Source organism: Callorhinchus milii, unplaced genomic scaffold (assembly GCF_018977255.1).
Source record: "Callorhinchus milii isolate IMCB2004 unplaced genomic scaffold, IMCB_Cmil_1.0 Scaffold2, whole genome shotgun sequence".
NCBI classification, from domain to species: Eukaryota; Metazoa; Chordata; class Chondrichthyes; order Chimaeriformes; family Callorhinchidae; genus Callorhinchus; species Callorhinchus milii.
Window position 1 is genome coordinate 70,929,534 of NW_024704743.1, and position 120,000 is coordinate 71,049,533.

Here is a 120,000-nt window from a genome sequence, read left to right on the forward strand (position 1 = left end):
AAAATACAACACAATAACATACAAATTTATATTTACATAATGCCTTTCATGTCAGGACATTTTCATGACCTAGTTTCTAGTGTAAGAAGGGGAAGAACATAGCTGTGGCTGAAAATAGTCACATAGACAAATGTGTTGATAACAGAGGATTGGTCACTGACTGACTGAGTAGCTGGAAATATTTTTACTGTATAAAGAAATAATACTTAAATTCACCGTTTCCTAGTGAACAAAATAGCGCTCGCTATCTTATTTATGCAGATCTGTTTTTGAAATGTTAAAATCCCAACTCATGCAAACCTTGGCAAGTTATAACACTGATAAAATGGACTCAAAGGTGACTTGTTGGATTTTCTGTCTGATCCATTGGCAAAAAGTCTGATTTAGTTTTGATAAAAATGTAGACTTCATGGTGATATTTCAATGTTACAATTCAGAACAGTACACTCAGTGATCAGACTACTAACAGACCTGATAGCAAACAGGTTAAACATTCAAACGGTCATTACAAATACACTTAAAAGTAATGTGAATTAGAATCAAACTAAAATCAACTGTAAACTCTGCCGATTTTCCTAACAGCCAGGTTTCCACACATTTATAATAAAGTCAGGCAAGTCAGAATTTTGTCCAAGTGGAGTCTTTATTTCTGGTAGTAAAACAAAGTACATGACTAATTTGCTTACATAATCATGAAACTGCATATGCAATGCGTGTAAAATAAAAGATCTTAAATTCTGTAATGAAATTCACTTTAATCAACAAGATAAAATATATGATGCTTGCATTTCATCCAAAACATTACGGAATGTCTCCACGCACACTTTTCCCTCGGGATGTTTCTGAGCAGCTAGCTCCCACACCTGATCAAAACTCTCCTTGGGAAGATCCACTCCCATGGCGCAAAATATGCTTACAATCTGATGAAACAGAAACAAAAATTGAGAGGTAAGTAAACACCACTGCCACATGGATTCAGTATTTTCAATCAAATTACTGCTCCAGAATTAACAACATTTTGTAAAATTTAAATAAATCAATAAAAATAATTTTTTTAAAGGCAAAAATAGGGGTTTATGAGCAACAATTAAACAATTAGATGCTCATAATGCGAAGACAAGAGAGTAAAATACTAATGTTCAAATATTCTGTGAACAAATCACAGAATGCTTCTGTATCATCATCACTAAAACAAACAAACCACTATACTGAGTGAAAGTGGATAACATTATGTATAAATTCCATGAAAAGGAAACAAATGCTGTTCTGAGCTGCTTTAGTTGCCCACATAATAATAATCCTTACGTTTGATATAGCGCCTCATCATGTCTTCAAAACATCTCAAAGTGCTTCACAGGATATACTGTAAAGTGTAGTGACTGTGTATTTTGTGGGCAAAAAGCAATAGCCAATTTACGTAGGAGTGGTCCACAAACAGTCATGGATTGAGTGGCCAAATTATTATTAATTAATTAATTATTTTGGTGGGGTTATTACCCCCAGAAAGTAATCTGCCAATTGACTAACAACCGTGTTCCTACTTACTGCTAGATAATCAGAGACGTCTGGAGTAAGGAAACTTGCCTAAGGTTTCGTCCTCCCCAGTAATCAAGACCAAGTCCTCTTGCTTGCAAAGCAAGTGCGCTAACCACTATGCTACAGCACTCCACTTCAAACCTCCTCAAGCAATACTTGAAGTGTAACAATTCTACTCTATATATATTATACATATACCGTGTAGTAGTCAGCCAGTATGCCTGTCAGTTTAACATGAATTAAAACTGCTCAGAACTGATCGACAGTCTAAGGGTGAAGTTTCTCTATGCTTTTACATTACAAAATTCACAATAAAATCAAAATGTTATTATTAAAATCTTTTAAGTATTAAATTGTGTGAGCAATTTGGATACTGGATTGATAAATACAAGTGAATACAAGTTTCATCTATCAGAATTCTTCTCCTGTAAATGCTTTGTACTAAAAACAGTACAATGTTTCCTCCAGTAACTTACCTCTGATTTGGACCTTGACATAAAAATGTCTTTCTCGTATACACCCCTTTGAGCAAATATAGTGGGATTCAGCAAGCCTTGAGCATTTGACTCATCACCATAGTTAACCCGATCACTGATGCTGCGAAATCGAGGGGCTGGGATATCGGTACGGATAGTAGGTATACCATATGCACGATCATCTGCTCAGAATAAAACATGCCATTTTATTTTAAATAAGGACATTACAGTACATTCTAAATTTAAGCAAAGTAAAGTTTCAGATATAAAACACTGCAAATATTTCACTTGATGATCATTCTCAATCAGATACTTTGTAGTCTCTGTTCCATAAAGATATTAGACATATCTTTATATGTTCATAGTATTTACTTAATTTCTTCACACTGTCACGTTGTTTGCTCCTTCTGAAGATGCAGACTCACACTGACACATAGTTCCACAGATGCTAATCATGTTACCTAAATGGCCATTCTTTATGAGCAAAATGAACAGTAGGATTGAAATGATTGAATAAATGAATGATTAATTGGGTAAATGCAAAGGTAGGCACAGCAATACTCACTGACTGTAGACCGACCCCCTACTACTGCATTGATCTCTGAAGCAGAAGTACGGAATTCATCACAAGCCCAATCTTTAACTTTTGGTACAGTTCTTAATGTCTTGATTGAACTGCCAATATCTATTGGTACCACATCTCCAGGTTCCACTAGTGCATCCTTCATAGGCACACATTCAGGCGACAGGTGATCTGTTGAACATTTAACTCTGTTTAGTACTCTGTTTCAACCATGGTGGTGTCCTCTACTATTGACCTTGGTCTTTTACCTAGGTCTCTATGCATATAAAATAAAAACATGCTTACACCTGTTAATAAAACAATCCCCCCAAAATATACCTAGTACCTTTTGTAATAATCGCTTCTTCCAATTTTCCAAGTGGCATTCTATCTTTATGGTTCAAAAAATTTGCAAATTCCAAAAAGTTGATTGTGCCATCCCCATCCTGGTCACAGTATTGAATTAATTCATCAATGAGTGCAGGCTCTAAATCCAATTTAAACTGTAAAAAGACATCTCGTAGCTCTTCTCTGTCAATCTTTCCATCACCATTCTAAACAGAACACAACTGTATCAACCAAATGACTTAAATGCAAAGCAGCTAAATTCTCCCATGTGGAGGCAGTGTCACTTATATATGAAATGGAACAGAGAAGACAACGCAAAAGGGCAAGGCTAAAAGCATCAGTAAGTTCAAGTAACTGACAATCAACCTTTTTAGACTGTTGTAAGAATCATTTTAACAGCCTTTTTTTTAAAAAAATTAAGACCTTTTTTAATTTATGCTTGTGTATTTTTTTTTCATTTTTGTCCAATTTTTTAAAATTTTCTCCAGCCTCCTCTTGCTCAAGTGCAGTTCTAGCCTTTAGGTTTGATTATGCCCAAGTTACAAACCACTATACTGAGTGCAAGTGGATACCATTACGTATAAATTCCATTAAAAGGAGAGAAATTCTGTTCTGAGCTGCTTTAGGTGCCCATGTATATTTGGAAGTACAACAACATCTATTTTTATATGTTAAAATAATTATTAGATTAATCATTAAGTAAAAGTAATAAAAACAGTAGTGATTATCGGAATCTATCAATTGATTCCAGCTTGTGATTAAAGACAAGATTGCAGAGGTCCAATAATTCTTATAGTATCAATAGAGTAAAATAATTCACCTTGTCATAATGCCGAAAGCCTTCAAGCAAGGAGTGGAAATTGAGGAAGTTAGCATTCTTCAAGTGCAGCCTTGCAGCGTTGAAGATTGATTTATGTCTCCTGTTCCCATGAACAAAGGTGTCTGGATTCCTATAATGAATAAGTTCTTCAACACCTGGAAAAATAATATATTCACTAAGTTGTTGCGAGAAAACTTTGTAAAGAAATATTTTTTTAAAATGCAGTCTGATATATGTATGCAGTTGCAAGTTATACAATAAAGATAATTTAAGTGCTCTAAGATACTATCCTGCCTAAAGGGCCTTATATAAATGCAAGTTGTTGTTAGAAGTGAATCATCCTGAATTTACTTTTATGCAATGTCTGATGTCTTCTAATTTGGTGTTCTCAGTAATACTATATTAATTCTTTATTGTATTTTGATCTGGACTTTTCCTTCACAAAAAGGTCAACCTTTTGATGCTGCTCACCTCCCTGCCCTTCCTTACTTAGGATGTTAAATGCTCTGATCCATCAGTATTGCAGTCAGGTTCCCTTTTGATATAAAATGTTGTATACATCTGTTACCTGACAGTTTAATTCGATTCATTTTACATACAGGTATTATCTTTTAATTTTTATACTACATGAGTGTGTGCTTCGTATTTATAGTCACACCAAAGCAAATACAGTGGAGTCTGAGGTGATTGGGAAGCTTAAAATCAAGTATAGAGGGGATGATATAGAGGCACTACTTGTCTGCCTCTGGTTTGGTTGAAGTTTGGCCAACACACTTCCTGTGTGCCAGTAGATTCGCCTGCTAAAATAAGGCTGACGTCCGACCCATCAGTTGGCTGACATTACAACAAGATTTCATTTTACAGTATTCATTTTATAGTTTCATTATACATTTTATATTACTTTCTATTTGATGCCCTCTAGTCACTAACTCACCGGCAAATGAAAATATTTTTTCACTATGTACTCTATCAAAACTGCTCAGAATTTTAGAGGTCTCCCCTCAATCTTTCTGTTCCAGTGAAAATAGGTTCAGTACCTCCAGTCTCTGCTCATGGGTCACACTACTCATCCCTGGTATCATCCTAATACATCTCCTCAGCAAGCTCTCTGGGCCCTCTCACCCTTAAATTGTTTTTGAAGTGGGATGATCAAAACTGGGCACAACAACAGCAATTCCATAATAATAATCCTTATTTTGATACGGGACCTTTCATGTTTGAAGGATGCATCAAAGAGCTTCACAAGATATACTGCTGTGGTTGTGTATTTATATATTATACATATATATAAAAAATATATACATAGGGCCTTTCAAGTCAGGAGGAAATCTCAAAGTGCTCCACACAGCTGGACACAGCATTCTAACTATGATCTAAGTAGCAATTTATAAATCACCTCTTGAGTTTTATATTCTATATCACTATTTATAAAACCTAGGATACCAAGTTGGGCATAATTGTGGAATCTGAAGCTGGGCATAATTGTTAGGCCTCCATCAATTTTGTTAGTATTACTTTCTTTTCTGTAGCCATCTCTTCTAATTGCTGCCTTTTGATTATCACACACCTTCACAGAACTAAACTTTCCCAAAATTAACTGGACATAACAGGTTTGTGAACATTATTTGTGCCTGCCCACAGCCAAAATATCAAGATCTTCTTTTAACTCACAATCAATATGAAATAAACTTACAAGCACTGAACATCATCAAAAGGTAGATGAATAAGATATCAAAATAGCGGAAGTATTTGCAAAATAGATATTGTGAGATGATTATGAGGAAGAAACTTGAATTAAATTATCAGTTTCAGGCATATTGGACCCAGGAAACCCTCTTAGTGTTGTGCTCCATTCTAATATTACACATTTACTCATACATACAGCTCATCTGAGATTAAGATCTTTACCATACTCGTCAGGATGCAGTAAAACACCAAATGTGTGATCAGGGGAAACCCTCATGGTATCCGCAATTCTGAAAGAATAGAACAGTGCAAGTAAATCCAAACCATTGTTTTATGGCAATTAATTTTGAAAGGAATAATCCACAACATAAACCTTGATTCTAATACTGTTTAATCCAAGGGAGGAGCCAGAGCATAAGGTGGCAATCTACCTCTACCTGATCGCCAGTGATTCCCAATGGAGAGGTCCAATCCCCCAGTTATTATCATCCCCCACTATCGCTGGAAGGCCTCGTTTGTGGAATCCCAATAAATGGGGTATAAAAGGGTTCTCATGAAATCAGAGTCAAGTCGTTCATTTGGCAGTTTGAGCTATATTGCGAAGTGATTGGCTTCATTTTTTAAATCAAATTCCTCTTGTTTGATTCTACTACTCTCTTGTTAACAACTTTTATTTCCCCTTCCCCCAAAACCCACTACAGTGCATTCACTTTAGGCCCTGAAACAACAGAAGACTGGAATAGTCAAGGCTCTCCTTAGTTACTTGTGTTTTGCTGCCACACTTGTGCATAAAAAAACACAAGTGGTTATATTTTCTATTACACTGAGTATCCAGTTTTCTACTAGTATCAATGTCAGGACAGAAAGGTCAGATTTTACTTGTACCTTTGAGGATCAATTCTCCCTATGGTCGTTAGTTCTCAAGGTGTTAATAATAATTTATTGTCTGGCAGCCTGACTCACTTGATAGCACTCTCACTCTGAGTCAGAAAGTCATGGGTTCAAGCCCCACATCGGGACTTGAACTCAAACAGTCTAAATTGACACTTCAGTGCACTGTTGGGGCGGAGAGTACTACATTGTTGGAGATCCTGTCATTCATTTCATAGTTGTTTGTGGGACATTGCTGTGTACAATTGGGTTGCTACATAGCCCTCAAATACAGTCACTCACTTCAAATCCTGTGGGACATCATCCTGATGTGAAAGGCACTATATCAAATGCAAAGATATCATTACTATTAATAATAACACTATAAAATAAAAAATAAAATTCTGACTTACGGATCAAGGCCTTTTCCAAGTTGATGCTGTGTTTTTTCTCTAAAATTAGCAAGTTTTTTTGATATAATCTTTGCTCCTTTTTTTCTTTATTGAAATCAAACAAAGAAAATGGGAATAATTGAATACAATATCTCTTTTTAACAATATTGATATATCAATGGTTGTATATTGAATAATTCACACAAAAATCTAGCCAATATTTGCCCTGGAAATTATTACTTAAGCAGGCTGGTGATTCTATGGTATTATTACTGATGCAGCTGTGGTGTGCAGATCAGCAAGGTTCCAGGTTCAATCTCAAGACGGTGCCATTAGTCAATCTCAACTAGAGTGGTGGTATGGTAGTTTCACTCGACACAGTCATTACACTACACAGTAAAATCCTACAAAGTACTTTGAGATGTCCACCCAACATGAAGGATGCTGTATAAAATATAAGGATTGTTATATAAAGGAAAACCTGCCAGGGTCTTGTGAACCTTTCTGGAAGTTGTATTTGTGTAATAGGCATCAAATAGAAGGCAGAAACTGGCATAACTGTAAAGCCAACTTCACACCCCCACCCCCTTTCATGGTCACACAATCAGACCACACTTCCTATCTAGATTCACAGATGAAAGATAGCCACTTGGGCAAAATAGTACAATATTTCTAGTGACCATAGAACCATGCACTAGCAATAGAACCATGCACTTCTCCCATCAGAAGAAGTGAGAAAGTTGACTGAGAAAAAGATCTATGGTCCGAAATCTATAAATTATAATTCATAAATCCTAAATGACTGATACAATTCTGTAATTTATAAAGTTATGGGACTCCTCAACTGTAGCAGTGATAAAATGTTAATAGCCATTTATTAAGCAGTAATACTGCCATGGAATAATAGCCTTAAAGTAGAAAGCCACTGAGAGATTAGTGTTATTTTCACTCTCTGAATACATAATTCTCTGTTGAACACCTCAATTAAACCAGTAGCCATGACTAAAAAAAGGTTACTCTGCACCATATTAGTAGGCTAGTTAAAACTTAGCTTACTTTCTTTAATCAGGGTGGTCGCCAAGAGGGATAGGTGAGGCTAAGTAAACATGGGAATATACATGACTATCCAAACATATTCTAATTTTGTCTATCCTCAAACATTCCTGAGCAACATCCCACTTATTCATTTATCCTTACAATATACTTACAGTTGCTCCTCTTGGAGCCAGTTCAATGGTTTTTTAATATTTCGTCCATCATTAAAATGAGGAGTCTGTATTCCGAATGTGCTGTATTTGTTACATCTTGTCCAGGAATACTTTCTGTCCACTTGCTCTTCTATAATGAACACAATATTTTTAATAAAAGGCAATATGATTGAGTCAAAAACAGAAGTCGCTGGGTACACTCAGCAGTTCAGGCAGCATCTATAGAGAAAGGAAAGTGAGTCAACGTTTCGGGTCCACTATCCTTCGTCAGAACAGATTAAATGATTGATTGTAATATAAGCAGTGTGATTAATAAAAATCAAAGTTTGATTTTATCCACAAGTGTATCGCCACCAATATTTGTATTGTTCTCAATTAGAGCACTGTAGGCAGCTGTGCAGTGTGTCTGCAAATGTTTCTCTTGATATTATTGAACTTCTAGCAATGTGTTGCAAGCAGAAGCTGTTACAAACAAAGCTAATAATTCTGGGGCAATTCCCTACTTGAGTTGCGGGCAAATTTAAAAACTTACATATATAGCCAAATGCACAAGTACATTACTCGGCTCCTATTCCAAAGAAGCCAAGAATTCATCCTTTTCCAAATGCTTTTATCCACAAACAAATTGTAAATGTTTCTATTGCATAGAATCTACAGTCAAACAAGCTATTTGGCCCAACTAATCCGTGCTGGTATTGAAACTCCACATGAGCTTCCACACATCCTAATTCCCCACTTCCTATCCTTCATACCCTTCTATTCCCTTCCATTCTGTTGTAGAATACAATTTACATTTATATAGTGCCATTCACGTCAAGTGGAAGTCTCAAAACACTCGACAATATTGGATGGGCACCTGAGCTGGAGGTGGGAGGGGAAAAATGGCCAAAAGAGGTATTTGAGATGTACCTTGAATGAGGGGACGAACAGAGAGAGGGAGTCAGGGGGACTCCAGGATGGAGCTAAAGAAAACAAATGTTTTCTTCTTACGAAAATAAATAATTACAGTCATCTGGTTGCGAGAAGTATTGCTAAGTTTATGAATGCAACATGGACTAATAAGACATGGGTTATAATAATAATCCTTGCATTTGATATAGCGCTTTTCATGTCTTCTAGACGTCCCAAAGCGCTTCACAGAATATACTGTAAAGTGAATTGACTGTATATTTGTGGGCGAACGTAGCAGCCAATTGCGCACAGCAATGTCCCACAAACAGTCATGGATTGAAAATGATCAATTTATTATTGTTTTGTTTTTTTGGAGGGATTATTATCTCTCACTGTTTCTCACAGCAAATTCTTGATCTTTAAGGAATCCTCAGGGAGATGTCCAAGTGAAGTATTGTACTTCTCGAAGTAGGGATAGGAAAATCATTCAACCCAATCAATTATGTTCAAAGCCATTTACTGTTTTTAAATGAAAGCACGTGAGAAATATATAGTGCCAAGTGGGAGAAAAGTACTAAAAAATGGAAATGAGAAATAAACTTACCTTGCCACAATTTTTTGTTCTATATCTTTAGCTCTGATACAAGGCTATTTATTACATGTTATTAAGATTACCTTGGATTTGTCATTCAACATTTTATGCTGTGCTACTAAACATTAGACTACATTGGAGTCTACATCACACATAGAAACATGCATTTTGCCCACAAAATACAATCAATCCACTTTCCAGTATATTCTGTGAAATGCTTTGAGACGTTTCAAAGATGTGATAAGGTGCAATATCAAATGCAAGGATTATTATTATTATTTTTATAAAAACATGGAAACAGGAATAGACTATTCAGTCCCTCGAGCTTGTTCCGCCATTCTACAAGATCATGGCTGATCTGTAACTCAAGTCTTGCCCCATATCCTTCCATAGCATTTCCAGGTGATGTTCTGATTGCATATTGTGGCTGTATCCCAGGTTTTTTCCTTAGCTGGTTCACAATGGTATATTCCGTAGTCAACCCCATTACAATATGCATGTAAAAACAAATCCAGTATTTGAAACAACAGAATTATACTGTACATGTGAATTATTCCTTACCGGGTTTGTAATCATTGTGTGTTAAAACATATAATGGATGTCCCTCTTGTGCTTCTTTATCCACCTGTGCCCATGATTTTTGTGGATTTACAAGTTCTCTGGCAGTGATATCTGAAATAAGATTTCAAGTATGGTCTTAAAAGGAAATAATATCTAGTACCTAATAGGAACACAGATACAGGCAAAGGTCATTAATCGCATCAAACCTATTTCACCAACGTATTAGATCGTGGAAGATATTTTAACTCCCCCACCTCCAATACCTCTAATAGTATAGTGCTGGACAAAGCACACCTGGAAGAAATGGAAAACACTTTTTGTTTCATGAACATTCTCTCCAAGGAGAATCCACCTTCATGCAGTTTCCCTAGAATCCACCTTCTTTAGCAATTGGGTAAATGCTACAGGAAGGAAGAAAAGTAGGGTGCATATCCCAAAACAGCTATGTCGGGTTTGAACCATTCTGGAACCATCTGACCAAAGGAACTGTCTACAGATATTGTTGCTCATACAATATCCAATTTAGCCAAATCATTACCAAGATTTCCATATAGATTTGGCAACTTCAATGTTGTAGCATTAAAGATATATTTTACCATATTTAGTGGCTTTGACCTGTCTACTCCTGTCTTTGACCTCAGAAACCAGACTCCTCTGTAACCATCAATGCTAGGTTCTCTTTAAGTATGAACTCGATCTTCTGTGTTGAAAACAGTAGAACAGTTCTGAGGTCTACAACTCAGAGTACATGCTAAATAATTAGTTGAGATGGTTGGAGCAGAGCCTCAAACAATTTGTGGTCGATGTGATCAAGGGGAGAGGATCAGGGCTCATTATTATTCCTGAGCGGGTTTGTAACGGCAGCAGGTGCCAGATGATTGGAGAGGTCAATCCATTCAGCCTCAGTTTATTGGCTGGGCCCCAAAACATCTTTAATTCATTGTTGGCCTTAATCATGGAGGTTGTCAGTTGACATTTGGGTGCAGCGTAAATAGGATACCAATTTAACTAACTCAGTGTCCTGTGAAACAGTACTCAGATCCTGGCTGCAGGATCAAAACAATACATCAGTTCTGTTCAGCAATATTCAAAATAGCACAGGTTTATCAATTTGGTTTTGGAGAAAAATAGTATTTGTGGGGGGCAGGGGTAGGGAGACCAGTTCCACAACCAGTCCTTAGGACTGAATAGAAAACTGTGATATTTCAGAATAGATTGTATGTGGTAGTTATCACATTATAAATCTGCTGATATGTTGTACTTTCAACCCATCTACAATAATAATCCTTGCAATATATAACACCTTATCACATTGCCAAAATGTATCAAAGGGCATTACAGGATGTTTTGTGTAGTAGTGACTGTGTATTTTGTAAGCTGCCATGGGAGCCAATTTGACCAATTGTATCTGGGGGACCATTGGCCAGGACATGAGGGAAATCTTCCTTTTTTTAAAAATCAGGCATAGGATCTTTAACATCCACCTGAACAGACAGATAGGACCACAGTTTAATGTCTTATCTGAAGGACGGTATCTTTGATAATGTAATGTATCCCCAGTACTGCACTGGAGTGTCAGCCTGGGCTCTGAGCTCAAGTACCAATTCAGGAGCTTAAGCCACAATTTTGCTACTCCAGGTGAGAGTGCTACCAGCTGAGCCAGGCTGACACAAACAACCGTAGTCCAAAGTTTTAATGATTCAAGCTTGAGTGCAGAATTAATTTTCAGGATATCTAAAATATTTAAGAGAGCTTCCTGATTCATTACTCTGTTCGTACCTCTGAGTAATTTTTTACCAAACGTGGTTTTGTACACATCTACCCCTTTGGGTAATCTTGAAGCTTGATCATACGACTTGCCCAATGGTGCTCGCTGATTGGTTGAATAAAGTCTTTCATGTTCATTTAAAATGTTTTGCTGAACCCAAGTCCTGATGGGGGGATTTACCAATGTTTTAACCTGAGCGAAATAAAAATTAAATTGAAAAGTTTTACAGTATGCTCAGTTTGAATTCCAATGTGTTTTATACTTCACTTTCCAATCTCACTTGTTGCCTGGACAATTACTAATCTACATCCCGTGTTCCATTCTCGAATACCATTTTGAAGTACAACCAACAAAGCATATACAGTTATTATTTTCAGATCTTCCATAGCCAACACAAATGAGTGCCATTTCTCTCTATTACAACTTATCTGCATATGCAGAGGTTGAACAAATGAGGATGAATGTGCATTGCCATTTTACAGTCCCACCATTGTTTTTGCAACTTATCAGCAGATAGGTGCCTGAAGCTGGACCATTAATCACATACCTACTGTAAAATGAATTACTGAGACTTTTTTAATAATGGCTTTAAATAAGTTACAATGCCTTAACTAATGTATTATGAGACTAGTAGTCAGTTTCTTATTCCTGGGATTCCAAGGTGAGCAATATATCCATACAACTGGTATGTTTCCAAACCCCAATTTTCTGCTTGAGAGATGGGTATAAAAGTATAATTGTGTATTCCCGGCATGTCTACCTGTGCATATGTTTCTGATTATCAACAGTACTTATTCATCCCTCACAATCAGGTGGAGATTGGTCTTCAGTTTCAGACTTTGCATAAATCCAAATTTGGGTCACTCTAAAAGTGAAATCTCCCAAATTTGAAAGCAGGTAAAAATATTGATTTACTAATTGAACTTTGTTTATTGATTCAAACTTTCCTATCATTGTGAAGCAGAATTCACCAATCATTGGATTGTTCACCCACTAATAGGGAACACAAGCTGGGTCTAGATGGTCATGAGACAGGTTAGGTTTGGCTGAATGATGATGTTGCAATAGTCATCCAGAAAATGTAAATATAGCTATTTGAGGTCAAACACAATTAAATTCCATATTAAGCCTGTACAACAACAACTTGCATTTATATAGTGCCTTCATACAAGGCAATGAATAATGGCAGAGTTATACAACTTTTCCCACCTGACAAGAAAAATACTGAATATATTTAATTAGTAATTTCCGTACACAAATATAATATAAGGAGTAATTCAGCCACTAATAATGAAATCAAAGTAATCAAGTAATATTTCAACAAGTACTTACATTATCGGAGATTTCAGAAATAATGCCATGGCTCAGTCCCAATGGTACAACTGGATCATTCGCTTTGCCATAGAAAACTCTGATAGCACCAGGTTTAGGGTGACTGCTGCTTGTGAACTTTTTAACCACAGCTGGTGTAATAGGCTGGAAGAGTATAAAAAGAGTATGCAGTAAAAAGAGTATGCAGTAAAAAGAGTATGCAGTAAAAACTTCAGATTGGATGTATCATTTCATTGCTCATTTAAGTTTGAAACAGGTTTCAAAAGTCTAACTGAAAGTTCTGAAGATCCAGTAATTCTGTTTGTCCTCTTCCTCCAGGAGGTCCTAATGCACCATACAAACTATTCCTGTTTAAGAGAGTACAGATATCTGCTCAATTAAGCCCCAATTCAAGATTTATAGCAGTGGTGGCCAACAAAATAAATATTTCTTGTTTGAGTTCTCGATTTATGGCATATCTTGTGTTTTCTATGATTATGTTGTTGGCCAACCAAAAAAGGTGGCATGTTTGGTCACGGAATGCCAGAATCAAGTCAATCCTCTACATGGGTCTCGGTAGTGCAGTTCCTGAGCCAGGAGGGTCCTCGGTAATCTAAGGCACTGCTGATGACAGCTCAACCAACCTGGCTCCTCAGCCAGATTTGGAGGGGCAAACCAGTCACTGAGAGTAAGGATTCTCCACACCCCTGTTAATCAAGCAGGCCAAAGCCCTAATGGATAGGGTGGTTCGACTGCAATTCTTATTAGAGACCCTTATTAGACAATGCTTTCAAACACAAGCTATACAATTTTAGCTGTTTAAGCCGTAACAATACTCCCAAGTGTACTCTGGAGTTTCTCCCGCTGTTCTGGCCAACAATCTCCCCAAATAAAAAAAAAGTCATTTACTTCATGGCTGTTTGTGAGATAGCACTGATGCAAATTGGCAGCTGTGTTCATCTACAGATACACAGTAACGACACTTCACAGGACATTTTGAGAAGATGTTTCAGCAGTGGCAGCTCATCAGGCGAGGCAATGAGATGCTGACTCACCTAGAATTTCGGAAGCCGCAGCGGGAACAAGTTAGTAACAAGGCCAGTAATAATAATAATAATAATAATAATCCTTGCATTTGATATAGCGCTTTTCACGTCGGGAGGACGTCCCAAAGCGCTTCACAGAACACACTGTAAAGTGAATTGACTGTATATTTGTGGGCGAACGCGGCAGCCAATTGCGCACAGCAATGTCCCACAAACAGTCGTAGATTGAAAATGACCAATTTAATTATTGTTTTTGGTTTTTTGGAGGGATTATTATTAGGCGTGTGGAGTAAGGAAACTTGCCCAAGGTTTCGCCCTGCCTGGAATTGAACTCAGGTCTCTCACTTGCAAAGCGAGTGCTCTAACCACTGAGCTACAGGACTCCACCAGTAGGAGAGAGAGTGCTTGAAGGGCCCGCTGCCATGGTAAAAAGGTTTGGCAAACTCAGTGTGTGCCCAAATAAATGGAATAGTACATGCAAGAAGACATGCGAATGTGACTATAAGACCAACAATGCAACTTTGTGTGACTGCAAATACATGTACTGTATATGAGTACTGTGTTTGTGAATGGGTTTGACATTATATGAATGGAAGCTTTGTGGAAGTGAGTGAGAGGGTCAAAAGTGTAAAGGAATATGTGTTTGCATTATAAAGAGGTGTATGAATTCCACACAAAGAGTAATTTGCAGACAAGGAGGCCGCAGAATTAGGTTACCCTGATTGAATGTTAATTCTCATTAATAATTGATGAATTTGTAACTCAAGTTGTCCATTACTGATAGCAAAGAAAATAGTATAGATAACACTTGCAGTCAACGAAAAGCTTAGCCGCCAGAACTTAGCCATTCATTTTGTACCATAGTCTGATTAATAATGCACACCAACTGTATTCAGTAAAAGAAGTCATGTAAAAAGTAACAAGCATAAAACTAAACAAATCCACATGTGCAAATGATATCTCATTGATTCAATTTGCAGTATCTGAAATCCATCAACATGGATGCAGTACATTTCCAGTCACTAACACTGTATGAGGGTGAACAAGGAGAAATTATTTCAAATGGCGGGTGGGTTGGTAACCCGAGGGCACCAATTTAAAATAGTTGTCAAAAGAAATAGAGGGGAGGTGAGGAGAAATTTTTTCACACAGCGAATTGTTCGGATCTGGCATGCATTGCCTGAAAGGGTGGTGGAAGCCGATTAGATAACAACTTTTAAGAGTAGATAATTATTTGGGCAGGACAAGTTTGCAGGGCTATGGGGAGAGAGTGGGGGAGTGGGAAGAATTGGATAGGTCTTTTCAAAGAGCCGGCACAGACACGATGGGCCAAATAGCCTCCTTCTGTGCTGTATAATTCTATGACTGTAACTTTTAAACTTAAAATATAATTAAAAGTTCCAGTACTGTCTAATGAACCACCCTTGGATGTTTTAAAACAGTACTAAATGCAATCCCTTTACTATTTATAAGTGGGACATTAATTAAAAAACACACAAATATATTAACTACTGTATCCTGTAGTTTAGTGATTTGAGCACTCGCCTCACAAGCAAGAGGACCTGGGTTCAATTCCCGGACAGAGCGAAACACTGAGCAAGTTTCCTTACCCATATGCCTCTGTTTACCTAGCAGTAAGTAGGAACCCAGTTGTTAGTCGATTGGCGGATCGCTTTACCGGAGGTACTAATCCTTCTAAAAAATAAATAAATAAAAAATAATAATAATTTGGTCACGTAATCCACGACTGTTTATGGGACACTGCTGTGCGCCATTGGCTGCCGCGTTTTGCCCACAAAATATACAGTCAATTCACTTTGCAGTATATTCTATGAAGCACTTTGAAAAGTCTCAAAGACGTAATAAGGCGCTATACCAAATCCAAAGACTATTATTATTATATTGTACTTTTATCAAAAAATACACATATTGGGAATCATGGATAATAAAGAATGTTATACAAATCCATCTTTGTTCACGTAAAGGATATGAGGTAACTCATTTTCCGTTTATACTACTCAAAATGTTGCACATCTGTATTTACGTACCCTGGGCTGTATTTCCTTGAGACATTCTGATGCGGTTGATGAAAGAGGTACTAATTTTCCCGCCTGTAAAACAAAAGTTCATAATATTAATAATAATCCTTGCATTTGGTATAGCACCTTACCACGTCATTGAGACATCTGAAAGCACTTCACAGAATATACTGTAATGGGGATCGACTGTATTTTATGGGCGAAACGTGGCAGACAGTTATGCACAGCGGTGTCCCACAAATTACTAAAATCCAATTGTGGTTCACAAACCTTGACATTACTGGATGAACACAAACGAGAGTAAGTTAATGCAAATTAGAAAGAATCAGTGTGGTGGGAAAATGGCCATTGATTGTCAACCAATCTGCCAACTGGCAAGACACTGCGGGACTAAAATATGATCAAATATTCCAAATTGTAGAGAGGGAGAAAGTAACCTACAAAGTGGAGTCCTGTAGCTCAGAGCACTCGCTTTGCAAGCGAGAGACCCAAGTTCAATTCCAGGCAGAGGGCGAAATCTTGGGTAAATTTCCTTACTCCACACAGAGCCTAATAATAATCCCTCCAAAACCAAAAACAATAATAAATTGGTCATTTTCAATCTACGACTGTTTGTGGGACATTGCTGTGCGCAATTGGCTGCCGCGTTCGCCCACAAATATACAGTCAATTCACTTTACAGTGTGTTCTGTGAAGCGCTTTGGGACGTCCTCCCGACGTGAAAAGCGCTATATCAAATGCAAGGATTATTATTATTATTATTATTATTATTATAAAGACCTGTAGATGGGTATACTCCCCTCCTCCCAAAAAGGGTTCTAAAGCCTATAAATGAAGAACCTCAAATGAATTATTTGGCATTAATCTATAGGTTCCCGGGATTAGGTTCAGTATGAGAGAGAGCGGTATCCTGTGCTCCTGCCTGACTGTCCAGTGGGCAGGGTGGACAGAAATTACAGTATATTTACAGTCCAAAGTCAACCAAACACAACAACAACAACACAATTACATTTGGATGAGCCTTTCACCCCCCCCCCCCCCCCCCCCCACCAACCATACTTACTGCCTTTAACTGGGGTGCCCTGTCCACAAACTTGCCCTCATAGACAAGTTTGAGGGGTCTCTGCAGCACACCAGGCATCACGCATCGATGTGATGTGTGGGCTGTGCTCCTGTGCCCCTCTGTACAGACAGTGTGTGTGGTGGTGGTGGTGGTGGAGGTCCTGTGGAGCTGACAGCCCCGCGGCCGCGAGGGAGCGACACCCGCAACCCCGTGTTGATCCTTTCGTCACCAGGCAACCGGCCGCACCTGCGCACTGAGCTGGCGGCTGGTGACGTCCGTCCTTGTGGATCCGTTGGGCGGGTTCACGCCCATTTGGGCGGGTTTTCTTGTACTTTGGGCGGGTACCTCATTTTTTTAAAATTATTTAAACCTGCAAAATATCCCACCCCCCCCCCACCCGACCTTTTCTTGCACAGTTTCAAAAGCACTAACCTACATTGGCTACTGTGCTTTGCGTAGGAGGCAACACATAATATTGGGCTACTTTGGAGCTTGTGGTTTTTTTCCCAGTGTCTTGGGACATCCTCCCGACATGAAAGGCGCTGTACAAATGTAATCGTGTTGTTGTTGTTGTGTTTGGTTGACTTTGGACTGTAAATATACTGTAATTTCTGTCCACCCTGCCCACTGGACAGTCAGGCAGGAGCAGAGGATACCGCTCTCTTTTATACTGAACCTAATCCCGGGAACCTATAGATTAATGCCAAATAATTCATTTGAGGTTCTTCATTTATAGGCTTTAGTACCCTTTTTGGGAGGAGGGGAGTATACCCATCTACAGGTCTTTGACAATTATCTGCATCAAATATTGAATGACTTTAATGTCACACTTCCTACTTGCGTTGCATATTCTGCTGCGCAATGTGAAGTCATGAAATAAAATCTCATCATTACTTTGTTGACTGTTTGTAAGACTTCATTGGCTGTTTGTGAGACATCTCTGTGCGCAAATTGGTTTCTACGTTCACCTACAAGATGCGCAGACACTACAATTTAGAGTATTCCTGTGAGGCATTTTGAGACAAGTTAGGCCTCTATACGAAATATAAGGATTATTATTTATTATTGTAAATTGTTCCTAATATGTATCTCTAACTGGTGAATGGAGAATAGCAATGTGTTTTAGGATTGTGTCAATATAATAATCAACAGCTATGGACAAACTTTCATATTTTCTCACTCTTTCTCAGTCTATCATATGTAAATCTAGTTCAAATAATACTTGACTGTTGTAACCAAATATAATAATTATAATAATTATAATAACTTGTATTTTGCATAGCACCTTATCACGTTGGAAGGATGTCTCCAAGTGAATATCTATAAATGTATTCTCTTGCTTTTGTATTAACAAGAATAGACCCCCTCCTACCTCTCTGACCTGCTGAATCCCTACCAACCTGCCCGCTCCCTCCGCTTATCCAACTCCAGCCTGCTCCATGTCTCCCACCCGACCCGCCTTACCATCAGTGGCCGGGCTTTCAGCTTCTCTGCCTCCACACTCTGGAACTCCATCCCAAGGTCCCTTTGCCTCGCTTCCTCCCTTGCATCCTTCAAGGCCGGTCTCAAGACCCTGCTCTTCGACCATGCCTTTGGTCGCCCTCCCACCTCTCTGCTTTCCCTCACCCCTACACCACCCCTCCCCCATGCTCGGGCCCCGACATCTGACTGTTCAGCGCTTTGGGACGTCCTCCCGACGTGAAACGCGCTCTATAAGTGTAATTTTGTTGTTGTTGTTGTTGACATTGAAAAAAGGAGCAACGAAGAAAAACAAAAGACACAATAAATATTCGAAGGCAAAGAATGATTACAAAAATAGCCTACCCTGTCGCCTACAGATGATATGTCATAAGCTAGCTTGATGCAGGAGGGTTGGGAATGAATAATAATTTGACATTGATAAGGTAGATAACGTTAGTCCTGGAAACAGAACTTTTGAGCTAAGGGAAGTACAATTTAGATGCAGAATAAATGTCCAAGGTTTTGTAATAGAAGTGCACTTTTTCTGCCTCTAAAACAAATACTCTTTGCTACTGAACTGCTGTATAAAGTTGTTATGCAATTTTCAAGGGTAAATATAGTATTAAGTTATTATGTTCAAAAATATTTACAATATGAAGTTATATTGAAGAGGCTTGCTAAAACATGTTTGGATGAAGAATTTGCTGTTTGTCAAAACAGTTCCAGCACAGAACTGCAGAAAACCAACACTCAATCCTCTGGAGCGCGCATTCGCAATTTTAAACAAAGGGAAATTTCCATGCGTGTGCAGAACTCTCATTCTGGTATGCATACTCTAAAGCAGAGATGGCCAGCTTGCGGTCTATGAGCAGCTTGCAGGCTGCAAAATGCATGTGTAAAATAGTCATATGTGCCACACGTGGCCCATGGGCCACAAGTTGGCCATCCCTGCTCTGGAACATGATGGAAAGAGGAAAGAGGCAAGGTGAAAGGATTGCATCCTAAACCACCCTGCTACTGTTTCCTACTACACATGCTTTTCTTCAACATATTTCAAATTCATAGTATCAGCAACAAATGTTGTAATACGTTGCGACCCCATTATATTGTAGAGGTTTGAGTCTAATTAATACTTCAGGTTATAAGGAGGAATGCTACAAAAAGGTTGCCTTCTCCATTCAAAACCTTCTCTGTGATCCTTGACGTGTGTTGGCTCTGCGAGTCGAAGACCCAACAAAGTTGTTGGGATCGGGAATGCATTGGCTGAAAGGCTGGTGGAAGCCCATTCGATAACAACCTTTAAGAGAGAAGTAGATAATTATTTGGAGAGGACTAGTTTGCAGGGCTATGTGGAGAGGGATTGATTTGGAATAGCTCTGTTCAAAGAGCCACACAGACACGATGGGCTCCTGTGCTGAGTGACTCTGGAATGTCCAGGGGATGTTCAGGCCATTGAGAAAGTAGTCCCGGTCCTGCCCGGCCTGAGGAGTGCGCGCGCATGCCGGCTCCTGACGTGCGCACGGGGGGTTGCGCGGAAGGCGACGCTGGCGCTGGGCGGCAGCGCGTGTGAATGAGTTCCGGTGCGAGGCTTCAGCTGTTTCCCGAGAGAGAGAAAGAGAGAGCGCGCGCGCGGGCGAGGAGCAGCGCCTCAGTCAGTCAGTCAGTCAGTCAGTCATTAGTCAGTCACTGCGGGAGCAGCGCAACCGTTAATGTTACACGAGCCGCCGTACAGTCCAAAGCAGCGCGTGTGGTGTAAGTGACTGACCGCCCGCCCGCGCCATCTCCGGTAAGGGAGGCCTCTCGGCTGCCGTTTGATGTTGGTGTATGAGAGAGAGAGAGCGCGGGGTCAGCCGCAGGGCCTCGCCCCCCAGTCTCCGCTGTGTGTGTGTGTGTGTGTGAGTTCGGGGGTCTCTGTGTCTGTTGAGTTTTGTAAAGATGGCACCGAGTGGCGCCCCCCCCCCCCCCGGCAGTGAGGGGAAGGCAGAGCCCGGGCCCCCCCCCGGCAGTGAGGGGAAGGCAGAGCCCCCCCCCCCGGCAGTGAGGGGAAGGCAGAGCCCCCCCCCCGGCAGTGAGGGAAGGCAGAGCCCCCCCCCCGGCAGTGAGGGGAAGGCAGAGCCCCCCCCCCCGGCAGTGAGGGAAGGCAGAGCCCCCCCCCCCCCCCCCGGCAGTGAGGGGAAGGCAGAGCCCCCCCCCCCCCCCCGGCAGTGAGGGGAAGGCAGAGCCCCCCCCCGGCAGTGAGGGGAAGGCAGACCCCCCCCCCCGGCAGTGAGGGGAAGGCAGAGCCCGGCCCCCCCCCCCCCCGGCAGTGAGGGGAAGGCAGAGCCCCCCCCCCCGGCAGTGAGGGGAAGGCAGAGCCCCCCCCCCCCGGCAGTGAGGGGAAGGCAGAGCCCGGGCCCCCCCCCCCCCGGCAGTGAGGGGAAGGCAGAGCCCCCCCCCCCCCCGGCAGTGAGGGGAAGGCAGAGCCCCCCCCCCCCGGCAGTGAGGGGAAGGCAGACCCCCCCCCCGGCAGTGAGGGGAAGGCAGAGCCCGGCCCCCCCCCCCCCCCGGCAGTGAGGGGAAGGCAGAGCCCCCCCCCCCCCGGCAGTGAGGGGAAGGCAGAGCCCCCCCCCGGCAGTGAGGGGAAGGCAGAGCCCCCCCCCCCGGCAGTGAGGGGAAGGCAGAGCCCCCCCCCCCGGCAGTGAGGGGAAGGCAGAGCCCCCCCCCCCGGCAGTGAGGGGAAGGCAGAGCCCCCCCCCCCGGCAGTGAGGGGAAGGCAGAGCCCCCCCCCCCGGCAGTGAGGGGAAGGCAGACCCCCCCCCCCCGGCAGTGAGGGGAAGGCAGACCCCCCCGGCAGTGAGGGGAAGGCAGACCCCCCCCGGCAGTGAGGGGAAGGCAGAGCCCGGGCCCCCCCCCCGGGAGCTCGGTGACGCCGCTCCCCCGTTACCTTTGCTGTGGATGCCCCCCCCTGCCCTCCCCCCCCGGTCAGGAGGAGATGTCGCTTTGTTGGAAGTCGGGCGGTGACATCAGAGAAAGGTTTTTTAAACAACATATTATCATTTTTATATTTATCCCAAACTTTTTTGTTGTGGAACCTAAACCGCGAGCAGCTGTCTCTCCCCCATCCAACTTCAACCAACTAGTGCTGTTCGTAAGTTAATTTTGCGAATAGCACCAGCAACACTAGGAACTATGCTCACCCCACGGATCATCACCATACAGCCATGAATTAAACTTTGCTTCAGAATACAGTTAATCCACTTGTTAGCCACCTAGATTTGTCAGTTACAAACTGTATTGTACTATCTGTGTTAATACTTTGTAGTTGGTTAATCATTGTAAATAATTGTTTCCTGAAAATTTATTGGAGATTCTTCTGTTGGACACAGCAGCTGAAACGTTGCATATTTTATTCCCAATGCAAGCTTTCAATACTGGTATTTCTTATATTATAAAATTTAGACAATATTTCAAATGTTGCATTTGAAACTGCATTTAAGATTTGGACTGAGATGGGAAAGGAATTAAAAGATTTTTAATATCGCTAATAAATCAATGGCAGAGTAAGGAACCTATGTGGGAAATTTTGCAGAAGCTGATAAATGTACTACAATGGTATATAAATGAACTTGCTGATATCTCAACTTTTATTATTTAAAGTGTATCGAGAACATTTCAATGTTATGAACCTTTGTCTGCCCTTTTGTCAAAATAATACTCTTCAAATGCATCCAAATTTTACTTCAACCCCACCTGTAGATTTAAATTAACAGTATTGCAGATTTTAGAGAATGTTGGCAATAGGTTTCAGATGAGTAGTTTAATATTCAGGGTTCATCAACAAAATTACTTGTAGTTCCTGTTGCTAAAGTCATTCAAAAGCTCATGTAAGTGTAACACAGGAACTTGGAGTGAAATAATTTGCATCCATTTACAGAATCTAATATGGTTCAAGTAGCATAATGATTTTCAAATTACTAGTGAGAACAAAGAACTAGGTTTTGTCTGCTTTATTGACCTATTCCTTGTTATTCAGGGTTAAGGAATGCTGGTAGTCTTACAGGAATGAGCATCATGAAGAGTTATTTTGCTTGATAGTTACGGTTTAAATTGATCTGTTTTGATCCTAAAATGTAGTTTAAAAAAAACTACCTACCTTCCATACTCAATTTCTCATTGTTTAAAATAACGTATTTGTTTCTCTTCCAAACCCTATAATGCAAATGCCTATATTTCCCTTCCAAAACCATTCACAGCAGGAGGACCTCCCAAAGCTCTTCACATGATATAGTGGAAAGGTGGTGTGATTGTGTGTTTTGTGGGTGAAAGTGACAGCCAATTTGCATACAGCTCTCACAGACGGTTAGCCCCCCACCCCCTCCATCTACTGCTTATCTCTATAAGGAGAGCTGGGAGGAGAAAATCATGAGTCCTGAGGAGGACCTCAGCCAGTCCTCCGAACAGCCCCAATCCACAGCACCAGTTGGGGCTGTTGCCCTCCTCCTAACTCGTCAGCGACTCCCGCCCATTTCTGGTCCGACAGCTGCTCGTTCAGGCATCTTAGCCTCTAATTGGTCAATGGACCTGTCCGCCATGCCAATGACTTGCCTGTTTTAAAGGAGACCGAACCTTTAACTGAGTTTTACTCATAACGTCTTTTGACATCTACCTGAACAGACAGACGGGGCCTCGGTTTAACACCTCAGCTGAAGGATGGCACCTCCAATAATGCAGCTCACCCCAGCACTGCAATGGAGTGTCAATTTAGACTATTTCAAGGCCCAACATGGAGCTTGACCCCCACAACTTTCTGACTGGGAAGCAGAAGTACTACCAACCTAGCCTGCCTGACACATAATTCCCACTTCCACATTGTCATTATCCTGTTGAATTGTTGGCAAGTTAGATATTTAAAAGAACATTTTTTTAAAAAAACTTAAACTTTGAATTTTCAAATCTAGTATAATTGAACAGTCTAGTAATGTATTTTACGAGAAATAATGTGCGATGATGATGAGGTGGGAATTGATAATTGCTCAAGCAGGACAGTCCCTATAATTTCACTTGGTAAAAATGACAAATTAATATTTTAATCATCAAAATGGAAAATTTAATCATTTAAATCATCCACCTAAGTTAGCTCAGTATTTTCTAGCAGGGAAAAGTAATTGATTTTTTAAAACAAACTTATGGATTATCACTAAAATTGTGTTCTATAATGTATTTTATGCGAAATGGAGATTCTTTTTCACCTCATGTAAAAACAATTAACTAGATATCTTTCTGTAGTTGGAACACAAAGCTCAAATGACAGACACTTTTGCACCAGGATTTGTGGCTGAGGTGGCATCATATTTTACAATTTGGTACAGAATATTATATAGTTTGTTATTAACATTACAATCATGGGGACCTGTTAAAGCATTAACCTCTTTCATAGACTTGAATTTGAATTAGTGCCTTAACTAACCTTTTAGATCTTCTGGAGTCTTTGATGTGTTTTCGTTCTTGGTTAGGTATGACCTAAGACAGTTGAACATTTCTATTTCAGTCGAACTGGTAATACTGCTGGGCATCTCTTGATTCCAGAGAAGTGGTGGATAAGTCCTTCTTAATAATATTTAGTTATTATTTAATAATATTTAATAAGGCTTTAGATGTTTGTGGTACTTATTCTGTTGTAATTATATTAATCCTGATTAATATAGTTGATATAGTTGGCACCATTCAGAAACTTTCAAATCTCTTCACAGGATGTACTGTAAAATGTAATGACTATTTTGTAGTTGATCCAAAACTCCTCTGCCTGCATCCTCAGGCGCACCAGACTCAGTTCCTGACATTTTCTATTGGCTTGCTGTCTCTTAACAGATCAAGTTGGAGGCTCACCTTCTGCTATAAATCATTTCACACCCTTGAACCTCCCGCTTTCTACTTAACTGTTCTTCTCGCCCTCTCCACTCCACTAACTTGGACCTGCTGTGCATCCACCGTACCCCAAGCATTGCCATCAGTGGCTGAGCTTTCATTCATTACGTCCCTAACTTCTTGAGTTCTCTGTCTTGCCCCCTCTGATTACCTTTAAATCCTGCCTAAAAACGTACTTCCTTGACTGCACACATTTTCCTTTTGCCCTTCTCCTTCCTTTTTCTTTCATCACTCGGAGTTCAGGCCCATTTTGATGTGCTGAGGCATTATCCTAAATGAGAGACAGTTTATAAATACAACTTGCTAACTTTATATATAATATTAATCCTACACACTTGTAACTATAATAACAAGTATAGTTACTTCAATGCAGGCCTTTGTAACTCTGTTTTTGAGTCTGTTCATTTATACTTGATATATCAAATGCAAGGATTATTATTATTATACTTCAATGGGTTGTGACCTAATTGGCTATGCTTGTCATCTGCATAAGGTGGCTGCTTTCAGAATTTCAGAAGCCTAGTAGTAAATTGTCCAAATATTCTTTCTTCAGAAAAAAATGGAGTACTAAACATTGTGGAATACAACTTGAATTCAGTGCTATGCAACATTAAAACTTTCATTGAATCCCCTTGTTCTTTTTAAAATTTACGGAAGCTGCTTTTAAGAATTACTTGTAGATTAACGACGACAATAACGCGCACTTATATAGCGCCCTCCACACGGGGTCGCATCTCAGAGCGCTTAAAAGTGGTGGAGCCTGACTCCAAACCGAGGGTGGGGGTGAGGTGGCTGTAAGCATGGTCGAAGAGGAAGGTTTTCAGGCGGAGTTTGAAAAAGGGGAGAGAGGGAGCAAGGCAAAAGGATTGAGGGAAAGTGTTCCAGAGTTTCGGGGCGTAGTGACTGAAAGAGCGACGTCCAATGGTGGGGCGGAGGGTGCAAAGGACAAGCAAGAGGACATTGCCAGTCGATCGAGGTGGTGGGTTGGGGAGTGAGGAGGTCGGAGATGTAGGGAGGCCAGAAAGTGAAGGGATTTGAACTCACGTGTGAGGATCTTGAAGTCGATGGTGATGGGAAGCCAGTGGAGCCCGGCCAGAACTGGTGAGATGTTGGTACGGAGTTCTGAATGAGCTGGATCTTTTGAAACGTGGAGCTAGGGAGACCGGCGAGGAGTGCGTTGGAGTAATCCAAGTGGAAGGTGACGAACGCATGCACGAGGCTTTCGGCTGCATTTGAGGTAAAATACGGTCGGAGGCGAGCAATGTGGCGGAGGTGGAAGAAGGCGAGTTCTCATATCTGTACAATAAATCATAGGTTGTTTGATTTTGTGCGGTTGCACGCAGTAGTATCGTTGAATCATGCTCCTGCCATATTAGTTTAACTTTCTGATCTCTCCTTTATGATAATTGATAATCAAATGCCCTGTCTCTGTTGAAATACTACAATTGTTAATGCAGTAATATTCCTTGGTTTATGGTCTGGTCCAATAGAAAAGTGCGGTTTCACTTTTTCCGCGGAATACGCTATAAACCCACTATAACCCGGGAGTCCTGTAGCTCAGTGGTGAGAGCACTTGCCTCGCAAGCGAGAGACCTGGGTTCGAATCTGTGCAGGGCAAAATGTTGGGTAAGTTTCCTTACTCCACACACCTGTTTACCGAGCAGTAAGTAAGAACCTGTTTGTCAGTCGATTGGTAGATCATTTTTCCGGGGGTAATAATTCCTTCAAAATAAACAGAAATTGTTTGGTCTCTCAATCCATAATTGGTTGTGGACACTGCTGTGCTCAATTGGCTGCTTTGTTTCACCCATAAAATACACAGTCAATTCACTTTACAGTATATTCCGTGAAGCGCTTTGAGACGTCTCGAAGATGTGATGAGGCGCTATATCAAATGCAAGGATTATTATTATAAATGTAGGTTCTTCGGGCCTCCCGGCTGTTTATCTGATGTCACTGTGGGCGGGACAGCTCTGGACGTGCATATGCAATGCAGTGCAAGCAGTAAATGGGCTTCACTCGGAGGCCCCGCTGTTGTGTGTTTGTGAGTGTGTGAATGTGTATGATTATCTGTGTATTTCTCTCTATAAGGATTTGTGAGTGTGTGTTTATGTGTGTGTGTGTGTGTGTGTGTCTACTTGCGAGTGTCTGTATGTCTGTATCTCCCTCTTCGTGTTTATGGATGTGCCTGTGTGTCTCCTTATGTGTTTGTGAGTGTCTCTATGTAAGTGTGCGTCTCACTGAGAATGTGTGCGCGCGTGTCTGTGCGCGTGTCTGTGCGCCCGCCTGCCTGTGACTGTGAGTTTGTGTGTGTCTGTCTGTGTCATTCTCTAGGCCTGTGTGCGTTGCTGGGCCCTGAGAGCTCCCGTAGCTTTGCTGATGTCCACCCTCTCCCCCAAAAAGCCACCCATTTTTTTTAAAAAAGAAGCAATTAATATTTTTTTCCAACAATCTAATATGTGATATTTCCTCATATTTAGTTTCTATCAATAAAGTGAAAACTGTCATCAGTGAAATGTACCTCATTAGCACCAATCAACGCCCCACCATTTTCTGCAGACCCCTACCCTCAATTTCCCACAAAATGTATAAATCTCCCTGCACTTTGGGGCAAATATTTCTATACTTTTCTATTGGCCCAGGTTATGGTTGATGGAATGCTGCTTGTTTGAAAGATAAAATAAATACGTGAGATTGAGAATAGAGATTCTGAATGTAGGACATTTAGAATGAGGATTCAACCTGAAGGACAACAGGACACGATTGCTGTCGATTGTAATTAATCAGGGCAGTGTTCTTTTTTCTGTTCCATGTTAAATAAAACTGAAATTTCTGTGAAGCAGAAAGCTATGCTCATAATTTCCCACTGGTCTGCCATATTCTAGCTAAGGAATACTTGTTTTTGTGTTCTCTTCCTGCTTTCAGCTGAACCCTTTTCCTCTAAAATGTATTTACCTATTAATGAAAATTGGGTGCTAGCCTTCAAATCAAAACATTCACCTTTTGAAAAGATGAAGTAATCTTACCAATTCTGGTAAACGTTCCCTGGTTTTATTAGGGTTAAAATGATGCATGTCTTATAGTTTTTGCATGGCCACCTGCAGCTTGATTCTTGTAATCCTCAATTCTTTATTTTATAAACATCGGTTTCTAAATAATAAATGGTGATTTTGACCCAAGACGGTAGAGCACGCTTTATAAGTATTTGAATAGTGAATCGTCATGATTTTTGCTACAGTATTTGACACAATGCCTGTTTGTTGCATGGGAAATAATGTTGAATGACCAAGGGATGGCAGATAGCATAAATGAATTCTTCATAAAAGTGATTTGATTCCAACCCCCGGCTTGGGTATAAACCCTTGCTAAATGTGTTCGATAATTGAAGAACAACACCTTGGATTTATATAGTGCCCTCCACGCCGGACGGCATCTCAGAACACTTTACAGTAACGGATCCCGGGACTGAGCTGGTGGGGGGGGGGGGAGGAAGGTGTCCAAAGGCGCGGTCAAAAATAAAGGTCTTCACCAGAGACCTGAAAATGGGAAGGGAGGGAGCGAGACGAAGGGAGTGAGGAAGGCAGTTCCAGAGCCTCGGGGCATAGTGGCTGAAGGCACGGCCGCCGAGGGTGGAGCGGAGGACTCGGGGGATGAGGAGGAGACCAGACCCGGAGGGACAAAGGCAATGGGTACTGTTTTGAGGAGAGAGGTCAGAGAGGTAGGAGGGTGCAGAGGAGTGCAGGGACTTGAATACAACGGTGAGGATCTTGAAGTCAATCCTCTCTGGGATAGGCAGCCAGTGCAGTCTGGCAAGGACTGGGGTGATCGGGGAGCGGAGTTTCGTGCGGGTGAGAATGCGGGCGGCAGAGTTATGGATTTTGTGGATGGCAGTGGATGGGAGACCGGCGAGGAGGGCGTTAAGAGTAGTGCAGCTGAGAGGTGACAAAGGCATGGACCAGGGTTTCAGCGGCTTTTGGGGAGAGGTATTGGCGGAGACGGGCGATGCGTCGGATGTGGAAAAAGGTGGTGCTGGTAAGGTACCGGATGTGGGGGAGGAAAGATAATTGAGGGTCAAACCTGACACCTAGGTTGCGAATGGGTTTGGAGAGTTTTAGGGGGAGGGCGGGTAGGTGGAGGAGGTGAGAGCTGTGAGAATTTAGACGTTGACGAGAGTATGGTTTCCGTCTTGTCAACGTTCAGCTGAAGGAAATTTGCGCCCATCCAGCCCCTGAGATCTGACAGGCAGCCTGACAGAACATCAGGGGACTGGGGGTCGCAAAGAGAGGTGGAAAAATAGAGTTGAATGTCATCTGCATATATGTGGAAGAGTACCCCATGTCTGCGGATGACATCCCCAGGAGGGAGCATATAGATCAGAAAGAGGAGAGGGCCAAGGATGGATCCTTGGGGTACCCCACAGGTAACCGGGTGAGAGCGGGAGGAGAAGCCTTTTGTGGAGATGTACTGCTGGTAGTTTGTGAGGTAGGACACGAACCAGGCGAGTGCGGTCCCACTGAGCTGGATGACGGAGGAAAGGTGGTGGAGGAGGATGGTGTGATCGACTGTCGAACGCAGCGGAGAGGTCCAGGACAAGGAGGCAGAGGGAGCCCTGGTCACAGATAGAGAGGATGTAGTTTGTGACTTTCACAAGTGCAGTCTCTGTACGGTGGGCGCCGTCTCTGTACGGTGGGCGCCGTCTCTGTACGGTGGGCGCCGTCTCTGTACGGTGGGCGCCGTCTCTGTACGGTGGGCGCCGTCTCTGTACGGTGGGCGCCGTCTCTGTACGGTGGGCGCCGTCTCTGTACGGTGGGCGCCGTCTCTGTACGGTGGGCGCCGTCTCTGTACGGTGGGCGCCGTCTCTGTACGGTGGGCGCCGTCTCTGTACGGTGGGCGCCGTCTCTGTACGGTGGGCGCCGTCTCTGTACGGTGGGCGCCGTCTCTGTACGGTGGGCGCCGTCTCTGTACGGTGGGCGCCGTCTCTGTACGGTGGGCGCCGTCTCTGTACGGTGGGCGCCGTCTCTGTACGGTGGGCGCCGTCTCTGTACGGTGGGCGCCGTCTCTGTACGGTGGGCGCCGTCTCTGTACGGTGGGCGCCGTCTCTGTACGGTGGGCGCCGTCTCTGTACGGTGGGCGCCGTCTCTGTACGGTGGGCGCCGTCTCTGTACGGTGGGCGCCGTCTCTGTACGGTGGGCGCCGTCTCTGTACGGTGGGCGCCGTCTCTGTACGGTGGGCGCCGTCTCTGTACGGTGGGCGCCGTCTCTGTACGGTGGGCGCCGTCTCTGTACGGTGGGGAGGGCGGAAACTGGACTGGAGGGGTTTGAAGTGGGAGGAGAGGTGTGCGCGGAGTTGGTTGGTAACGACGCGTTCTAGGACTTTTGAGAGGAAGGGCAGGTTAGAAATAGGGCGGTAGTGGCTGGGGTTTGAGGGATCCAGGGAGGGTTTTTTCAGGAGGGGGGGTGATGACAGCAGTTTTGAGGGAGGCAGGGACTGATCCGGAGGAGAGTGACTTGTTGATGACATCAGTCAGTAGTGGGCAGAGGAGGGGGAGCTGAGTGACCAGTAAGTTGGTGGGGGGGAGCAGCAGGTGGTGGGTTTCATGGCGGTGATAGTGGGTGAGAGGGAGGAAAACAGATTGTAACTCAGAGAAGGTGGATTGGCAGTTCAGGCTTAATTAAATCACAGGCAATAGGAACCAAAGTGAAGGTCATGGATAACTTCTATGGGGGTGGGAAGTAAAATTTGATCTTTGATTATTTTACCCTAAAGGATGTAGGAGGCAACTATGGTGGTGATGGATATTCCATAGAAATGGCACAAAAGGCAAAATAATGTATGCTGAGCGGGGGGAGGGAGAACGAGAACACAGAACTGCATTGTGACTCGATGAATCTACTAACAATCTTAGGTAGCGAAATATTTGTTCCTTGTGTGTAGAAGTTGAAACATAAAACACAAGTTCCATACTACAATAATTTTTTTATGGATATTTTTGTATTAATAATAAAGTGGAATTAATACTGGTCTTGCATTTTTATGTAAATTTAAACCTGATTTTAAAAGGTTCAATTTAGAAGATTTTGAAGGGGAGATTTCTCACCCATTGGAAGAGTAAATTCAAGGGAGAATCTGAATTGTTCCTTGGGAGACTAAATAAATTGGGCGGATCCAAGGTAGCATGGGTTCATTTGTGTATTCTGTGAGGATTTAATTTTAAGTTATATTTTCCTTCAGGAGTTGAACTTGTAAGTAGGAAAATAATCTGTGCATACCTAAAAATGTCTATTTGGGTATATATGACATCTTTTCACTAACGTTTCTTTTTTTTTCCCCCAGCGTAAAACTGACCAGGATACCAGGAACAGAAACTAATTGGAACAAGTAATTCTGGACATGGCAAGTCGTGGAGGAGCAGGAAGACCCAATGGACCAGCTGCCGCTAACAAAATCTGCCAATTTAAGCTTGTTCTTCTTGGCGAGTCTGCAGTTGGCAAATCTAGTTTAGTGCTACGTTTTGTGAAAGGGCAATTCCATGAATATCAAGAAAGTACTATTGGTGGTAAGATGTACTTTAGTTAAAAAAAAATCTCCAATCTTAAGAACTGAAGTTTTATTCAAAAAGGTTTCGGCAGTAAGAATGCAAGGATTATTTATTTATATATAATGTGTATCTGAGCAGGGGTAGGACAATACTGAGTTAATAATAATAATCCTTGCATTTAATATATCGCTTTTCACGTCTTCTAAATGACTCAAAGTGCTTCACAGAATATACTGTAAAGTGAATTGACTATATTTTGTGGGCAAAACGCGGCAGCCAATTGAGCAGCGCGGTGTCGCACAAACAGTCGTGGATTTAGTGCCCAAATTATTTTATTTTTTTGCGAGAGATTATCAGGCGTGTGGAGTAAGGAAATTTGTCCAAGGTTTCACCCTGCCGGGAATCAAACCCAGGTGTCTCACTTGTGAGGCGAGTGCTCTAACCACTGAGCTATAGGACTCCACGAGTTGTGCTACATCAGGAGTTGTAGAGAGTTCCTTGTACCTTGTACTGTAGCTCAGTGGTTAGAGAATTTACCTCACAACCAAGAGGACCTGAGTTTGATTCCCGACAGGGTAAACGTTGGGCAAGTTTCCTTACTCCACACTCCTCTGTTCACCTTGCAGTATATAGGAGCCCGGTTATTAATCGATTGGCGGATCACTTTTCTGGTGGTAATATTCCCTTCAAATTAAAAAAAAAAAAGAATTTGGTCGCTTGATCCACGACTGTTTGTGGGACACTGCTGTGTGTAATTGGCTGCCATCTTTCACCCACAGAATATACAGTCAATTCACTTTACAGTATCCAATGCTTCTGTTAACCTGCAAGCCAAAGCCATAAGTACCTTGACAAGCAGCAGGAAGTTTGTCTGACAGGCAAATGGCAGGCAAAGTGGTTTTCGCTGACTGAATTCCGACAATACACCAACACACTCTGGGGGACCCTAAGCCTTGGGTCTCGGCAACCTGTTCCGATTTATTTTGGTCAGTTGGGTGTCTTGACACATGCAGAAACCCATCACCATGCTGAGATTCCCAGGCATCTCACCTGCACATGGAAGTCCCAGAGATAGATTGTTGGAATGGTATGCGGACTCTTCTTGGAGGGACACATCCTGCTTACCTATTTGTGGAAAATGTTAGGCACAGGTTAGCAAGAGCCAAGGCTTGGGGACCCGAGAGTGTGCATTGAGATACTGCAGGAATCTAACCAGCTAAAACCACGTAGCTTACCATTGATCTTGCTGTCTGGCAAGCTTTCCTGCTGCTTGTCCAGCTAGGACCACCCTACCAGTTAGAGCGTTGGCTTGCAGGGTTAACCAGAGCTGAGCTGGGATGACTCCATGTCCCTAGTGACTGGTTTGCCATTCTAGGTCCTGCTGATGAGGCTGGCTGTGCTGTCATCAGCAGTGCCCTGGAATACTGCAGATTTGCCTGGTTCAGAAACCAAACTACCGAGACCGCCACAGGGCATGTCACCTTGGGGCAAGTTCCCAATGCTTCCTGCAGTTTGTTAAACAGGGTGAATCCCTCTAGGGGAAGAGTGTGCATTCCATGCGTATGTGTAACTCTGTTGGGTTTGGACTCAGCATTGGGTCCCAACCCCTTGAGACTATCAAGAATCTGTACCTAAAGCTCATGCAATGTGTGTTGGATGGCTTATTGTTGAGAGCTTCCAAGAAATGGCATCTCCTGTTCAAACTAATTTTCAATTCTTTGATCTATCCTTATTTCCCATCCCTTGAAGTTTTAGCCAGTTTTCACTCAATTCTTTAATTTGTTGTGCCTGCTTTATATTCTTCTACTCTACCCAACCCTCTACTCCAACAACTTGCATTATTTTGCAAGCCCAACTGTGGTCATATTTTGTGGTTTCATTTTTGCAGCTTAACTTTATTGTTTTCTGCACTGAAGTGTGAATGCACCTTCAATAAGCAATGTAAACCCAAGCCCAGTTCCTTTTGACCAGTTTAATGCAAGTCAATCTCTGCATTAACCACACCAGAAAACCTCATATAAGTGTAATACCCCATTAGCCAAGCCTGTTTACCTTATCCAACCGAAGCACTTCATCGCTATCCTAGATCAAGAGTGCTATATAAATGCAAATATTTATATTGTTGCCAACTATTTTTACCAGTACAAAATAAAGGAAGCATGTTGGCCTCTTTGAGACCACAGTCTTTCATTTAAACTACTAGGTATGGAAACAAGTAATCCTAGTATTAGTAAAGTTAATTACCTGCTGACCGCATTGCATGATAATTGGCACAGTTTTTCTACTTGTCAGCCTAGCTCAGTTGGTAGCACTCTAGCCTCATGAGTCAGAAAGAAAGTTGTAGATTCAAGTCCCATGTTGAGACTTTGACCTCACAGTCCAGGCTCCAATATGTAGTTTTGAGAGTTGCATTGTGAGACTTGCTGTCCTTCAGATGAGATATTAAACTGAGGTCTCGTCTGCCTCTTAAAAGATTCCATTCAAAAAGAAGAGGTGGTCCTCCTAATATGCTAGTTGGAACATTACTCTGTACAAACTGCAATATTGCTAACTGTCAAATGATTTGATGCAAGTGTGCTCCAGGCTAGTTAAATCCTCTTGGACCTAATTAATAGATGTAATGCATACAGTAGGATGTTTGATACAGTATGCCATTATGTTGCTGAGTATTGTATGAAAACATTTGACACTTGTCAGTATACTGCATGTGAAGCATTCATACTTTGCATTCGCAATTGACATTTTTGTTTTTATTTGAAGATTGGAATAACTAATGCTTTGGGGGGTTTTAATATTCTAGCTGCCTTCTTAACTCAGACTGTATGCCTCGATGACACAACGGTGAAATTTGAGATCTGGGACACGGCGGGACAAGAAAGGTATCACAGCTTGGCCCCAATGTACTATCGAGGAGCGCAGGCTGCCATAGTGGTCTACGATATTACAAATGATGTAAGTGGAATTAATTACAAATGTACTCTTCATATTGCAGGCTGTTCTAAAAACACATTGATCTAAAATATATTTCCCACTTGTATAGAAATACCAATCATTACAGTAGCTCTTATTCTGTATTTTTGACTAACAAGTATAGCTTTAGCTTTCCACAAGCAATTTCGCTGAAATTAAGAAACTGAGTCTGACGTATATTATGTATATAAAATTAGAAGCTGCAAGGTTAAGCAAGATTTCTGATTTTTAAGGAATGTACAAATAGACAAAAGTTAATGGTTTAACTTAGTCAAGTGACTCAAGTCTCACAACTTTGAATATAATCCTAGTTTGGTATTATATATAAATCTGCATGAATCAGTTTTATTTTTTACAGGTAGCAGTGTCTTTAAAAAATTTTTTGTTAGTTCTTAAAAGTGATGAAAGTCACCAGTGTAAACTGATTGAAGATCCATATGCGTATTTGTTTCAGTTCTACTCTTTCAACTACTCCTTTGCACACAAATAGTCAATTCACTTTAGTTTATTCTGTAATGTGCTTTGAGATGTTTCGAAGACGTGATAAGGTGCTATATCAAACACAAGGATTATTATGATTACGCGTGTATTAAAACTACTCTGAAGTGTAAGAGCAGCAAATGGATGGAGGTAGTGCTAGTGAAGATAGTTTATCCCCTTTATAACCAGGGAGTTGGTGTCCATAAGATTCCAACCCACGGTATTACAATGTACGATCACCAGCAGCCCTTTTATGGTGTGATGTAACTGATCACATGGCAAATGACAGGTGTGCAGAACGCTACTGGTGTTTTGGTGCAAAAATTGACGGTCCTTAATCTGCAAGAGCTTCACGGATAATTGTTGAATTGCAACTGGAAACAAGGCATTGATTTTGAAGACTCGCTTGGACTGGGAGCAAATATTTGGTAGGCCACTTCTGTCCTGTGAGCCAGGACAGATATCTACATATACTCAGTGTCCTGGCCAACAAGATAACAAATTGTCATTCATAGAACCGTAGAAATTTATATCACAGAAGAACAACAACAACAACACGATTCCATTTATAAAGCGCCTTTCACGTCAGGAGGACGTCCCAAGGCGCTGCACAGTTGGGTCATGACCCGAGCAGGGGGGAAATGGTCAGGGTGAGGGGAGGGAAGGGAGGGAGCGAGGAGGGGGGAAATGGTCAGGGGGAGGGGAGGGGAGGGAGGGAGCGAGGAGGGGGAAGAGAGTCGAGAGGGGAGAAGACCAGTTAGCTCATTGTGTCTGCTTTTAAAGAGCAAAGCATTCAAGTCCCTTTTTCCTCATACCCCTGTAGTTTACTCCTTTTTGGGTATTTATCTTGTTCCCTTGAAAGCTAATTTCTGATGCGCACAAATTGGCTGCCATGTTTAGTTACAAATAGTCACTACACTTTACAGTAAATTCTGTGAAGGCTTTGAGACATCTCAATGAGGCTATATTAAATGGAAGAATTATATTATATCCTCGATTTCCAGTTATTTATAGATATACACAGTAGTTTTGCTCCGAGATGCGACCCCACATGAAGGGCGCAATATAAATGCAAGTTGTTGTTATTTTTGTATTTACTATTCACTTGTCTATTATTTCTTTGCAGGACACTTTTGCACGAGCCAAGAACTGGGTTAAGGAACTTCAGAGGCAAGCAAGCCCTAACATAGTAATAGCTTTAGCAGGGAACAAGGCTGATCTGGCAAACAAGAGAGCAGTAGAATTCCAGGTATGTAAAGGAATAGAGAAATTATTTTTCTAGTTCCTGAGTATTTTTTTTAAAATCTGTTTAAGCTCCATCTTAAAACGATTTTTTAAATATTTCTATACAATTATATGTATTTTTTTCCATACATATTTGGGAAGCTCCAGAGTTGTATCAGCATGGCTTTGTTAGGGAGGAACTGTTGGTTCCTGCTCCCGATTGCTGTCCAGTGGCCTCCACTTGCAATAAAAGTTAACATGTCTGGTCCAGCAGGGCCAGGCTTTTGTTTTAAGACTACTCTTCCAGTGGTTGAATAGCCTACTGACATTTGTGGTACAAAGAATGGTTACTTGGATGAGATATTGGATATTTTTGCAGGTGCTGTGAAACTGTACCCAAGCACTAATTGTTACCATGAAAGGAGAGAGGTGAAGGTTAAAAATTTAAGGAACAATATGGAAAGATCTATTTCCCTATACTAATATATACATTTCCCAACCTAAACACCCTTCTAGTATTGGATATCCTTTGTAATGTATATTTTTTGATGCCTACAAGAATGACCTCATGTTCTTTTTTCTTGTAAGCTTTACTAAACGTTCATGTAGTGCATAATACACAAAGAAATGTTTGTTCTGTGGCAGAAAAACTGGATGCATTCCAACCATGTATTTTCTAAAGCATACAAGAATGTTTGCTGTAGCTTCACTTACAGACTAAGAAAAGTTCTTTCTAACAAATTGATCCTTTGCAGGAAGCACAGTCTTATTCAGATGACAACAGTTTACTATTCATGGAGACATCTGCAAAGACCTCAATGAATGTGAATGAAATATTTTTGGCAATAGGTAAGCTTTATAAAATCAATTGATAATCCAATACAGTATAACTCGTACAAGAGTAATTAGAAGTGAAACCTGGACATAGTGCCAGAATAACTAAGGGGTATAAAGTTATATAGCAACCATACACTTTAGTGACTTTTAAGGTACTTGTGTAGCCAGACCACACCCTAGCTGTTGGGAGTTTAGCTTATTGTGTTGAGCACTTGTCAACAAGTGTACAGCTTCAAACCCAGAGGATGGCACTATTCTGCTGTTATCTCTACCCCCAACCACATACACATTCTGACTAGGCTACACGCTGAAATGTATGTGCACATATACATTCTGTAGCTGAAGTTTTATTGTGGAATTTTTCACGGTAAAATAAAGTTACTGACTGTTGGCTCCCTTCAGCCTTCCACAGATGCCTCCAGCCCCCACCAAATATAATTGGAAATGCATCTTACTTGTATTCTGTTTATAATGATATATTAGGGAAATATGTGGAGTTGCATTAAGCCGACATCCTGCCAGCCTATTGAAGTTGCCAGGAAAGATAGCATGACCTTATTTGAAAAGTGAATGCAATTTGAGTATACTGGCCAACAATCCAGATGAATTGGTTATTCATCTCATGAATGACTAAGGGCTGGTGCAATGATTGCTACTAAAAGTAACTTCTTTGAAAATTGGAATGCAATCAAATTTTAAATATTTTTCCATAATTTAACAAGAAATTTAAGCATGCATATTTGCAGTGGTTTTGTATAGTACTTGTAATTCTAGATTTTTAATATCTGCCATGATACTTACAGCAAAGAAACTGCCCAAGAGTGAGCCTCAGAATGCAGGACTAAACAGTGCCCGAAGCAGAGGAGTAGATCTTCATGAGCCCACCCAACAGACGAAGAGCCAGTGCTGTAGTACCTAGAGCTGTTTCTACTGTGACTCCATCTCTTAGTATACACTTCACTGCTGCTTTTGTAATGGGAGCAAACAGGTGTTAACACAAGACCTTTGTCACTTCCAAACCTCAGAGTGGAAAGCATATAGTTGTTTCTAATACAAGATATATGTCTTCAGACCTTTTTAAATGCAAAACATTTTTTCTCAGTTGGTAGATGCATGCATCATTCATCAGAAGGCTTGAAATTTGTTTGCCTTCTGTAGGTACAAACTAAAATCTCATGAAACCTTAAAGCCTGCTTAAATTAGTGTTCAGTTTAATGCAACTTGCAAACTATTCTCATCAATCTGGCTACCGTCCAGTTGTTAATTGTAAGCAGTAACATTCTGCTTATTGCTCCTTCAAAAGGTAATTTTATTAGATGTACAGTATATATAATTAAAACCAACTTTAGCTAACATAATTGAAATATTTAAAATGTTTTGCTCCATTATGAATTTGGTCTGCAGAGTACAATTAGGGTGGAATTGAACTCCATTTTAGCAGGTCATTGTGTAAAACCACGCCTTGCACTAACTTTCCTCATGTATATTTTCTCACATCATTACTTTGAGATTACTGGATCCATATGTTGTATATAGGGTATTATGACTTGGTCTGTATTTACATGTACGTTTATGGGACTGCTCCTGTAGAAAAGCTGCATTCAAAAAATCATATTAAAACTAAACTAATTGAAGCAGATCACATGATCTGCTATAGAGGGTTATAAGTACTTTATAATTATGATATAAATGACCTAGGGCACTCTAAAAATGTATGTAGTATAAGTAATGACCATGTATTCAATATTTTTCAACAACTTACCAAGTGTTTTTGTTATAGTAAAATGTTTACAAATTGAAATGCATCATATTTGTAGTTAGGTTTGCAGAAAGGTGAATTATCAGACAATAAACCAATAGCACAAAAAGTTTACAGTGGCTGCATTAAAGTGAAGTGTTTTGGAGGAGAAAGGCGAAATGGACTTAACAATGGTGAGATAGTTAGTAAATAAGATCAACAAAAAGCGTAACCTTTACCTGATGTAAACTATTCCTCCTCTGGCTCAATCCATGTTAATGCAGTATATCAGAACTAAAATGTAACCATTGCAAGTTTTGTATTTATTCACCTGTTAGAGATTAAAGGTCTAATCAATTTCCTAAAATATACCTGTAAATAAATATATTCAAAATGTTGGTGTTAAATCATTTTGACAACTTATGGATTAGAATGCATTAAATATCTCAAAACAACCTTGGCTCATTTTCAAATTATATGACACAAAGCAATGCAGTTAGAATAGTATATTACTGAATCAGTTTCCTAATGGCTACAGTTCCAAAACTTACATATTAAAATTTAAATCCCTTTTGCAGAATCTTTATATGAAAATCTTTTTTGTATCGGTGGTGTTATCGTCGTAAAGTAGTAATAATCCTTGCATTTGATATAGCACTTTTCACGTCTTCTAGACGTCTCAAAGTGCTTCATAGAATATACTGTAAAGTGAATTGACTATATATGTGAGCGATACGCAGCAGCCAATTGTGCACAGCAATGTCCCACAAACAGTCGTGGATTGAAGTGACTAATTTATTATTGATTTTGTTTTTTCTTGAGGGATTATTATCAGGTGTGTGGGGGAATTGAATCCAGGTCTTGCTTGTGAGGCGAGTGCTCTAACCACTGAGCTACAGGACTCCACGTGGATCTGTAATAAAAACCTGACCAGGCATAGATTTTTTCAGGTTGAGGTTACACTAGTCATTGATGCTGTGCTAGTTTCCTTAAACCCTTATGTTTAATATCATTGTAAGACAAAAATAAAGAAATATCAGCCACCTTCAAAGCACCAGGCTGATCTACAGTTTTGTGTGGGTGAAACTTCCAGCAGGAGCAGGGACACTTGCAGTACTATCATTTGAGGTCCTGTGGTTCTTTGTAACAATTTTCTGAACTAATTATCAATAGCAGGCATATATAAGAAAACTTATGAACAGCCATCATTTATAATCATTGTATAACTTCCAATCACTTGGACTAGGCACGTATAGCCATCATAGCAGAGGGCCAACAATAACACTATATCATATGTGGTCATATTGAGGTTTTAAGATGCATATTGTAGAAATTGTGTGTAAAAGAGAATTACCTAATTAAAACAACCAATTACACATGTATAGCGCCCTTCATGTCGGAAAGATGTGCCTGGGAGCTGGACCCGACCTGAGAGTTGCGGTCAGAAGGGAAGGAGGGTAGGGGGGTGGCCAAAGGCACTATTGAAAAGAAAGGTCTTCAGACGGGACTTTAAGGAGGTAAGGCGGGGTGAGGTTGAGGGATAGAGTTCCAGTGTGGGGGCAGAGATGCCCGAAATGGTGGGGCGGGAAGTGCAGGGACCTGAAGCAGGCTGGTGTCTGCCGAGCTGAGGGAGCGGACAGGCTGATATGGGGTTATGACATCGGAGAGGTAGGGTGGAGCAAATCTATGGAGGGCCTTGAAGGTAACAATACAAATTACACTAGTAAAGCGCCTTTCATGTCAGCAGGACATCCCAAGGTGCTGGACAGTCGGGGATTAGGACTCGAGCTGTGGGGGTTGGGATCAGGGAAGGTGGAGTTCGGAGAGGGTCGGAGGGTGGCCGAAGGCATGGTCGAAGAGGAGGATTTTAAGGTGTGCCTTGAAGGAGGTGAGGGAGTGAGGCAAAGGGAATGTGGGATGGAGTGCCAGAGAGTGGGGGCACAGAGGCTGAAGACCCAACCAATGGTGAGGTGGACAGGGAACATGGAGCAGGCCATAGCCTGCGGAGGGAAGGGACAGGTTGATAAGGGGTTAGCAGGTCGGAGAGATAGGAGGTGGCAAGACCATGGAGGGCTTTGAAGGTGAGGATGAGAATTTTGAACTCGATCCTCTGAGGGAGGGGGAGCCAGTGAAGCTGGGTGAGGGTAGGTGTGATGGGGTCATGGAGCCTGGTGTGGGAGGGGACACGAGCTATGAATAATCTGCAACTTGTGGAGAGAAAAGTCGAGAAGTCCAGTGAGCATAGTCAAGCTGGGATGTAATGTAATGAAAGTGGATCATTTCATTAAAACCATGAAAAGAAATTCAGGCTTGCACCTAGCCAGCAAATTTGCAAGTTGGGCACCATGGTTATACTTCTCCCATCCCATATTTTTTAAAACAAAATTGCAGTAACATTCAGTATAACTGCAGGATGGTTGAGAGAGGGTGGCATAATTGCTGTGTGTTACATAATTATCCACCCTTTATACAATTGGTAAAGGGGATTCACTGAGAAAACCAGCAATGGGTTCTTGTAGACTGGCCAGAATCTGTAATTTTCTTTTACTTTGCCTAAGGCTCCAGCTTAAATTCTTTCACTTTTTCCAATTCTCATCTCTGATTGATGTTTACATATTGAAAAAAAACGAGATGTTAGAACTAGCTAAGCTTCTGTAAGATCTCAAAGGTCTACCATAAAAAGCACTTGCGAGTCACTGATGTGAGAACAAGTCTTGTGGTGTATGAGACAAAGCTGCAGCTACCGGAGGTTGTTCAAATCCTGTGCTCTGCTCAGTTTTGTGGTCCTCGCTGAGGTTTGGTCTCAGCTGGGTTGCATATAAGGCTAAACTAGCCTCATCCTTTCTGGGGTTCGTGCTATTGCTCATTCTCCTGGTTGTGCATGTGTGTGACAGCTGGATGAGGGAAGGTCAAACTTGCCCTCTACAGTCAGGTGGTTAGTTTATACTGACAAACTCATACATGAACAACGGCCACTTGGATGGGGTATTCCAGGTTATGAAGCACTTGTCAAACTGCATCCCAACAAAAGATCAAACCAAAAGAGATGTTGGCATTGGGGAGAAAATTTGCCACATTAAATGTATACAAAAGAATCACTGACTTTAAAGCCTACCTTTCTATATTTGCTATTAACAATCTAACCTGAGGATTTGTATTTCAAAATTTGAAATGGTCATTGCCTCTAGAAAAAATGAAAAATCCTGTCTATAAATAACTAAATACTTCACCTGATTCATAATTAATCTTGATCTGCACACTTTAAAGTTAATGTAAACTGGTATTCATGAAGCTGTGATTATTAGAAGCAAATGTGTTGCTATGTAAAGTCTTTAATAGATGATGTCTGGCATTTTGGGTACATAAAAGTGATAAAGGTGCAAGGTTTCAATGTTCCTGATGATGTATTTTCTGTAACCAGAAGTAAACCTCAAATTGCTAAATGAAGCTTCATCTTAAAGACTTGAGGATTGAGGCTATAAAGTGTAAGAGTAGCATTTTTCTGTAATTTAATATAATAATAATAAACCTTGCATTTGACATAGCGCTTTTCACAACAGCAAGATGTCTCAAAGCGCTTCACAGAATATACTGTAAAGTGAATTGACTATATTTGTGGACGAAACGCAGCAGCCAATTGCGCACAGCAGTGTCCAATAAACAACAACAAAATTACATTTGTAAAGGGCCTTTCACATTGGAGGGATCCCAAGACGCTGGACAAACAAGAGTGATGGACCCGAGCTGGGGTTCGGGGTAGGGGAAGGTGGAGGGGGTGGGGGAAGGTGGAGGGCGGGGGGGGAAGCAGGGGGAAGCACGGTCGAAGAGGAAGGTCTTGAGATGGGTCTTAAAGGTAGCAAGGGAGGGGCCGAGGCGGAAGGACTGTGGGATGGAGTTCCAGAGGTGGGGGTGGAGTGGCTGAAGACCTGCCCACCAATAGTGGGCCGAGCAAGGCGGGGGACATGAAGCAGCCCGGAGCCCGCTGAGCGGAGGGAGCGAACAGGATGGTAGGGGTTTAGGAGGTCGCAGAGGTAGGGGGGAGCAAGACCCATGGAGGGCTTTGAAGGTGAGGACTAAAGTCTTGAACTGTATCCTGTGTGATAGGAATCCAGTGGAGTCGGGCGAGGATGGAGGTGACAGGGTTGCGGAGGCTAGTGCGGGAGAGGACACGGATGATCTGCAGCTTGTGAAGGGAGAAGTTGGGGAGGCCGACAAGCAATGAGTTTACATAGTCGAGCCTCGATGTAATGAAGACATGTATGAGGGTTTTGGTGGCCTGCGGTGTGAGACAGTGGTGGAGCCGGGCGATGTTGCGGATGTAGGGTCAGGCAGAGCGGATCATGGCACAGGTGGGGTAGAAAGAATAGTTGAGAGTCAAACGAGACCCCAAGGTTCCGGACTGGCTTAGTAAAGCGGAGTGTGCAACCATGGATCGTGATGCTGTCAGCGCTTGAGGTGAGGAGGCGCTGACGGAGCCAATCAGGAGAGCCTCGGTCTGGTTGATGTTCAACTGAAGAAAGTTAGCTCTCATCCAGGACTTGATGACTGACAGACCAGCTGTGGTCCTGGAGTCAAGGGTGGAGGCAGAGAGATAGAGTTGGGTGTCATCCACATACATGTGGAAGTTGACCCCATGTCTGCGGATGATGTCACCGAGAGGAAGCATATAGATATTGAAGAAGAGGGGACCACGGACAGAGCCCTGAGGAATGCCACAAGAGAAGATCCAGGGGCTAGAGGAGAAGCCGTTTGTGGCGATGAAGTGCAGGCGGTGTGAGAGGTACGATCTGAACCAGTCAAGGACAGTGGCGTTGAGGTGAGAGGAGAGGTGGTGGATGAGGATAGAGTGATTGACTGTGTTGAAAGCAGCAGAGAGGCCAAGTAGGATGAGGAGGCAGAGGGAGCCCTGGTCGCAGATGGAGAGAATGTCATTTGTCACTTTGACCAGGGCTGTTTCTGTGCTGTGGGCGGCATGGAAACCCGATAGGAGGGGTTCGAGAAGGGAGTGGCGGGAGAGGAAGGAACAAAGCTGAGAAGCAACAACTCGTTCCAGGACCTTTGGAGAGGAAGGGGAGGTTAGAGATGAGGCGGTAGTTAAGGAGTAGAGAAGGGTCCAGAGAGGGAATTTTAAGGATAGGAGTGATGACAGCGGTTTTTTATGGGGTGGGAACAGTAGTGGATTGAGTGACCAAATTAATTTTATCTTTTTTTAAAAGGATCATTATTCCCAGAAAAGCAATCCACCAATTGACTAACAACCGGATTCCTAGTTACTGCTAGGTAAACAGAGGCCTGGGGAGTAAGGAAACTTTCCCAACATTGCACCCTTCCAGGAATCGAACCCAGGTCTCTTGCTTACAGGTGATTGCTCTGAGCTACAGGAATCCACGAGTTATGACTTTGAAACAAAACCTTTCATGGTCACAATTGACTGAGGTGGATATAAGCTGAAATGTTTAATTTTCAAACCTGAATACACTCCTGTTTTCCTTCAGACAAATATTGTGATTAAGAAAAAGTTATTTCTTAACAGATTTGAGAGAATAATTATCTCTTCAAAACTGTTAAGAAAATTAAATGGATAATTACAGAAGTTTGCCGCCACACTATACAACTCCATCCCGGAGTCCCTCCACCTTGCCCTTCCCTCACCTCCTTCAAGGTCTGTCTCAATATCTTCCTCTTTGACTGTGCCTTCAGTCATCTTTCCCCCACCGCCCTTAGCCCCAATCACCTCCACTCTCCAAATCCAACTCCCAGCTCAGGTTCAAACCTTCAACGATCCAGTGCTGCTGCTGACTCCAAACTTTCTGTAAGACAGTATAAATAGATTGCTTGCCTCTACCTTCACGGCTATGGAATGTCACATCATTTTGGGAGGAAGAAATCTTGTACCTGTACATGTTTTTGCCAAGACTGCTTTTTAGTGTTCTGCACATGCTTCTTAATGTTCAATTTTGAAACAAATTCCTTTTAAAGTTTAGAGAGTGAATATGGGCTATTCACTATGGGGAGAGGTCATCACAATCAAATCCAGTCATAGTGCTTGCTGAAGATGATAATAATAATCATGGATTTGCTACAGCCACTTTCACATGAGGATGATGTCTCAAAGCACTTCACAGGATTTTCTATACAATTTAGTAATGATTATTTTGTAGGTGAACATGGTAAACAATTTGCACACAGCAATGTCCCACAGAGCTAAATTACCCTTTTTTTAGTCTTGAGAATTGTTGACCAGGACACCTGGAGAAACTCCCTTCTCATTTCGAAAAGTGCCACGGGATCTTTAACATCCACCTGAATAGGCAGGCGGGACCTTAGATTATCAACCCATCTGTAAATCGGTAGCTCCGACAACGCGTTGAAGTGTCAGCGTAAGGCATGATGAGTTCCAAATTCCAACGTGAATCCACAACCGTCTGACTCAGGCGATAGTGCTACTAAATGAGCCAGGCCGCCGTGGTGAATAATTCATAATTAACAAAATAATTAACGTTAACAGTATGAGATATTTTTACATCTAAAGTCCTACAACACAAACCACACTTTCTAAAACCACACAGAAGAGTAAATACTGGGGTAATATTTTCTCCTCCGTAAATCCATGTACACTTAGAGCAATTCAGGAATCAACACTCCGTTCTCCAATGAGATCAGGTTATTCAATATGGTTAAGGCTTCAAACCTAGCATCATCTTATATATGGTTCAGCATACTCATTTAGTTTCTAATGGATATTCCTGTGTTTTACAATGTAAAAATGAATAAACAGAAAAACCTATGCAGTGTTTTAGTTGCATGTTTAAAAACTGTTTTTTAAATTAAACAATATTTTATCACGTTTGATTATACTGAGCTATATATTGAGTTGAAGTGACTTTCAAACATACCATTTGACAAGCAGTTGAACAAATGTTATGCCAGATGGGCCCCAATGGTCTTTTTCAGTCCTGTACATCTCTATCTTCCATTGTGGCTTCAGTAAAATATGCCTTTTCGCATCCAGGAAACAACAGCATGAGTACTGATATGTTTTCATGAGATCCTGCTTCTTTTGCAGCCTGAACTAATCTTTTGCTGATCAAATTTGCCATAATTTCATACCATTTTTGTTTTGTTATTTTAGGTGTTGGCTTACCCTTAAGATTCATATTTTCCCACCCAGTCACAGTACGAGGCTCTTCATTCAGCTGTTCAACATCACTTTTTTCGGCAGATGGTGTTTCTGATGCCAACAATACCGATTCTTGTAGATTATTTGATTCTTTGGTTATATCCTCTCCACTATCATTGTGAATAGATTCCTCATTTGGAGAAAGTTCTACAAATTCTTGGTCCGTAAACATCATGATGTTACTGGGTTCCTTATCAGGTGAAAGCTCTTCAGTGGACTGTTTAATAGATGTCCCACCATCACTGTGTTCCTCTTGTATGGAATGTTTCTTAAGTATCTTGGTATCATTTGGTTGCTCTCTGGGTGAGAGTTCTGTAGCAGAATGCCTCACAGATGCCTTGTTATCTGCATGTTTCTCACTGGGTAACACCTCCTCAGTGGAATGTTTCATAGGTGTCCCGGTATCTTTACCTTCCTCTCTGGATGATAACCTGGAAAAATGTTCCACAGATATCAAATTGTCCTGTTCCTCAATAGCAGCATTCATAGGTAATCTATTCTCATCTATTTTGTCTTCTTCCTTTCCTGGCAACAATTTGGAATACGACACAGATGGGTGCTTATCCTTGCTGGGTGAAAGCTCCTTGGTAGACTGGTCTACAGATGTATTTTTATCATTTTCTTCATTTGCTGGTGCTTCCACTGTAGAAGCAGCCTCAGCTGACCTATTATCATTGCCTTCTAATTTTGTTGAAAGTTCCTTGTCAAAATCTTCCACTGACGTCCTGTTATTATGTTCCTTGGTGTTTAAAACCCCCAAAGTAGAGTGTTTCTCAGGTACGCTGATTTCACTTTGTTCCTGAATTGGCGAAATCTCCTTCGATGTTATAAAGTGATTTTGTTCTTGGTTTGGTGAAAGCAGATAAATAGATTCATCTGTAGATATCCTGCTTGTTGTCCTACTTTTTTCTATATCTTGTAAAAAGCCAATTAAGCGTTCCATGATTGGCCTGTCATCATTTTCATCCTTTTTTTCCATAAGCTCATGCAATATACTTTCCACACTCAAGTCAAGGTCAGAGTATTGATCATATGTTGAAAGCTCCTCAAGTAAACGTTCAACAGATTCAAACTCTTCCTCATTTATTGAAAGTTGTTGAAGTAAATCTTCCTTGGTTGACGGATCAACATCATTTTCTAAATATCTGTTAAGTATTGAATCCACTGATAAACTAATGTAAATCTCTTGAGAAGCTGCCTCAAAAGATCCTGAGTAAAAAGAAAGCACTTGCAATGAAATTGAAATAACTTGTTGTATAGACAGCACTTTCCAAAATCCACCTGAAGCAAGAATAAGAAACTGACAGGAAGGATCAATGGGGACAGAGGCAGTATAGGGAAATGGTATAATACATTTTTTTAACATTTCGTCTCCAAGGTATCCAAGTCCCCGTGTTGTTTGTATACGTCCATCCACCAGCCCATATTTTTTATTTTTACTGATTTGTCCACCAGTCTGAAGAATACGCTTTCGTTCATTAGAGTTTGATGTATCATGCTTTTCAGTTAAACGGTAGCCTTTTCCATTTTTGCACAAGACAATTTGTACATCACCTGCAGTAAGGCATAATTTATTGATCACGAAAATTCATACAAGTTCACAACAATAAACGCACAAAACTTTATACTAAATACTATATTGCATAGTGTTTAGCTTTCTGAATCTTAAAATTTAAAATTTGTATAATAGTTCATTTTAATGTACAGCTCATGTATTCAACAATAAATGAAGGGGCGTAGTTATCAGGACAGCTTGGGCAAATTGTAACTTTTGAACAGAGGAGGCTGTGGGTGATCTAATTAAGGTATTTTAAGATATTGAAGGAAATTCACAGCATTACAAAATCTAGAACAAGAAGGCACCATCTAAACATTAGAGCTGGACCTGGTGACCGATGGTTTTACTCAAATGTAAACAAACCCTACTGATGTAAATAGTAGTGAAATAAGAAGTTTACTCAGAGATTGTGGCTTGTGGTATTCACTTCCTCAAAAAGGACAGTTCATGCAGATTATGTGGGAGTGTTTAAGAGGGAATAAGATAAATACTTCGCTAATATGGACATTAGGAGATATGGAGACAAGGCAGGAAAATTTTATCCGCCATAATCTAATAAAATGGCAGAGCATGTTTGATGGGCCAAATGACCTGCTACTGTTCTGCTCCTACTCCTGAATATGTTGGCTTGTGTCAAAGTCTTCTATCATGGAGCTCTGACCTCCTCAACCTCCCCGCCCTATCCCTCAGACTTGCCGAACCAATATGCAATAAGGGCGTCAGATTCGACCCACAAATCCTTCCTTCCCCAAATCTGGTCCCTGACCAGGACCGCCTTCCTCCACCTCATCGCCCGCCTTCGACCATACCTTACCCCAGACACAGCCGAAACAATCATCACCACCTCCTGACTTGACCTCTCAAATGCCCTCTTTGCCGGTCTCCCCAACTCCACCATGCACAAGATACAGCTGATACAAAATTCCGCCGCCCGCATACTCACCCGTACTAAACTCCGTCACACCAATCTAGCCACGCTCCACTGGCTCCCTTTCACCAAACTTATCGATTTCAAGATCCTCACACTCGTTTTCAAATCCCGTCATGCCCTGGCACCTCCCTACCTCCCTGACCTGCTTACCCCCAACCCACAACCTCCATTCAACTGGCTTCCCTGCGTGTGTGACGCTATACAAGTGCAAGTTGTTGTTGTTCCTATGTTCCTAATTTTAACGATACTGTTGAATCCTTACTGGTTACTTGGTTTTTAGGGTCTTTGTGCGTCAGCCTGGATCAGTTGGTTCCAATCTCATCTCTGAGTCAGAAGGTTGTAGGTTCATGAGCCACGTTCGGACTTGGAATTTATATTGGCTAAGCTAACACTCCAGTGCAGGGCTGGGAATGTACTGCATGGTTTAAAGTGTCATCCTTCAGTTGAGATGTTAATCCGAGGCCCCATCTGCCTGTTCAGGTGGACGTTAAAGATCTAATGGCACCATTCAAAAAGAGAAAGAAGTTTCTCCTGGTGTCCTAGCCAACAGTCCACCAAATAAAATTGGACATTCGCTTCATGGCTGTTTGTGGAACGTTGCTGTGCCCAAATTGGCTGTTGCAATTACCCACAAAATACAGTCACTTCACTTTACAGTATATCCTGTACAGTGCTTTGAGATGTCCTCCTGATGTGAAAGCTAATGTCACTATTATTGGATTAACAACAACAACAAAATTACATTTATAGAGCGCCTTTCACGTCGGGAGGACGTTCAGGTAACATAAACTGAATACAGGTATTCTTCCCACCAGAGGGAAGCAAGCATTTTCTTTTCATTGATAAAATCATTCTTTTTCACATGACATAAATCAGAATCGTCTGGAGGGTTCGATTAACTTTAAATGAACTAGAAGATAAAGAGAGCTGGGGAGAAGGAAATATTTACCCTCAAAATTGGAACTAACTTGTCTGAAATAGAGTTTTTAAAAAGTTTGGGAATGTCAACAACAACTTGCACTTATATAGCGCCCTCCACGTATGGTAGCGTCTCAGAGCACTTAACAGTAGCGGAGCAGGGGTGGGGGGAGGTGGCCGTAAGCACGGTCGAAGAGGAAGGTTTTCAGGTGGGACTTGAAAAAGGGGAGAGGGGGTCCAGGCGGAGCGATTGAGGGAGAGTGTTCCAGAGTTTGGGGGCGTAGTGGCTGAAAGCACGACCTACGATGGTGGGGTGGGTGCCAGGGACGAGCAGGAGGCCGGTGACAATCGAGCGGAGGCGCCGGATGGCGGATTGGGGAGTGAGGAGGGAGGTGCCAGAGAGAGAAGGGATTTAAACACGAGTGTGAGGATCTTGAAGTCGATCCGTTCAGTCATGGGTACGGAGTTCGGTCCGGGTAAATATGCGGACGGCAAAGTTCTGAATGAGCTGCATCTTTTAAATAGTGGAGCTGGTGAGACTGGCGAGGAGTGCATTTGAGAAATCCAGGCAGGAGGTGCAAATGCATGCACAAGAGTTTCGGCTGCATTTGGGGTAAGGTATGATCGGATGCGAGCAATGTGGCAGAGGTACAAGAAGGCAGTCCTGGGCAAGGACAGCAGGGGGTCGAACCAGATGCCTAGATTACGCACTGATTCTTTAAGTGTGAGAAGAGACCAGGGAGATTGAGGAGTTCAGATACGCAGGAATGAAGATGTAGACAGGAGCCAAGGAGTATTTAAACACGAGTGTGAGGATCTTGAAGTCGATCCGTTCAGTGATGAGTACGGATTCAGCTACACTCATCCAGGCCCTGAGGTCTGCCAGACAAGCTGATAAAACATCGGAGGACCTGGAGTTGGTACTGGAGGAGGCAAACTAGATTTGTGTGTCATCCGCATATATGTGGATGTTTACCCTGTGTCTGCGGATCACCATCCAGAGAGAGCATATAGATAAGGAAAAGAAGAGGCCCAAGGATGGAGCCCTGGGATACCCTGCAGGTGTCCTGGCGGGGGCGGGAGGAGAAACCATTTGCCGAGATGAAATGGAGGCGGTTGGTTAAGTAGGCCTCGAGCCATACGAGCGCAGTTCTACTAAGGAAGATGAGGGAGGAGAGGCGGTGGAGGAGATCCAGGAGCACGAGGAGGCAGAGGAAGCCCAGGTCACAGATAGAGAGGTTGTCGTTTGTGACTTCAACAAGCGCTGTCTGTGTGCTGTGGGTCGAGCAAAAATCAGACTGCAGGGGCTTGAGGAGGGAGTGGAGGGAGAGGTGTGACCGAAGTTGACCTGCAACAATGAGTTCCTGGACGTTGGTAAGGAAGGGTAGGTTAGAAGTGGAATGGTAGTGTGAAAGATGAGGGGGATCGAGGATGGGTTTTTTGAGGAAGAGTGTCATAGCAGTGGTTTTCAGGGGGAGTGGAACAGAGCCTGAGGAGAGAGACTGGTTGACCATGTCAGCCAGCAGGGGAGAGGAGGGGGAGTTGAGTGACAAGCAGTTGGGTGGGGAGGGGGTCAAGGCAGCAGGTGGTGAACTTCATCCGAGTGATTGTGGTTGAGAGGGAGAAATGGGGGAAAAGGAGTGTAAGGATGGAGGAATGGCAGGAGCCGTGGCAGAGAGAGAAACCGGTGTGGATGGTTTGGGTTGAAGGGGACATGGGTGGGAGAATGATGCAGCCAAGCGGATGTTTTCAATCTTTAAGACCCCTTCGCACGGCGTTTTAATGTGAGGATAGATTGTGAGGAGTACTACAACTTTGCTTCCTTAGCCAGGACATATTATAATATTTAAAGACACAACATTAGAATAAAGGAATTACATTTAAATAATAATAATCCTTGCATCTGATACAGCATCTTATCACGTCTTCGAAATGCCTCAAAGAGTTTCGCAGAATATACTGTAAAGTGAACTGACTGTATATTTTGTGGATGAAACGTGGCAGCCAATTAAATTTGGATGTAAGGGCATAAAAACAATAACTATCTTAACTAATAGATTTTTTTCCCTCACAAATCAAAAGTGCACAAAAAACTGGTAACATTCATGAACAGAAGTTAGGAAAAACGAGGAGAAGAAGTTGGGAAATACATTTTCTATTAAAATACTGCACAAATAAGCAGGAAAATCACATGATGGTGTCCTTTGGTTTTAGAGATCCCCAAGCTTCACTCGCCTACTGCAAAGCCATATCACTCAAGAGGAGGAATTCTGAGTTCCTGAACAATTTATTTTATCATCGTGGCAACTTTCAATTGGTCTGAGAAGAGGAGACTAAAACATTCTAAAATTGCAATTCCAGTAGCTGGGAAGGTCCAGATTTGCTCTGAGACAAGAAGCTGCTGCCCCATTAAAGTGCATGTAGCCATTTTATGAATATTTTTATGATCAATGGTATTACTCAAATGTAAAATTTACCCTACCTACTTAAACAAATGGTAAATAAACTCACCTTATTACTTTAGCCTATTACCCGAATCCTGAACATAACTTTTTCTGCCAGACATCAGTAGACAAAAGTGCTGTCAACACTTACTTATTTTCCCAAATTGATATTACACAGATTTTCACTCCCTCCCTCTTTCCAGGCACATCTCAAAATGTATCTCTTTGACCCCGCTTTCGTTCATGTTTCCTCTGCCCACCCCCCTCAGCTTGGTGCCCATCCAGACAGCAACAAATTGCATTTCTATAGTGCCTTTCATTTCGGGAATACAATGAATGCACCTTGGGATAGTGGTGCCACCGAGCGCTGAAATTCTGGACTCTCTGCCTCAATCTCCATCTCGTCTCTTCCTTGTCCATCTTCAGATCACTCCCAAGGACCTTCCATTTCAATCCCGCCTATGGTCACCTTGCTCCTCTTCCTGCAGTATCAGCATCAAACTCCACCAGTGTTTAAGCACGTCAAAAAGCTATCTCTCGTGAAGAGCAGCTTGTAAATGCAACATGTCGCTGATGATCCACGGCTGTTTGAGGGACACTGCTGTGCACAATTGACTGCTGCATTTCGCCCACAAAATATACAGTCAATTCAGTATATTCTGTGAAGCGCTTTGAGGAGTCTCAAAGACATGATATGGCACTAGAATTATTATTATAATTATTATTATGAATGTCACTCTATAAATGTAAGTTGTATTCTGCACAATAACCACAGTAGTGACCTATGGTTGTAATTCTTATTCAAAAGTAGTTCTTCACAGGTAAAAAAAAAATTCCTGCCAAGTCTAGTCAGAGTGGTGATAATCTGAAGTTGATGAATATCCCTCGAATATAAGCATAATTCTGGTTGGTAGTTGATTGGTGGATTGCTTTCTGTGGGTAATAAGCCCTTCAAAACAATTTTTTTATGTGATGATAATTTGGTCACTCAATCCACGACTGTTTGTGGGACAGTGCTGTGCGCAATTGGCTGCCGCGTTTCGCCCACAAAATACGCAGTCAATTCACTTTACGGTCTATTCTGTGAAGCGCTTTGAGACGTCTCAACGACGTGATGAGGCGCTGTATCAAAATGCACGGATTATTAGTACTATCAATCTCCATTTTGCAAAGAAAACATTCAGCAGTGACCCGCCCGGGTGGTCCCTGCACTGCTGTACCTGCATTGGCGAGGTGCACTGTACCAGTTTCACGGGGCAGGTCAGCGGAGGCTCTGAGGCCGCCGACCTCCTCGTCGGACCATTCGGGATTCACGGCCTCGATGAGGCAGATGGCGACCGAGCAGCCGCTCCAGCGCACCTTGGACTTCTCGTGGCGGCCCAGCGCCAGTATCCTGTCCATCCTCAGGAAGGCCCTGGCCATAGCCTGGTGGATGGAGTAGTACCGCCGGCTGGTCTCGTCCTCCCCGGAGGGCGGCCCCGGCTCGGGGTCCTGGGGCCCGGGCCGCTGGTCACTGCTGAACAGCACTCGGAACCCGGAGACCATGTCGCGCTGCTCGGGCGGGAACTCGAAGGAACTGTCGACCGTTACCAACTGCTCCAGCACGAGCGGCGGCAGCTCGACGGACGACAGCCGCGCGGCCGAGGCCCCGTGGTTACCGCCAAAGAGCCCGACGAACCAGGCGTCGCTCCTGCCGCCGTAACTCGGCAGGAAGGCGGACGAGTCCTCCAGCTCGGTCCTCCAAGCGGCGTTCCTGTCCTGGCACAGCCCCCGGGTGAGGAATGGGCAGCTGCCGGGCTGAGGCGACGGCAGAGGCCAGTCGTGCTCACAGTGCGGGGCGAGCCGCTCCCGCCGGGTGAGGAAGGGCCACCGGGAGCGCAGGTAAGCTCGCAGCAGGTCGTAGGCGGCGTCGATCCGCCACAGGGCGTCGCGGCTCCACGTCTTCCTGCTCAGCTGCTCGGCGACCAGGTTCCAGCGCCGGTCGCTGACGGCGCTCAAGTCGCCCGTCTCCTCCCGGGCGTCGAAACCCAGGCGGGTGTAGGCCCCGTGCAGCTCCCGGTGGTAGCGCAGGCGCCGCGCCCGCACATAGCGGCGGCACGAGGGGCAGGGCACGCCGGCCACGTCACACAGGCGAGCCGGGGGCGGCGGGGCCCCGGGGGCCACCGGGGGGTCAGTCGTGGGGACCGCCCGAGCCTCCTCTGCCATGGCCGTACCCGGGAGTTCCGGAGTCTCGCCGTCCTCGAAAACCCCGACGAGCAGCATGGACTCCTTCTCGGTGGAGACCCGCGCCTCCTCCATTGTGTCCGGGTCGGAGACCATCGACCCCTCGCAGGCCTCCTCCTTGGCGTACCTGCGGGACACCAGGAACTCCTCCATGGTGGCTTTGCCCGGCAGCAAGAAGACGTCGGTCATCACCGTGCCCGTGAGCATCGCGGAGAGGCTACTGGAGAGGTCCCACTCCTTCCTCATCTCCCAACCGGAGTCCAGGAGGAACTCGTCGTTGGAAACGTTACAAGGGAGTACCGATAAATCGTCCATGGGGTCCTCGCCCACACTGACCGCGGGCTCCGGGGTGTCCATCAAGGCGCTGACCGAAGACCCCAACTTTTCTCTTTCCCCGGCCAAGCCCGAGAGCGCCGCACCTTCCCCCGGGTCGGGAGCGGAGGGGACCTCGCCCGCCATGTCCCCAAAGTGAACGGGAACCGCAGTCAAAGGAAGACAGAGAGAGAGAGAGCCTTCGACGGAAACCACACCCCCCACTCCCGCCGCCCCCCGCCGCCGCCGCCGCCGCTCGGTTGGGCTCCTGGTAGATCCGCGACTCGGGAGGTTTGCAACACCACCCACGACGACACGAAAGGTAATTTGCACACGGGTTAGAGGCAAAGGGACGGCTAACGCAGACTAAACCCGGGCCATTGCCAAAAGGGGTGTGAGCCTCGGACGCGAAGTCGATTCGAACATTTTTTTTGTGCGCGTTGTCCGGTCGGTTGCTGAAACTGCAGTGCTAATATGTCAGTACTAATTCAGTAGAGAGAGCGGTCAAAGACTCGAAGTATCCCGAGTACAGTGCCGTGGAGCAGTTGCCAGTCTCAGTCCCTCTGAATAATTGGGGGCAAACAATCCCCGTCTCCAGTTGGATTGAACGATCATTTCCAAAGCCAAAGTTGCAGTGGGACCTGATGTGTTATGTCTGTTGAATACTCGATCCTCGGCCGCTTTCCGGACGTCAATATTAAACAATAAACGGCCTTTTGGCATTAAAGCAGAATTTAGAGGCACTCTTTTCGGTTTCTTTATGCGGATCCGCAAACTTAAATAGCCATCGAATCGCTTTGGAAGATTTTTTTTTCCCCCCTGAAACTGGAACATTTGACACGGGAGAGGTCTGGGTCAACGGGAAATGCGCGTTCACGTCCCGTATTCCTTCAGGACTAAACGAGGCTCGGTGGGCAGGAAAATATCTTAATATTGCTGGCGATCGGCTTGAAACTGAAACAAAGGAACGCGTTGTTGTTAAATATTGTCGTGGAAACAGTTTCTTAGGTGACGCCTGACCGGTGTACATAAGGCGTGACCCGCTGTCAGCTTTTGTTACCTGGATTTTTAATGTTTAACTGCACTTATTTTTTTCAAGCACACAGACTCCACACATCTGCAAAGCATTTCTCTCCGTGCGAACCCACTGTAAACCATGTCAACAACAACAACAACAACAAGATTCCATTTATAAAGCGCCTTTCACGTCAGGAGGACGTCCCAAGGCGCTGTACAGTTGGGTCATGTCCGCGCAGAACAGAGACCCGCATTATAACCAATGCCATTCAAGCAATGACAGGTACCCTCTGCAGTGAAGCGCTGACTGTGTTGGCTGCCCTGTCAGTCTGAGCGGCCACTGGCAAAAGGAGACCCAACGGGGGGGAGAAAAACCCACCTGTGTAGCAATTGACGGTCCGGAGTTGTACCCTGAATTTCCAAGCCAGTCTTCTTCCAAGTTTCTTTTGAGCTACATAACACTGACTTCAAACGGGAAACCGAGTATTAAAACAATTCCGAATTCTGGATGTTCAGAAATGCTTCGTGGATTAAACCTGAGCTAACGTGGAATTCCTCCCCATTAGCTGTCCAAACGGTTGCAAGAACCAAGCTGCCCACACATCTATACGCACTGTATCTACGGGATATTTTCATGAGCAAATAACAGGAAACTTCCAGGAGCAAAAATATCTTATCTTATTGAATCAAGTAACAAGAGGAGTGCAGATAAACCAGGGTTCCTTGGAGGAGTAAATGAAATGAAAATAAAATGTAAAAGAGAGAAATACAATACATCTAAAGATGATAATACAGAGGAAATCAGGCAGAGTATAGAAAATACACAAGTGAATCTCCCTGGTTCGGCGTCAAGCTCTGCCACTATTAAACCCTCCGAGATGCTATCTGTATTAAGAGCGCTATATCTCCGCAAATTATTGTTTTGGCACTTATGTTCAAAAAAGCACAATGTAAGCAAAGTAGCTGTAGATCAGTCAGCCTAAGATTGATAATGGGCAAACCTTTAGAGGACGAAATAGAGCCAGGGTACCACATCAGAGGCTTGTTTAAAAAAACGTTTAAGCTCCATGGTATTGCTAGAAAGATGGCAGTATGGATAGAATGTTGTTTAAAGTTAGGAAACAGAGGGGAAGTAAATGGATGTTATTCAGAATGTATAAACCAGAACTCTGAAGCCCATGTCCTCTCCTGCACCAAACTCCATGACCCCATCTCACTCATTCTCGCCCAACTTCATTGGCTCCCTATCCTTCAGAGGATCCAGTTCAAGATCCTGCTCCTCACCTACAAAGCCCTCCATGGCATCGCCCCACCCTCCCTCTGTGACCTCCTAACCCCCTACCAATGCGCCCGCTCCCTCAGCTCAGCCGGCTCCGGCCTGCTCCACGTCCCCCGACCCACCCGCCCCACCATTGGCTGGAGAGCCTTCAGCCACTCTGGCCCCAACCTCTGGAACTCGATCCCCCAGTCACTCTGCCTCGCCCCCTCCTTAGCCTCCTTCAAATCCCGCCTCAAAACCCTCCTCTTTGACCATGCCATCAGCCACCCCCCTTCCCCTCCCCTTCCTTCTCCCCCCTTGACCCCAGCTCAGGTCTGAAATGCTGTACACTGTCCAGAGCCTTGGGACGTGCTCCCGACGTGAAAGGCACTATACAAAAGTAATCTTGTTGTTGTTGTATAATGCTCTCTGTAACTGCATCCTAGAGTCCCTCCAACTCGCTCCCTCCCTCTCTTTCAAGGCCCGTCTCAAAATGTATCTCTTTGACTATTAGCCAAAGTTCCCGTCCCCAACTCCATCAGCTCAGGTTCAAAAGCCGCTGAAACTCTGGTCCATGCCTTTGTCATCTCTCCGCTGGACTACTCCAACGTCCTCCTCGCCGGTCTCCCAGCGTCAGGTTCAACCCCAATTATCCTTCCTCCCCCACATCCTGTCCCTTACCAGCATCGCCTTTTTCCACCTCCGTCGCATCGCCTGTCTCCGCCAATATCAATACCTCTCCCCAAAAGCCGCTGAAACCCTGGTCCATGCCTTTGTCATCTCTCGGCTGGACAACTCTAATGCCCTCCTCACCGGTTTCCCATCCACTGCCATCCACAAAATCCAAATCATTCAGAACTCTGCCGCCCGCATTCTCACCCGCACTTAACTCCGCTCCCCGATCACCCCAGTCCTTGCCAGACTGCACTGGCTGCCTATCCCAGGGAGGCTTGACTTCAAGATCCTCACCCTCGTATTCAAGTCCCTGCACTCCTCTGCACCCCCCTACCTCTCTGACCTCTCTCCTCAAAACAGCACCCATTGCCTTCGTTCCTCCGGGTCTGGCCTCCCCCGAGTCCTCCGCTCCACCGGCTGTACCTTCAGCCACTATACCCCGAGGCTCGGAAACTGCCTTCCTCACTCCCTTCATCTCGCTCCCTCCCTTCCCATTTTCAAGTCTCTGCTGAAGACCTTTTCGACAGCGCCTTTGGTCACCTTCCCCCCCCCCCCCCCCCCCTCCCCCCGGCTCGGTCCCGAAATCCGAAACTGTAAAGCGCTCTGAGACGCCCTCCGGCATGGAGGGCGCTATATAAATCCAAGTTGTTGTTGTAGCTCCCATCTCCAGCTCAGGTTGCCAGTCAGGACTATGAATCGGCCTTGGGATGTCCTGAGATGAAAGGTGCTACATAAATGTAAAATATATTGTAATTGGATTGTATTTTAAATAGTAATGCATTCCAGCAGTCTACAACAGGACATCTACATAAATTATGGATATCCTCGGGGAGGTGGGGGGGGATACGAATGGTCTTGTGCTTGTTAATTGAATGTCTGTGGCAGTCTTGGTAGTCAGGTGGGTCCACAGTAATATATATGTATAATAATAATCCTTACATTTGATATAGCACTTTTCACATCTTCTAGATAACTCAAAGCGCTTCACAGAATATACTGTAAAGTGAATTGACTGCATATTTGTGGGCGAAACGCGGCAGCCAGTCGCGCATAGCAGTGTCCCACAAACAATCGTGGATTGAAGTGATCAATTTTATTATTGTTTTTTTTCTTGAGGGATTATTATCAGGCGTGTGGAGTAAGGAAATTTGCCCAAGGTTTCACCCTGGCAACAATCAAACCCAGGTCTCTCGATTGTGAGGTGAGTGCTCTAACCACTGAGCTACAATATTCCAGGGAACTGGTTACAACAGACCAGCCAGCATGGTTCATCAGCAGGATTTTTTTGGATTCAGCCAAATGTCTGACACGTGCGAAAACCTAACACCATGCTTAAGAATATCCAAGCTTCACCTGCATTGGGACCTTGCTGCCTTGAAGAGAGACGAGCACAACCAGAGTGTCCTTCACCATTTCTTCTCGCAGTCCTTCAGGACAGTGTCCAGGCAAAAGTTGGTGTCTACTACAACCCCCAGTTACTGTTTAGAATCAATAATTGGGGGTGATGCCCTTTGTATATTCCATTCATTACCCTCAATATTTTCTCTTGAGCCATGCAGAAACATGATTACTGACTCAGGGTTGCCCACTGTCATGTCCCACCAGGTAGCCCAGTGTTCAAGCTGCTGAGTGCATTGCAAAAGTTCCCAGGTGAATCTGCCAGCAGGATTTGGAAGGCAGACCAGTCACTGGGAGCAGGAATTCTTGCCACTCAACTACTGTTAACCTTGCATGTCAAAACCCTAAAGGGTAGGATGATCCAAGCTGAACAAATAGTTGGAAGCTTGTCAGACAGCACTCTCAATAGCAAGCTATGCAGTTTTATCTAGTAAAACTCTAGGAGTACCTCAACACACACTCTGGAGTCCCCAAGCTCTGACTATTGCAAAATTGGACTGAATTGCTGCCTTCTGGTAAGATTCTATGGAATCAGTTATTGAGCCTTTCTTGAGTTATTGAGTCAGTTGTGTATTCATAGAGTTGTGGCTGTTAACAATGATTTGACCAATGGGTAGTTTTCTTTTGATAAAACAGGTGAAAAATGAAAAGGGAAATACAAGGCTGGTAATATTTTCTTTCCCCTCTAGAGCTTGAGTTGCTCCTACTCTCCCCTCTTTCAAGGTGCATCTCAAAACATACCCTTTTGTGCATTCAGTCATCTTTCTCCTTACCCCCTCCCCCCCACCCCCAGCCTTCACCCTCAGCTCTAGTGCCCAGCCAGTTTTGTTAAGCATTTGGGAGTGTCCTCCTGACATAAGAGGCACTATATAATTGTAAGTTATATTTTATTGGGTTCTCTTAGACTGATATGATGAAAATCTTAATTTTTTGCTAGATTACACATTTGGATGAAGAAGGCCCTTCGGCCCATCCAATTTCATCCCTCCAGAACACCGACCCCACAATCCACCCCCTCCCCCAATATCAAGCTGCTTTTTCAATAAGTCCAGTGTTCTGGTCTCAAATACCCTTCCTGGTAATCTGTTCCAATCCTGTTAACCCAGCAAGTCAAAGTCCTTACAGGTAGGGAAAGCTTGCCAGACAGCAATATCAATGGCAAGCTATGTGGTTTTAGCTGGTTAGACTCCAGCAGTACCTGAACACACTTTCTGGGGTCCCCAAGCCTTAGCTCTTGCCAACCTGCACCTAACCCTCTCTGGAATTAGGTAAGCAGGATTTGTCCCTCCAGGGAGAGTGTGCAATCCATTCCAACAGTGTATCTCTGGGATTTTCGTGTGTAAGTGGGATGAATGAAAATCTCAGCTTGGTTTGGATACTCTTTAGCATCTTGATGGGTTTCCGCATGTGTCAGACACCCAGCTGATCAAAGAAAAAAAATTCTAGTCATTATTGAGTGATTAATGGGGGGAAAAAATACTTGCTGGTATCTGTCCTGAAATTGTCCTTTACAAATCTAAATCTACGTCCTCTTGTTCTGCAGAATTAAATGACAAAGGTTTAAAATTACAAGTCTCCAGTGAGAATACTTTAGAGATGTATTCCCTACAGAGGTGTAGGTAATTACAACAAATGCCCAACAAAAGCAGTTGATAATGTATAATAATCTCCTTCGCAAGAAGCTGCATAAATAACTGGTAGTAAGGAGTTAAAAGTTATTAGAATGGGTGTAGACAGTTGATTAAGTAGTTATATAGGACACCATGGCTACTGTTGAGGGAGGGGTAATTGTTATCTATGGTCAGCAGCAGGCCAGGGTTAAATAGTGGAGGCAGGAATGGATGAATATGCTGCTGAGTGTTGCTTGATTCACCAGAAAGCCTTCATGGAGAACTTTTCCTTGTGGTGATTAGAAGCAATGAATACACATCCACTTTAGGATAGATTGTGGGTGGCTGTTTGAAGAAGGGAACTTGATATTCTTAGTGTGCTCTTCTAATTCAATGCTTTGTAACTGGCAATAAATGACCACTGGCGAATATAGGCAAAGTTGTGCGCAAGTTTTAGACTCGCATGAGGTGGCCCATGAGCAAAACAGGTTTTACTTGCTGGTATCTACAGTCAGTGTAATTGTGTGTAATTTTTCCCCCTGGGAAGAAAAAATCCTCAGATCCCTCACCAATGCCTCACAGAAACAAAATGCTTCCTTCATCAGTGACCAGTCACTCTCCAGACCTCAGAGCATCAGTTAATCTGATCAAAAATTATTTTGTCTCCGCATTCAACAACAACATTACATTTGTATAGTGCCTTTCACATCAGAAGGACATCAGATTACAGACTGAATTCACAACTCCCATTTCCCATTCTGCATAGACTCAAGAACAAGGAATTGTGGAACAGTGGAATGCATTGCCTGAAAAGGTGGTGGAGGCCGATTCGATAACAACTTTTAAAAACGCGGTTGATGGGTATTTCAGGAGGACGGGTTTGCAGGGTTATGGGGAAAGAGCTGGGGAGTGGGATTGACATTACGTTGCTCTTTTCAAAGAGACAGCACAGACTCGATGGGCCGATTGGCCTCTTTTTGTGCTGTACGATTCTACGAAGGTCCATGTGGAGTCCAGCTCAGTGGTTAGAGCACTAACCTCACAAGAGAACCTGGTTTTGATTCCCGTCAGGGCGAAACATTGGGCAAGTTTGCTTATCCCACAAGCCTCTGTTCATCTAGCAGTAAAGTAGGAATTTGGTTGTTCGTTAATTGCCAGATCGCTTTTCCAGGGTTAATAATCCCTTCAAAAAAAAATAGTCTGGTCATTTAATCCACAACTGTTTGTGGGACATTGCTGTGCACAATTGGCTGCCGCATTTCACCCACAAAATATACAGTCAATTCACTTACAGTATATTCTGTGAAGCGCTTTGAGACATCTCGAAGACGCGATATGGCACTATATCAAATGCAAGGATTATTATATTATATTATAGGTAAAGCACACATGGTGTAAAAACCGTCTAGTTTAGCCACCTATTACCAGACACATGTGTAACCTAAATTCAACAATCTGCAATTTCTGGTTTTATGATTAATCAACAACTATATTTTCTTTAGTGTGAAGGAAGCTCTGCCAGAACTAATGCAGGATTGAAAAAATATTCATAAGTAGAATTATAGAGACATTTTTGATTTCATCTAGCACTTTTCTAGCAGAGTTGAATCTTTGGAACTGTCATAAAGATGCGGCAGATTGTATCTTCCCGGGTGCAGTCTTTCCATTATTCTGCCAGGAGTTGGGTTCCAGCACATATACAAGGGTGACACTATGAACCGAGCAAAGATTAATTTTATTTTTTCCTTTTAATCTGTTGCAGGTGGAGTCATTGGGCTGCTTCACCAATTGATTCCTATTTGTTGTTGATCAGGGCTTCCTCAAGATCACTCTTCCATATTGTTACCACTGTATTTGTGTTTCCTGACCTCATGGAAATAAAGATTTACTATCCTCACGGAATTTTGGTGCCTAGTTTTTGAGAGTAAAACAGGGTTTCTAAGCCTCAGTGAGTGGTTGAATGATTCTGGCCCAACTGGTCTGGGTGGATAGAAGTTGCTTCACCTCCATGCAACTGGGCGTGGTTCTGACTAAATTAATTCATTTTGAAGGGTGTTTAATGATTTGATGGTTTGTAAAAGTTGTAAATGATCTTCAATACAATGACTTAAAGATAATCATTGTATTGAAGATTATGAAAGTGATGTGAAATGATCTTGACGTGTAAGGCACTATATCAAATATCAGAATTAATATTTGTGCTATGGCAAGCACAAGCTGCTAAGTTCTGAATGGTATTAGCTTGTGGAGGGAAGAGTTGGGAAGTCTTATCAGCACAGTTGATGTAGTCAAGTAAGCATAAATAAGGGTGTTGGCGTCCCGAGAGTTATTGCTGGAGGTGGGCAGCATAATAAACAATGGTGCAGCAAATTCTTGCAGTACCAAACCCAAACACTTAAGCGCAATTTCTGTTATGGTCTTGGCACCAAATCACTTGGAAAGAATCACCTCTCAGGTCATTACTGTCAAGTGTACTCATTTTGCAGGTACTGTATATGTGATGGCCATTTTGTGCCACAGCAAGGCACCACATGAGGTGAACCAACAAGGCTGATCTGGAAGATGTACTTACCGGTCGTTAGAACTACTGTAGTCACTGGGGCAAACACTTTGCAAGATTTTTACTCCACCGTGATGTGGTTGATACACAAAAGTGTTTTCACGTGGTTGGTTGACAGTTTGAGGTCAAATGCAGGAATACAAATGGGCAAAGCGTAGTGCTCAAGTTTTACTCTGGTGATTCAAGACGATTGCAATGCACCCTTACAGCCATGTTTATTCTGGATTTTTCTATAGGTAAAATTGTTGTTTATTGAAATTGTGTTAACTTCAATGGAACTTTTGCAGAATGTTTCGCTTGACATCGCATTGACGTCTTTTAGCCCTAACCCGTGGTAGTGGTGGTGGGAGGGGAGTGGGTGGGGGGGGATTTTTTATATCTTACTTAAATTTCACATCAACAATGTGATAAGGCGCTAAACCAAATGCAAGAATTACTCTAATAATACCAACCCGGGCATTGGATATAGCGCCTTATCGCGTCTTCGAGATGACTCGAAGCCCTTCACAGAATATACGGTAAAAGTGAATTGACTATATATTTTGTGGCCGATTCTTCCTGTACATTACAGTGGCAAAACGGATAAACCACCAGAGAGTGCACTGCAAATGTGGAAACAGAGTGTGGATGTGAATGTGACAGAGGATCGCTCTGTGCCGCCCCTTCCGGGGGGTGTGTGTGTGTGTGTGTGTGTGGGGGGGGGGTCCCGCTGCCAGTGCCCGGGGACTAACACACACACACACACACAGACAGACACACACACAGACAGCTGAGCTGAGCTGAGCTGAGGAGCTGCCACTTCGCTGTGGTCGCGGCTCCCGCCCGGAGCACTTCCTTATACAACAAGACAACACGGCGCGGCACGTAGGCTGGAAACCATGGCGGAGAGCGGCGGCGGCGGCGGCGGCGCCCTGCAACAGGGCTCTCCCGCCGTGGGCGGCGGCGGCGGCATCAGCAACAGCAACAGCTCGGAGCCGGTGGCGGTGCCGCCAGTGCCACCGCAGCTGTCGGTGTCGGTGTCGGTGGCAGTGCCCGGCGGCTCGGTGGGGGCGGAGGGCGGCCGCTCGGGCTCGGGCTCGGGCTCGGGCTCGGGCGCGGGCGCGGGGTCGCAGCAGCAGCAGCAGCAGCGGGAGAGGATCGCACTGAGGAAGGCGCAGCTCCGCAGTTACCCGCGGACAAAGAAACTGGAGAAGCTCGGGGTTTACTCCGCTTGTAAGGTACTGCCTGCACCCAGACTACAGGGGGCACAGGGGGGCACAGCCTGCACAGGGGGGCACAGCCTGCACAGGGCACAGGGGGCACAGCCTGCACAGGGGCACAGCCTGCACAGGGCACAGGGGGGCACAGCCTGCACAGGGCACAGGGGGGCACAGCCTGCACAGGGCACAGGGGGGCACAGCCTGCACAGGGCACAGGGGGGCACAGCCTGCACAGGGCACAGGGGGGCACAGCCTGCACAGGGCACAGGGGGGCACAGCCTGCACAGGGCACAGGGGGCACAGCCTGCACAGGGCACAGGGGGGCACAGCCTGCACAGGGCACAGGGGGGGCACAGCCTGCACAGGGCACAGGGGGGCACAGCCTGCACAGGGCACAGGGGGGCACAGCCTGCACAGGGCACAGGGGGGCACAGCCTGCACAGGGCACAGGGGGGGCACAGCCTGCACAGGGCACAGGGGGGGCACAGGGCACAGGGGGGCACAGCCTGCACAGGGGGGGCACAGCCTGCACAGGGCACAGGGGGGCACAGCCTGCACAGGGGGGCACAGCCTGCACAGGGCACAGGGGGGGCACAGGGCACAGGGGGGGCACAGCCTGCACAGGGCACAGCCTGCACAGGGCACAGGGGGGGCACAGCCTGCACAGGGCACAGGGGGGCACAGCCTGCACAGGGCACAGGGGGGCACAGCCTGCACAGGGGAGGGCACAGCCTGCACAGGGCACAGGGGGCACAGGGCACAGGGGAGCACAGCCTGCACAGGGGGGGCACAGCCTGCACAGGGGGGGGCACAGCCTGCACAGGGGGAGCAGAGCCTGCACAGGGGGGGGCACAGCCTGCACAGGGCACAGGGGGAGCAGAGCCTGCACAGGGGGAGCAGAGCCGGCACAGGGCACAGGGGGAGCACAGCCTGCACAGGGCACAGGGGGAGCACAGCCTGCACAGGGGGAGCAGAGCCTGCACAGGGGGAGCAGAGCCTGCACAGGGGGAGCAGAGCCTGCACAGGGGGAGCAGAGCCTGCACAGGGGGAGCAGAGCCTGCACAGGGGGAGCAGAGCCTGCACAGGGGGAGCAGAGCCTGCACAGGGGGAGCAGAGCCTGCACAGGGGGAGCAGAGCCTGCTCTGGGTAGAGGAGGAGCTCGGGGCCCGCCGGCAAACAAGCTCCAGTGCTTTTAATCCAATGCATTTTGCCTATTGGATCAAGTGACATGTCAGCAGGACAGGACAGGACAGTCAATCAGTTTTGACTGTACAGTATATTATATTGTGTCAGATCGTGTTTTGCAATAGGGGGCGGGTTTGTTTTTGACTGTTGTAAACATGACCAGGAATGGTGTATGCCCTGTCATTTTTTGATGACCAAGCAAATTTAGGACTGATTGACAGCTTTTAGCACTAGAATGTCATGTTTCATATCATTTCCTCACACTCTTTGGAGGAGGATTCTCTGGCTGTGCACATGCCCTGTTGCTGCTCTGGGTTTTTTTTTCCCTCTCAGTTAATCCTGTGATTTGCTAAACAAAATATCTAGTTGCACTGTGGAGTTAATGCATCTGCCTCCTCCCAATGCCCGCCACAAACGTACAACAAAATGAGTGATATCCTGTTTCATCTATTTGGCTTAATTTGTGGTCAGCTGAATTAATTCAGATAGTCTCTGGTTTGTAACTTCTCTGTGTGTTTCTCCTACCGCGCAAAAAGGGAACTTAAAACTCTTGCTTTTTAGGTTCAGTTTCACTACAAGTAGTACTGTAGTAGCTATTCTCTGTACACACAGACAATATGAATTTAGGTGAGCTAACATGCGACACTAGTTAAGGATTAAATGCTCTGGGTTTTCAGATCATTCTGTGAAGAGTCCTATATCTTCTGGGACTCTTACTCATTTACTGAACTGTACAGATCTTGAATAACCAAGCTGTGCAAGTTATCTTACAATCAGAATGATTGTGTGTTTGATAGAGAATAATATTAATTTCAAAAGTAAGCAGAAAAGGCAAAGGCAGACAGAGGGTGAAAATAGCAGAATTAGCAATTTTTCCACAGCTTGGTAAGACACCTTTTTCACGTTGAGTGATATACCTGAATGTTAATTAAACAAGGACTGATGATTTACAAATTTGATGTTGCTAAAATCATTGCTCAACAGAAAGGGAAGGTCCACAGAGATTTCACACAGCCTTATACTGTTTGTGTCTGATTATCTGTGCTATAATAATTGAATCTCTGGATATAAACGACAAGAGTTCTATGTGATGGCCTAGTCTGGGAAAGAGTACCCATCCAAGCTATATTAGAATATAACACAATTCTAAAAAAAAATTATCTTTTAATTAAATATCCTTAAGAGACGATGAATTCATACCTGCCTTTAACTCACTTGGGCCTCTGGTGATGTGACTGATAGGGATGAGTTGCAAGCATCTCGGAACAGATCTGGGCGTGCTTCAGTGGGGCTAATACATTCAAGGCTAATCACTGGTCTGTGAGATGCTTTGAAGCCACCTAACCATGGAAAAGCACAGCAGCAGGAAATATACTTCAATCTACAGTAGGCTTTTCTGGATTGGCTTCCAGACCATTTAGATACTTGTTGAAGTAAATAATAATGATAATTCATGCAATTGATAGTGCCTAAGCACATCATCAAAACATCTCAAAGTGAATCACAGGATCTATTCAGGGTGTATTCAGGGAACTCTTCCCCTAACCTACATCACCAGTGGCCTAGCTTTGAACTTGGGTCCAGATATTATCTTAAAGTTCAAGGAAATCTTGCTTAAGGTACAGAATACTTTTATAACTGTTATTAGCATAAATTACCCTCATTGAGTTTATTTGCAATGGAGAACTTAACAGCTCCAATTTATGTTTTATGAACTATTCCTTACTGTAAAGGGGGTAGACTTACTGGGTCAATTAGTTTTGTATAGAGTACTTCTATTCTTTCTCTTCACCACAAACACTTCTGCCTTCCCTTCTCCATACTAATGCTTTACTTCCAAGGAAGTGATCAAGGTGCTGTAATAGTGTTTTATTTAAAATACTATGGAGTCACAATGTGCAGCCCAGTTGATATGCATTACGGTTTCACGTGAATTTCTTCTCTCTCACACTGCTGCCAGGTGAAGTTTGAGAAGCCAGGTTGACTTGCAGCTTGCAACCTTCAACTGTTGGTTAGTGGCATATCAGCCTTTCAAAATACAGTAAAACTCAAAAAGTTGGTCCACTGACTCGTAGCCAAAGGTGAAATCTGTCATTGGGGCTTCATGGACTTCACTATTTAAAACAACGTTAGGGGAAGAAGTTTCATTTTTGGCCGATTCAGTGTGATCAATATAACTAGGCCCAAAAATATTATCCCATATGTACTCAGAAGCTCATTATTTTTCACTGCTTTTTGAGAAAATGACATGGCCAACAGCTGTCAAGTACTTCATGTGGTTGGTTGTTCTTTATGTACAAATGCTTATTTGTCCGTATACATAAAATAGAGTTCAATGAGAGTTCAATGGATAGCTATCAAAACTAGGAACTTCGCCCCCATCCGCCTTTCAAAGTCCCCCCACTTCCAAAAGTCAGGATACTGAAGCTATATGTAACAATAGACCACCCCAATTGAGAATAGCTAAGACCACAGTCCAGAAATCACAACTGGGCTATTTTAGTTTATATAGCTCAATATCACACAGTGCAATTAGCCCCTGATCCACACTAACAAAATATCGAATGCTCATCTTCATGAATAAAAGAAGTAAAGAGGTATTCTTCTAGTTATACCGAGCGCTGGTCATACCTTATATGAAGTACGATGTTCAGTTTTGGGCACCCAAATTTAGGAAGGATATATTAGTCTTGGAAGGTATCCAGCAATGGTTCACAAGGTCAGTACCTGAGCTGAAAAGCTGAGTAGACTGGGGTTATATTCCTTATTGTTGTGAAAATTAATGAAGTGATGAAGTAATAATAACAATAATCTTTGCATTTGAAATAGTGCCTTATCACGGCGTTGAGACGTCTCAAAGCGCTTCACAGAATATACTGTAAAGTGAATTGACTATATATTTTGTGGATGAAACATGGCAGCCAATTGAGCACAGCAGTGTCCCACAAACAGTTGTGGATTGAAGTGACCAATTTTTTTTAGTGTTAGTATTTAAAATAATGAAAGGAATTGACAGATCAGTGGGTAGATGCCTCTGGTAGATGGATCTGTTACTAGTGGGGGTGGGGCAAAGACTGAAATCATAACCAAGACAGAACTGAGGTCAATAACCTTTTTTTACCCAGGGTTGTGACAATGTGGAATGCTCTGCATCAGAAACTGTCGAGGCAGAATTAACAGGGATGTTTAAAAGAGAGACAGACAAATAGACAGATACTTAGGTAGTAGAGGAATTCAGGGGTATAGAGAAAGGCTGGGGAGGCATTAGAATATCAAGATCTAATAAAACTGTTGAAACAGACTCAATGGGCTGAGCGTCCTTATCCTGTTCCTGTTTCCTAAGTGCATATATCATACCAAATAAAAACATTTGATCATATATCACTAAACAATAATACACTATGAACATTCATTTTACCCCAAGTTAGAGGGTTGAGGCTGAAACCGTTACAAACTAGTCATTTTAATACAGTTCCTGTAACATTAAAAACTTGCAATACATTGCAATGTGTTGTGAAATGTATCAGTGTGTGGTGAGCTGATTGCACTGCATTGGTTGTGCTGGTGAAACAAAGTATCAGTCTTTTTTCCCTTTCTACATTGTTTCCTGAAGACATTCTAATTTCCTTTTATTGGGATACACTTTCATGGGTACTCGGCAGCTTTACCAAGGGGTGGGATTTTTGGTGGACAAACAGTACTAGAGTAAAGGAGTTTGGATGGTGTTTACACACAATTTTCTTGTGCAGTAAACAGTAATATAGTAGTGTGACGTACTTTTTTTGAGTGTTAGTCTCTGGCAGATTCAAAATCAGATGATCATAGCAACGACAACTTGCATTTACATAGCATCCTTCATGTGAGGTAGAGTCTGGCCAAGCCAGGGAGACGGGGGAGTTGACTGTAAGCACGGTCAAAGAGAAAGGTCTTTAAATATGATCAGGAGATGGACAAGTAGGGGGTACTTGCCTGGTTCCAATCCTATGTTTCCCACCTTCTGCACTTCGTGGCCACCAACAGCTTCTCCTCTCGCCCCTGCACTGCTACATGTGGCGCTCCTCAGAGCTCTGTCCTTAGTCCCCTGCTCTTCAATCTATACATGCTCCCGCTCGCCGATGCTATCTATAGGCATTGGGTCAATTTCCCCCATTGGCAATAGGGCATTCAGCATCTCTGCCCCCACATTCTGAAACTCTATCCCGCAATCCCTCCACCTCACCCCCCTCTTGCCTCTTTCAATTCTCATCTGAAGACTTTGACCGTGCCTTTGGGCCACCCTCCCAACCCCACGCCCCTGTCCTACTCCTCTTCTGACCCCAATTCCCCAAACCCCTGACTGTCCAGCACCCTGTGAAGGGAGCAATACAAGTGTAACTTGTTGTTGCTGTACGGCAGAGGGATTGAGGCAGAGAGCTCTAGAATCTCAGAGCACAGCGGCTGAAAGCACGACTGATGATCACTGATGGTGGAGTGGAGGGCACATGAAGGGGCTGAGGCCAGCTCAGTGAAGGGGCCGGGTAGAGGAGTGGGGTGTAAGCAGGTCAGAGAGGTAGGGAGGTGCCGAGGCGTGACGTGATTTGTGCTTGAGTGTGAGGATTTTGAATTCAATCCATTTTGCAATTGGGAGCCAATGGAGCTGAGCAAGGACTGGGGTGATGGGGGTGTGGAGTTTAGCACAGGTGAAGATATGGGAGGCAGTGTTTTGAATTAATTGGATTTTATGAATGGTGGAGCTGGATACGCAAGCAAGAAAAGCATTGAAAAATTGGAGGTGGAATGAAAGAGCAAATCAGAAGCTATTGAGACTCTGACCCCCGGATTACAAGCACAAGATGATAATTGCTGACGGGATGGGTCTGTCGGCTATTTGCTTCAGTTTCAATGGGACAAGGAACAACATCCATGGATGCCCGAGTGACCCTTCTCAATGTGGCCTGGACAAGCACAAAGAAGTCATAGCTGAATGAAAAAAACCTTCCTCCCAAAAATAAACATGGGCGCAGATAATAGCAGAGTCAATGCTACTGATAACACCTTCCGGTCCCTACAACTACAACAGTTTACATTTATATACTACTTTGCATATCTGGAGGATGTCTGAAACCCCTTCTGCCATGAAACATAGAAGAAATATTATGACCTAAAAAGGAGAACAAAGGTAAGCAAATGGCATTATTTTTTGTAGGGTATTCTAAGCAGAGTAACTTCATGGAAGGTGCACAAGGTCAAGGTACTGGTGACTACTTGCAGAGGAAGATCACAAACAACAGAAAAAGGTGCAAGGGGGCAGGTGGAGAGAAGTTCATAAAAGAAAAAATATTGAAAGCAGAAGAAATGATTGTGCCTTTCATGAACAAAGTTTAGCTATTGAGGGGATTTCCTGATGCATCCGTGGTGGGAAAGAGGCAAATGAATGAAGATACATCTGTAACATGAAACAGCCAATGGTTATTTATTAAGTGAGATGCAGTGAGATGACATTTGTGCTAGACTTTTAAGAGTCCTGAGCCACTAGTTGGGACATCCTTCCGACATGCAAGGACTTATATAAATGCAACTTTGCATTGTTTAATTCCATTTATTATTAGTGATAGCACCTTTGAAGTAGTGAGTTTTACCTCTGTTAATTGACCAATTAATGTCTGTCTTTCTTAGTGCAGAATTTACACACTGTTGATCTGCAGTTACACTGAACATCATGTGTTCTTGATCTCTTTAGGCTGAAGAATCCTGTAAGTGCAATGGTTGGAAGAATCCATGTCCACCTCCCACTCCTCCACGGGTAAACCTGCAGCAGACAGCAGTCAGTCTCACAGAACCATGCCGAAGCTGTGGCCACACACTGGGTAAGCAGAGTGCCCTCTCCTTCCATCCGTCCCTCCCAATTATACACAGGATTAGAACTTGTTCTATCCATGAAATGATTTCATGACTGGTGCTCCAGGGTATGACCTACATTTATCATTATTCATTGTGTTCTCTAATGTTGTACAGATAACTATAATTTCAGACATCAATGTCTGAAGGTAAGACAGCAGTAAAGATGTCTCTTTATACGCCTTAGCATAATGTTTGAGAGGGAAAAAAAATCAGCTTTACTGCTCCTAATCATAATTTGGTGACCCCCACATATGAAGAATGGCCATTTGAGAGACATACACGGTGCCATAGGAGTATTTTCGGTCTTCAGGAGAGCAGAGAAAAATCTACCTTAAACTGTTAGGGTGATAGTCTCCTCTGGCTAGAACCTAAAAGAAATGAGTTGGGGGCAATGTCATCAGAGGTGGGGAATGGAAAATGTCACATTGGTGTACTGGGGATGCTATGGTGAGAGCGGAGGTAAATCGCTGAACTGGGGCAAAGTAGAGATTTATTACATATCTGAACCATGTCATATCTGATCTGGAAGTCAGATGCTTGATGCTATCATGAGAAAGCGGAGAAATTTTTTCGTTCCCCAGCACCTGTAAATGTGTCACCATCAAATTTTAGAAACACTGTTTTGAAATGGTCTGATTTAAATGGCATTATATTTGCTTGAGGTTAACACCCTATATCCCTGTGTCTGAAACGTTAAAGACGTTTGTTTTTTCACTTCACTTATAGTATGGCTGATACTGAAAACCTTCTGTCATGGGTTTGCAGTAGAGATGCATCTGCATCCCCTTAACCGTCTGTTCCTCAGCATCAACATTGTTAAGAACTTTAGTGTTTTCTTTTCAAAATGTGGTATGTCATAATTTGCAAGATAAAACTGCATCTGACACCCATCTGTCCACTGTGTTAAGTGGTTGATGTCCACCTGCAGTTTCTTGGATTCTTCCCCACAGTTTGACAAACCACCACATTTGGCATCATCATTCTCAGGAATTATTCTTTCTGTGCTGATATTCAAATCATTAATACACTTGCTTGAAGTTTCACTGTACGAGACAATGTTGTTTGGCGCATGAGAATTATTTTCTGTTCTGAGGACAGACTGTACCTTGGATGCCTGTGGAATTTGTAGTTAGCCGAAGTTTTGTCTTTAAAATGTACCTCCAGTCAGCCAAAACAAAGTGGCATTACCAGCAGCTGTGGAGAGTTTTACAATGCACATTACACATTCCTGGCTAAAGAAGGAATGTGGAGATGAGAATGTAGCAAAGCCTGTGTACATAGGAAAGGTAAATGACCATAAATAAATATATCCAGACTTCAGCTAAATTTAATAGATGACACATTATTGCCTTTGGATGGCTCCATGTTTAAGTTGTTTCCAGTGAGAATGTTTATTGCATTTTTTGTCTGTCTGTAATAAGCCTGTCCTCAAATAGTGAAGTTGAGATAACTTTCTTCCTCCTCCATGTTCTCAAATGATGGTCGATAATTTGCCCACAAAACATACAGTGAATTCACTTTATAGTATATTCTGTGAAGCGCTTTGAGCTACCTGGAAGACGTGATAAGGTGCTAAATCAAATGCAAGGATTATTATTTATTATGATAATTTAGTTTCATAGATTATTTATCTTAAGTGGTGAGTGCTATCTGGGTTATTTGACTTTGGAGAGTCTCACAGCTTGGCTTACTTTCTAGTAAGGTTACATGATGTCAGTCAGTAGCAGGAACCTTGCCCATTCCCCTCCGCCCACACACACACACATACATTCTTGGCCAGGGGACACTTCTTCAAATGCAGTGTCCTCAACATCACGGTGACTACGATCAGCTCATCTAGTACAGACTGGGACTCAGAGCTGAGACTTTCTTGATGTGCATACCTCAATAGCACATTATTCAAGCCATTAGCTGGGCCAAAAGAAAAGTGCAGAAATATTTGCCAGAAATTGGGGGGACATTTGCTGGAAAATTGCGGCGGGTACTACTGTGAAACACGTTTTGTGAAACAACCCAGTTTAAAACTATAGGCATATATTTCCTGAACATGTTTAAAATACTAAAAATGTTAATGTGAATAGTACAGCACTTACCAAGAATTGGTTGCAGGAGCTCAGCTTAGGCCAGCCACCAGGCGAAGCTGATTTCCTACTCACACCGCTTCCTCGATTGTAACACTCCCCACGCCGCACCTGCCCGACAAGAGCTGCTCCGCCCACAGTAGCAGCATGGAGCAAACAGCGCACAGAGGTCCAAGGCCGAGCACACGGTTTGCAACAGAGGGGGATATTCATGGTGGATCCCCCGGAAAAAGTGCAGCTGCATTTTTCTATTGGCCCAAGTTATTAGCTACTTAAGCCATTTGGGACCTGTATATGACATGAGAACATGGGGGAGTGTAGGAAAGTTTCCTTACTCCACACGCCCCTCTTTACCTAGCAGTAAGTAGGAACCCAGTTGTTAATCGATTCGAGGATCACTTTCCGGGGGTAATAATTCCTTAAAAAAAATAATAAATTGGCCACTTCAATCCACGACTGTTTGTGGGACACTGCTGTGCACAATTGGCTGCTGCATTCGCCCACAAAATATACAGTCAATTCACTTCATAATATATTCTGTGAAGCGCTTTGAGATGTCTTGAAGACGTGATAAGGTGCTATATCAAATGCAAGGATTATTATTATGGTCTAGGTATCTTTAAATGCAGATATTTTATTTGAACTGAAGGAATTTATCCTTCAGCTTTATTTCTTCTTTTCATTAAAGATTTTATGCTTATAAATATTTGGGCTCAATCACACACTGATGACAAGTAGCAATCTTTTCATAACTTGTTTATCACCCATAAAATACAGTCACACCACTTTATAGTATATCCCATGCAGCTCTTTGAGAATGCTCAAATTTGGCCTGATACTCCAGTCATCAATACGCATAGAGCCTTTGGCGATGTGCAAATGTTATGGCAAAATGCCATAAGCTGCCAACATTGCCAAAAGCATCAACCATGATGCTAACTGGAATGTTGGCCAAAAAGTTTTCTTGTTAAAATTCAAGTCCAATGGAAGACTTTGTTTGAATACCATAAGACCATAAGCCGTAGGAGCAGGAGTAGGCCATTCGGTCCCTCGAGCCTGCCCCACCATTTAATAAGATCATGGCTGATCCTCTAACCTAATTCCATTTACCCGCCCTATCCCTTAATCCCTCTATCCTTTAGAAATCTATCAACCTCAGTCTTGTATATGTTCAAGGACTGAACATCCACAGCCTTCTGAGGTAGAGAATTCCACAAATTCACTACCCTCTAAGCGAAGAAATGTTTCCTCAACTCAGTTCGAAAAGGTTGACCCTTAATCTTGAGATTATGAACCCTAGTTTTAGATTCTCCCACCAGGGGAAACTGTCTCACGGCATCTACCCTGTCAAGAACCTTAAGAATCTTAGATGTTTCTATAAGATCACCTCTAATTCTTCTATGTTCTCGAGAATATGGGCCTAGTTTACTCAACCTCTCCTCATAGGTCAACCCCATCATCCCAGGAACCAACCTAGGAATCTACGCTGCACTCCCTCTCAGGCAAATATGTCCTTTCTTAAATAAGGAGATAAAAATTAACACAATATTCCAGGTGCGGTCTCATCAAGGCCCTATATAACTGCAGCCAGACTTCCCTACTCTTGTTCTCTAACCCTTTTGCAATGAACGCCAACATGGCATTAGCCTTCCTAGTTGCTTGCTGTACCTGCATACTAACTTTTTGTGATTGGTGTACAAAGACACCCAAATCCTTCTGTACACTAAAACTTCCTAGTCTCTTCTCTAGAAAATAATCCGCTTTAATAAAATAATACATTTGTGATGTTCTTTCCTCAGCTGATCATGTTTCCCACCTGGAGCACGTATCGGAGGAAGAAATGAACAGGCTGCTTGGAATAGTGCTGGATGTGGAATACTTGTTCACTTGTGTCCACAAGGAAGAGGATGCAGACACAAAGCAAGTTTATTTTTACCTGTTCAAAGTAAGTGCTTGTTTTGATTGTTCTGTTGACCTTGAAGATTGTTTGACAAATAAGCGGTACTTCATTTTTGAAATACTCTAATGTTACCAATGTATCCTCAACATTTCAATATCTTGCAATGAAGAAACTGTTGCATAGGATCACTAAAGCCCTGCAGCCAAAGGAGAACAACAGAAGATATAAGATACAGGTTGATTTAGGGCTAGTTAAAGGTCATTGAATGGCATTGATTTGACGATATGGCTCTTCAGTATTAAGCTCAATTCTGGGTCCAAGGATGCAACATAAAACCATTTTATAAATACGTTGCAATGAATAATTGTGTTATAAGTTGTTAGGACATAAGTACAATATTGTATGTTCATCTTGAACTAATCCACTTATAACTTGTTATATCTTGAAAACTTGTTACATGTGATGTTGAGGATAAGCAATTCTTGGAATAGCTTCACAGCTTGGCGATGACTATATAGTGCCATTTATTTATGTTTCCCTCTCACCTCTCCTTCATCTACTTTGGGATGTGGTTCCAAAGGCAATCTTGAACCCTCGCGTACTATAGGCCAGGTATTGCATTGAGTAGTGCTCCTTTACCACATTGCATGGTATATTTACCCATTGAACCATTACTTGTCAACTTTTTAGCAAAATGTGAATGCCGTAGCCCCTTTATTTAATGGCTATTAAATCTTACTATAAAAATTTAAATTTAAGGTGTTTGTTTCACAAGTTTGTTTTGATGGCTATGCCGTGCCACTGATGTCTTACTGTTTGTGTTGAGTTAGCAGATGGAATTAGCAAGAACCACTGCTCTTACTGTTACTATTCCATCATAATCTCACATGAGTACCTTTTATGGGCTCGTGTACATTTTTGGCTCTGCACTATACTCGAGTAACAACAGCAACCATTATTTTTTTGGGGGGAGGTGAGGGAGGGGCCAAGACAGAGGGAGTCTGGGATAGTGTTCCAGAGAGCGGGTACAGAATGGCTGAACGAATCTTATGGGGAATATGAAGCAGGCCAGTTTTAGCTGAACAGAAAAGACTAATTTACAGCACAAAATCTTTGTGCCTAAAAAATCCATTGCTTCAAGATTTATCCTGGAGGATTCATAGCAATTAATAGTAATAATAATAATCCTTGAATTTAATATTGTTTGATATAATTTGGTATATCATTAGTCAAAATGTTTAAATACTTCAGCAAATTTTACTGAAGAATGCAATGACTGTATTTGTAGGCAAATGCAGCAGCTAATTTGCCCAGGACAATGTCCCACAAATAGTCATGAAGTGAATGACTAATTTTATCTGGAAGATTGTTGGCTATGACACTGGAAGAAACTCCATTCTGTTCAAATAGTTCTATGGAATACTTCATGACTATTTGTGGGACATTGTCCTGGGCAAATTAGCTGCTGCATTTGCCTACAAATACAGTCATTGCACTCTCCAGTAAAATTTGATCAAGTATTTAAACATTTTGACTAATGAGATACCAAATTATATCAACAACATTGAGGCAAACACTTCAGAATAAATGATAAATCCTTTGCTTTAACTAATATTATTGTAGTGATCTTTTAAGTTTTGGTACAAAATCCTTTCTGCAAAAGTGACTTGTAATTAATTCCATTTTCAGCTTTTGAGAAAATGTATCTTACAAATGGGAAGTCCTGTGGTGGAAGGACCTTTAGGAAGTCCACCTTTTGAGAAGCCCAGCATTGAGCAGGTAAATGAGTCAAGCAGCTTGTGTAGTTCAATCTGTATCATGATCATGTATATCATGTAATTTGTAAAGTACTGTGAGAATATTTTGTTCTAAAACAAAAATGGATGACAAATATAAGTATTTTTAATTTATTTTTGTCTCTTCAGAAAATGAGTTTTGTAAATTTCACTGGGGTGTATATACATTCCAAACCACACCATTTCACTGGGATATATACACATTCCAAAGCGCACTTCAATTTGCAACATCTACTTTTTGGGCTGTGCGGCTAGAAAATTGGCCACTCACCAGCAAAGAAATCGTCACAACATTTGAAATTAATTGCTATCAAGTGCTTTGCAATGTTTTGACCGAGATGTTATAAAACTGCATGTTTCTTCTGTCTATCTTTCAAAAACAAATCAGTGCCTTATTTTCAAGACTACTTGTGCTGTAAATTCTCATTGAGATTGAGATTAATTTCCTAAACTTGCCATGTAGACTTCAATAGAAACGAGATGAGAAGTTGATGGTGTTGCAACAAATTTTCATACACCATGCGATGCATATTACTGGTACTGTTTGCCAATTCCTGTGAAGAATATTGTATTTTTATCCCCGAATAATGCAACCCTATTAAACACCCATGTTAAGGCAGGGATGCATCTCTCTCACAATACAATGATATATGCACCATTATATTTGTCAAGTAGTTTGAGATGTTCTTTTATGTGAAAGATGTGATATCAATGAAAGGTTCTACAGCCCATCATGCTTGTGCCAACTTTTTGCAAGAGCAGATACTGTTTGGATGCATTTAAATGTTGAAACATTTAATCCCACTCCCCTCCCGTACTACAATTGAGGAAAATGTTCTAATAGAAAAAAAAATTGTCACAAAATATTCTGTTTGAGTATTGATAAATACTGTTAGCAATTCAGGACTGTTAAACCCTTTATAAAATCTAAAAGGAGCAGTGTTACTATTAGTGATGTTGGGAGTCTTGCAGTTGTGCAACTAGTACTGTAATTATACAGCAAAGTCACTGTTTATTTTGGGATTTCCTGCTAAATTGTAGACTTGCCTTTTTTCCCTTTGCAGACTTCCTGAATTAAACCTGAAACATTATAGTGTTGATGTACTATACACAAATTATATGCTTACTAAGGGAACCATAACAAATTGTTGGAGTAAATGGGAATTTTGAAAGAAGCGAAGATAATCAGAAATTATTATACAATCTCATTGGGAGTGGTCTGGTCGTTCACCTTTCAGTCCCCTTCGGATAGGAAATAGCATGTAGTAGGGAGAGAACAACCAGTAGGCAGGGAAAATAAAGTGTTTTGTTTTATTATGGCCCAGTTTCAAGTTTAGTAGTCATCAACCATGTGGCGTTTTGAAATTAGTGGGGCTGTTTGGGGAAAGGAATATTGTACTTTAACTTGTGATTTACACTGAGCTGAACCAAATACCTTCACTTATTTTGTTTAGGGAGTTATCAATTTTGTGCAGTACAAATTTAGTCACCTTCCGATCAAGGAGAGGCAGACAATTTGCGAATTGTCCAAAATGTTTCTGAATCGAATTAACTACTGGCAATTGGAGACGCCCTCTCAGCGAAGGCTTCGGTCACCAAATGATGATGGTGCTGGATACAAGGTTAACTACACAAGGTACCAAACTAGTGTGAACCACTAAACACTGACATATGTTACACTGCTACAGTACAGACTTTACTTTTTAAAATTGTTGAAATGCCACACTCAGATTTACCTGCAGTTTTTAAGATGGCATTGTGTGTTTTTGACTAGGTTCGTGGGCTGCAGCTTGTGGTAATCAGGTCCTGGCAGAGAAGTTACATTTTATTTGTTTAAATATATTTTATGAAAAAGGGTATCTATCATACCCCTTTGCACTTCTTCGATATCACTAGTTGAAAACGTACTGGAACAAACACGTATGTCACTCCCAACTCCTTGCCTCAGATCCAAGGTCATAGGTGAGATTTCATGAGTCAATGTGATGTATCAGAGGATTTGTAATTTTTTACATCATGGATGCTTTTTCTGGCTGCTATGCCATTGAATGTTTTTCAGGCACAATGCATCATACCTCTTTGCACTGCCTCAGCATAAAAGGCAAGGCCATTATTAATGGATTTTCATTTGTGTTTATATCTGCACACTTAGACAAAGTGAAATATTGTGCTGCTAGACTCCAGTACCCTGACACAGCCATGTAAACTGACATAATGATATGGCTAGCGAGTCACTAAAAACGACTGGGTGACACAGTTTAGACTCTCTAAAATCCTTGACTAATCTGATCCACTGGTCAAATTGACGTGTCATCTCTCTTTTAAGCATGTGTGATTGCATGTTGTGAAGCTGAGGGCTCAGCCATTTATTAATTTGAGCTAGCCAAGTGGGCTTGGAATTCCAATTATTTTTATGATGTTTTGGACATAAAACTGCATGAACTGAATAACTGTAGGGGGCAGAAGGATAAATCTGTACTTGAAAGAAAACGCTAAACATCAGAAGTTACTCATATCTGAATTTCTGTTAATCCGACTCACGAGTGCTGCTTACATGAGGTTAACCGCCTGCTTTAAGACAAAGGAAATACATTATGAAGTGAGGGGTTTAACGTTTTCTCAAGTGTGATAAATCAGGTTTGCATTAAGTTAAATTAGCTCACATTCCAGAACCAAAGCCTGTATCGGGAAACAGGGAAATGTTAGTTTTGCAATAGTCATGCACTCCAGTGGCAATAGTATTAGTTTACTTACTTGGCCCACTGTGAGGCTGCTGGTAAGATGAACTGCAAGAAAATTAATTGGCTATTATAATGCGTAAGTAGAAATATTTGCCAACACTATCAAAAGAAAGTCTGTGTTGACATTGCTATATAGAATCTCCTTAGGGGGAGGAAAGCAGGGTCTCCTTGGAGCTCCAAGGTAATGGAATGTCAAAATCAAGCCAACTTTATGTGGTGCTCTTAGTAATCCAGTTCCTAAGCAAGACGGGTCTGCAGTACTCCAGAGTGCTGCTGATGCCAGCACAGCCAGCCTGGCTCATCAGCAGGACTTGGAAGGGGGTAGGGACTGGGATTAAGGGACTCTTTGCACTCAACTCCTGTGAACCCTGCAAGCCTAACACCTAACGGCTAGGGTGGTCCTAGCTGCTCAAACAGTGGGAAAGCTTGCCAGATAGTGCTCTCAATGGCAAGTAATGCGGTTTTACCTGGTTGGTTTCCAGCAGTACCCCAAAGCATACTCTGGGTCCTCAAGTCTTGGTTCTTGCCAACCTGCACCTTAATACTCTTCAGAGTTAAGTAAGCAGGATGCATCCTTTCAGGGAGAGAGAGTGTGATTTCCATTCCAATAAATATCTCTGGAATTTCCAGGTATAGATGGAATGCGTGGAATTCTCAATTTGATTTGGATACTCAAGCATGTGATGGGTTTCTGCATCAATCAGACTGACTAAAAAAAATCTGAACAGAAAAAAAAGTTAAACCATTTTTAATTTAGTAGAAATAATAGCAAAGAAAATCTTTATAGAAATTCTTAATTGTTTTCATTTACAGGTTCCTCTTTACTGACTTGTGATTAAAGCCACCGATTAGTGAAGCTCCAACCTTTTTCGTCGGCCAACAAAATTAATTTTCTTGATTGAATATTTCTTGATTTATGCCATAAATTAAGAAATATTCAATCAACAAAAAACTGAAAATACTATTGATCAAACAACGACTTTCTAGACTCATGGGAATGTTCAGGGCCCCCTTCATGATGGCCCTGTGGGCCATTTCCCACCCAGGGGCCACAGGTTGGCCACCATGATCTAAGCCGTACACATTGAGGTTACTAGGTTTCTTTCCTAGTCTGGCTTGACTTAATTGATCTTACTTATTCCAACAGTTGAGGCTCTTACAATTGAACTTTGCCCCCTTAGATTGGGAAAGGAAAAAATTATCCAAAGTTCCAACTCCTCATCCTATCACGTGACCTTTGTGTGCTTTTCTTTGAGCGTCATGAGTGAACAGAGTAAAAATCCCATGGGTTTACAGGTCAACTATATATATAGGTTTAAAAAGTATTCATTGGAAAAACACCAGTGTAAATGGTACCTTGAGACTTGAAGCGAGTCTCCCACAGGAAACATCATGTACACCACACGGCTCAAGAACCTAAAATCTTGACCAGTTTTGAGGGAAAATTGTAATTTTGATCTATACGTAATATTAAATCCAATTACATTCAGGCTACATTCTCTTAACTTTACCAAGAAATATTCTTAGGTCAGAGTTATACTTTGATTTGATCAGGTGCGGATCTCTGACTGTCCAGTGCCTTGGGACACCCGCCTGACGTGAAAGTCCTCTGTAAATGTAATTTGTTTTTGTTGTTGATTAAAAATTGCATATTTGTGTATGCAAGAGGAATGGAAATTGTGGCTGGGATTTGCATTTCTCTGACCTGGATTGTAATTGTGTGAATGCTTTGCAGGTGGTTGTGTTACTGTAACGTCCCTCAGTTCTGCGACAGTCTCCCTCGACATGAGACCACCCATGTTTTTGGCAGGACGTTGCTTCGCTCTGTTTTCACCGTCATGAGGCGACAATTACTGGAGAAGTCCAGGCAGGAGAAGGATAAGCTGCCCCTGGAGAAACGCACACTCATTCTGACCCACTTTCCAAAGTAAGAGCTCGCCTTATAGTTTTTGACATTCCATCCCACTAAAATGTAAATTATATTTTTCTATATACAAACTGGAGAGTTTGTTATACAGTTCATTAATCAATATATCCCCATCAAGTCCAATCATTGTCTGGATACAGTGTAATCGTTTATTATATGTCAACAATAAAATATTTTTGACTTGAATCAAATTATGAAATATATTTAAACTATTACCTCATTAAATGATTGGAGTCCCAAACCCTCTGCTTGGAGATCTACATTTGAATCCTAGCTTTATGGACATTGTATTTTTAATCTCCCATTGGTTTGAGATTGGTGGAGGGACATAAATTTTCCTGTAATGCCTCTGTATTTTAACCAAAATGTGGCGTTGATTATATCTGAGGTTACATCTTCAGGCCGGACTGTCTTGACTTTCACTGATAATGAGAAACAAGGATGTTGATTAATAGACAGGTTCAGATCAAGGAGACCTTTTGGACAGTTTAATCTCTTCCTTCCAGAATGCCAGTCATCAGCATATGACTTGCTTCTTAATGAACCCAGTGTCCTGGCCAAGGCCAGCCGTCCTGGTAACTTATTGCAGCAGCTGATATTCCCCTGATTAATTAAATACTTCATGGAATCTTACAATTTTGAGAAATTCTTAAATTGAGGCTTAACTTTGAAGCTGGCTTTCGAGATTTTTACAAGCGGTGGAAAACCGGGTTCCAATTTAAGACTGATCTTAAATTTTATGGTCTTGGTCTTAAGGCTGTGAAATTTCAGGTCTCTGGTTGTCTTATCCTGAAATGACCCTTCACACCTGGCATCGTAAAAACATTCTTGTTTTTCTTTTTTTTAAGATTCCTTTCTATGTTGGAGGAGGAGGTGTACAGCCACAGCTCTCCTATATGGGATTTAGACTTCACAGTGTCGTCTGGTAACATTCAGCTAGGGATACAGCCAGGTAATTTTGAACTTTCACACAGAAGGGATGAGAGCCTGAGAAAGAGAAACATTGATAGAAAGGGAAAATAAGCATTCAAAAATAATGTTGAACATTTTTAGTCTCTCCATAAAGTATTTTTTAAAAATGTCTGATATACAAGTATTGAACACCATTTGTAATTCCTCATTTTAAGCTTATTGGTAATACTTTTAGATTACTTATTTTGTCCTTTATTGTTTTGCTAACTCTAGTCATCAATCCTACTCCAGTTTCTGGTATCCTGCCAACAACCAGGCCATTTGGATATGGAGCAAGCCCATCCTCTGGTAACATTGACCAAACCAACAGTGGAAGTTTGAGTCCTGTCTGGAGGAACAAAGTGACTGGTTCAGAACAATGTATGGGTAAGGCAGACGCATAGATCTCTAAATGGAAACATAGATAATTGCATTTGGAGAAAACTCCATTATGGTACAAACCCATAACTATATTAGATATCAAACTGAAAATTTTGGCCAGAAGGTTGAAGAACATGATGGATTTTGCAAAAAGTTATTCAGGTCATTAATCTGCAACAATAATAATCCTTTAATTTGATTTGGCACCTTATCACATCTTTGAGATGTCTCAAAATGTAAAGTGGTGTGACTGTGTGAACTTTATGGGTGAATAAAGCAGTCAATTTGCACACAGCAATGTCCCACAAACAGTCATCAAATGAGTGAACGATTTTATTTGGGGGAATGTGAGCCAAGGCATCAAAAGAAATTCCCTTCTGTGTATTTTGTGTAAATTTCATGACTATCTTCGTACAGAGGACCTTCACTAGGTAAGAGTGAATTTATGTATTGCACACCTGATTTGGGCCAAAATTTGCACACTGAATCAGTCTGATTGCTTTGGATTTCATTCCACTCATGCCCATCCATTATTATTCAAATAACCTGAAGCAGGGCCATGAAATCTAACCCAACAGTCTCAAAGAATCCAAGGAGCAGACATTCTAAATAATAATCCTTGAAAAAATAAGTAAATAAACAAAGACACAAACAAATAAATGAACAAACAAATAAATCATTTTGATACAGCACTTATAATGTTGAAATGTCTCAAAACACCACAGATAATTGCTGTAAATTAAAGTGACTATTTGTAAGCAAAACACAGCAACCAATATGTACATAACAAGCCCACTGCTAATATGGTCAGATTTAGAGTGGCATTAATGAAATGAACTAGATCACTTACCTACATTTCTACTATTGTTTGCTTGTCAACTGGGAGAACTGGCGAGAAAGATTTCAATTCACATCATCTCTTGAAAAACTGTAATGTTTAACAGTCGGTAGATTATGTACTTTTGTTAACCACGTTGACTAACTTTTATTACATGGATATTTTACTTATGAAATCTGAAGCAGTTTATTACTGTTGGAGGAAATTTCTGACTGTTAATGTTGCATTTGCAAAGGAGAGAAGAGGAAGGCTACAGAACCCTATAATCTGGAAGATGCAAAGAGGCAAAGAGTTTTGGGGGATATCCCAATGGAGCTAGTGAATGAAGTGATGTCAACTATCACAGACCCAGCTGCTATGTTGGGCCCAGAGGTAAGGAGTGTACACCTTATCCTTGTTATATAAACCTTGTTGTTGGAAGTAACTACATGGAATGTAGTAAGTAGCTGAAGTTCAGATTGGTGCTAAGATTTTAGTCACTGTAGCTAGATGTAGCAATAGGAAGAGGACTGAAAAGGGGAGAAAATGTAAAAACAACAAGATTACCTTTTTTCTTACCCCCATCCCAATAAATTACTCCAGATTTTATTTGAATTTGTGCATATAGCAAAGTAGATACTTTTTTCATGCCATTACGTACATTCAGTTTATATTTAATACTTAATCCTATTTAATGTTAAAATGCTTCAAGACACTGCGTGACGGGCGCTATATTTTGTTTTACAAATTATTGTTGTTGTAAGATGTCACACATTGAAGGAGTGACAATCTGATTAATCTCCACCAAATGTAGTAAGCAAACTTTATCACAATTATCCTGTCCTTTTCAAGACCAGTTTGCTGTCTGCACATGCAGCCAGAGATGAGGCTGCAAGACTGGAAGAAAGAAGGGGTGTTATTGAGTTCCATGTTGTAGGAAACTCGCTGAATCAGAAGCCAAACAAGAAAATGATGATGTGGCTGGTTGGTCTGCAGAATGTTTTCTCCCATCAATTGCCCAGAATGCCTAAGGAATATATCACTCGGCTGGTCTTCGATCCGTGAGTGCCATTTTGAGTTATATAGCTGAATCTCTGTGTGGAAATGAATATTTCTCAAGAGTATCTGAGTCATAGTGAATCCGCTGCATTGTTTACAGCCCCCTGCTCGTGCCTCGCACCCTCCGCTCCACCATTGGAGGTCGCGCTTTCAGCCCCTACACCCCGAAACTCTGGAACACTCTCCCTCAATCCCACTGCCTTGCCCGCTCTCTCCCCTTTTTCAAGTCCCGCCTGTAAAAACCGTCCTTTTCGACCGTACTTACAGTCACCTCCCCCCCCCCCCCATCCGGCTACTCCGCCACAATTAAGTGCTCTGAGACGCTACCATGTGTGGAGGGTGATATATAAGTGCAAGTTGACATTGTTGTAGTAGTCAAGCTCAGACCTTGACTCAGGTGGAGCTTCTGCCCCACCAGAAATTAACTGGAGGAAAGTGACCAGGCCTCAAGCGTGTGCATCCTAAATGCTGAAAGAGATTGGGACAAGATAATAATGGATGCATTGACAAAAAAAAGTGCAGGAGCAGATGTCTTGTCTTCATCACCGAAGCATTACAATGATGTCAAGGCATTCCTACATTAGTGAACCTCCATTAGAATATTTCGGTAATCTTTCCTTCCCAAACAACAGGAGCAGAGGCTGAGTGTTGCACCTGAAATCAGATGACTTTTTTTTTCGCGATTCCACTAATGTTATCTGGTTAGTAAAGTTCACAGAAAAATATTCTAACAATGATTCCCAGGTGTAAGAATATCTTGAAGGCATCACAATTCATACACAATGATGTTGACTTTCCATGGGATGAAACTTTGCCGTGTTAACTCGCTCTGGTGATAATTTTTTTTTGTATCAAGTCAGATTTCCTGTATGTGGAGGAAATGGGAGATCTGACTTGGATTAGAGCTTTGTGAGTTCTAGCATGAGTAAAATAGCTATTTGACAGCACTACGAGAAAGGCTTACAAAGCTGAGGTGGTTTCATAGTACTGTACGTGCTTTGATGTGTTCTCTGAACCAGAGTTCTAAGGAATTTTCAGTATTTAAGAGAAGACTTTTCCTCTTATTGTGATTAATGTCTTCTCACTGAAAGCCAATATCTTAACTAGATCAGGATCAGGGCAATAACATAACATAACATGTAGGAGCAGGAGTAGGCCATTCTGCCCTTCGAGCCTGCCCCACCATTCAATCATGGCTGATCTTCTAATCTAACTCCTAACCCTGCCTTATCCCCATATCCCTTAATCCCTTTTGCAATAAAAAATCTATCTCAGTCTTGAATATGTTCAAGGACTGTGCGTCAACAGCCCTTTGGGGTAGTGAGTTCCATACATTCACCACCCTTTGAGTGAAAAAGTTCTTCCTCAACTCAGTGAGAAAGGGCTGGCTTCTGATTTTAAGGTTGTGATCCCTGGTTTTAGTTTCTCCAACCAGGGGAAACAATCTCCCACTATCTGCTCTATCACGCCCTTTGATGATCTTATACGTTTCTATAAAATCCCCTCTAATTCTTCTATATTCTAGAAAATATAGGCCCAAATTCGTCAGCCTAGCCTCGTAACTCATCCCCTTCATCCCTGGTACTAACCTAGTAAATCTACGCTGCACCCCCTCCAAGGCAAGTACATACTTCCTTAAATAAGGAGACCAAAACTGCACACAGTATTCCAGGTGTGTCTCATCCGGGCCCTATACAGTTGCAGCAAGACTTCCCTACTCTTATACTCTAATCCTTTCATAATGAATGCTAACATACCGTTTGCCTTCCTAATTGCTGCTGCACCTGCAGACTAACTTTCTGTGATTGGTGTACAAGGACACCCAAGTCCCTCTGGACACTAACACATTCCAATCTCTCCCCTTCTAAAAAATAATCCGCTCTACTATTTTTGCTACCGAGGTGGATGACTTCGCACTTTCCTACATTATACTTCATCTGCCACCTACCTGCCCAATCACCTAACCTATCTATGTCGCGCTGCATTTTTTTAATGTCCTCTGTGTTGACACTTCCTCCTAGTTTTGTATCATCCGCGAATTTAGATATATTAACTTTGATGTCTTCATCTAGATCGTTGATGTAGATGGTAAATAGCTGAGGCCCAAGGACTGATCCTTGTGGCACACCACTAGTCACATCCCGCCAATCTGAAAAGGACCCGTTTATCCCTACTCTTTGTTTCCTACCCGTTAACCATTCCCCAATCCACGTTAATATGCTACCCCCAATTCCATGTGCCCTTATCTTTTGGACTAACCTTTTATGCGGCACCTTATCGAATGCCTTCTGGAAGTCCAAATAGACCACATCCACTGATTCACCCTTATCTAGTTTACTGGAAATGTCCTCAAAAAACTCTATGAGATTTGTCAAACATGACTTCCCTTTTGTAAAGCCATGTTGACTTGGCCTAATTATATTGTGCTCCCCTAAATACCGCACTACCTCCTCCTTACTCAATGATTCTAAAATTTTTCCTATCACTGATGTGAGACTAACTGGCCTATAGTTCCCCATCTTTTCCTTTCCACCTTTTTAAATAGTGGTGTGACATTTGCGATCTTCCAATCCATGGGGACTGTTCCAGAATCCAAGGAATTTTGGAAAATCAGACATAAGGCCTCCACTATCTCATAAGCTACCTCTTTTAAAACCCTGGGATGCAAGCCATCTGGACCAGGGGATTTGCCACTTTAGAGTGCTAACAGTTTCCCTCGCACGAATTCTCTACTAATGAAAATTTCCCTAAGTTGCTCCCTGTCCTTATCCCCTTGGTGCATCTCTATTGTTGGCAGACTTGTGTCTTCTAGGGTGAAGACAGATGCAAAGTACCCATTTAGGGACTCTGCCATGTCCTTATCCCCCATTACAACTTCTCCCGTCTCTGACTGAAGTGGACCTACATTTACCCTCACTAGCCTATTCCTCTTAATATATTTGTAAAAACTTTTACAATCAGACTTAATGTTCCTAGCTAGCTTACCCTCATACTCCTTTTTCTCGCTCTTAATGAGTTTTTTAGTTTTATTTTGCTGGTTTCTAAAACTCTCCCAATCTTCAGATTTGCTGCTTTTCTTGGCAGTTTTATAAGCCTTTTCTTTTAATTTGATGCTTTCCCTAACTGCTCTAGTTAGCCACGGATGAATTGCTTTCCCTGTGGTACTCTTATTCCGCAAGGGAATATGCGACCGCTGAGAATTTTGCACTACATCCTTAAATATTTGCCACTGTTGGTCTACATTTTTACCTCTTAATCTTATTCTCCAGTCTATTTTACCTAAATCTTTCCTCATACCTACAAAATTAGCCCTATTTAAATTCAGAATACTTGCCTCGGATTTAACTATATCCCTCTCTAACTTAATGCAGAATTCAATCATATTGTGATCACTCTGCCCTAGAGGATTCATAATACCTACACTGCCAACTAGCCCTGTTTCGTTACACAAAACAAGCTCTAGGATGGCCTGTCCCCTAGTGGGTTCCTCGGCATGCTGCTCTAGAAAGTTATCTCTCATACGCTCAATGAACTCTTCTTCTGACCCACTTTTGCTGATTTGGTTTTCCCAATCTATGTGGAGATTGAAATCACCCACTATTATCGCTTTACCTTTCCTACATGCTCCACTGATTTCTTGATTGATACCCTGTGCTATATTGTGATCGCTGTTTGGGGGTCTATAAACCACTCCCATTAATATTTTCTGCCCTTTATTATTTTTTATTTCCACCCATATTGTCTCGACCTCCTGGTCATCAGATTTCAGATCCTTCCTCTCCACTGCTTTTATCAGACCTTTTTATCTCCTCTAGTAAAGATCTGAGACTATTTTCGCAAAAAGATATCACCGTCTTTCAGATTAGATGCTAAACCGAAGTCCCGTTCAGGTGGATATTAAAGATCCCATGGCATTATTTGAAAAGAGAAGGGAGTTTCTCCCGTTGTTCTGGCCAACGCTTCCCCAGATAAAATTCTTTGCAGGACATTGCTGTGTCCAATTTGGCTATTGCATTCATTTACAAATACAGTCACTAACTACACATTACATTATATTACATTATTATTATTGAATAAGACCAACCTGTTCTTGCTCTGTCAATAGCCCTAAAATATAACCCAAGTCTGTAACGTCATAAGGATTGGTTTAGTTTATATACTTGTTTGATTGCATTTTTTGCAGTAAGCACAAGACTCTTGCGTTGATCAAAGATGGCCGGGTGATTGGTGGAATCTGTTTCCGAATGTTTCCAACACAGGGATTTACAGAGATTGTGTTTTGTGCTGTAACCTCCAATGAACAAGTGAAGGTAAGGAAGAACTATCAAATAGTCACTTATATCTTTAGCGTGCAGCAAATTGAAATACTAATATTCTGTGGTGGATGTTCAAACAATCAGATCAAAAGGTCAGACAGTAAGAAGGGTAATGGCATAGAAAGTCTTCATTCTCTAAAATAAATCTGGTGCATTAGAGATTTAAAAATAGTCAACTTATTACATTCCTAGTGACTGTATTTTGTTTTTCGTAAATTGTTTCATGTTTATTCTTTAGGGCTATGGAACGCATTTAATGAATCACCTGAAGGAATATCACATCAAACATAACATTCTGAATTTCCTCACGTACGCAGATGAATATGCAATTGGCTACTTCAAAAAACAGGTATGCAGTGTTTCAGTCTAGCTGTGTCATATTAGGAACTTGGAAACAATGGAGTAAAGTCTGCCATGTTTTTAGTTAACTTATGCTGAAATAAATAGCCATTACATGGCAACCTCCCTCCCAGATCTGATCACTGCCACATTTGTTAATTCTTGAAGCAGCGGTCAGTGTAATTGGAAGCTTTAGGCCCAAAAGTGTCTTTTAAATATTTTTTATTTGTTTAATATTTAATTTGCAGTGTTACTCTGGTGAGGAGTAATAACTACCCTAGCGATACACTCCCTGATTAATATTTTTGTTTTAGTGAGTGGCCTAGAAGCCTCAGGCCTACCTGCTCAACTGCTTAAAAAGTTATTTTTTGGCCAAGAAAAGAAGTGTAAATGAAGGAAATAGTAGTCAAACAATAAAAAACAAGTAATTTCTAGTTACAGATATACCAATAACATTCTGACCTGGTACTTGGCATGTGTAAATCTGATCTTTTGATGTAATGTACAAATTTAAACTGATTAAATCATTNAAAACAAAATCAAATTGTCTTGATTGAATCTTTTGTTTTGGGGTAGACAGTACTTTATTTGCTCGTGAAGCTGTTACAGAGAATAATCAGCTGTTTCTAACAGAGTTCAGAAAAGAGTACAATTATTACTTCTGAAGATAATTTGCTGTTGAGCATTAATAGCATTCTTTATATAGAAGGATATGAGGGATAGATTATTGCATGATTATTTTTATTTATTTTTACTTTTGAACCAGGCAATAAGACTGCTCCAGCCTTTTCTGTTCCTATACCTTCCTATGCCCTTTTGTTGTGCACCATCAATACTAGAGTGAAAACAATTATGATATTATGTATGATTTCAGGGATTCTCTAAGGATATAAAAGTTCCAAAAGTGAAATATGTGGGTTATATTAAAGATTATGAAGGTGCTACTCTGATGGGATGTGAGTTGAATCCACGAATTCCATACACTGAATTCTCTGTCATCATAAAGAAGCAAAAAGAGGTAAATGCTTGTCATATACTGTTAATGTTTGCTTTTGAGCTCATTAGTAAAGCAGACTACTTCTTTGCAATTTCATCTGGATTTATCAGCAAAGGGTAATTTAAGCACTCCAAGATGCTACGCCACATGAACGATGCTATATAAATCTTGCTGTAATGCAAAAGGGACCCAGTAGTTTTTGAGCCCAAACTCATGGAGAATAACAGGACAGCACAGTGAGGATGGGATGGAATTCCAGAGATTGGGCAGATATGCTGAATGCCACCCTCTCAAAATCCCACTCTCCCTAGCCTAAAAATGCTTCTTGAAACTTACCTCTTCAACTGTGTCTTTGGTCACCTCCTTATTCCCTACCTTCTTCCCACACTATCCAGGTAAAGCACTTTGAGATGTTCTCCTGCATGAAAGTTGCTAGATAAGTGCACCTAGAAGAGAACAGAATATGACATGACATCCTAATAATACAGCGCTGTGGATTAATATGGACATATTCCTCAAAAGGAAAATAAGCGAATGGTTACTAACTGATTGTTTAAACATTGGGTCATGGGACTGGCTGAAAGCCTTCAGCCTCAAAGATTCACTACTTTTAGCCTAATTGTAAAGGACTTCTGTTCCTAGAGGACAGGTTCCAACAAGTTCAAAGGTTTTTTCGAACAAACCTTCAGATTTGTGATGCAGTCTCCTGTAACTGCGAGAAGCAGCATATTTATCATGTCTCATGCTGAATTGTTTGCACCACTTTTGCAATTATGCCTATCTCTTAAATGAGTAAAAAATGATTTTAGAGGCCTCCTAATGTCCAGGCACCATAGAATATGGACAACCTCCTGCTCCAATGATTACAGCCCACATATCTCTCTCTCTCTACAGATGTAGATGACAGATTTAGCAATAATATTTGGTTATTATTGGCTTGTCACATTTAATAAGCAGTTTCTCTTACTTTGTTAAGTGGCCTACCTAGGGTACAAAATGATTTGTGTAAAATTTGAAAACCATATAATAATTTTATTATTTTTTTCACTTAAAGATTATAAAAAAGTTGATAGAAAGAAAACAGGCCCAGATTCGAAAGGTCTACCCAGGACTCTCCTGTTTTAAGGAAGGAGTAAGGCAAATTCCTATCGAAAGCATACCTGGAATAAGTAAGTGCCTTGTTAGCACCAGTTTGAAATATTCTCTCTGTTTTTAATACCTATCTTCAGTTCTTCAGTATCAGAGTGATTGCTAATTTGTTTCCCAAATTGAAATATTTTTGAAGATTTTTCTATAGTAACAATTTTAATAACAATGGAACTGAGTGTTTGATATCATTTATCCACAGGGGAAACTGGTTGGAAACCTAGTGGAAAGGAAAGGGGGTAAGTCTGTTTCTGAGGACATTTAGCTGTAGAGACACACAGCTTTTACAATTAAAAAAAATTGGATTATCTTGAGAACTAGTCAAAAATGTTTAATCCCTAAAACAGCAGTTTTTATTGGGGAGAAATTCCACCCCTGAACATATTTTGTTGCATGACTATTTTGTCTATTGTAAGCAATATGAATGAGGTTTTTTTTTCCTTTTCCCATGTGAACTGCCGAGCAGTTGAATGCTGGGGTGCAAGGGTCTGGAACCAAATGCTAAACTGAAGGTTCCAAATACTCACTCGCTGCTCTAACTGTTTCTGCTGTACACTGATATAATCATAAACCCTACACACCCCTCATCCCAAGAAAAAAAAGGAAGAGACCTACTCTTGTTATGAGATGCTAACATCTAAATTTAAGAAGAAAGAATTTGAATTTTTAGTCTTATACATCAAAAGATTCAAAAAGTTAAGCGTAGGTAAGCAGTCTTCCTTGCACAACAAAGACACACAAAGAGCCATGGAATAAATGATTAATAATAATAATCCTTGCATTTGATACAATGCCTTATGACATCTTCGATGCATCTCAAAGTGTTTCACAGAATGTATATATGAATAAGTGAATTATCTGTATATATTGTGAGCGAAATAAGATTGATTAAATAAAAAAGATAATAATCATTGCATTTAGTGTAGTGCGATATCATATAGGAATATCATGTCATTGAGATATTCCTGATCATCTGAAGGACAGCACATTCAACAATGCAGCACGTGTTTAACGTACTGACGTGGGGCTTGAAGTCACAACCTTCAGAGGCAAGAGTTCTACCATCTTAGCTCAGCTGACACCGTGAACTGGAGGATTATTGGCCAGGACATTGGGAAAAACTCTCTTATCTTTTCAAGTAACGTCACAGGATCTTTGACATTCACTTGAACTCACTGATGGGACTTCGGTGCGTTGAGAGTGGTATCAAGCCAAGCTGACACCCCAAATGTACCAAAATATACAAACCTCCATAATCTGTAATGATTATAACTAGCACTGCTTGTCAACTCAAGAAATATTGGAAATACTGTATTACACTGTTCTTATTGCCTTCAACTTGACCATTTTCTTTCAGAAAAGAATCCAGAGACCCTGACCAGCTTTACAACACACTAAAGAACACCCTACAGCAAGTAAAGGTGGTTTACCAAAATTCATCTCAATTCTGACAGTTATTTATTTTGAGCTTTCTGCATTTTGCTGATTAAAAGCGGAAAACTGAATTTTTATTCTTCCACCTTTTGTTTTGACTAGAGTCACCAAAATGCTTGGCCGTTTATGGAGCCAGTGAAGAAGGTTGAAGCACCAGGTTACTATGAAGTAATTCGCTTCCCCATGGGTATGTACGCCTTCTCTTATAAGCTACATTTACAAGGAAAGGGGCCTTATTATTATTAATCCAACTGTTCTTTGAACTTATTCACAGTTCTGAGTCTGACCTAGAAGTGAGATTCATGCTGCATATCCAATTACTTTGTTCACTGCTTAAAAAATTACCTAATTTTGCTTATATCACATGATTTTAATTTAAATCCATTTTAAAGCAAAATTCAGCTGTCAAGAGTTCAGCAATTGTATTAGACTCAATTTTATATTTATATTTCCTGAGTACTTGGAAGTGTGTAAAGGGAAACTTCTGGTTCTGCCTTTCTGCTTGAAAGCCTCTGGCTTTACATTGGCCCTAGATTTGATGATGGGACAAAGAACTGAAAACTGAAGTGCAACAACAACAAAATTACATTTATAGAGCGCCTTTCACGTCAGGAAGACGTCCCAAAGCGCTGAATGGTCAGGTGTTGGGGCCCGAGCAGACATTTTCCCTCATCCTAATAAACAGTTGCATACTCAACTGTTGTAATAAACCTTGCATTTCATGCAATGCTAATTTAACATCGGCAAGATGTCTCAAAATGCTGCACAGATTTTACTGTGAAGTACCGTGACTGTGTAGTTGTAGCCAAATGCAGCAGCCAATTTTTATTTAGCTGTGTCCCACAAATAGGCATGAAGTGAATGATTTTTTTTCTTGGGGATTCTTGGCCAGGATACCAGGAGAAACTTCCTTTTCTTTTTGTCGTGTCATGGGATCCTTAAAATTCACCTGTTACTTTCACTTCAAAAGCTTATCTCAGTTTGGCACCTACGCCATTTATGTTATCATAAATCCAGTGGAAATTAAATCCTCAGGTGCTGTTACAGAATATAGCACAAACACTGCCATAAGAGCATAGATTTTATTGCAGCTTCTAATCTTGTAGCACTGGCTACATGAGGGCAGGCGGTTGATTAAAAAGCGTTATAAAGTATAATTGACATGCAAATGAATCACAACATACAATTTGTTCTTGGAAGTGATGATTCACATGCATAAATCACATTGTCAACAATCCTTGCTGCCTTGCTATGATTAATGTAAACTAGCCGGCTCTTATCTTTCTGTCAGTTAATCTTAGTGCAACTATTTGTCACTTAACATGACTGTTTCTAGAGCCTTGTATTTGCAGGGAGGTAAATTAATGAATTTTGCAGGTTGATGAAAATATGTTGTTAAGAATTTGTACACGATAAAAAAAATTATTACAGTGGGATTAATTATGATGAAAGCTGATACTTCACCTGCAGATATTATTTTTTTAAAAACTGTTTTAGTTAACAGCTTGTGCCAAATATCATTTTCTCTACTGTAATTTGTTTACAGATCTGAAAACAATGAGTGAACGTATTAAGAATCGGTATTATGTGACTAAAAAGCTATTCATGGCTGACATGCAGCGCATCTTCACCAATTGTCGAGAATACAATCCTCCAGAGAGTGAATACTTCAAGTGTGCCAACATACTGGAGAAATTCTTTTACAGTAAAATTAAAGAGGCTGGATTAATAGACAAGTGAAGGGCTAAGTAAATAATTTTTTTTCAGAGGGGTGTACTGTGACCAGACCACGTTCGTCAAGTGCACGGTGCAGACTAAATATCAATGATGCCTTACCAGTAGCTCCAGAAACCAGCTATTGTTGACATCAAAATAAATTCTTCATGCAGCCAGTTGCAATCTGCAGGCAGACTGATCAGCTTTACTGTGTCAGGAATGGAAAATATAAGTCCAATCTACATAATGCAATTAGTAATAAAAAAAGCAAATATGTTTTATGTATGGAAATTATTTTTTAACATAAATTGCTGAGAATATGGGTTGATATTTAGTGTCCATACCCTTGAGAAAATTCACTTTCCAGAACATGAAATGTTCTCCCTTTGTAGATAGACAGTACTTAGTCTGTTTCCAATGTCTGAGTCCTATATCCAGACTCCACCCCCCACCCCCCGTTTCTTCCAGGATTGGGGAAGGTGGCATCAGGAATATTCTGCAAAGCAGCAACTAGAACTTTCATTGCTCTAATAAGGATTTTTACCAAGTATCTTGACCTCAGAGAGGATCAGTTTATAAACTAGATTAACCAGAAGCCCTTTTCTTCTGGTTATTATTTCATACTATTTTACAAAGGGAGAAGGCAAGTGTTACTTAAATAATAATTTAACAATCTGTGCGAACATTATATTTTATTGGCAATCTAGTCAGTATATCAATCACATTATGGGAGTGCAGAAGAGGCTGTCTTAGAGGTCCAGATTTATGCCATGAGTGCTTATATTGGGAATATTCTTGGGAAGCAGTGCTCTACTTATAATGTAACCATGATACAAGCTGAGTGTGCTTTAGAAATCTATGATTGGAGATGCATGCACCTATTATAGTTCAGTGTGGTGTAGTGCAATTATTATGAGTGCTTGCCATGCCTTGCTACAACCGTGTGGCTTTTGGCTTGAGAGCAAGGCATGCAAACTGTAAGACAGAAAATTGATGCCAGAGATTATGACAGATGTATATTTTTAAGTCCTTCATGACAAACTGCTAGTCAAGTGTCATTTTCTAGCCTGCATTCTCTCTGTGTATCTCTGCTGATTTAATTTGGTATCTTTACTGGACAGGAAATGGCAATAGGAACAACATCAGTGCCCAGCCTCAAACATTAAAGGACAATGTATACCTCCAAGGCTTTGAATAAAAAAACATAGGCAGAAAAGAAAGATTACCTATCTTATAGGGTCTTCAATCTTTAACCTTTCTCAGTGTGTAGAGAAGTAAAGGCCACTAGTACCAAAACTGAATTGTCGGCTTGAATGAACATTACAACAAAACCCTATCCCAATAGACAGGGTGAACATGTTTTCGGTATGGATGTGAATGGTATCAATTATTTTGAGAAATGAATAAAATAAACAATGTACACATTAAGAAATATCTCAAATGGTGACATGCATCTATGGAATGTATGCAGCTTGTTACAGTACACTTCATCAAGTAACCCATCGTTTTTTTAAAAGGGCAGTTTTTGAAAGCACTTTGGTAAAGTATGACAGTAAAATGTTAGAACTTGGTGTTGATTCACAATCTTTACTATTTCCTATGCAGCACAAGTTAGCATGGTTTGAATTCATTACCATACATCCATTTGCAATGCAATAATGTGCAACACTCTAAATATGATGGATCGTGAGAGGACTTTAGAATATTGTAAGAATGTTTTATTAAGTCTTGTTTGAGACAACTGTGCTCTGGCAACCTATTCTTAAAATAGAAGGGTGAATGTTCTTAATTATTAAAATGCATTCATTACAAGGTATAAGTATTTTGTTACTTGTGAAATGCATCCAATGTGCCATTAGGTCAATTGTCTTAAGCATTTTACTGTTTAATTTGGAGTGGCATTGAGTACAGTACTTAAAACAAACTGTATGATGAGATTTCAGCTGATAGAAATAGTAAAGTGTTTTAAGTTGTAGTGTTGCCTGATGTTGGTGCACTTTATGGTGTGTAATCACTACCAGTCATCTGAATGCTAGCCTGAACTGGTCAGAAATAGTGGTGTAATTCAGGCTGTTTTAATATCAAAGCTTTTATCTGCTAGTAAAAAATATTAAGTTAAAATGTGTATTGTGACTTTTAAAACGTATGTCTTTTATTAAAATAAGTTCAGTAGTGCAAAATTAGAATGTAATAAAGTGACTAACTTATTAAGATATTTTCTAAATTGTCCAATTACCATTTTTTATTTTTTAGAAAAAATAGATTTTGTGCAATATTGTAAACTTTACCTTTGTGGTTTTGTAAACCTTTTTGTATTCACTACACATGGAGAAGTCAAATGTTCTTTTGTAAAATTAATATATTGTACTAAGATAGAAAATAAATGGTAATTTTCAAAAGATTCAATTGAAGTATTTCTATAAGTGCTAAAGTTTCTGCAAAAAATTTAAAGCTTTTTTTTGCCTGTAGTTTCCCCCCTCCTTAATGAGGGGAACATCATTTGCAGATATTAAATGTTGTGCTTACTGCTGGAACATATCTTATTCCACTTAATTGACTGAAGGGGGAATAATAATCTTTGCATTTGATACAGCACCTTATCACATCTTCAAGACATCTCAAAGTGATTCACAGAATATACTGAAAAGTGAATTGAACTATATATTTTGTGGGTGCAACAGGGCAGCCAATTACGCATAGCAGGGTCCCACAACAGTCATGGATTGAGTGACCAATTTATTTTTTTAAAGGAATTATTATCCCCAGAAAAGTGATGCCCCTAACAACCAGGTTCCTACTTTACAGCTAGGTAAACAGAGGTGTGTGGACTAAGGAAACTTGCCCAAGTTTTCGCCTCGCCGGGAATTAGACCCAGGTCTCTCACTTGCGAGGCGAGTGCTGAGCTACAGGACTCCTACAAATACATAAGTCTACAATGCAAGTTTCAGTCAAAATTCATGTATACAATTATGCACATAACCCAACAAAAATAACTCATCAAACTTTAAATTTAGACATACCTATATGGATCCTATGTCAGGGTAAACAATGCTAAATTTCAATGTATTTCAGAATTCTTCCATCACTCCATGGAGAAAGCCAGCCTCTCGAAAGCACTGCCTAACAGTTCTCCTTGTTCTGAACTCTTAAGCATGGAGCTGAGGGGTTTTCTCCAGTTCATTTGTGAAGTCCAAGATCAAGCATTGAAGTGGATTAGTGGTACACGGGAAGCAGCTCCAGTCCACACTAACCTGTTGCTGAGCACCCTTGTGGCCAGAACTTCACTATAGGCATGTCGATTTGCCAAAGCCCCTCACATAAGACTTGGATAAACCAGCTGCTACTCAAGGTCTGCACCTGCAACTAATGGAACCATCTCTCAATGGGTACCTGTGGGCAGAATAGTGAGGATGGTGATCCACCTAGAGAACTTAAACCTGCACTTGAGAGATGACATATGACAAACTGGTGACTATCCTGTTGGAGGATGATAGGTAAGGTAAGCAGGATTTCTTTGCCAATGAACCACCTCCAAGGCACTCTGCTTAGCAAAAGAATGTCAGAATAGTTAATCCTCTTTGGCAGTCTGGTTCCTCAGCCAGGCAGATAATAATCCTTGCATTTGATACAGCCCTTTATCATGTCTGAGACACCTTAAAGCATTTCACAGTATATATACACTGTAAAGTGAATTGACTATATTTTCTGGGCGAAATCCAGACCCACAGTACTCTCGTCCTGCTAATAGAAAACCCAGCTTGATTGATTGGCAGGACTTGGGAGGGGATTCTTCCCACCACTGGACAAGCAATGGAAAGCATGCTTGCAATTGCAGTTTCAGCTGCTTAAACTATAAAAATACCCCCACACACAATCAAGAGTCCCTAATTTGCCAATATTCACCTAATTATTTGTGCACATTCTATTCCAGATACAGGGAAATATCCATGTACAAGTGGAACTATGTCTGGTATGTATACTCTTAAGTGTGGTAATAGGTTTCTCTTCACACATCAGACAACCAAATAATTATAATATAAAATATAAATATGTCAAACAACTAAATAATACATATAAACTATTTTTAAAAATATGCATTCCGTGAATTTTAAAATTTCATTTTTTGCTTGTAAATCCTTGGACTGACCGAACAAAACAATCCCCGAAAATGAAAAGCATAACCCATCCCATGTTAATAAGTTACTGCATTGGGTAGACAATGTTGGACTTGTATATTTAAAAACAATCTTCCATTGACAGTCAAATTTTATTTTAACATGAGTTTCTGATCTTTTACAATCTGCTACAGTTAAAATATTGGGTAAACAAGCAGCAGACGCAACTTCAATAAAAGGGCATCAATTCACCTTCTGATTTCCTTTACATGATTTCTAAGCTAAATTAGAAATAATTGTTACAAACACTACAGTATCTAAAAGTTTCAGTAAAAAGGTTTTGCTATGTTAATAACAGTTAATTGAACAATAGTGAAAATTGTTTTAATCCAATAGCTTCTAAAATACTTGAAAACAATGAAAACCAGCTAATATACAAAGATGTAAATATCTTATCAAAAAAATAACATTAATACACAGTAAGTTTGATCTTAAATTAAGGAAATCATGATATACAGTTTGAGTTATGATATTATCGGCAGCCAACAAATGCTTCATTATATCGGTTAAGCGGAGATTTCTTTTTTCCAGATTTCCGGCAAGATGCAACATCCTTCTTCAGTTTGAATACTGGCGAGTTCAAAAACTCAGTGTCAGTGAACCTATCTCCTCTACGCAATTTCCTGTTGAGAAAATTATTAGAATTCTCTGTTAACACTTAATAGTGATGAATATTTCACCCCTTTTTTAGGACACAACCACTTGACAGCATTTGTTAAAAAATAGGATAGAGGGCTAAGATGAAAATTAGATAAACTAGTTATAGCTGTTCGTTAAGCTTCAGCACTCTCAGCCCAGATCCTCAGAATTAAAATGATAATTTGGTACTAATCATCAGCCTTCAATAAGGATAATAAATGTAGGAAGTTTTTTTTAAAAATAGTCTCAAATACGTTCATTTGATAATGGAATTAAAAACAATATCACACTAAATTTGAGCAATGGATGCAGACAGTGGGTGCCAAGTGTTGCATCCCATCACTCACCTTGTTGAACCAAATGCATTAGCCAAGGACAACCAGGTTGCAGGAATCAAAGTACATTGTGACTTTTGAACTCAGTCTAGACCGACAGTGTTGGGGGAGTGTTGCTTTGTTCGAAATGCCATCATTTGGATGAGATGTTAATATCTAAGCGAACCTCGCAGTCCATGTGTTTACAGCAGTGTCAAGCAAACAGTCATGAACAATTTTATTTGATGGATTGCTGGCCAGGACATTGCATATGAAGGCCAAAAGATATTGCAAGAAAGAGGAAGACTTCACCTTTTGAAGTGATATCCCATTTTATAATAATAATCCTTGCATTTGATAAAGCACCATATCACATCTTCAAAACATCTCAAAGTGCTTCACAGAATATAGTGTAAAGTGAATTCACTATATTTTGTGGACGAAATGCAGCAGCCATTTGCGCACAGCAATGTTTTAATATCAATGCTTTGTTGATGAAACCTGCCTACCTAGCCTAGCAGGTGGCCTCATGAGGAACCCTGCATGTGTTCAAACAATGTAAACAAAGTTAGCTCTGATAAAAGAAGATGCATTCCACTATCCAATCTTTCCAATGCAATATTTTTCCTTGAGCAATTTTTGTTAAACAGATGAAAAAAATCTTATTTAACTGTAGGTTGAACAGATGATTTTTTTCCGTATCATATTCACTTGAAAATCTCAATAGTTTTTCTACTTCCTCTATATATGTTCAACTTACGCATTAAGATTTGGCTCCTTATAATTCACAGACACGGTGCACCTGCGCTTAGAAACATCTGCCACAGGATCAGCCCATTTTTCACCCAATATAGGAGAATAAATCATCCTCATTTTCTGGTTTTCAACAGGTGTGAACGAAAAATTGGTGATATCACTCAGACTGAAGCGAGGGGTGTCCAGCTCATTTCCTGTTTTCATGAAGAAAATTAAGGGGACAATCAGCAGAAAATTTACCACAAAACTCAAAACTAAAATATAGCTCCCAATTACACAACCCCTTTTCAATATGATTACACCTGAGAAAATTAATAACCAATTTGATTTTTAATACTGCTCTCAATCGCCTTTAGCTGTAGTTTAGCATTTGCTGGAATATTCAGAAACACAAACATATCAAGTGGAAATTCATTAAGAGTGGTGATTGCATTCAATGCTTTTTCCCTCACCAGTAAACTGCCTGTAGTATTAGTGAGTTTTTTTGTTCACCATTAGTGTCAAATAAGTGGTGGGCCTGGAGTTAAACTAAAACCAGTCAGCTGCCATTACATACAGTACTAAGCATCACTGTACAATGGCATCACATACTTCTGCGCAAACACTACCAATGTTTCAACAAGTAATGTAATGTTAATGTACCAGATGTGATTGAAAAGTAGAACATGATGTCCTTACCTGTTGTTTTAAGGGCTTGTTTATTCTTCACTTTCTCATTACTTCTTGCATTTTCTCTACCTTGGTCTTTGTGAGGTAACAAGGCTGTCTCAGGCATCAGTTCACAATTTTTAAATTTCTGTATACTTCTACTTTTAACACAAGAAGTTCCTTCCGCATCATAAATTGGCGCTATTTCTAATAGAATATTCTTTCCAGCAGATTTGGAATTTTCAACTTCATTGGCTTTGTCTATTAAACATACACAAAATACAATGTTTTAGTGTTATTTTTAAATTAAAATATAAAGCTTCAAAAAAAAAGCAAACAATAATACAAATACTGTTTGGTGTAGATTTTAGTCAAACAAGACTTGCTACTCATTCACGCCAATGAGAACATTAGAAACATAGCAAATAATCATTGGGACAAAAGTAGTGAAAGACACGTATCATGGCTTCAAAAAGCATTAAAGGTCTTTTCCAAGTTAAAATGCGGTTTTATCATCAATGTACAAGTTGCTTAAAATCCATACTACATTAACACTAGAACTAATCTATGACTATTACTCCTACTTCACTATTTAAGGCAGTAAATCACATTGAATAGAAGACTGAGGGGATAAACATGCTTTCAGCCACTGTGCTCCGAAATTCTGGAACACTCCTCCTCTATCCCTCAGTTTTGCCCTTTCCTTCCCCATCAGACCTTCCTCTAAAACTGTGCCTACGGTCACCTCCCTCTGGCTAAGCGACATGCTCCGCCACTGTCAAGTGCTGTGGGACATTACCCAGCGTGAGGGACACTATATAAATGGAAGTTGTTGACTTGTGCCCAGGCAGAGCACCGGTTTTATTGGGATATAGAAAGGAGAAGAATATTCTTAAGTATACAGATCAGATCAAACAAGGTTGATTTTCCACTGAATTTTGGGAAGTACTGCAATATTCTAGAAGTATCTCAAGAAGCCCTGCCATGGAATCCAGAACTTGTGCCCTGAGCCCCCTGACTTGACTCTCAATGGGATTTTTTAATGGTAGCTAGAGTTCTAGGTTTTTGCTGCTTGGTCACAAACTGGGCTGTATAATTTCCCGCAGAAATACATTACAATCACAGCTGTAAGATTCCATGATTCTATAATAGCATTAGTTGCTGGAAAGATTTGGTATAGGAACACTAGTGTTTGAAGATTAATTGAAGAGCCACCTATTTTAAAATAACCTCAACTAAAAACACAAATTCTAACATAATTATTTGGAGCTGAAGCGAGAGGAAAAAAAACAAGCTCTAAAGAAGTTCCAGAATGAGTCAGTCTGAAATAAACCTGTAGCAGTACAAGGATTCAGTTCATCTCACCATTATATTGAAGATACTTGGTGCTTTGAAAACTTCAATATTTTAAGTCTGAGAAGATGATATAATTTGCTAATGTACACATACAACTATAAAATTTGATTAAACTATACTCACCATTCTTTGGTAGTTTCAGAGGCTCAGAAGTCTTAATTCCACTTTGAACCATTTCCCCTTCGCTAATACATTGAGGTCCTTTTTCATGGGAGTGCCTTCGCTGTAATATTACTGTGGTCCTTTTTGACCTCCGTCTTGCTGGAAAAGCTGCTGTCTCTTCACTACCCTGACTATTCCTGGATCTTTTCCTGCGTTTTTCAGCAGGAGGAAGGTAAGGACTATCATCTTCATCTAAATCATTAAATGAGCTATTCTCCGAACTAGTACTTTCTTTAGTATTCTCTATATTCCCATTCGTTTGCTCTTTCTGACGGAAAGGTGTAAGATGAATACTTTCTTCACAATCAAAATCATAAGCATTACTAATATTAAGATTAAGAGACTTTCGTTCTTTGGCTATACTTTTTTTACTTTGACTTCGATCTCTACTGCTGGATCTTGTTCTACGTCTCGTGGGTTCCCAAGGTTTCTTTAATGGCATACTTCTATTTCCCTCATTTAACTTTCCCTTTCTCCCTCGTTCCACTTCCAATCGAACATCAACTTTTTCTGAAACAGGTTTCATCTTCTGCACATTTTCAAAATTTACTATTTCAGTGTTTCTTGCATTGACGACGAGCTTAGTTTTGACTCTCTCAAGTTCCAAATTGTTCGTAATTTGTATCTGCTCCATGTTAATGTTTGACGCATTGTTTCCTTCACTGCAATTTTCAGATTCAGGTGAACTTTCCACAGTGTCCAAATGAATTGCTGACTTTTGCTCTTTGAGACCTTCCTCAATTATTGATGGAATTTCTGAATAATCATTAAAGCTATTGAAAGAATTGAAGGTGTCAATCTGACCACAGAATGATGTATGTTTCCTTCCACAACGTCGCCTAATTGAAACTCCTTTTGGCAAAGAAACCACTCCCTCACATGTAGCATCATCAAATGTAGCTGCTGATGTTTCATCAGAGACTTCACTGTGGTATAATGTTGATCGTCTCCCTTTTTGAAAACAGAAAACATCGACATTTAATCTCGATATTTACCCATTTCTTATTCTGTGTTTACAGTGTATGCTAAATCGTGGGGTTGAAATCAACAACGTTGGTTACTAATCCTGGAAGTCAGTGGTCAGACAGGGATCTGTATTGATCAAGGATGAAGGGGCAGAATATTGGCACCCTGCTCACTATCAATTTACCTCCTCAAATTTGAGGTTGAAGAAATATAATAACTGGGGTCCTAAGATCTATCAAAATACAGAATTTGGAGGCAATTCCTGAAAACCCTAGAGTTAAATAAGAACAGGCTTCCCAAGATAAAAATAAAGCAAAAGGGAGATTTACGGGTGATTATCATTGGTATGGAAGGAACTTATCCACCAGGATGGAGTTCCAGAAAGCGTCAGGGCAGGGGACAAGGAGCAGGCCAGTGCTCGCTGAGCTGCAAGGTTGGTAATGTTTTAGTTGGTCACAGAAATAGGAAGAAGCAAGACAGTGGAGGGGTTTTAAAAGTGAGGATGAGCATCATGAACTTGATCCTCTGGGAGAGGGGAGCCAGTGAAGTTGAGCGAACATGGTGGTGATCAGCTCATGAAGCTTAGTGCAGGAGAGGACATTAGCTGTGGAGTTCTGAATAATTTGCAGGTTGTGGAAGGAACAGTTGGAAAATCCAGCGAGCAGAAAGTTAGTATAGTCAAGCCTGGATGTGGTGAAAGCATAGATGATGATCTATGTGGCCTGTAGGGAGAGGTAGTGGTGGGGACGGGCAATGTCATGGAGGAAGGTAGAATGGATAATGGCATGGATGTGGGATTTAAAAGACAGTTTAGGGTCGAACAAAACACCAAGGTCCCATACTGACTCGGTGGACCTTGCATAGTGATGCTGTCAAGACTGAGCTGAGGAGGCGCTGACGGTAGCCAAGCAGGAGGGTCTTGGTTTGTTGGCTCTCATCCGGGACTTATGTCTGACAGACAATCCGCCAGGACAGCTGTGGTCCCAGAGTCAAGAATGGAGGCAGAGAGAGAGTTGGGCGTCATCCACATACATTTAATGTAGTAAAAAAAACTATTTGCTGATCTTATTAGTGAGCTTCCTCTGTACCTTCCTTCTCTTTCAAAACAATATTTTATCCCTGAATATAGAAAATTTACCTTTGGATTTCTTTAATGCAGATCGAGTTTGCTTTTCATTAGGCAGCAACACTTCATTTGTCATAGTTGTCTCAGCATCTTCAGATAGTTGATTTTTGTCCGTTTTTGAATTCTTAATTGGAACTCCTTTGGCCTGGTCCCTAAGAAAATAATGCATATTGTAAGTATGTAAATATTGCAAACATTAACTGTGTTGCTCAACACATTCTTCATTGAACAATTATAGCAAACAAATGAGGTCAATGAGACAGGAAAGTCTGACGAATGCAGAGAACTGATGATGGTTAACCAGACCACCCCAAAATTTCTTCCCCCACCACCCCAAAATCAGTCAGGTATTAACCACATGGAAACCAATCGCCAAGCCAAGCTTAAGTCCTGGAGTCCTGTGGAGTCCTGTAGCTCAGTGGTTAGAGCACTCGCTTTGCAAGTGAGAGACCTGAGTTCAATTCCAGGCAGGGCGAAACCTTGGGCAAGTTTCCTTACTCCACACACCTAATAATAATCCCTCCAAAAAACCAAAAACAATAATTAAATTGGTCATTTTCAATCTACGACTGTTTGTGGGACATTGCTGTGCGCAATTGGCTGCCGCGTTCGCCCACAAATATACAGTCAATTCACTTTGTGTTCTGTGAAGCGCTTTGGGACGTCCTCCCGACGTGAAAAGCGCTATATCAAATGCAAGGATTATTATTATTATTATTAAGAGTATCCAAACTAAACCAGAGTTCCATGTATGCATGGAAATTTTCATTTGTCTGGAATTACGTGCTCTCTTCCCCCAAAGAGATGTGCCCTGCTTACCTGACACCAGAATATACCAGGAGTGAAATACAACTTACAATTACATTGTATCACACCAGGATGACTTAAAGTGCTTTTGACAGTTGGCTGGACACCCAAGGCCAAAAGGTCTGGGGAGGGTGGGAAGAGAAATGAAAGGAACAAGGATGAATGAAAGTAGCATCCAAGAGGCAAGTCTTCTCCTCCAACTCTAAAGCACGGTGATGGGTTTCTGCATGTGTCAGACACCCGGCTGACCAAAATAAGTCTTCTCCACAAGAAGGTGCAGATTATTCAGAACTCTGCAGCTGATATCCTCTCCTGCACCAAACTCTGGGAACCGATCACCGGGTAAGGATAGGGGTAATCAGCTCACGAGCTTGGTGCGGGAGAGGACACGGGCGACAAGAGTTTTGAATAATCTGCAGCTTGTGGAGGTAAGAGTCGGGAAGTCTTCCAAGCAGGAAGAAAGCATAACAAGATATCGAGGTTCCGCACCAGCTCCATGATCATCCGAGCAAGTCGACACAGTCAGGGCGTGAAGCGAGAAGACACTGGTTGCCAGGGACAGCCCAGCCTTGTTGACAATAAATTGAAGGAGCTAGAACTCATCCAGAACTTGATGTCTGACAGGAAATCAGTCAGAACAGCAGTAGTACTGTAGTTGAGGGGAGAGACAGAGTTGTGTGTCCTCTACGTGCATGTAGAAGTGGATCCCATATCTGCAGATGATGTCAGCAAATGGGAAAGGATAGATGATGAAACGGAGGCCCAAAGATAGAGCGACAATCAACGATGCATGTGACTACACAAGAGTGGGAGAAGCCATAGGAAGAGATGCCGGGATAGATAGGATTGAAACAAAAACAGAACCGTGAATGTGGAACAATGAGAACTGATGACGGAGAATTATGGGGTGAGCAACTGTGTTGAAAGCGGTAGAGGTCAAGTAGTTCGAGAAGGCAGAGCACCCTGGTTGCAGATGGCGAGAAGGTCATTGAGAACCTTGACCAGGACAGTTTCAGTGCTGTGGGTGGAAGCATTGGAGAGGCTAATGCAGGGTGCGCCGGCATAGTAAAGAACAAGTTGGGAGGCAAAGACTCGTTCTAGCACCTTGGAGAGGAACATCAGGCTGAAGGTGGGCCGGCACATTTGATACAGCGCTTTCACGCCAGAAGGATGTCTCACGGAGCTTCACAAGATTTGATTAGAAATTTAATAGTAATGACTGTGTATTTTGTAGGTGAACATTGGCAGCCATGAAGTGAATCACCAATTTTATTTCAACCTCATCCAACCACACCTCTGTACAGCACACCAAGACGTTGTCCTGCATTAAGGGTGCTATATAAATTCAAGTTGTTATTGTTATTTGAGGGAATTGTTGGCCAGGACCTCGGGAGATATCTTTCGGATTTTTAATTTTCACCTGAACAGGTAGTTTAATGCGAAGGATTTAATAATCATCCTTGCATTTGATATAGCACCTTATCACTTCTTCGAGGCGTCTCAAAGCACTTCACAGAATATACTGTAAAGTGAATTCACTATACTTTGTGGGCGAAACTCAGCAATCAATTACGCACAGCAGTGTCCCACAAACAGTTGTGGATAGAAGTGATTTTTTTTTTTAAAAAAAAGGAATTATTACCCCCGGAAAAGGGATTCACCAATCGACTAACAACCGGGTTCCTACCGACTGCTAGGCAAACAGAGGCATGTGGAGTATGGAAACTTGCCCAACATTTCGCCCTACTAGGAATCGAACCCAAGTCTCTCGCTTGCAAGCCGAGTGTTCTAACCACTAAGCTACAGGACTCCACTGCCCCCTCCAACAACGGCGGATGCCCCCCTCCAACAACGGCGGATGCCCCCCTCCAACAACGGCGGATGCCCCCCTCCAACAACGGCGGATGCCCCCCTCCAACAACGGCGGATGCCCCCCTCCAACAACGGCGGATGCCCCCCTCCAACAACGGCGGATGCCCCCTCCAACAACGGCGGATGCCCCCTCCAACAACGGCGGATGCCCCCCTCCAACAACGGCGGATGCCCCCCTCCAACAACGGCGGATGCCCCCCTCCAACAACGGCGGATGCCCCCCTCCACAACGGCGGATGCCCCCCTCCAACAACGGCGGATGCCCCCCTCCAACAACGGCGGATGCCCCCCTCCAACAACGGCGGATGCCCCCCTCCAACAACGGCGGATGCCCCCTCCAACAACGGCGGATGCCCCCCTCCAACAACGGCGGATGCCCCCCTCCAACAACGGCGGATGCCCCCCTCCAACAACGGCGGATGCCCCCCTCCAACAACGGCGGATGCCCCCCTCCAACAACGGCGGATGCCCCCCTCCAACAACGGCGGATGCCCCCTCCAACAACGGCGGATGCCCCCTCCAACAACGGCGGATGCCCCCTCCAACAACGGCGGATGCCCCCCTCCAACAACGGCGGATGCCCCCCTCCAACAACGGCGGATGCCCCCCTCCAACAACGGCGGATGCCCCCCTCCAACAACGGCGGATGCCCCCCTCCAACAACGGCGGATGCCCCCCTCCAACAACGGAGGATGCCCCCCTCCAACAACGGAGGATGCCCCCAGCACTATACTGCAGCATCAGTCCAGACTATACGAGTTGTCAGTTTTTGAAATCATAATTGAACTATAGGAATTCAAAGTCCCAAAGTGGGGCTTGAACCCCACAATGCTGAATCAGAGGCAAGAATGCTACCAACTGAGCCGACTGACGCAATATGCCATGTTCGCCAAAGAACAGTCACTCCACTTTATAGCATGTTCTGTGACGTGTATCGAATGTCCTCCTGACGTGAAAAGCTCTATGCCAAAGGCAAGGGATATTTATTATCATGTTAAACAGAAGTTAGCATGAAAGTAGGCCATTCGGCCCAATTAACCCACGTTGGTGTTTATACTCCACATGATCACCCAACAATTTGGGCACATCCACACTGTATTTAAGAGTCAGCTTAGACTACTGAGTTCAAAGTCACAACTTGGAGCTCAAACTCACAGCTTTCATACTTGGAGGCGAGAGTGCAACCAAACAGAGATGGTCTTAATGACTCGCGACAATGCTTTCAGGGGCAAGATATGTGGTTTTAGCTGATTATCTCCAGCTATACCCTAACACCAACACTCTGGCTTTTCCTCCAGTGTGTGCACATTTCATTCCAGACCAATAAAATTTCCATGCATACATCAAGTGCTATACATATGTGGATACTCCTAAGTATGATGGGTTTCCACATATGTCAAACACCCTCCAAAAAAACTGAATTTGAACATGTACTCACGTAACTGGGGACTCCATTAAAGAACTTTCTGGTAAATCAGGTAATAAATCATCCTCTTCAAAGTCATTTTCAAATGATCCTACTGGTCTCAAGTTCTGTAGCAAAGGGGAAAAAAAACACCATTCGAGGATTGGAACTGATTTTTATGCTATTTACCTCCTCCCACTCACTCCAACCATATAACTTTCAACTAGAATACAATGCAGGTTACATTTATATACTGCCTTTCATGTCAGAATGTCATCTCAAAGGGCAGTACACAGTTGGTTGGGCACCAAAGCTGGGGAGTAGGAGCTAAAGAAAAAGTAACAGGAGAATGGAAAGATGCCTGAAAGCGCAGCGAAAAGCAGTGGAATGGAAAGTGGAGAGGAATGGAGCCAGTCGGAAGGACTCCGGAGTAGAGTTTCAGAGACCAGAGGAAGAATAGCTGTAAGCTTGTCCACCAATGATGGGATGGGGAACATGAAGTAGACTAGTGTTCGTTGAGCAATGGCAGTGGTGAAGTCTGTAGAGTTGTAAGAGGTTCAGAGATGGAACTGGTTTGCAGACGGATTGGAACACAAGGTTAAGGATCTTGGATTTGATCTTAGGGGGATGGGGAGTCAAGCAAGAATGGGGCTGATCAGGATCCGGAAGCCTGGTGTGGTAAATATTATTGAAAGCACAAGGTAGGTCTAGGGATGGACCTTGAATGAAGTGAGGGAGTATGTCGGAGGGACTCCAGGATGGAGTTCCAGAGAGCAGGGGCAGGAGAACAGTGGGCAGAGAACATAAAGTAGCTTGTGTTTTCTGAGCAAAAGAAGTAGCTAAAATCAAAAAAAGGACCAAATCTAAGCTCAAACTCCTCTGGGTCAAATCTGGTGTAATGCTCTTCAAAATCAAATCCAAAGAATGGTTTCCTCACAATCTATTTTGCAAATGCAACATACATATTAAAATACTAATCTTTGCATGATATAGCAGCTTTCATTTCTGGAAATCTCAGAACACTTCACAGGGTTTACTCTAACTGTATTTAGTAGGCAAACACAACAGCCAATTTGTCCTCAGCATTGTCTCACAAATAGTCACGGATTGAATGATCAATTTTTTATCTCGAGGATAAAATTGGGAGAATGTCTCATCCAAAGGATGGCATTTCTGACAATGCTGTACTCCTCCCCACCACCTGCATTGCATTGGAGCTCAAGCCTTGACTATGAGTTCAAAGTAACAACATGGGAATTGAATCCACTACAATCTGACTCAAAGTCAAGTGTGCTATCAACTAAATTAGGCTGCAACAAGACCAAAACCTTGAATCAGTTACTGATATTTATCTATTACCCATGCTACAAAGTGGTTTGACGTGGACACTGGGAAAGAACAAGGTCTAGTTCAGCTGTATTTCCAATGAATAATTACTCCCTGACCTGCTCCACAAAGCATAGTGACTTGATTGAGGTACCAGTGATCAAAGGAGAAAAAAAAAGTAGCAGGTAGCCATGAACCCTTAAGTGTACATTAGGAGCTTCACAAAAGAAGGTTCTGATCATGCATTAGTGTGACTCAGTTGGTAGCATTCAATCAGAAGGCTGTGGGTTCAAGCAACCATTTGAATTTATATATTCTGGGCTGACACACCAATGCAATGCTGGAGTTGCAGTGAGTTTTTGGAAATGCCATCCTTTGGATCACACTGAAAAAAACAAGATACCAACTGCCTGTTCAGGTGGTTTGGGATTGGGCACTCACTTCATGGCTGTTTGCGGATCATTGCTGTGTACAAAATTGGCTGCCACGTTTGCCTACAAATAGTATCACTACACTTACATAGTACATCTTATGAAGAGCTTAATTTCTTACAAAGGCAGAAGATATTCATCATATAATTCACGATGGTGCCGCCATATGAATATAAATATTACGATTTGCAATCCTTTCCAACTTAAAAAAAATCTTACTACATTGAACGAACACAACTCTTGCATAGGCCCAAGAAGATCCGCAGCATGTATCAGGTTGTTAGTTACTTTAGAGATGATCTTTTTCAAAGTAGATAGTCTGGTCTGAAATAAAAACACAAATTACAGCGTTAACCTTATTCTTGGAGTGGCTACATTTTGCACATTACAAAATAAATAAGATTACAAATGAAAGTACAACGTACATTCTTTAATATGCAATTATTAAGATAGAACTCATGCAAGCTTCCTTTTTAAAGACATCCTCCCAGGAAAAATGGAAATAAGACAAAAACTGAAATAGGGCAATGAAGAATGACCCATTCAAACAGGTTTAATTCACAACCTAAGCCTGGATTCACTTTCTTTGCTCAGAAAACAATTCGACCTTTCAAAGCTGCTGACGGTTCAGCCAGCTTGGCTCATCTATAGGACTTGGACGGACAGACCAGTTACTGGGGCAGGGATTCTTCCCACTCAACTCAGTTAACCCTGTAAACCAAAGCTGGACACTAACTGGCAAACCATGTGGTTTTAGCTGGTTAGACTCCAGCAGTACCCCAACAATAATCACCACTACTAACAAGAACAACTTGTATTTACATAGCACCCTTCACTAGGGGTAGCTTAACAGTGGCAGAGACTGATGCCAAGCCGAGGGTGGGAGGCAGGAGGGGACCGTAAGCATAGTCGGAAGAAGGCCTTCAGCCTTCATCTGAAAAAGGGGAAAGGCTCGAGTAAGGAGTGGTTAGAGAGGTGTAAGCAAAGCTGATTTGCAACAACGCGTTCCAGAACTTTGACAAGTTAGAAATGGGCCACTAGTATGTCAGGTTAGAGGATGGGCTTTTTAAGGGGAGCGATGAGAGGGTGTGCATTCCATTATAATACATGGGAATTTCCACGTGTAGATAGAATACATGGAATTCTGTTAGGTTTGGGATAGGTTAAGCATTAGAGATGTTTTTCACATGGGTCAAGAGACCTGGCTGACCAAAAAATTAATACGATTGCAAGAGCCAAGGGGTGTTTGAATTCTAAACAGTTGACTAAACGTTACTGAAAAATAACAGTAATTTATCTTGTATAGTTTCTCCGATTTCACTTTTGCCCTGTTAAGTCTTTCCACATTCCAAATTTCTAAACCTACTATGATTGAAACTTAATTTTACACGTTATAATTGTTTAAGACATTTGCTGTCAAGTCACAAAGGATTTTGCTCATGTACCTCAACTTGCTCTGGAAGATGTTCAAGTTTCCTTCTTAGCATAAAAATGTGGAACATCATTGACTGCCGCTCTCTTTTCATGGACAATATCACATCTTGTGCCTCTCTCAGCTTCTCCTTTTCTGCCGCTAAAGACAGTGCTAGGTCTTGGTTGTTTTCTTGGATATATTTTATCAAGGAGCTTTTATCTGTAGTTTTTTTAAAAAAGTTAGTAAAGTAAAATAAGAACATGAAAAATTGTAGCTCCTCAGAAATAATAACAAATCTTACTTAGTATATTGTTTTTAACTCTTGAAGTCTTGCTTTGCTTAGCCCTGACAACTTTAGCCAAATTCAGATTTCGTTTCTCCTTCATTCGCTCCTTGATAGCTTCCAGGCTGTCCTGGAAAGACTTCTTTTGAACCCTTTCATTGACCATTTTCAGTTGTCAGCCCCCAACACCTGTCAAAAGAAAATGTTTTCAACAAATGATCATAGGGGTCAAAACAAAGCAACATAATCCACAAGTTAAGATCTTCATTCTCCAAATACATTAATGTATTCCACAAGTGATAGAGACTAGGTCCATCTAGATTCAGGCTGTTAAGAAATTAAAGGAATGCCTCTTTTATTAAGTTCTCATGGTACTATAAATTACCCACATAATACCCTACAAACTTCTGTGCATTTCAGGTGCAGCTGCCCTACACTTAACTTACCTATGACAAGACCAATAGAAAAGTGTGGAAATATTTGCCAAAAATTACTGACCATTTGACAAATTTTGCAGAAAATTCTGAGAAACTTTGCAAAGGGTTGATTGGTGCTATTTAGAGACACATTTTATGAAACAACCCAAATTAAAATTATAGACATTTTCCTGAACATGTAGTTATGTTTAAAATGCTAAAAATGTTAATAATAATCTTGCATTTGATGTAACGCCTTACCACGGTTGAGACATCTCAAAGCATTTCACATAATATATTGTAAAGTGAATTGACTGTATATTTTGTGAGCGAATAGTTCAGCACTTAGCAAGAATTCGTCACAGCTCATTTTAGGCTGACAACTGGGCAAAGCTGATTTCCCGCTCGTGCTTCTGCGATCCCAATACTTTCACGACCGGAGCCACTCCATTCACAGTAGCAACATCAAGCAAATACTACCAAGCTATTCACTCTCAACACCCAGAGTTAATATTAATAATAAACCTTGCATTTGGTATAGCGCCTTATCGCATCATTGAGACATCTCAAAGCATGTCACAGAATATACTGTAAAGTGTAGTGACTGTATTTTGTGGGCAAAACGTGGCAGCCAATTGCGCACAGCAACATTCCACAAGCAATCGTGGATTGGGTGACCACATTACTATTATTTTTGAGAGATTATTACTCCTGGAAAGTGATCCACGAATCAAGCGGATTCCTACTTACCACTAGGTAAACAGAGGCGTGTATGTGGATTACGGAAACTTGCCTAAGGTTCACCCTGCCCGGGAATCAAACCCAAACCCTCTTGTTGGTAAGGCGAGTGCTCTAATCACGACCCTATGGGACTCTACTCTTAATATACTCATGCGCACAGACACACATTTTCAACTCAGTTCAGAGGAAGTCTCAAAGCTTGAGAAAATCACAGGATTTTCAGTAATGTGTAGTGACTGTATTTGTAGGCGAAGATGGTATCCCATATGGTATCTCATATAGCAAAGTGCCACAAACAACTATGAATGACCAATTTTACCCTGGGGGATTGTTGTCTGAAGACACTGAGAAACTACCTTCTCAAATAGTGACTTGGGATCTCTAACATATACCCGAGCAGGCAGACCGGACTTGGTTTAAGTGTCTCATGCAAAAACAGAACCTTCAACAATGCAACACACCCCCAGGACTGTGTTTTTTTATTAAGGTCGGTGTCTGGCACATGTGGAAACCAATAATCATGCTTAAGAGTATCCAAACCAAAGTGAGTTCTGTTCATCTGTGATGGATTAGCAATGAAATGGAACACAATGGTAAACCCACAGCTTGGACACATATCTCTTCCCATTGAGCGATGGTTCCACTAGTTGGAGGTGCAGAGCTTGAGCAGCATCTTCTTACTTTTCTGCAAACCAATGTACAAATGCATGTTCACAAACTCAGACTCCAGGCAACAGTCACCCCCTGGCAGCTGTCACCCCCAAGCCTCAGACATCCACCTTCAGCATGGTGCGAAGACTTTTTCGGGGCAGCTTGTGACATGGTAACAACCTTGATGTTCAAGATCGACCCAATGTTTCATTAATTTAATTAAGCTGAACACTGTGAAGCTTGCCTCTAGCCTGCTCAGCAGTAGGCTGGAGCCCTCCCTCAAAACAGCACTACATTGTGTGTCAGCCTACTAAATTAAACCAATTAAACTAAACAGGCTATTAAACTATCTGACTTCCAAGTCCCAACTTGAAGATTGAACTCAGTCTTCTTACTCAAAAGGTGAGAACATTACGAATCAAGTCAAACTGACCCCTTTGGTCAGAAAAAATAAACAACTGTAGGTGGTCATCTAACTGAATGAGGAGAGCGTTGGGAGAGTATGAGGAAACAGCAGTGAATTGAGATTTGGGTGGCTGAGAACTGTGCAGAGACCACCAACACCATGCTTAAAAGTAAACAAAGCCACTTACACATAGAAATTACCGTGTCTGGAATGCACTCTCTCCTTAGAGGGATACACCCTGCCTATTCTGCATACTTAATTCTGGAAAGTATTAGATGCTGGTTTGCAAGAGCCAATGTTTTGGCACCTCACAGTGTACATTGCAACACTGCTGGAATTTAACCAGGTCATACAAAATTCTGCCGCCCGCAATCTTACCCGCACCAAACTCCGCTCCCCAATTACCCGAGTCCTTGCCAGACTGCACTGGCTGCCTGTCCCAGAAAGGATTGACTTCAAGATCATCACCCTTGTCTTCAAATCCCTCCACTCCTTTGCACCCCCCCACCTCTCTGACCTCCTCTATCCTCACAACAGTGCCCGTTGCCTTCGCTCCACCATCGGTGGCCTTGACTTCAGCCACTATGCCCCGAGGCTCTGGAACACCCTTCACACTTTCAGGTCTCGGCTGAAGACCTTTCTTTTTGACTGCGCCTTTGGTCATCTTCCTTCCCCCTCCCCCTGGCTCGGCCCCGGGATCCGTTACTGTGAAGCACTGTGAGACGCCATCTGGCGTGGAAGGCGCTATATAAATCCAAGTTGTTGTTGACCAGTTAAAACCACCTATCCTTGCCATTGAAAGCACTGTCTGGCACGCTTCTTGCTACTTGTCCAGGTAGGACCACAATTAGGGCTTCAGCATACAGGGTTAGCAGGAGCTGAGTGTGAAGAATTCCTGCCCCCAGTCTGCCCACCCAGGTGCTGCCAATAATGGCCGGTCTGACACCAGCAGTGCCTTGGGAGTACCGTGGACACCAGAACAGTGACCACCACAGAATGACTCCATTTTAACATTCTATTGCCAAGCACATCACCTTGGAGCCCGTTCAGCTCCATGGAGACTGCACTTACCTCCCCAAACATAGTTACTAGTTCGTCACTTGACATCCAACAAGCACAGGTTTGAGCCACTAGGCAAATGGTAGGTGCCTGCAAGTTTCCTAGTGAGCAGCACGGCTCAGCATGAAATGGATGAGAACATTGCCACCATCTTTCTGCCCACAGCCCTACCAATTCAGCGTTGGTCCCACCAGTTAGATATGGAACCTGAGCAGCGGCTGCTTACCTCTGCATTACAATCAAGGTGGATTCCTGCACATACGAATACAGGTTCATGAACAGAGTTGGTCATTCACTTCATGGCTGTTTGTAGAACACTGTGGTGCACAAATTGACTGTCATGTTCGCCTAAAAAATAGTCACTATGGATGGCATCCTGGAGGAGCAAACGACACAAAGTAAAGGGCCAAATAGCGTTGTATATTTCTATGGTTCAATTTTGATTATACATCTCTTCCCTAGTAATTTGCACAATATTGCCAGTAATGAATTTGCTTTTCTGTATCACTCTTCACATTAAAAACATTTCAAAGCAACTCATAAATTGAGAATGCCTGAAATTACACCTCACCTCAGCCTACTAGACCTTGTGATCTAAACAATTTAAGATTACACAGCACGATGGACAACTTTTAAACTTAGATGTTTTTAAAGAAAGCAGAAAAAAAATTTGAATCAGAAAAATCCAAACTAAGTCTGAATTTAAGAAGTTTCTAGAATTCAGCACAAACTTTAAGCCCCATGTCAGGACTTTGAGCTCATGTAGTCCAGGCTGATGTGCTGCACTGTCAGAGGTGCTATCCATCAGATAAAATATTGAACCATCTGCTTGTTCAGGTAGATGTTAAAAATCCTGTGGCACTATTCAAAAAGAGAAACAAATTTCTCTGTGTTCTGGAAAACCAGCACCCAAGGAGGCCAGATACTCTCACATCCTGCACTTTCTGCACAAAATGGGCATCAAATCTCCCTCCATTATGCTAATTGATCGTGGTCCTAATGTCTCAGCAGACCAAAAGTCCACTCCACTTTAGGCCTCTTTCCCCCTCTCCCCTCGTAAAACTGGTCATTGACTGCATGGCGGTTTGTGGGACATTGCTGTGCGCAACCTTTTTGTGGGGGGCGGGGTTAGTCAGAAGAGTGTCTGACATATGCAGAAACCCATCACCATAATAAAAGAGTATCCAAACCAAGCTGAGAATTCCACGCCTTCCACCTACACGTGCACACTGAGGCTGACAATAAGAGCTCCTAGTCTCAATGTGTGTCTCGAACTTACAACCTGCTGACTCAAAGGCAAGAGTGCTACCAATTATTTTTGGTCAGTTGGATGTCTGTTACATACAGAAACCCAGCACCATGTTTAAGTATATCCAACCCAAACTGAGAATTCCATGCACCCCAACTACACACACTACACATGGAAATCCCAGAGATAGATTTTTAGAATGGAATGCACACTCTCTCCCTTGAGGACACATCCTGCTCACCTAATCTCGGAAAGCATTAGGCGCAGGTTGGCTTGAGCCAAAACTTGGGGTTCCCAGTGTGTGTATTAGGGTACTGCTGGAGTATAACCAGCTAAAACCACATAACTTGCCAGTGATATTACTGCCTGGCAAGCCTTCCCGATGCTTGACCAGCTAGGGCCATCCTAACTGTTAGGGTTTTGGCTTGCCGAGACCGTCACAGAGGATTGGCTCAATTTCACCAGATGTCACCTTGGAGCCAGTTCAGGTCCAAGGAAACCCTCACTTATCACCCCCCCCCCAAGAGTATAGTCACTAGTTAGTGCGGGTTTGAGCCCTTAATAGGTGGATGATAAGTACCAGGAACTCCCTGCAAGCTTCACGGTGGGCAACACAGCTCAGCATTAACTCCTGTAGCTCAGTGGCTAGAGTACTCTCCTCGCAAGCGATAGACCTGGGTTCGATTCCTTACAGGGCGAAACAATGGGCAAGTTTCCTTACTCCACACGCCTCTGTTTACGTAGCAGTAAGTAGGAACCTGGTTATTAGTCGATTAGCGAATCGCTTTTCCCGGGTAATAATTCCTTTAAAAATAATTGGTCACTTCAATCCATGACTGTTTGTGGGACACGGCTGAGCACACTTGGCTGCCACATTTCACCCACAATATATACAGTCAATTCACTTTGCAGTATATTCTGCAAAGCGTTTTGGGACGTCTTGAAGACGTGATACGGTGCTATATCAAATGCAAGGATTATTATTTATTATTATGAAATGCACAACAGCATTGCCGCCATCTTCCTGCCCACAGCTCAGGCACATGTCCCTTCCCATTGAAGGATGGTTCCACCAATTGGAGGTGCAGAGTTTAAGCAGCAGCTGTTTGCCTCTTGCAGGCCAATCAAGGTGGACTCCAGGCGCTGGACATACAAATGTGTTTTTCACAAACTCAGACTCCAGGTAAAGCCTTCCAACAGCTATCGCCCCAAGCCTCAGTTTCCTCATCAGGTATCTGGCAGACATCGGTCTTCAGCGCAGTGAGAGGACCTTTACAGGTCAGATTGTGACCTGCCACATACCTCTAATGCGCAAATTGGTTGCCATTTTCACCTAAAAAAAGTCACTACACTTGCAGTATATCCAGTGAAGTGCGTTGAGACAATCACCTGAGGTGAAAGGTACTGTACCAAATGCAAGGAGTATTACTATCAATATTTTAAAGCAAAGCGATCTCACGGGTTAACAATAGGTACAATTGCTGGCCTGGGATTAATTAGAAATGAATAAATGTGAGTGCGCATGTGGACAAACAGGGCCAACCCCCTGAGCCGCATATAAACACTCTTCAACCCCGGCAGCAACTCAGTCCCCACACCAGGCCCGGGCTGAGTGACCCTGATATCAGTCGGGAGGAGAGGCACAGCTGTCAGCTTCCCCCCCACGGGCCGCCCCCCCACGGGCCGCTTCATCTCGTTACGTAAGTGCTCGTCGCCTCTCCCGCCCCCATCTCAGGCCGCTCGGCGCTTTTGTTCACCTCCAGCGTCCGCCCTCTCAACCCTCCCAGGCCCGACTGGTTGGCGCAGGGGGGGCGGCCTCTTTTCTGCTCTCCGGGCCTCGCTTTGGAGGCTCGTTACCTGACTGATGTCGGAAAGGGTTTTTTCCTGCAGCTTCTCCCGCATCGGCCGCGCTGCTTCCACTGGTTTGACAGTTCCCCACGCTCCTCCGAGTGCTTCTCGAGGCCGCGACCCCCCCTCCTTCGTCACCGTGTCTCGAGCCCAGGCCGTTACCCCCCCCCTCCTTCGTCACCGTGTCTCGAGCCCAGGCCGTTACCCCCTCTCCTCGTCACCGTGTCTCGAGCCCAGGCCGTTACCCCCCTCTCCTCGTCACCGTGTCTCGAGCCCAGGCGGTTACCCCCCTCTCCTCGTCACCGTGTCTCGAGCCCAGGCCGTTACCCCCCTCTCCTCGTCACCGTGTCTCGAGCCCAGGCCGTTACCCCCCCTCCTCGTCACCGTGTCTCGAGCCCAGGCGGTTACCCCCCTCTCCTCGTCACCGTGTCTCGAGCCCAGGCCGTTACCCCCCTCTCCTCGTCACAGACAGAACCCAAACAGCAATTCAAACCCCGCCACCGCCGATTCGATTGGTTGTACGGAGTGCGGCACGTGACACGACGACTCGTCGGTGACGTCTGCGCTCGCTCTCGGAGCCGCGGGGGGGGGGCGTGAGACATGACGTCATCACCCGATGATAACAACAACAAAATACAACAAGATACAAGATGGCTGGCGTTCGTCAACCGCCTGTCACGTCGGGAAGACGTCCCAAGGCGCTGGACAGTCAAGCGTTTCGGATGGCAACAACTTGTATTTATATAACGCCTTATATATGATATATATATGTCAAAATTATGTACAATAAATATATAATAATCCTTACATTAGTCTCAAAGCTCTTCATAGCATTTAACAACAACAACAACAACTTGCGTTCCTCTCGCCTGCCGAGTGGGGGAGCAGACGGGGGGAGACCTGCAGAGCTAGGCTCGGGGTGACGGGGACACCAGTGTGGAGGCCGGAGGGGGACGTGCTGAGGCAATGGTGGTAGCAAGGGCAGAGTGGATCCTCTGGATTTTGGACTCAAGGATTATCATCTCACATTTGGAGTTAGGGTGGGGGGGGGCTCCATGCGAAGACCCTCCCCCTTCGACCGTGCCTTTGGTCATCCTTCTTCTCCTCCTGCACTGCACCCTCCCAGATCCCGACCCCAGCTCCGGTCTAAAACACCGATTCCCCAGCGTCTCGGAACATCCTCCAGTCACGAAAGGCACTTTACAGATGTAATTTTGTTGTTGCTGTTGGATTAGAAGGATGATTGGCTGAGGCGAGGGTGGAGCAGTTGATTTGGATGTGGTTCATTATTAAAATTATTATTATTATTAAAAATGTGTATTATTATTATTATTATTTATTCAGCCAAATCTATATGACTTGTGATTCAGCTATCAAAATTTGCCTTTCCAAGTTTCTCTGACTTACTACTACCAGCTCATTTCCCATTTTACTGAACACTTTATACATACAGTATTTGCCACAAAGTGAAAATTATGTTTAGGATACAAGAACATTTTAAATAATTGGAAAAAGTAAATTGCCGAATCCTACCTAATCCTTTCATGTCGGGGCGTCTTCCTGACCTGAAACGTGCAATACAAATGTAATTTTGTATCATATCATAATCCATATGTAAGTCTCATGCTTTATTACTTGCATTTTTTCAGGTAAAGAAATAAAAGTTTCAAAGCTTTTTAC

At 42.2% G+C, this 120,000-nt stretch overlaps 5 protein-coding genes and 1 long non-coding RNA gene across 13 annotated transcripts; 3 read left to right on the forward strand and 3 right to left on the reverse strand.

Annotated features, from left to right (window-relative positions):
- Positions 1-624: 624 nt before the first annotated feature.
- On the reverse strand, positions 625-24,776 carry efhb (EF-hand domain family, member B). Of its 2 annotated transcripts, none has more exons than XM_042331794.1 (13): positions 24,686-24,776; positions 16,116-16,178; positions 13,043-13,186; positions 11,722-11,902; positions 9,943-10,053; positions 7,899-8,028; positions 6,712-6,795; positions 5,651-5,718; positions 3,743-3,897; positions 2,921-3,128; positions 2,578-2,766; positions 2,013-2,194; positions 625-920 (listed from the first exon to the last, which is right to left on the reverse strand). In XM_042331794.1, the coding sequence occupies exons 1-13, from the start codon at positions 24,761-24,763 to the stop codon at positions 759-761; spliced, it is 1,755 nt and encodes a 584-aa protein (XP_042187728.1). In that variant the 5' UTR covers positions 24,764-24,776; the 3' UTR covers positions 625-758. The 2 variants fall into 2 exon arrangements, with proteins under 2 accessions (XP_042187728.1, XP_007895767.2); XM_007897576.2 differs by lacking the exon at positions 24,686-24,776 and adding an exon at positions 17,170-17,397.
- rab5aa (RAB5A, member RAS oncogene family, a) lies at positions 20,167-38,776 on the forward strand. Of its 4 annotated transcripts, none has more exons than XM_007897577.2 (6): positions 20,167-20,416; positions 30,868-31,090; positions 33,873-34,024; positions 35,649-35,771; positions 36,502-36,595; positions 37,387-38,776. In XM_007897577.2, the coding sequence occupies exons 2-6, from the start codon at positions 30,925-30,927 to the stop codon at positions 37,500-37,502; spliced, it is 651 nt and encodes a 216-aa protein (XP_007895768.1). In that variant the 5' UTR covers positions 20,167-20,416; positions 30,868-30,924; the 3' UTR covers positions 37,503-38,776. The 4 variants fall into 4 exon arrangements, with proteins under 4 accessions (XP_007895768.1, XP_042187730.1, XP_042187731.1 ...); XM_042331796.1 differs by lacking the exon at positions 20,167-20,416 and adding an exon at positions 25,749-25,771; XM_042331797.1 differs by lacking the exon at positions 20,167-20,416 and adding an exon at positions 26,141-26,160.
- A 6,259-nt stretch (positions 38,777-45,035) lies between these two features.
- On the reverse strand, positions 45,036-54,034 carry LOC103181275. The gene is made up of 2 exons (XM_007897635.2): positions 52,573-54,034; positions 45,036-47,055 (listed from the first exon to the last, which is right to left on the reverse strand). The coding sequence occupies exons 1-2, from the start codon at positions 54,032-54,034 to the stop codon at positions 45,272-45,274; spliced, it is 3,246 nt and encodes a 1,081-aa protein (XP_007895826.1). The 3' UTR covers positions 45,036-45,271.
- Positions 54,035-57,582: 3,548 nt separating this feature from the next.
- Positions 57,583-61,742, forward strand: LOC121848129. Its single transcript, XR_006084862.1, has 2 exons — positions 57,583-58,038; positions 61,608-61,742. It is a non-coding gene; the product is annotated as an uncharacterized LOC121848129 (long non-coding RNA).
- A 1,541-nt stretch (positions 61,743-63,283) lies between these two features.
- kat2b (K(lysine) acetyltransferase 2B) lies at positions 63,284-96,659 on the forward strand. Its single transcript, XM_042346983.1, has 19 exons — positions 63,284-63,448; positions 63,479-63,622; positions 70,509-70,635; positions 74,550-74,695; positions 76,340-76,429; positions 77,901-78,082; positions 80,923-81,114; positions 81,963-82,066; positions 82,300-82,452; positions 83,520-83,656; positions 84,116-84,324; positions 88,506-88,632; positions 88,877-88,987; positions 89,852-89,995; positions 91,029-91,143; positions 91,323-91,359; positions 92,478-92,541; positions 92,657-92,741; positions 94,101-96,659. Exons 1-19 carry the CDS (start codon positions 63,284-63,286, stop codon positions 94,292-94,294), a joined length of 2,526 nt encoding a protein of 841 aa, XP_042202917.1. The 3' UTR covers positions 94,295-96,659.
- Positions 96,660-98,521: 1,862 nt separating this feature from the next.
- Positions 98,522-118,831, reverse strand: sgo1 (shugoshin 1). Of its 4 annotated transcripts, none has more exons than XM_007897573.2 (10): positions 118,330-118,831; positions 111,969-112,139; positions 111,699-111,886; positions 110,476-110,577; positions 108,530-108,624; positions 104,425-104,564; positions 102,282-103,271; positions 100,833-101,063; positions 100,159-100,348; positions 98,522-99,068 (listed from the first exon to the last, which is right to left on the reverse strand). In XM_007897573.2, exons 2-10 carry the CDS (start codon positions 112,114-112,116, stop codon positions 98,918-98,920), a joined length of 2,235 nt encoding a protein of 744 aa, XP_007895764.1. In that variant the 5' UTR covers positions 112,117-112,139; positions 118,330-118,831; the 3' UTR covers positions 98,522-98,917. The 4 variants fall into 4 exon arrangements, with proteins under 4 accessions (XP_007895764.1, XP_007895762.1, XP_007895763.1 ...); XM_007897571.2 differs by having other exon boundaries at positions 110,473-110,577; XM_007897572.2 differs by lacking the exon at positions 118,330-118,831 and adding an exon at positions 118,230-118,272 and having other exon boundaries at positions 110,473-110,577.
- Between the last annotated feature and the right edge of the window lie 1,169 nt (positions 118,832-120,000).

What these genes read in the sequence shown, in the direction of transcription:
- sgo1 (XM_007897571.2), bottom strand. Translation starts at nt 112,116, where the DNA reads ATGGTCAATGAAAGGGTTCAAAAGAAGTCTTTCCAGGACAGCCTGGAA. An exon ending in TCTGAAACTACCAAAGAATG is followed by an intron (nt 101,064 to 102,281) that starts GTGAGTATAGTT and finishes TATGTTTAATAG; the next exon opens with ACAAAGCCAATGAAGTTGAA. An exon ending in ACAAGCCCTTAAAACAACAG is followed by an intron (nt 100,349 to 100,832) that starts GTAAGGACATCA and finishes TCATGAAAACAG; the next exon opens with GAAATGAGCTGGACACCCCT.
- rab5aa (XM_007897577.2), top strand. Translation starts at nt 30,925, where the DNA reads ATGGCAAGTCGTGGAGGAGCAGGAAGACCCAATGGACCAGCTGCCGCT. An exon ending in TCAAGAAAGTACTATTGGTG is followed by an intron (nt 31,091 to 33,872) that starts GTAAGATGTACT and finishes TTAATATTCTAG; the next exon opens with CTGCCTTCTTAACTCAGACT. An exon ending in TGAAATATTTTTGGCAATAG is followed by an intron (nt 36,596 to 37,386) that starts GTAAGCTTTATA and finishes TGATACTTACAG; the next exon opens with CAAAGAAACTGCCCAAGAGT.
- efhb (XM_042331794.1), bottom strand. Translation starts at nt 24,763, where the DNA reads ATGAAAGAAAAAGGAAGGAGAAGGGCAAAAGGAAAATGTGTGCAGTCA. An exon ending in ACACAATGATTACAAACCCG is followed by an intron (nt 8,029 to 9,942) that starts GTAAGGAATAAT and finishes TGTTCATTATAG; the next exon opens with AAGAGCAAGTGGACAGAAAG. An exon ending in AGAAGCGATTATTACAAAAG is followed by an intron (nt 2,767 to 2,920) that starts GTACTAGGTATA and finishes AATGTTCAACAG; the next exon opens with ATCACCTGTCGCCTGAATGT.
- LOC103181275 (XM_007897635.2), bottom strand. Translation starts at nt 54,034, where the DNA reads ATGGCGGGCGAGGTCCCCTCCGCTCCCGACCCGGGGGAAGGTGCGGCG. An exon ending in AGTGCACCTCGCCAATGCAG is followed by an intron (nt 47,056 to 52,572) that starts GTACAGCAGTGC and finishes GCCTTACTGCAG; the next exon opens with GTGATGTACAAATTGTCTTG.
- kat2b (XM_042346983.1), top strand. Translation starts at nt 63,284, where the DNA reads ATGGCGGAGAGCGGCGGCGGCGGCGGCGGCGCCCTGCAACAGGGCTCT. An exon ending in CCTCCAATGAACAAGTGAAG is followed by an intron (nt 88,633 to 88,876) that starts GTAAGGAAGAAC and finishes TTTATTCTTTAG; the next exon opens with GGCTATGGAACGCATTTAAT. An exon ending in TCATAAAGAAGCAAAAAGAG is followed by an intron (nt 89,996 to 91,028) that starts GTAAATGCTTGT and finishes TTTCACTTAAAG; the next exon opens with ATTATAAAAAAGTTGATAGA.